The 127,755-nt window shown below is 41.1% G+C and overlaps 2 protein-coding genes across 2 annotated transcripts; one reads left to right on the forward strand and one right to left on the reverse strand.

The window, feature by feature from the left end:
• Positions 1 to 14,175: 14,175 nt before the first annotated feature.
• Positions 14,176 to 22,198, forward strand: LOC110525862 (neuropeptide FF receptor 1-like). Its single transcript, XM_021606333.2, has 3 exons — positions 14,176 to 14,606; positions 19,092 to 19,191; positions 19,440 to 22,198. Exons 1-3 carry the CDS (start codon positions 14,225 to 14,227, stop codon positions 20,458 to 20,460), a joined length of 1,503 nt encoding a protein of 500 aa, XP_021462008.1. The 5' UTR covers positions 14,176 to 14,224; the 3' UTR covers positions 20,461 to 22,198.
• Positions 22,199 to 50,924: 28,726 nt separating this feature from the next.
• Positions 50,925 to 112,225, reverse strand: hk2 (hexokinase 2). The gene is made up of 18 exons (XM_021606334.2): positions 111,907 to 112,225; positions 96,549 to 96,711; positions 83,243 to 83,391; positions 80,385 to 80,504; positions 80,154 to 80,249; positions 78,000 to 78,099; positions 74,134 to 74,317; positions 65,617 to 65,778; positions 65,100 to 65,333; positions 62,719 to 63,023; positions 62,000 to 62,148; positions 61,785 to 61,904; positions 60,924 to 61,019; positions 60,607 to 60,706; positions 60,285 to 60,468; positions 55,820 to 55,975; positions 55,272 to 55,508; positions 50,925 to 53,492 (listed from the first exon to the last, which is right to left on the reverse strand). Exons 1-18 carry the CDS (start codon positions 111,967 to 111,969, stop codon positions 53,348 to 53,350), a joined length of 2,763 nt encoding a protein of 920 aa, XP_021462009.1. The 5' UTR covers positions 111,970 to 112,225; the 3' UTR covers positions 50,925 to 53,347.
• Between the last annotated feature and the right edge of the window lie 15,530 nt (positions 112,226 to 127,755).

Genomic DNA, 127,755 nt, shown 5'->3' on the forward strand with positions numbered 1-127,755 from the left:
GTGGGAAGTAGTTAACAAGTGTAGGAGAAATGAGATATTTTTGGGAAGTACCCTAGCTCTGTTGGCTAAGACTTTGTGTTGTGCAGGTTGGATGTTTGCGTTCCGGTGGGGGTAGAACAAAACAGATGAAACAGACCATAAGCTAATAGTGATGTAACAATGTCCAAATTACATTAAATAATGCAGAGGAGTCTCCAACAACTATGGAAGAAAGGTTTGTTCAGTTCAAGCCAATTAAAAGGAACTTGTTGCAGTAGCGGAAGCAAATATTCAAACAAAATCTTAACATGAAAGGGCTGTCAACTTGTCAGGCATTAACATCAACCTTTTCCTTATTAGCCATATTCTTTGCATGACTTTAAAATCTCTGTCCCAAATGTACTGTATATTTATCTCATATGAGTAAGCAGTCTTTATGATCTATCAACCCCTCTAAAACAAGTACGCCATTGAATTATGGATGAGTATGAGTGATCTATCAATCGTGAATTTATCAACCTCTAAACACAAGTCTGATTTTGAGTGATCAATGTGTTTACGTACTGGTCAAGCATGCAGCCTCAGGCTGGAAAATCAAGCATCAAGCAAAATAAAGCAAGAATTATAAGTGAAATAATCTATCTGTAAACAATTGTTGGAAAAATTACTTGTGTCATGCACAAAGTAGATGTCCTAACCGATTTGCCAAAACTATAGTTTGTTAACAAGAAATGTGTGGAGTGGTTGAAAAACAAGTTTTAATGACTCCAACCCAAGTGTATGTAAACATCCGACTTCAACTGTAGCACGCTTCTGTCTATTTGAGCTGGTCAGTATGTTTAGGTAATCTTGTCTAACGCAGCATTTTTGTTAAGTGTATCACATAGTAAAACTGCATAAGTGTTGCTCTCCACTTTCTGGAGGACAAAGTTTTGAAATCATTGGAATTTGAGTATGATAGCTAAGGAGATGGAGAAAGATAGGCATTCAGCGCGTGTTGGGCATGGTCAATTATTTGGGGAAGTTTGTACTAAATCTGTCAGCTAAAACAGTGAACTTAATGGACACTCCTTCAGGACAAGACAGAGTTCTCGTGGAACAGAGAACATGAAAGAGTGTCATAAACCATCACTCAGAACCCCATCAGTACAACCTGCCTTCGGATTACATCTTTAAACTAAGGGCAACCGTGGCATCCGTGACCGGGAGATGCGTCCACCCATGAATAATGTATGGTCTAGCATTACTTGTATGATCTTATTATTCGTATCTCAGAACCATTTCCATTGCTAGTTATAACTTAATGTTAGCTAGGTAACATTGAACCTGGTTGGTTAGCTACCTGCAGATTCATGCAGGGTAGTTACGTCATGAGTTGGGATTATGGTTAATTGTTTAGCTAGCTACATGTCTTACAAAAGACTCCACTATGCAAGTATCTATTTCAATAGAATGTCACTGCAACAACTGTTGATGCACGTAGCTGGTAAATTCACTCTGGCTATCTACTCCGATTTCAGACCACAGGTAAGATAGTCTAGTTAGCTACATTTTCAGATATTACACGTTTGTGTAATTTTGACATCGTCTTTTCATTTCAAGTTAAAGAGTACTGTTAGCTGGCTGGCTCGCAAGCTAAGGTTACGTGTATGAGATAATTATTCGTATCTCAGAGCCATTTGCTTGGCTAGTTATAGCCTAATTTTAGCTAGCTTATATTGAACCTGGTTGGTTAGCTACCTGCAGATTCATGCAGGGTAGTAATGTCATGAGTTGGGATTATGGTTAATTGTTTAGCTAGCTGCATGTCTTAACAAAAGACTCCACTATGCAAGTAACCATTTCGGGTGCGTCCGTACATTCAATACTCCGATTTCAGAATACTCTCATCTGAGTGTGTCAGAGCGCAGATTAATTTACGAACGCTCAACACTTGTTGAATATGGCCGGTGTCAGTAAACGTCAGCAAAAAGGGCGTAATTAAATTGTTGCCAGCAGCATAGTTACTGTCACATGTGCTCCCTCTCCGGCCTCTAGGTCACTAGGCTGCTCGTTATGGCGCACATCTGTCACCATCGTTACGTGCAGCAGCGCATTTTTACACTTACCTGGACTCCATTACCTACTTGATTACCTGTTAGTGTTTCTTGATCTGTATTATGTTCCGTTTTATTTTATTAAAACTTGCTTCCCGACTCTCAGCGCACATCTTTACAGAATGACGCCTCACCAAAGGGAAGCATCAGTGATTCCATTGCCTCAGCGGGTTCAACAGTTTCCCCTGCCTCAGCTGGCTCGACGGATTTCCATACCTCAGCGGGTTCGATAGGCTCCCATGCCTCAGCGGGTTCGATAGGCTCCCATGCCTCAGCGGGTTCGATAGGCTCCCATGCCTCAGCGGGTTCGATAGGCTCCCATGCCTGAGCGGCCTCGATAGGCTCCCATACCTCAGTTTGGTGAACAGGTTCCCGTGCCTCGACCGAGGTAACCAGGGAGGGCTCAGCCGGCTCATCAGGTTTCTGCTCCTCAGCGGAGGTGACCGGTCCGCTCCTGATCCCCGGGATCGTCCCTGTGGTTGGCGTCCTGCGGCTGGAGCAGAACACGCCAGGGAGGGGGTACTGTCATGTATACTCTCTCTCCGGCGCTCTAGGTTGCCATGCTCTCGTGCCTCAGGTTCGACAGGTTTCTGCGCCTTAGAGGTGACTGGTCCGCTCCTGATCCCTGGGATCATCATCTTGGTCGGCGTCCTGTGGCCGGAGACACGCGTCGGGGAGGGGGACTGTCACGTGTGCTCCCTCTCCGGCCTCTAGGTCACCAGGCTGCTCGTTATGGCGCACACCTGTCACCATCGTTCCGCGCATCAGCGCATTATGACACTCATTCACCTGGACTCTATCACCTCCTTGATTACCTGCCCTATATATGTCACTCTTTGGTTCCTTCCCCAGGTTTTATGTTTCTTGTCTGTGTGCTGTCAGTGTTTCTTGTTGTGTGTTATGTTCTGTTTATTTTATTAAAACACTCACTCCCTGAACTTGCTTCCCGACTCTCAGCACACATCATTACAGTTACAGTCACCAACACTCTGGATAACATGAAAACAGCCAAACCAGCTCTGCTAGTGCGAGTAAAATGGTCAGAGTTTGGGTGGGGGCTAAAGCTTAAGAGGGTGTGAACAATGCTGAACGGGTTTTGACAAAGAAGAGCTCTCCGGTAGGTACCAAAACATTAAATGGCAATTTTCTGAAAAAGTGAGGTTACAAGTTTTCAACTTTCAAAGCGGAATTACCTTCCCATTGTTCCTCAAATGCAGTGTATGATATGCCATTTTGCAGCTCTGTGTCTCTGCTTTTATCCAAAGTAAAAAACACAATTTGGCTACATAAGACCGAATCAAGGCGGTCGGTCACATATGTAGAATGAAGCACATTGAATAAAAGCCTTTTCCATCTTTAATTGTTTTGTTTTCTCTCTATCAAGATTTATATTCCTTTTATTTCCCTTTATCTTTTTATTTAAATGTAATAGAATGGAACACTTTTTCTTTGTTCCATTGATAAACTGAATGACATGTGACTTGGATTCATTAAAGATGTTCAGTTGTTCTTGGAGGAAAACTGAAGAAAATACTTCATCCTAAAGGCCATGATAATAAGACTTGACTATTGGGGCGGCAGGGTGGCCTAGTGGTTAGTGCGTGGGCCTATTAACCAAAAGATCGAATCCCCGAGCTGACAAGGTAAACGTCTGTCGTTCTGCCCCCGAACAAGGCAGTTAACCCACTGTTCCTAGGCGGTCAATGAAAATAAGAATTTGTTCTTAATTGACTTGCCTAGTTAAATAAAAGGTAACATTTAAAAAAATGAAAAATTGACTGTGAGCTAGTACCCTAACAGTATACTGTCATTTTTTTTCTCCCTTTTCTGACTATAATTACACAATACTGTCCACCCACACACCAGCAATTAACCATGGCATTTAGAAGTCTACCCATAATAATACATCTGAGAACAGAATAGAAACGTGTCTTCTATATGGCAGAACAGGACTGCTTCCCAAATGGCACCCTTTTTCCTATATAGTGTACTACTTTTGACCAGAGCCCTATGGTATATTGTAGTCCACTAAGGGATAGGGTGCTATTTGTGATGCATACCTGCAAGTGATTGTTGCTAAAGCCTATTAAACAGAACCACAGAAGTGTGTGTGTGTGTGTGTGTGTGTGTGTGTGGTACAAGCTCTTGCAGGACGACGCCAGGTTAGAAAAATCTGCCTATCAATATCTACAATTAACAATAACTGATGTAATAAGGAAATACATTTCTGAAATATACCTCTGATGGTTCAGTTACAGTACATCCACTTTGAAGCATTTTCTTTTACTGTGCTACAGTGCAGATCACATTTTATGGCCAAAACTGACTGTATTTCATATTTGTAAGCTGCACAAATGATACATTATTGATTAGACATTCTAAATGGCAAATAGATAAGGACAGAACCCTAGATCGATAAATGCCATGGAAATATCAACGATGCCTTGACAGCACTGTCCAACTGTCATCATAACATTGTCCATCTCATCTCAAGGGTGTTACGTTAATGAAAAGCCCTTGAAAGCAGCAAACTGTGAATTTATGGATTGAGGATTAATTAGAGGCATTGAAGGGGTGCTTTCTATGCAGATAATTTATTTCAGAACCAGCAATTATGAAGTACAAAGATTGACACAGGCTATGTCCATATTTTGGTGATGACCAAAAATGACAGATAAAGAATGAAACCGTCTCTGTGATGTCTTTGTTGTTCTAAAATATTATAAAGGATATGCAATCTGGAAACAGGTGTGAACAGGTCCGAGATTCAGAGTGGTTAGTACAGTGGTCTGACGGATGAACAGCGTTTCATACTTACTTTACTGTCAAAAAAAAACACACTAGAGGAAATCATGTTCAACTATCCTGAGGCTTTCCATAATGACACCAGAGAAGCACATCGTCTTTAAGTATCTGGGTGTAAACATCAATAGAAAACTATGCTGTGTACAGCGCATTCCAGAGTTCACCAACCTTATTTTTAATGAGACCCAAGAGTTTACAAGCTGGATAGCATATTGCCTAGGAACACGCAATCATATTATTCAGAATTCAACAACTATATATTTTTTATTACACCCACTGTAGGTCTTTGGACTTTACTATATGTTGATCCTTTGGACATTCTCCAAGTAAACAATTTTTTTCTCATGTTTGGTACAAATTTGACAATTTAAAAATGATCCAAAACTGAATTTTTTTTTTTGGTTCCAGTTTCACACAGAATGACCCTTCTGTGTATCACGTGTTGTTGGTTTCTATAAAGCAACGTGTACAGTACCGTTCAAAAGTTTGTGATCACTTAGAAATGTTCTTGTTTTTGAAAGAAAATCACTTTTTTGTCCATTTTTAAAATAACATCAAATTGAACAGAAAACAGTGCAGACATTGTTAATGTTGTAAAGGACTATTGTAGCTGGAAACGGCAGATTTTTTAAATGGAATATCTACATAGGCGTACAGAGGCCCATTATCAGCAACCATCACTCCTGTGTTCCAATGTCGCGTTGTGTTAGCCTTGTAAAATGATAAACTTGGATTAGCTAATTGATCATTAGAAAACCCTTTTGCAATTATGTTAGCACAGCTAAAAACTGTTCTGATTAAAGAAGAAATACAACTGGCCTTTAGACTAGTTGAGTATCGGGAGCATCAGCATTTGTGGGTTTGACTACAGGCTTAAAATGGCCAGAAACAAATAACTTTCTTTTGAAACTTGTAAATTTCTCTGAACAAGAATAGACTAAGGCTATTTCATTAAATTGCCAAGAAACTGAAGATCTCGTACAATGCTGTGTACTACTCGCTTCACGGGACAGCGCAAACTGGCTCTAACCAGAATCGAAAGAGGAGTGGAAGGCCCCGGAGGGCAAGAGGATATTAGAGTGTCTAGTTTGAGAAACAGACGTCTCACAAGTCATCAACTGGCAGCTTCATTAAATAGTACCCGCAAAACACCAGTCTCAACGTCAACAGTGAAGAGGCAACTCCGGGATGCTGGCCTTCCAGGCAGAATACTCACAGAATACTCTAATGTCAAAGTGGACTAAAATATAGTTGTTGTGTAAGTTTTCACCTTCAAATCAAATTTGATTTGTCACATACACATGGTTAGCAGATGTTAATGCGAGTGTAGTGAAATGCTTGTGCTTCTAGTTCCGACCATGCAGTAATATTTAATATTTAAGTAATCTAACAATTCCACAACAACTACCTTATACACACAAGTGTAAAGGAATTAATATGTACATAAAAATATATGGATGAGCGATGGCCGAACAGCATAGGCCAGATGCAGTAGATGGTATAGAGTACAGTATATACATGAGTAATGTAGGGTATGTAAACAAATTGGAGTGGGTCTAGGGTGTCAGGTAGGGTGTAGGTGATATGGTCCTTGACTAGTCTCTCAAGCACTTCATGATGACGGAAGTGAGTGCTACGGGGCGGTAGTCGTTTAGCTCAGTTACAGTGGGGCAAAAAAATATTTAGTCAGCCACCAATTGTGCAAGTTCTCCCACTTAAAGATGAGAGAGGCCTGTAATTTTCATCATAGGTACACTTCAACTATGACAGAAAAACGAGAAAAAAATTCCCGAAAATCACATTGTAGGATTTTTAATGAATTTATTTGCAAATTATGGTGTAAAATAAGTATTTGGTCAATAACAAAAGTTTATCTCAATACTTTGTTATATACCCTTTGTTGGCAATGACAGAGGTCAAATGTTTTCTGTAAGTCTTCACAAGGTTTTCCCGTGTGGTTCTGGGATTTTTGCTCACCGTTCTTGTGATCATTTTGACCCCACGGGGTGAGATCTTGCTTGGAGCCCCAGATCATGGGAGATAGTGGTCTTGTATGTCTTCCATTTCCTAATAATTGCTCCCACAGTTGATTTCTTCAAACAAAGCTGCTTACCTATTGCAGATTCAGTCTTCCCAGCCTGGTGCACGTCTACAATTTTGTTTCTGGTGTCATTTGACAGCTCTTTGGTCTTGGCCATAGTGTAGTTTGGAGTGTGACTGTTTGAGGTTGTGGACAGGTGTCTTTTATACTGATAACAAGTTCAAACAGGTGCCATATAGGTAACGAGTGGAGGACAGAGGAGCCTCTTAAAGAAGAAGTTACAGGTCTGTGAGAGCCAGAAATCTTGCTTGTTTGTAGGTAACCAAATGCTTATTTTCCACCATAATTTGCAAATAAATCCATAAAAAATCCTACAATGTGATTTTCAGGATTTTTTTCCCTCATTTTGTCTGTCATAGTTGAAGTGTACCTATGATGAAAATTACAGGCCTCTCTCATCTTTTTAAGTGGGAGAACTTGCACAATTGGTGGCTGACTAAATACTTTTTGCCCCACTGTACCTTAGCTTTCTTGGGAACTGGGACAATGGTGGCCCTCTTGAAGCATGTGGGAACAGCAGACTGGGATTGCTGGTCCACAGACGACGCAATCACAATCACACTGCACACTGCCCTAACCCATCTTTACAAGAAGAATACCTATGTAAGAATGCTGTTCATCGACTACAGCTCAGCATGGGTGCATTCTGAGCCCTCTCCTGTACTCCCTGTTCACCCACGACTGCGTGGCCATGCACGCCTCCAACTCAATCACACTACAGTGGTAGGCTTGATTACCAACAATGACGAGACGGCCTACAGGGAGGAGGTGAGGGCCCTCGGAGTGTGGTGTCAGGAAAATAACCTCACACTCAACGTCAACGAAACAAAGGAGATGATTGTGGACTTCAGGAAACAGCAGAGGGAGCACCCCCCTATCCACATCGATGGGGCAGTAGTGGCGAGGGTAGTAAGTTTCTCGGCATACACATCACGGACAAACTGAATTGGTCCACCCACACAGACAGTGTCGTGGAGAAGGCGCAGCTGCGCCTCTTCAACCTCAGGAGGTTGAAGAAATTTGGCTTGTCACCAAAAGCACAAACTTCTACAGATGAACAATCGAGAGCATCCTGTCGGGCTGTATCACCGCCTGGTACGGCAACTGCTCCGCCCACAACCGTAAGGCTCTCCAAAGGGTAGTGAGGTCTGCACAACACATCACCGGGGACAAACTATCTGCCCTCCAGGACACCTACACCACCTGATGTCACAGGAAGGCCATAAAGATCATCAAGGACAATAACCACCCGAGCCACTGCCTGTTCACCCCGCTGTCATCCAGAAGGCGAGGTCAGTACAGGTGCATCAAAGCAGGGACCGAGAGACTGAAAAACAGCTTCTATCTCAAGGCCATCAGACTGTTAAACAGCCACCACTAACATTGAGTGGCTGCTGCCAACACACTGACTCAACTCCAGCCACTTTAATAATGGGAATTGATGTAAATTGATGTAAAATATATCACTAGCCACTTTAACAATGCTACTTAATAAAATGTTTACATACCCTACATTACTCTTCTCATATGTATGTGTATACTGTACTCTATATCATCTACTGCATCTTTATGTAATACATGTATCACTAGCCACTTTAAACTATGCCACTTCGTTTACATACCCTACATTACTCCTCTCATATGTATATACTGTACTCGATACCATCTACTGCATCTTGCCTATGCCGTTCTGTACTATCACTCATTCATATACCTTTATGTACATATTATTTATCCCTTTACACTTGTGTGAATAAGGTAGTAGTTTTGGAATTGTTAGGTTAGATTACTCGTTGGTTATTATTACTGCATTGTCGGAACAAGAAGCACAAGCATTTCGCTACATTCGCATTAACATCTGCTAACCATGTGTATGTGAAAAATACATTTGATTTGATTTGATTTATTGGGGCAGTAAGCAAATTTGAGTGGGTTCTAGGGTGTGCGGTAGGGTGGAGGTGATATGGTCCTTGACTAGTCTCTCAAAGCACTTCATGATGACGGAAGTGAGTGCTACGGGGCGGGGCGATAGTCATTTAGCTCAGTTACCTTAGCTTTTTTGGGAACAGGAACAATGATGTCCCTCTTGAAGCATGTGGGAACATCAAATCAAATCAAATTATATAGCCCTTCGTACATCAGCTGATATCTCAAAGTGCTGTACAGAAACCCAGCCTAAAACCCCAAACAGCAAGCAATGCAGGTGTAGAAGCACGGTGGCTAGGAAAAACTCCCTAGAAAGGCCAAAATCTAGGAAGAAACCTAGAGAGGAACCTGGCTATGAGGGGTGGTCAGTCCTCTTCTGGCTGTGCCGGGTGGAGATTATAACAGAACATGGCCAAGATGTTCAAATGTTCATAAATGACCAGCATGGTTGAATAATAATAAGGCAGAACAGTTGAAACTGGAGCAGCAGCACGGTCAAGTGGACTGGGGACAGCAAGGAGTCATCATGTCAGGTAGTCTTGAGGCATGGTCCTAGGGCTCAGGTCCTCCGAGAGAGAGAAAGAGAGAATTAGAGAGAGCACACTTAAATTCCCACAGGACACCGAATAGGACAGGAGAAGTACTCCAGATATAACAAACTGACCCTAGCCCCCCGAACCATAAACTACTGCAGCATAAATACTGGAGGCTGAGACAGGAGGGTGGGATAAGGATTGTTTGATTGATTGAATATGTCCGTAAACACACCAGCCAGCTGATCTGCGCATGCTCTGAGGATGCGACTAGGGATGCCGTCTGGCCCAGCAGCCCTGCGAGGGTTAACACGTTTAAATGTTTTACTCATGTTGGCTGCATTGAAGGAGAGCACGCGGGTTTTGGTAGCGGACCATGTCGGTGGCACTGTATTGTTTTCAAAGCGAGCAAAGAAGTTGTTTAGTTTGTCTGGTAGCAAGACATCGTGGTCTGCGACGGGGCTGATTTTCTTTTTGTAGTCCGTGATTGACTGTAGACCCTGCCACATACCTCTTGTGTCTGAGCCGCTGAATTGCGACTCTACTTTGTCTCTATATTGACACTTACCTTGTTTAATTGTCTTGCGGAGGGAATAGCTGCACTGTTTGTATTCGGCCATGTTTCTGGTACGTGCTTTCAGTTTTGCGCGAATGCTGCCATCAATCCACGGTTTCTGGTTGGGAAAGGTTTTAATAGTCGCTGTGGGTACAATATAACCAATGCACTTGCTAATAAACTCGCTCACTGAATCAGCGTATTCATCAATCTTGTTGTCCGATATTATGCGGAAAATATCCCAGTCCACGTGATCGAAGCAATCTTGAAGCGTGGAATCAGATTGGTCAGACCAGCATTGGGCAGACCTGAGCACGGGTGTTTCTTGTTTTAGTTTCTGTCTATTGGCTGGGAGCAATAAAATGGAGTTGTGGTCAGATTTTCTGAAAGGAGTGCGAGGGAGGGCTTAGTATGCATCGCGGAAGTTAGAGTAACACTGATCAAGGGTTTTGCCAGCCCGGGTCGCGCATTCGATATGCTGATTAAATTTAGGGAGCCTTGTTTTCAGATTAGCCTTGTTAAAATCCCCAGCTACAATAAATGCAGCCTAAGGATATGTGGTTTCCTGGTTTCCAGTTTACATAGAGTCCAATGAAGTTCTTTCACGGGGGGGGGGGGGGGGGGGGGGGGGGGGGGGGGGGGGGGACTACCTTGTTGTCAAGAGACTGGACATTGGCGAGTAGTATACTCGGGAGCGGTGGGCGATGTGCCCGTCTATGGAGCCTGACTAGAAGACCGCTCCGTCTGCCCCTTCTGCGGCGCCGTTGTTTTGGGTCGCCGGCTGGGATCCGATCCATTGTCCTGGGTGGTGGACCAAACAGAGGATCCGCTTCGGGAAAGTTGAATTCCTGGTCGTAATGTTGGTAAGTTGACATTGCTCTTATATCCAATAGTTCCTCCCGGCTGTATGTAATAAAACTTAAGATTTCCTGGGGTAACAATGTACGAAATAATACATAAAAAAACAAAATACTGCATAGTTTCCTAAGAACACGAAGCGAGGCGGCCATCTCTGTCTCATTCCTGAGGTAATACATGTTAGAAACACCTTTGGCATTGATTACAGCTGTGAGTCTTCTTGGGTAAGTCTATAAGAGCTTTGCACACCTGGATTGTGCAATATTTGACCATTTATTATTTTCTAAATTCTTCAAGATGTTGGGGATCATGGTTAGACAGCAATTTTCAAGTCTTTCCATAGATTTTCAAGCAGATTTCAGTCAAGCTGTAACTTGACCATTCCTTAACATTCAGTCCCTTATTGGTAAGCAACTCCAGTGTAGATGTAGGCTTGTGTTGTAGGTTATTGTCCTGCTGAAAGGTGAATTCCTCTCCCAGTCTCCAGTGTAATGCTGACTGGATCAGGTTTTCCTCTAGGATTTTGCCTGTGCTTAGTTACATCCTGTTTCTTTTTATCCTGATAAACTCCCCAGTTTTTGGCCTCATTGCAACATCCCTGAGTAGTTTCATTCCTGTCCTGCAGCTCAATTCAGAAAGAACACTGTCTTTGTGTCTGGGTGGTTTAATACATAATCCACATCATAATTATTAATTTGAAAATACTTTTTTTTCTCACCTTTATTTAACCAGGTAGACAAGTTAAGAACAAGTTCTCATTTACAATTGCAACCTGGCCAAGATAAAGCAAAGCAGTTCGACACATACAACAACACAGTTACACATGGAGTAAAACAAACATACAGTCAATAATACAGTAGACAAATAAGTCTATATACAATGTGAGCAAATGAGGTGAGATAAGGGAGGTAAAGGCAAAAAAAGGCCATGGTGGCGAAGTAAATATAATATAGCAAGTAAAACACTGATATGGTAGATTTGCAGTGGAAGAATGTGCAAAGTAGAGATAGAAATAATGGGGTGCAAAGGAGCAAAATAAATACAGTAGGGGGAGAGATAGTTGTTTGGGCTAAATTATAGATGGGCTATGTACAGGTGCAGTAATCTATGAGCTGCTCTGACAGCTGGTGCTTAAAGCTAGTGAGGGAGATGTGTTTCCAGTTTCAGAGATTTTTGTAGTTCGTTCCAGTCATTGGCAGCAGAGAACTGGAAGGAGAGGCGGCTTCAAGAGAGGCGGCTTAAAGAGATTGTCAATGTCACTGCCATTCGTTATGAGGCTTTCAAAAAGCTCCCTGTAGTTAAATCTGTGTTTTGAAATTCAATACTTGACTGAGGAACCTTAAAGATGTTGTATATATGGGGGACAGAGGAAGGGTTAGTCAGTCAAAAATCATGTCAACCCCTATTAATTCCCTATTAGTCCATGGAACTTATTATGTGATTTGTTAAGACAAATTTGACTCCTGAACTAATTTAGCTGAAGAGGCTGAATAGGCCAACTTATGCAATGACTATATTTTAATTATATATATTTTTTTATTATCTTAAATTAGTTTTATTTTTATTTTGTGTAGCTTGTTGACGAAAAAGTACAATTAAATCAATTTAAATCCCACTTTGTAACACAATAAAATGTGAAGAAATCCAAGGGTCCTGAATATTTTTGCAAGGCAGTGTGTTTTTTTTTCTTGCACACATGATAGTTAAGGCCTGGTTCATTGTTTTATAATATAATTATTATAAAACACATTTCCAGTATGTACTGTATCTGTGAAAGAAAGGCAATTATTAAGAAAAAGGTTCAATATAAGGTTACTTATTGTAAATGTCTCTCTTTGTTCTCAGGCTCTTATTATCGTAGGGCCTTGTTCATAGATTATAATTATAACACACATAATGACTTCCTGGCCTACAGTATGCTGTTTCAAGAAGGCGTCTGTGAAAGAAAGAAATTAACAAGAACAATTTTCAGGTTAAGGCCACTTATTGTAAAGGTCTCTCATTGTACAATTCACTGAGTGCATACAATGATCCTTGTACATGACTCTGTCAAAGATGCAATGTAAGATAAATGATTAGTGACAGTGAGTCTCTAAGGGGAACCCACTGGGCACACACTGGTTGGATCAACGTTATTACGTAAAAACAACGTGGAATAGTGGGAAGTGATTGGTGCCTTGGAAAACATTTAAAAACATTCGAAAATGAGTACCAAGTAAAATAAAAAGGTTTTCAGTAGATGGCATGAAAACATTAACAGGTGTAGGATCTTAATTTGATCACCTTTTTGCAGGACAAGAGATTTAAATCTTTGAGGATTAAAAACGCTATTGAAGTTTAATAGCCACTTTGAGATTTCAGACTTGATTTTCTCTTCAAATAAAGATCCCACATGTCTAAGTGTACCAATATTGTATGAAGAAACAAACATTGACAGACATTACATTTTTGGAATAGAATTATAGATGCAGAATAAATGCCGTATCAGAACATTTTATGTACAGTATATAATTAAATACTTAAAATAATTAGACTGAATAAGATTGAATGTGTCCTTTAATTGGAGAACATCGAGATTTAACCTACAACTAAAGATTAATTTACTTTTCTACTGCCTTCCAAAGGCAAACATGAATTTGTAATTTTACTCAACAAGCTTTTACAAATTCAGCTCACTTCTAGCAGTTTGTTGATCGAACAAACTAACACATTGGCCCAAATTCTTGTTCATTTAAAGTCCACTCAACTCAGAATAAGCAATTGGTTAGCATGGCTTATTTCATATAGTAGACGTTTGTCGAGGATTTGGGTATCATGTGCACATAATTGTATTACAGTAACTGGTTCAAATATAGAACGGTGTAGAACCTGGATTAGTGTTTGATTCAGGAGGTGATCTAAGTTGCTGGAAATTTTTTGAGGTCAACGACAGGGCTAACTGGCATGTAATTTTAGCTCTCATCAATGGGAGCTGCTTGTGAGCTAACTATCTATTACTAAGAATTGTGCTTCATGTCAATGTGATTAATCTCAGTGTGTCTGAGGTAAGCGTAAATTACTACAATGACAAATTGATGATATGAGATCCTTGTTATTTATTCTGAAAGCAATGTCCTCAAGTCAGATCGAAGGTCTATTACAGTGTCTTTGTACCAATATCCAAACTTGTGCGCTACCAAGTATGAAGTGTATTGGCCACAGTAAGTAGGCTATGAAATTCAAATGACTGAATAATTAGAACGTCTGGAGATGCACTGTATGAATCTGCTAGAAATTTATAAGGAAATTATTTGCTTATTTTTGTCTGTGTCCCAAGGTGCAGAGCGGCGTGTGAGTGGCTGCGTTCCCCACCCTGAAGAAGAGAGGAGTGATGGAGCTGTGGAGCAGCGAAGAAGAGAAAGGTCTGACTGAACTGGAGGGCTCGACAGGCACCATGATAGCCTTGAACTCCTCCAGCCACCTCCTCCTCTACTATGATGCTGCTAACCACACCAACTACACCACCACCACCAACAACATCACCTATTTCCCTTACTACCAGCACTCCCTCCCTGTGGCTGCTAGCTTCATCCTGGCCTACCTGTTCATCTTCCTGCTATGCATGGTGGGTAATGTGCTGGTGTGTCTGATCGTGCTGGGGAACCGCCGCATGAGAACCGTCACCAACCTTTTCATCCTCAACCTGGCGGTCAGCGACCTGTTGGTGGGCATTTTCTGCATCCCCACAACGCTGGTGGACAACCTCATCACAGGTAGGCAACGGTTTGACTGACCTGGTGAATGCAACTCTGTCGGAGCTGGCGAAGGCAACTCTGTCTGAGCCGGCGAACCAAAACTGGTCTACTACGTCAAATATGTACAGATACGGTGCATCCGGAAATATTCAGACCCCTTCACTTTTTCCACATCTTGTTACGTTAGTGTTGTTCTAAAATGTATTAAATACAAAATGTTCCTCATCAATCTACACACAATACCCCATAATGGCAACGCAAAAAACGGGTTTAGACATTTTTGCAAATGTATAAAATAAAAAAAGATATCTTATATATATCTAGTATTGAGACCCTTTGCTATGAGACTCGAAATTGAGCTCAGGTGCATCCTGTTTCCATTGATCATCCTTGAGATGTTTCTTCAATTTGATTGGAGTCTACCTGTGGTAAATTCAATTGATTGGAGATTATTTGGAAAGGCACACACTTGCCAATATAAAGTCCAACAGTTGACAGTGCATGTAAAAATAAAAACCAAGACATGAGGTCAAAAGAATTGTCCTTAGAGCTCTGAGACAGGATAGTGTCACAGTACAGATCTGGGGAAGGGCAACAAAAATGTCTGCAGCATTGAAGGGCCCCAAGAATACAGTGGCCTCAATCATTCTTAAATGGAAGAAGTTTGGAACCACCAAGACTCTTCCTAGAGCTGGATGCCCGGCCAAACTGAGCAATCGGGGGGGAAGGACCTTGGTCAGGGAGGTGACCAAGAACCCAATGGTCACTCTGACTAAGCTCCAGAGTTCCTCTGTGGAGATGGGAGAACCTTCCAGAAGGACAACCATCTCTGCTGCACTCCACCAATCAGGCCTTTATCGTAGAGTGGCCAGACTGTAGCCGCTACAGTGAAGCATGGTGGTGGCAGCATCATGTTGTGGGGATGTTTTTCAGCATCAGGGACTGGGAGACTAGTCAGGATTGAGGGAAAGATGAACAGAGCAAAGTACATTGAGATCCTTGATGAAAATCTGCTCCAGAGCACTCAGACTGGGAGAAAGGTTTACCTTCCAACAGGACAATGACCCTAAGCACACAGCCAAGACAACGCAGGAGTGGCGTCTGGACACGTCTCTGAATGTCCTTGAGTGGTCCAGCCAGAGCCCGGACTTGAACCCGATCGAACATCTCTGGAGAGACCTGCAAATAGCTGTGCAGCAACACTCCCCATCCAACCTGACACAGCTTGAGAGGATCTGCAGAGAAGAATGCGTGAAACTCCCCAAATACAGGTGTGCCAAGCTTGTAGCGTCATACCCAAGAAGACTCAAGGCTGTAATTGCTGCCAAAGGTGCTTCAACAAAGTAGTGAGTAACGGGTCTGAATACTTATGTGAATGTGATATCAGTTTTTTATTTGTAATACATTTGCAAACATTTCTAAAAAACAGTTTTTGGTCTACTATTATGAGGTATTGTGTGTAGATTGATGTGGGGGAAAAACTATTTAATCAATTTTAGAATAAGGCTGTAACATATCAAAATGTGGAAAAAGTGAAGGGGTCTAAATACTTTCCGAATGCACTGTATGTGCACCATGTCATTGGTCTCTGTCTCGCTCTGCTGTGTGTGCATCTTGCTAACTGTCATGCAAATGGCAGGGGCTGAAGCTCATTGGCAGGAACTCAAATTGTTAGGGGGCTGGCCAATGTGGGGGGAAATGGTGCAGCACAGCTTCCAAAAAAATGGTTGATTTTAAACTAGGGATTTTGTTGCTAATTGAGGTAAAGCAGTCTGCTCATAGATTATGCATGTATGAACTACACATTGACACATCCAGCCCACAGCGGGAGGTTAAAAAATAGACTTAATAGCAAAGTTCCGGAGCATGTCTTTAGTAATTTGTGAATTGACTGAGTGACTCATCAAAAACAAAGAACAGAAACATTGTTATAATGAATGTAAACAAAGTGTTGCTGCAGGCAACATTAAATGATCAGAGGAGACATAACAGAGTGGGGAATATTGTCAGAGATCCTTCCTGCTGAATACTTTTCATTCGTTTATTTTTACCACTGGCCATTTCTTCTTATCGTCCAAAAGCAGGACAAAAAAAAAATAGGAAACTTGGCTACTTCAGACCTCAATTTACATAAGTATTCATATTTTAGCACTGGGTTGGATATTGGAGGGACCCATGTATGCCCATAAGCATTGAACATTTTAACCTTGGTCCACCCCACTATCTTTTTGTCACCCCCAAGACCCAATGTGAAGGCTAAACCCTGCCAGTGGACATACATTACCAGTCAAAACACACACCTGCTCATTCCAGGGTTTTTCTTTATTTTTACTATTTTCTACATTGTAGAATAATAGGGAACACATCAAAACTATGAAATAACACATATGGAATCATGTAGTAACCAACAAAGTGTTAAACAAATCAAAATATATGTTATATTTGAGATTCTTAAAAAGTAGCCACACTTTGCCTTGATGACAGCTTTGCACATGCTTGGCATTCTCTCAACCAGATTCGATACGCATTTGATATTGCCTATAGGGCACAAGATTGCTGGAACCATGGCTGGCAAGTGAGCTGTGTGACTGACATACGCCTAAAATAACATTGCGGGACTGCAGTTGAGTTTGGGACCAGGGAGTCAGGCAGAAAACCAGCAGGTGCGGGCGGAGTGCGATATGAAAAGCTGTGGATGCGGTGCAGATCTCTTTACCTTGCACCATGACTCTAATGCCTGTAACGCTAGTGCTGTTTATTACTGTCTCAGTGTGAAAAGTAGGGAATTAGCTAGGGAAACTGACAGATCAATAATGTTACATTGACATACAGACTAATAAAAACTGACATTGCACTGAAAAAGAATATGAAATCTTCAATTGTTTGGCTGATGGTTTCATCATTTGATTCAGGTCTAGTGTGATTGAGGCAAAAATAATAGCTAAAGTTAGCCAACTTTTGGCAAGCTCTCTCTTTCTCTAATGGTACATCAACTGGTGAAAGCTAGCCAAGTGAATTTACTTCTGTTGAAATGGGACAAAACAAAGGCTACAAAACATTTCCATACAAACAACTGCTGTTAGATAGTAGTAATAGCCACCTCATATCGCTATCTGACAGATAGCTAGAGGCTAGAGTTGACCTGGCTGTGGTAGCTACTAGCTAGCATAGCTAATTCATCCACCTCAGTCGAGAGGGGATGAAACATTAGCTAACGTTACATGTTAGTTACAATACCAGCTCAGAACTGCGAATAAAAACTAGTTACGTTTTTTTCTGTAAAGTTAAACAGCAGTTACCTGGCCAGCTATATCAGTCAACTAAAGAGTAGCCAGTTTCTGCTCTACTTGCGTTTACAACTCGGTGAAAGAGGTCCACACACACACTGAACTATGCTCAACTCTTGCGTGCTGGTCCAGCCAGCCTTCCAGAAGCTTTGCATGACCCCACGTCCCCAGTGAAAGTTGCACCCCTGTAAAAATATGAAAAATGTATCCAAAGTTAGAAACACAGTGTGACATTTCGGTCAACGGCCTTCATAAGACAGAGTAGTACCACTAATCCAGTTGTTTGAGCACGTAACCCCCTTTTCCTCCGAGACAATGTAGAGTCATAATGAGACTTAATTCATATTAATGATGGGTAAGAGTAGCACCTCGTGGACAAAGATCAGATCCTGATTCTCTACATTCTCTGTCGAGAAACTAGCCCTATAAGAATGGGTGTACATATCCTCTTGTCCTCATTAGTCATCATGTTAATCTTTTGCATGCCCATTCATTTGAGGATATTACATTACTATTGAACTAAAGTGTTTTGTAGAAAGCAATCTAATGGACAGAAAATCATTGCTTTGGGTATCTTGTTAATATACATTTTCTGCTATTTATCTTGGCAAGGGGATATAAATTGTGCCTATACCCTGCTGAGCTTGGTGTGATGAAGAGCTCTGTTCAAACATAACTTAGAAATCTTAGACACTGTTTGAGTTTTATTTAATGCATATTTCATCATGTTCATTTCAGACTGTCATTATGCACTTTCTACTGATGGAAAATGGGGGGATGTAAATTGCTAATTTACAGACTAGTTGTATAACTGTTATACATATAAAGAATGGCTCATCTAGAGTTGTATAACTTCAAGATAGCAAATTACAGCCAAATAGCAAATTATACTGATGATTCCCCATTCTATAGACGCATTCAAATTGGTTTGCATTACCATCTTATGCCTTATTCATAAAGTCCTTCAAAACAAACAGAATAGATGTTTAACCAGTGTTTATATCTCCATCTGTGGGTTGAGTGATTTGTGTCTGTGTAAATGTATATATTTTGCCATCAACTTGTTAGTGCAAATGACAACTGTGTACACGGCCTAGGAAATTGCAGCTGGGAAAGTCTATATATTTTAATGTGTCCTTATTTTACCAAGTAAATTGAACTATATGGCTGCTGTCTCTTTGTAGTTGTTGGTAATTGTCATTGATTTTGTCAACAGGCTGGCCGTTTACCAACACTGTGTGTAAACTGAGTGGTCTGGTGCAGGGGATGTCTGTGGCTGCCTCAGTCTTCACCCTGGTGGCCATCGCAGTGGACAGGTTGGTATGATGGAGGGAATTTGGTTGCAGGCAATGATTCTTGTTTACTGTGTAATTTATCACACCTGTGATTGAGGGTGCCCTACAGTGTAGAAATAGCCATTCAACCAGTTTTGAATGTAAAAAAACAGAACATTGCACTAAGTGCAAGGGGTGCCAATATATTTGACCACATTTGTATAGTGCCTTGGCACAAAAAAAACAGCAAGCATTCTTCCTTTTCCTCTCTCTATTTCCACTCTCCACAGGTTCCGCTGCATTGTGTACCCTTTTCAGCCCAAGCTCACCCTCTTAGTTGCCAAGGCGACCATAGCGATGATCTGGGTTCTGGCCGTGGTAATCATGTGTCCCTCAGCAGCTGCCCTGACCGTGGAGGAGGTGGCTGATCACTACATGGTTTACAGCCAGAACTACAATATGACCTACCCCCTGTACTCCTGCTATGAGAACTTTGCTGACCCGAAGATGAGGAAGGTCTACACCACGGTTCTGTTCGCCCACATCTACTTGGTGCCCCTGACTCTCATCACCGTCATGTACGGGCGCATTGGGGTGAAGCTCTACACCTCTGTGGTGTCAAGCAGAGAACCTCAGGATGCAGCACCTCCTCCCCCCCCAGCAAGGCATGAGGGGGGAAGGCCACAGATCTCCCAGAAGAAGATCAAGGTGATCAAGATGCTGATCGTGGTGGCCCTGCTGTTCATGCTGTCCTGGCTGCCGCTGTGGACTCTGATGCTGCTGACGGACTACGGAGGGCTGGGAGAGGAACAGCTGGAGCTCCTCACTGGATACATCTTTCCCTTCGCCCACTGGCTAGCCTTTTCCAACTCTTCTGTCAACCCCATCATCTACGGATACTTCAACGAGAACTTCAAGAGGGGCTTCCAGGCCGTCTGCCAGACCAACTCTTGCTGCCCCACAGGGAATAGGGGTGAGGTAACGGGAAGGGGAACTAGGGAAGGTAGAGCAAGAGATGGGGGTAATGGTGGATTGGATGGAGGCGGACTGAGAGATCCCACAAGCAACCCCAATCCTCTCTTGTTTGGGGCAAGAAACAAAGTATACACCGACGGTAATGTGGCAGACTCTGTGCTCCTTGAGCTGGAGTTGAAGAAGAATTCTAAGGTGGGAAGCAACACGGTCCATATTGAGGGCAGGGGGACTGGGGCGAGTGGAGGAATGGGGATTGGCTATGTGATGAACAAAAAGGGGATTCATGTTGAGGAGCCCACCAGCCCAATGGGAGTGTGTCAGGCCTGGGATCATTAGTGGGGATTGAAACCATGGAGGTGATTTCAGCATCCCTTATGAATAGAAAAGATAGGCACAGTCTTATTTCATTTTCTTTCAGATGATGTGGTATGTGGACTCAAGTCAACATTGAATTAGACCACATGACAAACTTTGATCTTGGAGTCATTCTAAGATCCCTCCAACCACTAAAAAAAGACCTGGGCCCATATCCACAAAGTGTCTGAATAGAAAATTGGTCATAATAAGTGCTGAGAATAGAGACATCCCACTGGGTGCACACTGGTTGAATCAACGTTGTTTCAACGTAATTTGTCAACGCGTTGTGCCGTGGAATCAACGTAGGAAATGCGCTAGATTTTTTATTTTTTATTTTTTTAAGTCATCAACCAGTGCCGTTTATCATATTTCAACCAGCGTTGTAAACATTGAAATTAGAATAAAACAAACTTAAATACATAGATTAAACAATCTGTTAATCTAATTCCAACATAATAATCATGTCAACTTTTAAACTGGGTTAAATTCTACATAGAAATGTTAATCTTTTTCATCCTATATTCAATATACATTGTTTTGGGTGGTTGGAATTATGTTGAATTTCATATTTGATTAGACATACAGTGCCTTCAGAAAGTACTCATACCCCTAGACTTATTCCACATTTAGTTGTGTTCGAGCCTGGATTAAATATATTTTTCTCACCCATCTACACACATCTACCCCATCATTACAAAAATTTCTTTGCACATTTATTGAAAATGGAATACAGGAATCGTATTTACATAAGTATTCACACCCTTGACTCAATAACTTGTAGAAAAGAGGGAGGCAGCAAAGACAAATTGCCGGAGCTGAAGAAGTCTATATCGATCCGCTAATACAGAACTAGTAAAGGCCCAGTGCACTACTTTTATGAAAAAAAAACTAAACTAAACGTATGAGTGTTTACCAGCATTTGTAACTTGAGTCTGATAATTGTGTACAAAATAGTTAATCTGATAATACTTGTGGAATATAGAAATACTTTCTTGATGTGTTTTCCAGTTTCTTGAAATACTTTGAAATGCAACTTATTTCTATGTAAAACCTGACATGGTCTATTCATTCCTATTCCATTTTAGCATACACTCTTATCCAGGGCTACTTAGTGAGTGCATACATTTTCCTCGTGAGAATTGAACCCACAACCCTAGCATTGCAAGCACCATGCTCTACCAACTGAGCCACATAATTTCTTCACAAACCACTTCATGTCTCAATGTACTCAATTACTGTATTGTGCATAGTTTTTCTTCTTGGCGATGGAAAGTCTACAGGTACAAACCTAGATGAAGAGCCTATGTACAATACCAATGAAATCTCACACTAAATTTATGCAAATATGTACAAAAAGTATTTTAGCAGATTGTGCGTTTTCGTGAGGCTTCATTTGTGTGAAAATAGACATTTTTGTGCAACTTCATTCAGAGGAAAATACATTTTGTCGGGGGCAAACTGAGGAACAATCTTTGAAAGTTATTGGAGCAATGCATTTTGACAAATGCTGTTCTACACTGCCTTTTGTGTCCCACATTTATTCATATAAAAACTGTTGACAACCCAATATTGTTAATCAACCAGGTTGTCACCGAAATACTTTTGGAATCTTTTTGATTAATGCCTATGCTGTCTTCTATGTTTGTTTTTGCTTAATACTTTGGGATACTGGTGCTATGTTTGCAACTATAACGAGTCTGGGCTATGATCAAGCTATAAATGCAGTTAAACAGGTTCATGGAAAATAATGAATTATGTTGGCTGTCACTTATGGCACTTCCAAGGCCGTTTCATTATAATTACGGTCGTGTCAATCATGTTATGTACTTTGGCTATTGTAACAAGATATATGCCAGCATTGTTGGCCTACTGGCATTGTCCAGAGGACCTACTAGGCTTCCATGGCAACGGCCGTTAGAGCAGACTTTTTTTCTTAGGTATGAGCCGTGGTTAGAGTCCCTGTTGCAGCTTTCACTCTTCCACTACATTGGTGGCAGCGTTGGGATCACACAGCTTGCGTCTAATTATGTGATCTAGTGGTGGGAAGCATTCTGTTTTTCAACACTGTGTTGGGTGTAATTACGGTGATATATCTAGTGAACAATGGATAAGCAACAATGTTCTATTCCACAAGCGGACCGTGGTGGATAGAAGTAGCCACTACAGGTGTAATCAAGCATTACATCAAAGTTGCCTGAAGCTGAATGGAGAGTGCTTTGCCCTGACCAGTTATTCAGAAAGAAAATCCTCTGTGACTGTCTAATTTACATAAGTTAACTTACCAGTGTGGACCCAAAACAAAAACACATTCTACACATTTACTAACTACCTGTTTAAAGTGTTATTACAACCATGGTGGTGTTTTGTTAGTGAAGCGTGAATATCTAATAACCTGACAATGATCCACATCACATGGGTAGACAAATAATGGTGTGTTATGCAAGAAAAAACTACTCTTTTTTTTAGGATGCAAACCACTGTTGTTCCATCCTGGTCTGATCTAATGAGATGGAAGTAGGATTTTTTTACGGCCTAGAATCGAGTCCTTTCCCAGTCAGGAAGGACGAAGTAGGCCCCTCTTGGTCCTCATTGTCGAAGACTGAACTCAAGTTAGGGGTTATAGGTCAGGCTCTCCTATACCACTTTGCCCAACATGTTAAATCCCAGAGGTTGTAAATAAACTATTTTTAAGGTGATATACAGTACTAGTCAAAAGTTGACACACCTACCATTCCTACCATTCCAGGGTTTTTCTTTATTTTTTACTATTTTCTATATTGTAGAATAATAGTGAAGACATCAAAACTCTGAAATAACCAACAGTGTTGGAAAAATATTTGGATTTGTTTATTTGAGATTCTTCAAAGTAGCCTTTTGCCTTGACAGGTTTGCACACTCTTGGCATTCTCTCAACGAGCTTCACCTGGAATGCTTTTCCAACAGTCTTGAAGGAGTTCCCACATATGCTGAGCACTTGTTGGTTGCTTTTCCTTCACTCTGTGGACCAACTCATCCCAAACCATCTCAATTGGGTTGTGCTCAACCCAACCAAGCCACACTGCTTCTTAACCCAGGTTGGATGCGCGCTGTGTTAAGAAGCAGTGCGGCCTGGTTGGGGTGTGTTTCGGAGGACCCATGGCTTTCGACCTTCGTCTCTCCCGAGCCCGTACGGGAGTTGTAGCGATGAAACAACATAGTAACTACTAACAATTGGATACCATGAAAATTTGGGAGAAAAAACTTTATTAAGAAGGAACGCAGTTCCACAAATGAACAAGGAACACCTGTTAATTGAAATGCATTCCCGCTGACTACCCCATGAAGCTGGTTGAGAGAATGCCAAGAGTGTGCAAAGCTTTCAAGGCAAAGGGTGGCCATTTGAAGAATCTCAAATATAAAATATATTTTGATTTGTTTAAAAAAATAAAAAATCTAATGGTTACTACATGATTTCATAGTTTGTGTAAAGACAACATAGAAAATAGTCAAAAATAAAGAAAAACCCTTGAATGAGTATGTGTGTCCAAACTTGACTGGTACTGAACATATTTTTTTCCACAAGGGGTGGGTGTTGCAGCACTCTCAGCTTCCCTACTTCCCGCTGCTATGAGCATCCACATTAATATACTAGTGTTTAGAAACATATTCTATTCTTAATTATAACACAAATGACTCCAAAATGGCAATACATTATTTACCATTCATTGCTATTGGGTACAAAATAGTCTGAAACACAAACAAAAGAATTGCAAATGCATCCAAGAAGTTTGTAGTCACAAGCTTGATGTGCTAGAAATAATGGGACCAAATACTAAAGTTTTGACTACTTTATTCATAAGAATCTTTTAGGGTGTCAATTTTTACCCCTACCTTAGAGAAAAAACTATTACTTGTTCAACAAAACCTCTTTCGCTGAGCAATTACTATAAAATAATACAAAAAAAATTCAGCATACAATATAGCTCAGTATTTCAGTTATTTATTTTGTACAGTCATTATTGCGCGTCATCTTTTTTTGCCACTAGGTGCAGTTTTACAGGGTCAGTCATAGTAGTACGGCACCCCTGGAGCAAATTAGGGTTAACTGCCTTGCTCAAGGGCACATCAACATATTTTTCACCTTGTTGGCTCTGGCGTTTGAACCAACAACCTTTCGGTTACTGGCACAACGCTCTAAACGCAACATTTGGTTCGTCTACAAATAAATGCTTGATATGTTAGATTCACGTTTCTATCTCAAACAAAACATCTAAGTTAAAGAATAGCACTAAATCAAATCAAAAACTTTAAATGCACTTCAAATAAAGTTGGATTTAGAACTATTTTTAAATTTTTTGTGAATTTTTGTGAAGATGGAGACGTGAGTTGAACATATCAAGCATTTATTTGTAGACCAACTAGATGTTGCGTTTAGAGCATTGGGCCAGTAACCGAAAGGTTGTTGGAAGAGCTACTCTTCTGTTTAGTGCTTCCACTTGGCTTTAGGTTGTTGAACAGAGCCTTTGCCTTCCCATATTTGAGTTTGCACCACTTTTGTTTTCGCTCCCTATCCTAAATTGGTTTGGGTTTTTTCTTTTGGTTTTTGTCAGATCTCAGGCAAGTCAAGTCCAGTGGGTGTCCATGGTGGGGATCTTTTAGGACTCAACTGGAGTTGCTTGCCCAGCTCTCCCATGGAGGCCATTCGGACCCCTGTTTGGGACCCAATGCGTTTTGTTTTTTGGATTTCCATGGCTCATTTGTTAATTACCTACCTGTTGAGCAACGGTTTTTAGTTTCTTATTGGGGTATGTAACACTTACAAGTCTAAATCTAGCTAATATTTCATAGAATACAAGATAACAAACCGTAAGCTGATAAGATACAATTGAACAAACGATAACTCATTTGCAACTGTTTAAAGATCAAAGTTGCTTGCAATAAGATCTGCTGAATCATGTTCAAGTGTTGCAATGGTTGTATTGACAGTTACAATGGTTGTATTGACAGTTACAATGGTTGTATTGACAGTTACAATGGTTGTATTGACAGTTACAATGGTTGTATTGACAGTTACAATGGTTGTATTGACAGTTGCAATGGCATGATACTGCATTGGTGCACTTAAAGCCTCCATATGTGTTGTGTTAAGTATATACAGTGGGGTACAAAATTATTGACGACCTTGATAAAGATAAGCAATAATGAATATATTCATATTGAGCTATACTGTATTATTTTTTTTAAAATTATACTTAATCTTTCTCTGAGCAATTGTACAACAAGAACATTGGTATTCCTAAGGATTTTTATACATAAAGTAGTAAAAAGTTTAGAACTTGGTCCCATATTCCTAGCACGCTATGACATCAAGCTTGTGACTCTACAAACTTGTTGGATGCATTTAAAGTTTTTGGTTGTTTTTCCAGATTATTTTGTGCCCAGTAGATATTAAGGGTAAATAATGTATTGTCATTTTGGAGTCATCTTCATTGTAAATAAGAATAGAATGTTTCTAAATACTTCTACTTCTAGTTAGTGTCGAAGCTCATACCCCCAATACATGCTAATGAAAAATGAAATTCCTATTTTCCTCAGGAGGCGATGTGTGGGGATTTATTGTATGACGCTCAAACATTCTTATGACTATAAAATGTTCTCATAAAAAGCTTATTTTAACACTGTCTGCTCAGGCAAATTTGCCGAACTGCTAAACCAAATCAGATCTCCCGTACATACCCCTCCTGATGAAGGCAGCCAATGGCCTGCTTCTATCTACGACGTAAACACAGCCTCTTGTGAAAATACGAACTGCATTCAGATATGCAGTGCAGTCGGAAAGTGTTCAGACCCCTTGACTTTTTCCACATTTTGTTACAGCCTTATTCTAACATTGATTAATGTATCCCCCCCCCCCCCCCCCAATCTACACACAATACCTCATAATGACAAATCAAACAGGTTTTTACACTTAATTTTTAAAAACCTAAATATTACATTTACATACATTTTCAGACCCTGTACTTTGTTGAAACACCATTGGAAGTGATTACAGCCTCAAGTCTTCTTGGGTCTGACACTACAAGCTTGGCATACCTGTATTTGGGGAGTTTCTCCCATTCTTCTCTGCAGATTCTCTCAAGCTCTATCAGGTTGGATGGGGAGCATCGCTGCACAGCTATTTTCTCTCCAGAGATGTTCGATCGGGTTCAAGTCCAGGCTCTGGCTAGCCCACTCAAGGAAATTGAGACTTGTCCCGAAGAAACTTCTGCGTTGTCTTGGCTGTGTGTTTAGGGTTGTTGTCCTGTTGGAGGGTGAATCTGTGCCCCAGTTTGAGGTCCTAAGCGCTTTGGAGCAGATTTTCATCAAGAATTTCTCTGTACTTTTCTCCTTTAATCTTTCCCTCGATCCTGACCAGTCTCCCAGTCCCTGCCGCTGAAACACATCTCCACAGCATGACGCTGCCACCACCATGCTTCATGTATTTGTCTTTTACTGAGTGTCTTCCGTCTGGCCACTCTACCATAAAGGCCTGATTGGTGAAGTGCTGCAGAGATGGTTGTCCTTCTGGAAGGTTCTCCCATCTCCACAGAGCAACTCTGGAGCTCTGTCAGAGTGACCATCGGGTTCTTGGTCACCTCCCTGACCAAGGCCCTTCTCCCCCGATCGCAGTTTTCCTGGCCGGCCAATTATAGGAAGGGTTTTGGTGGTTCCAAACTTCTTCCATTTAACCTTTCTGATCTCCCCATCCCGGATCCGGGATCGTGAATACAGACTCAAGCTCATTACCATAACGCAACGTTAACTATTCATGAAAATCGGAAATGAAATGAAATAAATATGCTAGCTCTCAAGCTTAGCCTTTTGTTAACAACACTGTCATCTCAGATTTTCAAAATATGCTTCTCAACCATTGCAAAACAAGCATTTGTGTAACAGTATTGATGGCTAACGTAGCATTTAGCATTAGCATTCAGCTGGCAACATTTACACAAAAAAACAGAAAAGCATTCAAATAAAATCATTTACCTTTGAAGAACTTCAGATGTTTTCAATGAGGAGACTCTCAGATAGCAAATGTTCAGTTTTTCCTGAAAGATTATTTGTTTAGGACAAATCGCTCCGTTTTCTGCGTCACGTTTAGCTATGAAAAAACCCCTGTATCCAGGATTGTGTAAATCTATCAGCAAGCTCATTAGCATAACACAACGTTAACTATTTATGAAAATCGCAAATGAAATGAAATAAATATGCCATCTCTCAAGCTTAGCCTTTTGTAAACAACACTGTCATCTCAGATTTTCAAAATATGCTTCTCAACCATTGCAAAACAAGCATTTGTGTAACAGTATTGATGGCTAACGTAGCATTTAGCATTAGCATTCAGCTGGCAACATTTACACAAAAAAACAGAAAAGCATTCAAATAAAATCATTTACCTTTGAAGAACTTCAGATGTTTTCAATGAGGAGACTCTCAGATAGCAAATGTTCAGTTTTTCCTGAAAGATTATTTGTTTAGGACAAATCGCTCCGTTTTCTGCGTCACGTTTAGCTATGAAAAAACCCCTGTATCCAGGATTGTGTAAATCTATCAGCAAGCTCATTAGCATAACACAACGTTAACTATTTATGAAAATCGCAAATGAAATGAAATAAATATGCCATCTCTCAAGCTTAGCCTTTTGTAAACAACACTGTCATCTCAGATTTTCAAAATATGCTTCTCAACCATAGGAAAACAATCATTTGTGTAAAAGTAGCTAGCTAGCGTTAGCATTTCGCGTTAGCATTTAGCGTTAGCATTAGCATCCAGCACGCAACATTAACAAAAACATAAAAGCCTTCAAATAAAATAATTTACCTTTGAAGAACTTCTGATGTTTTCAATGAGGATACTCTCAGTTAGATAGCAGATGCTCAGTTTTTCCAAAAAGATTCCTTGTGTATTAGAAATAGCTCCGTTTTATACATCACATTTGGCTACCAAAAATCATCTTGGTTTCGCCTGTAGAATGAGTTCTGGGGCACTTACAGACAAAATCTTTGCAGATTCTGAAACTTCAGAGTGTTTTCTTTCCAAAACTGTCAATATGCATAGTCGAGCATCTTTTCGTGACAAAATATCGCGCTTAAAACGGGAACGTTTTTTATCCAAAAATGAAATAGCGCCCCTAGAGCTCTAACAGGTTAAGAATGATGGAGAACACTGTGTTCTTGGGGACTTTCAATGTTGCATAAATTGTTTGGTATCCTTCCCCAGATCTATGCTGCAACACAATCCTGTCTCAGAGCTCTACGGACCACTCAATTAAATTTACCACAGGTGGACTTCAATCAAGTTAGAGAAACATCTCACGGATGATCAATGGAAACAGGATGCAGCTGAGCTCAATTTTGAGTCTCATGGCAGGGTCTGAATACTTATGTAAATAAGGTATGTTTTTCATTTTTAATAGATTTGCAAAAATGTCTAAACCTGTTTTTTGTATTGTCATTATCAGGTATGGTGCATAGATTGAGGGGGGAAAATGTAATCCGTTTTAGAATAAGGCTGTAGCATAACAAAATGTGGAAAAGTCAAGGTCTGAATACTGTAACTTGCTCCCAAAGAATGAATTAAGATAAATATATGTTTGAGTGCATTTGAAATATGCAGCATGCAATACGAATTGTCTCGATCGTATGAAAAGGTAACTCCGTTGACCATTTATTAAGCCCCGTTTTTTTGGCACTTAGAAGTCAACCCAGGTTGGGCTGGCCTTAGTGGGCTTGCTCAATTTGCATTTCCACTGCTTCCAGATATTAGAAATCATGTCATGTTGCTAGGTAGAGGGGCTTTAGTGTTTAGTGTTTCATTAGCTATTGCACTGTCAATGAATTCAATTGCCATAGCCACGGGAGGTAGGGTTGCTGACCTGAGAAATCTGAATTTAAACGTTTTTTTCTACACAAAAGTAGTGCATTGGGCTTTTAGTGTTAGTGGACAGATGTCTGTAGCACAGGTACACATTTTTTCCCCCAGCATCTCCACTTTGGAGAGTTGTTTAATAAAGAATTGTACCTTTCAGGATTCAATAGTTGTAGTTATAAGAGTTGTTGCCCTGTCCCATTCTCTGTGATTTTTATTCCAATGGAATCCAGTAAAGAACAAAACCCTGTCCTCAAAATGCTCAAGGTTAGGGGCAGACAAAATGAAATATTTATCAAATAACATAGAAAACCACATTGTGCAGTAATGATTTACTTAATGTACATTACTATATTTTGCATAGTCTGGTCATCTAGGTTTGTCTCTGTAGACTTTCCATCACCATGAAGAAAAACTATGCACAATACAGTAATTGAGTAAGTTGAGACATCAAGTGATTTGTGATGATGTGGCTCATTTGGTAGAGCATGACGCTTGCAATGCCACGGTTGTGGGTTCAAGTCCCACTGGGAAAAAGTATGCACTCACTACTGAAATTTACACTGGATAAGAGTGTCTACTAAAATGGAATAGGAAATAGACCATTTCAGATTTTTACATAGAAATCAGTTGCATTTGCAAAGTATTTCAAGAAACTGGAACACATTTTATTCCACAAGTATGATCAGATTAACTTTTGTACAGATAATTATCAGACTCAAGTTACAAATGCTAGTCAACACTCATATGTTTAGTTTACTTAAAAAAAATGTAAAAGTAGTGCACTGGGCCTTTACTAGTTCTGTATCAGTGGACCGATATAGACTTCTTCAGCGCTGGCAATTTTTCTTCTTCTGCATTCTGATGTATAAATAGTGACGGCAGGGCTAATTCAAACTGTAGTAGGATAGTTCTCACAGATGAGTGAGTCAACCCATGCTTGGTGAATAGCACTTGGTTGATCTCTGGGAGCAGGACACGGGAGTGATGAATAAATCACATCAAAGGACTGTAGTTTGAGAGCTAGAAAATGAACATCCCGACAGTCTGAGGCAGAGTGCTCTGGAATCATCCTACTCCAAATATAGACAGGGATAATTTGGCATTCTTTATTTGTTAGTATGAATGAAAATAGTGGGTGGTGCCTTGATGACTATTACATTTACACTACTTGTGCTATAGATTTTTGTAGTCTTAAATTATTACTTTGAATAAACTGATAGCTTAAACTCCTTGTCCCAGAATGACATGCTAGCTAGTGATAAAGCTATCTGCTCCTGCTAGCTAGCAACAGATCTACAGTACTTGTGACTAGCTAGCTACATTGCTAGGGTTGCTGTGTTCTGTTGGGAGTCATTTTACAGCTTGCATTGATTGTATCACATTTCTATAACTAAATAGATAGCTTACAAATAAAAAAATAAAAAATGATAGCAGTTTGTCACCAGCTGTCTACTACCTTAGATACAGATAACATGATCAGCAGAGATACAACACAGGTTTTACAGTTTAGTACTGGGCGGCGTTTTGCATGTCCAGCTAGCTAACATATTTTTTTATTTTATTATTATTATTATTATTACATTTGCAAGAATTGACATTGCCAACAAACGGAGATGTGTTCAGAATAAATACATATACACAATATGTTTTAAAAAAACATCTCCTTCGACAGAGATTGATCGTCTCAAACTAAAGCAGACAGGTGGTGGGCCGTAGCAAGCGATCTGCGATATAAACAGAAGGAAACAAAGGCAGGGCTGGAAACGGACGGCACCAGATAAACTCTGGCCAATCCAATGTCAACCTTAAGCCCTCATTCCCTGTGCACGTTGGAGATCATACCGCACTTGTAAACCTTCAGGAAAATTGGATTTTCAGTTTACCTTCAAAATTTAAACGGAAATATATTTGACTCCAATTGTGATAGCAGTGTTTGTGCAGCATGTAATTTGACACAGACAGTACTTGCCTGCAGACACAGGTATGTATTATTCTGACAACTGGAAGCCTCCCCATGTGAGGGAAGCCTACCATGTTGTAATAGGTTTTTACAATAACCAAATGCCATTGTATTTTAGAGCCACTTTGTAAATACTGCAATGCATGATCGAACCACTGCTTCAAATGATTTTCAGACTAGTGATTGTCAAACTACTGTATGTGTTTGTGTATATCTATTTGTAGTGGGAGTGGTATTTGTAAAATCATGTTTCTGTATCCTGATATTGTTGGTGTTGTGTGAGTAATTGTTTTATCATAAATGTTAAACCTGCGTTCATGTTGCAATGAGAGAGAGAGTCAAAATGACTCATTACATGTTTTAATCACATCAAATCAAACTGAAAGTCATCAGTTACATTAATTGAATCTGTATTGGAACATGATAAATGGAAGTAAAGGGGCTTACTGGTTCTTTTGCTACATGTAAATTGATACTCCACCATGAGTTTTAAAATGGTGCCTTGCATTAAATGGTTTAAAGTGGGTGGAGGAATATTGAATTATTTATTGTATTTTTTAAATGATCTGCACTTAAGTTAAACGTTTTCTAATTATACTTATCTTTGGGCAACAGGTAAATTAAACTATTGTGTTCTAATGTTGTTTGATTTATATTGCAGCAGGGTGGCCAATGGTCATAATGCACCACAAGGCATGCTGGGTCAATTAAGTCTAAATCTGTGTAATCTGTACTGCCCTACCAAGCAATCAAGAAGGCAGTAACTGCTCATTTGGTCAAAAATGAGTTAGTCATTTTTTGCTACATTAAATACATGCTTAATCATGTGAACAAGTATCCTGCCTTGTATTGTGTTTTGGAGAAAATAGAGGTCATGTTAGAAGTAACTGCATAAATGTACTGTGAAACCAAGGTAAATAAAGTCATTTTTCTCAGTTCCACACTATGAGCAGTTACTGCATTTTTGCTTGGTAGGGCAGTGTATCTTTCAAGGTCAATTTGCTAAGATGTTTAGTAGTATACTTTGTCAACTTCGTGTGAGTGCCTGCGTATTACAAACTGAGCAATTGCAGTTTGAGACCTAGTTTCTTTGTCTGCTTTTGACTTTTTATGTACAAGTTGCTATGCCAAATAAAAAAATGTAATGTTAGATGTATGTGATCGCTGCGGGAATTGAATCCATGGTGATGCATTGATGTTACCAGTGTTGAACTCGTACATACTGAGCAACACACCTCTGAAGTAATATTCCTTATCTATGGATACAGTTCTCAGTGTTGGGAGGTCTTCAGAAATGTAAAATATATTCAGTGCAGGGAGGACAATATACAGGATATGCTGAAGGCTGCAGAACAAGCTGTTAAATGCACCACAGGCTTACAGTTAGCTACCTGTAGGGACATGCAATCCGCTGAGTGCTGTGTGGCTGAATTCTCTAACCCTTGGTTTTTAAAATGTTTGTAGGAACAGCATGGTATGACGTACCTTAACAGCATGGTATATGTGCAGTTGTTTATGCAGAGCTGGCTTTAATTGTACTTAGTGTATGCCAGCTGTGCTATGAATCATCTAAAACCACATGAACTAGAACCTAGTGGTTCCTCCTGTAAAAGTTGCATCATACTGCAGCACACCTTGCGTGCTGCCCAGAATGCTATGCCACGTTATTTAAATTGTCTGCCGTTGTTGCCATTAATGCTAGTTTGACCACCAGAGGGCATCTTTGAGAAGAATTTGATAGTCTTCAATATTGGCTATATCAGATCATTTTTACTTTTTTTAGAAGAAGAAGAACATAGTACGTGGGATTGATTTAAGAAATGTAGCTGAATTTGATTAATATTATGACGTTTCTATTCCAAGAAAAATAAAAAAATAAACCCTCGGGGTTTCCATTAGGAAAATGTGACGGTCAGGAGTAGGCTACAGTACTAAGAACATAACATTTACACACCCTAATTGCAATCTAACCAATACCCAAAAGGAGATTCAGTGAAAATAAAAACATCATTGATTTATCAAGACCAGTCCCAATGCTTATCTCAGAGCAGCGCGAAACAGTTCTGAAATAGTTGACCACAGCGGTAGGCTATTGTTTCAAATCCTATTGCTTCTAACTTAAATAAGACTTAGACCACTTTTAACAGCACATTACTCAGCACTAGTGACTCATGTCGCCTATGGTAGGCCCACAGTGTACAGTTGAAGTCGGAAGTTTACATACACCTTCGCCAAATACTTAATATAATATAATATTTAAACTCATTTTTTCACAATTCCTGACATTTAATCCTAGTAAAAATTCCCTGTTTTAGGTCAGTTAGGATCACCACTTTATTTTAAGAATGTGAAATGTCAGAATAATAGTAGAGAGAATGATTTAATTCCGCTTTTACTTCTTTCATCACATTCCCAGTGGATCAGAATGTTTACATAAAACTGCCAAATACTAATTGAGTGTGTCTTTAAATTGTTTAACTTGGGTCAAATGTTTCAGGTAGCCTTCCACAAGCTTCCCATAATAAGTTGGGTGAATTTTGGCCCATTCCTCCTGAAGAGCTGGTGTAACAGCCAGGTTTGTAGGCCTCCTTGCTGGCACTCACTTTTTCAGTTCTGCCCACAAATGTTCTATAGGATTGAGGTCAGGGCTTTGATGGCCACTCCAATAACTGGACTTTGTTGTCATTAAGCCCTTTTGCCACAACTTTGGAAGTATGCTTGGGGTCATTGTCCATTTGGAAGACCCATTTGCAATCAAGCTTTAACTTCCTGATGTCTTGAGATGTTGCTTCAATATATCCACAACATTTTTCTTCCTCACAATGCCATCTATTTTGTGAAGTGCACCAGTCCCTTCTGCAGCAAATCACCCCCATAACATGATGCTGCCACTCCCGTGCTTCACAGTTGGGATGGTGTTTCTTCGTCTTGCAAGCCTCACCCTTTGTCCTCCAAACATAACGATGGACATTATGGCCAAACAGTTCTATTTTTGTTTCATCAGACCAGAGGACATTTCTCCAAAGTGTGATCTTTGTCCTCATGTGCAGTTGCAAACTGTAGTCTGGCTTTTTTATGGCGGTTTTGGAGCAGTGGCTTCTTCCATGCTGAGCGGCCTTTCAAGTTATGTCGCTATATGACTCGTTTTACTGTGGATATGGATACTTTGGTACCCGTTTCGTCCTGCATCTTCACAAGGTCCGTTGCTGTTGTTCTGGGATTGATTTGCACTTTTCACACCAAAGTACATTCATCTCTAGACCTGTGGAGGTCTACATTTTTTTTTCTGAGGTCTTGGCAGATTCTTTAAAGATTTTCCCATGATGTCAAGCAAAGAGGCACTGAGTTTGAAGGTAGGCCTTGAAATACATCCACAGGTACACCTCCAATTGACTCAAATGATGTCAATTAGCCAATCAGAAGCTTCTAAAGCCATGACATTTTCTGGAATTTTCCAAGCTGTTTAAATGCATAGTGAATTATAAGTGAAATAATCTGTCTGTAAACAATTGTTGGAAAAATGACTTGTCACGTACAAAGTAGATGTCCTAACCAACTTGCCAAAACTATAATTTGTTAACAAGATATTTGTGGAGCGTATGTAAAAAAAAAAAATTTGTGAATCTGTGAATTTAGAGGATACTAAATTAATATCTAATGGGCATGTAAAGACCAGCTACACTACATGACCAAAAGTATGTGGACACCTGCTGGTTGAACATCATTCCAAAATCATGGGCAAGAATATGGAGTTGGTCTCTTCTGGGAAAGCTTTCCACTAGATGTTGGATCATTGCTGTGGGGACTTGCTTCCATTCAGCCACAAGAGTTTTAGTGAGGTCGGGCACTGATGTTGGGCGATTAGGCATGGCTTGCAGTCGGCGTTCCAATTCATCCCAAAGGTGTTTGATGGGGTTGAGGTCAGGGCTCTGTGCATGCCAGTCAAGTTCTTCCACACCGATCTCAACAAACCCTTTCTGTATGGACTTTGCTTTGTGCATGGGGGCATTGTCATGTTGAAACAGGAAAGGGCCTTCCCCATACTGTTGCCACAAAGTTGGGAGTGCAGAATTGTCTAGAATGTCATTGTATGCTGTAGTGTTAAGATTTCCCGTCACTGGAACTAAAGGGGCCTAGCCCGAACTATGAAAAACCACCCTGGACCATTATTCCTCCTCCGCCAAATGTTACAGTTGGCACTATGTATTCGGGCAGGTAGCATTCTCTTGGCATCTCCCAAACCCAGATTCGTCCGTCAGACTGCCAGATGGTGAAGCGTGATTCATTACTCCAGAGACATTTTCAGCTTCCAGGAATTGTGTACAGATCCTTGCGAAATGAGACCGTGAATTATCATGTTCTAACATGAGGTGATAGCGGCGAATGAATGGCACGACAATGGGCCTCAGGATCTTGTCACAGTATCTCTGGGGATTGAAATTGGCATCGATAAAATGCAATTGTGTTCGTTGTCCACCCACCCACACCACACAGTCTACCATCTGCCCGGTACAGTTGAAGCCAGGATTCATCCGTGAAGAGCACACTTCTCCAGCGTGCAAGTGGCTATCGAAGGTGCGCATTTTCCCACTGAAGTCAGTTGCAACGCTGAAATGCAATCAGGTCAAGATCCTGGTGAGGACGACGAGCACACAGATGCACTTCCCTGACACGGTTTCTGACAGTTCGTGCAGAAATTATTCGGTTGTGCAAACCCACAGTTTCATCAGCTGTCCGGGTGGCTGGTCTCGGATGATTCCACTGGTGAAGAAGCCGGATGTTAAGTGTAATTTGTATAAACGTCAAAAAACATAATTCTGCTTTTACTACATCTCAAGCAGCAGCGTAAAAACAAGCGGGGTGCGGATACCACTTGCCGTGCGGTAGCAGAGAGGACAGTCTGACACCGTCTAGTATATACATTTTCACAAAGTCTGCTACCTCAGTTTGTATGATGGCAATTTGCATATACTCCAGAATGTTATGAAGTGATCAGATTAATTGCAATTAATTGCAAAGTCCCTCTTTGCCATGAAAATGAACTGAATCCCCCAAAAACATTTCCACTGCATTTCAGCCCTGCCACAAAAGGACCAACTGACATGTCAGTGATTCTCTCATTAACACAGGTGTGAGTGTTGACGAGGACAAGGCTGGAGATCACGGTCATGCTGATTGAGTTCGAATAACAGACTGGAAGCTTCAAAAGGAGGGTGGTGCTTTGAATCATTGTCTGAATTGTGCTTTGAATCATTCCTCTGTCAAATATGGTTACCTACAAGGAAACACATGCGGTCATCATTGCTTTGCACAAAAAGGGCTTCACAGGCAAAGATATTGCTGCCAGTAAGACTGCACCTAAATCAACCATTTATCGGATCAAGAACATCAAGGAGAGCGTTTCAATTGTTGTGAAGAAGGCTTCAGGGTGCTCAAGAAAGTCCAGCAAGCGCCAGGACCGTCTCCTAAAGTTGATTCAGCTGTGGGATCGGGGCACCACCAGTACAGAGCTTGCTCAGGATTGGCAGCAGGCAGGTGTGAGTGCATCTGCACGCACAGTGAGGCGAAGACTTTTGGAGGACGGCCTGGTGTCAAGAAGGGCAAAGAAGCCACTTCTCTCCAGGAAAAAACATCAGGGACAGACTGATATTGTGCAAAAGGTACAGGGATTGGACTGCTGAGGACGGGGATAAAGTCATTTTCTCCGATGAATCCCCTTTCCGATTGTTTAGGGCATCCGGAAAAAAGCTTGCCCGGAGAAGACAAGGAGAGCGCTACCATCAGTCCTGTGTCATGCCAACAGTACAGCATCCTGAAACCATTCATGTGTGGGGTTGCTTTTTAGCCAAGGAAGTGGGCTCACTCACAATTTTGCCTAAGAACACAGCCATGAATAAAGAATGGTACCAACACGTCCTCCGAGAGCAACTTCTCCCAACCATCCAGGAACAGTTTGCTGACGAACAACGCCTTTTCCATCATGATGGAGCACCTTGCCATAAGGCAAAAGTGATAAATAGGTGGCTCGGGGAACAAAACATCGATATTTTGGGTCCATGGCCAGGAAACTCTCAATTCTCAAGAGGCGGGTGGACAAACTGTAAACCCACTAATTCTGACAAACTCCAAGCATTGATTTTGCAAGAATGGGCTGCCATCAGCCAGGATGTGGCCCAGAAGTTAATTGACAGCATGCCAGTGTGGATTGCATTAGTCTTGAAAAGAAGGGTCAACACTGCAGATATTGACTCTTTGCATCAACTTCATGTAATTTTGCATTATGAAATGCTTGTAATTATACTTCAGTATTCCATAGTAACATCTGACAAAAATATCTAAAGACACTGAGGCAGCAGACATTGTGAAAATTCATATTTGTGTCATTCTCAAACTTTTGGCCACGACTGTACAGTTGAAGTCAGAAGTGAACATACACTTAGGTTGGAGTCATTAAAACTCGTTTTTAAACCACTCCACAAATTTCTTGTTAATTAACAAACTATAGTTTTGGCAAATCGTTTAGGACATCTACTTTGTGCACGACAAGTCATTTTTCCAACAATTGTTTACAGACAGATTATTCCACTTATAATTCACTGTATACAATTCCAGTGGGTCAGAAGTTTACATACACTAAGTTGACTGTGCCTTTAAACAGCTTGGAAAATTCCAGAAAATTATGCCATGGCTTTAGAAGCTTCTGATAGGCTAATTAACATAATTTGAGTCAATTGGGGGTGTACCTGTGGATGTATTTCAAGGCCTACCTTCAAAGTCAGTGCCTCTTTTTGCTTGACCACATGGAAAAATCAAAAGAAATCAGCCAAGACCTCAGAAAAAAAATTGTAGACCTCCACAAGTCTGATTCATCCTTGGGAGCAATTTCCAAATGCCTGAAGGTACCACGTTCATCTGTGCAAACAATAGTACGCAAGTATCAACACCATGGGACCACGCAGCTGTCATACTGCTTAGGAAGGAGAGGCTTTCTGTCTCCTAGAGAAAAACGTACTTTGGTGCGAAAAGTGCAAATCAATCCCAGAACAACAGCAACGGACCTTGTGAGAAGCACAGCCGCGAGCTGCCCAGTGACACGAGCCTACCAGACGAGCTAAATCACTTCTATGCTCGCTTTGAGGCAAGCAACAAAGAGGCATGCATGAGAGCAACAGCTGTTCCGGATGACTGATCACGCTCTCCGTAGCCAACGTGAGTAAGACCTTTAACCTATTGAGTGTAGGGGGCAGTATTTTGATGTTTGGATGAAAAACGTACCCAAATGAAACTGCCTATTTCTCAGGCCCAGAATCTAGAATATGCATATAATTGTCAGTTTAGGATAGAAAACTCTAAAGTTCAGCGGATGTTGACGAAAATGATCCCGGGTGCATCAAGAAGTTAAACAAGTCAACATACACAAAGCTGCAGGGCCAGACAGATTACCAGAACGTGTGCTCCGGGCATGTGCTGACCAACTGGCAGGTGTCTTCACTGACATTTTCAACATGTCCCTGATGGAGTCTGTAATACCAACATGTTTCAAGCAGACCACTATAGTCCCTGTGCCCAAGAACACAAAGGCAACCTGCCTAAGTGGCTACAGACCCGTAGTACACACGCCCGTAGCCATGAAGTGCTTTGAAAGGTTGGTAATAGCTCACATCAACACCATTATCCCACAAACCCTAGACCCACTCCAATTTGCATACCACCCAAACAGATCCGCAGATGATGCAATCTCTATTGCACTCCACACTGCCCTTTCCCACCTGGACAAAAGGAACACTTATGTAAGAAGTCTATTCATTGACTACTCAAAGCTCATCACTAAACTAAGGATCCTGGGACTAAATACCTCCCTCTGCAACTGGATCCTGGACTTCCTGACGGATACTATTTGGTGGTGAGGTGGTAGCATCACATCTGCCACGCAACACTGGAGTTCCACAGGGGTGCGGGCTCAGTCCCCTTCTGTACTCCCTGTTCACCCACAACTGCACGGCCAGGCACGAATCCAACACCATCAAGTTTGCAGAAGACACAACCGTGGTAGGCCTGATCACTGACAATGACGAGACAGCCTATAGGGGGGAGGTCAGTGACCTGGTCGGGTGGTGCCAGAATAACAACCTATCCCTCAACGTAACCAAGACTAAGGAGATGATTGTGGACTACAGGAAAAGGAGGACCGAGCACGCCCCCCATTCTCATCGACGGAGCAGGTTGAGAGCTTCAAGTTCCTTGGTGTCCACATCAACAACAAACTAGAATGGTCCAAACACACCAAGACAGTCACGAAGAGGGCACGACAAAGCCTATTCCCCCTCAGGAAACTGAGGGGGAAACAGAGGCCGAGCACTTGCTCGGCCTCTGACCGCAAGGCACTAGAGGGTAGTGCGTACGGCCCAGTACATCACTAAAGCCAAGCTGCCTGCCATCCAGGACCTCTACACCAGGCGGTGTCAGAGGAAGGTGCTAAAAATTGTCAAAGACCCCAGCCACCCCAATCATAGAATGTTCTCTCTACTACCGCATGGCAACCGCTACCGGAATGCCAAGTCTAGGACAAAAAGGCTTCTCAGTTTTTACCCCCAAGCCATAAGACTCCTGAACAGGTAATCAAATGGCTACCCAGACTATTTGCATTGTGTGCCTCCCCCAACCCCTCTTTTTACACTGCTGCTACACTGTTTATTATATATGCATAGTCACTTTATCTATACATTCATGTACATACTACCTCAATTGGGCCGACCAACCAGAGCTCCCACACATTGGCTAACCGGGCTATCTGCATTGTGTCCCGCCACCCACCAACCCCTCTTGTACGCTACTCTGTTCATCATATATGCATAGTCACACTTTAACCATATCTACATATACATACCACCTCAATCAGCCTGACTAACCGGTGTCTGTATGTAGCCTTGCTACTTTTATAGCCTCGCTACTGTATATAGCTTGTCTTTTTACTGTCGTTTTATTTCTTTACTTACCCATTGTTCACCTAACACCTTTTTTGCACTATTGGTTAGAGCCTGTAAGTAAGCATTTCACTGTAAGGTCTACACCGGTTGTATTCGGCGCACGTGACAAATAAACTCTGATTTGATTTGTAAAGATGCTGGAGGAAACAGGTATCCACAGTAAAACAAGTCATATATCGACATAACCTGAAAGGCCGCTCAGCAAGGAGGAAGCCACTGCTCCAAAACCGCCATAAAAAAGCCAGACTACGGTTTGCAACTGCACACTGGGACAAAGATCGTACTTTTTCAAAAATAGAACTGTTTGGCCGTAATGACCATCATTATGTTTGAAGGAAAACGGGGAGGCTTGTAAGCCGAAGAACACCATCCCAACTGTGAAGCACGGGGGTGGCAGCATCATGTTGTGGGGGTGATTTATTGCAGGAGGGACTGGTGCACTTCACAAAATAGATGCCATCATGAGGCGGGACAATTATGTGGATATATTGAAGCAACATCTCAAGACATCAGTCAGGAAGTTAAAGCTTGATTGCAAATGGGTCTTCCAAATGGACAATGACCCCAAGCATACTTCCAAAGTTGTGGCAAAGTGTCTTAAGGACAACAAAGTCCAGGTATTAGAGTGGCCATCAAAGCCCTGACCTCAATCCCATAGAACATTTGTGGGCAGAACTGACAGTGTGTGCGAGTAAGGCGGCTTACAAACCTGACTCAGTTACACCAGCTCCATCAGGAAGAATGGACCAAAATTCACCCGACTTATTGTGGGAAGCTTGTGGAGGGCTACCCGAAACAATTGACCCAAGTTAAACAATTATAAGGCAATGCTACCAAATACTAATTGAGTGTATGTCAACCTCTGACCCACTGGGAATGTGATGAAATAAATAAAAGCTGAAATAAATCACTCTACTATTATTCTGACATTTCACATTCTTACAATAAAGTGGTGATCCTAACTGACCTAAAACAGATAATTTTTACTAGGATTAAATGTCAGGAATTGTGAAAAACAGTTCAAATGTATTTGGCTAAGGTGTACAGTGCCTTGCGAAAGTATTTGGCCCCCTTGAACTTTGCGACCTTTTGCCACATTTCAGGCTTCAAACAAAGATATAAAACTGTATTTTTTTGTGAAGAATCAACAACAAGTGGGACACAATCATGAAGTGGAACAACATTTATTGGATATTTCAAACTTTTTTAACAAATCAAAAACTGAAAAATTGGGCGTGCAAAATTATTCAGCCCCCTTAAGTTAATACTTTGTAGCGCCACCTTTTGCTGCGATTACAGCTGTAAGTCGCTTGGGGTATGTCTCTATCAGTTTTGCACATCGAGAGACTGACATTTTTTCCCATTCCTCCTTGCAAAACAGCTCGAGCTCAGTGAGGTTGGATGGAGAGCATTTGTGAACAGCAGTTTTCAGTTCTTTCCACAGATTCTCGATTGGATTCAGGTCTGGACTTTGACTTGGCCATTCTAACACCTGGATATGTTTATTTTTGAACCATTCCATTGTAGATTTTGCTTTATGTTTTGGATCATTGTCTTGTTGGAAGACAAATCTCCGTCCCAGTCTCAGGTCTTTTGCAGACTCCATCAGGTTTTCTTCCAGAATGGTCCTGTATTTGGCTCCATCCATCTTCCCATCAATTTTAACCATCTTCCCTGTCCCTGCTGAAGAAAAGCAAGCCCAAACCATGATGCTGCCACCACCATGTTTGACAGTGGGGATGATGTGTTCAGGGTGATGAGCTGTGTTGCTTTTACGCCAAACATAACATTTTGCATTGTTGCCAAAAAGTTCAATTTTGGTTTCATCTGACCAGAGCACCTTCTTCCACATGTTTGGTGTGTCTCCCAGGTGGCTTGTGGCAAACTTTAAACAACACTTTTTATGGATATCTTTACGAAATGGCTTTCTTCTTGCCACTCTTCCATAAAGATTACACACAGGTGGATTGTATTTATTAGTCATTAGTCATTTAAGTCAACATTGGATCATTCAGAGATCCTCACTGAACTTCTGGAGAGAGTTTGCTGCACTGAAAGTAAAGGGGCTGAATAATTTTGCACGCCCAATTTTTCAGTTTTTGATTTGTTAAAAAAGTTTGAAATATCCAATAAATGTCGTTCCACTTCATGATTGTGTCCCACTTGTTGTTGATTCTTCACAAAAAAATACAGTTTTATATCTTTATGTTTGAAGCCTGAAATGTGGCAAAAGGTCGCAAAGTTCAAGGGGGCCGAATACTTTCGCAAGGCACTGTATATAAAACTTCCGACTTCAACTGTATGTCCTGGATGTCAGGAAGCTTGGCCCCAAGGATATACTGGGCCGTACGCACTACCCTCTGTAGCGCCTTACAGTCAGATGCCGAGCAGTTGCCATACCAGGTGGTGATGCAACCGGTCAGGATGCACTGTAGGTGATAGACTGCAGTTGTTAATTTAATTGGGGTGTAAAAGGTCATGAAAGCCAATAGGGATTCAAATGGATCCAAATTTCAAGACTGACATTAAAGTCAACACAAAAAATCCTCACGGAACCAGTTGATACAGTATCTTTATCCTGTATCCCTTACATCTCATATTTTTAAAGAATATTGTTCAACTCAATTGTTTGTACTTTAATTTACTGTAGATTTGGATAAAAATAGAGTAAAGCAAACACAATTGTAGTACTCTGGTCTCCCTCTGCAGTACACCTACACATGCTGCCAAACAAATAATACAAAAATAAATTGCAGTAGTCATTCCTCACCTTGTCCTCCATTGCAGTACATGGATGATAGCCCGGTTCCCTACAGAATACACTTGACAGAGGATTCACATGGTTTGATAATTTGAGCAAACCAAACTACTGGAAATCAGTCATTTTCAAAGGATAGATTAGAGCAGCAGCAAAGACAATGGACTTGATGGATTAAGTCTCCTGTCAAGAACAAATGCCCCAATTACAATGATTGCACAAATCAAACCTGACTGATTAGATAATGACAGAAGAGCTTCTACTCATTTAATCTATTGTTTTGAGAGCCTCTTGGGGGTAGGGACATCTTCTCCTCAGCTACTTTAATAGGGTACACAGTTGTGGTGATGCATGGAATAACTGAGGCTACAATTGAGTGAATTCATTTATTCTATGCTTTTATAAATTGCTTACTGGAAATCACTTTTGCCTAATTTTATATTTATTTATCCCTCTTAACACCTCTGCCAAAGCCTGTCCCCAGACCCTCCCAGAAAGTCCACAGTCTGTCTGTTTAAAATCCTTTGCATTGGTTAAAATACCCCAGCCACTGAAACATACTGGACACAGTATATTGCACTGTAATTATCCCTAATGGCTCCTAACTTGAACCGTTTACGAGAAAATTCATGTTAAGAGGGTCCTAATGTAGAGGTTGGGGTGTTGGGGACCCTAAATTGTTTAATGGTTTGTACTCTACTATTCCTGTATACAGTAATTACCTGTGAAGTACTTATAGGAGAAGGTGATTTGGCATATAGATGGATCCAGAGGGTTTGACTGGCTTTTGCCCATGTCATGTGTGCCAAATTATTTGTCCAACTCATTTTGAATTTAAGAATAAGAAATAAAAGTAGTAAATGATTAAAGAGCAGCAGTAAAATAACAATAGCGGGGCTATCTATATACAGGGGGTACCGGTAGTCATACCAGGCAGTGATGCAACCAGTCAGGATGCTCGATGGTGGAGCTGAGGAACCTTTTGAGGACCCATGCCAAAGTATAGCTGGTAATCAGTTTGCTTGACAGATTTGGAAGGCTTTCTGCTGTAACAGCTGGAATAAAACAAGACTAATATTTTTCAGATCACTAAAACGTTGAAGTATTCACCTGTATAGTTATTCCTGTGTTTAAGAGACAGATGAGTGGTATACACAGAATTATCCAATAAGATTTATGCGTTTTGCTTTGTTGAATAAATTAAAATAGCTTCTTAGTATTGTTAAATATATATATATATATATATATATTTTTTTTTTTTAAAGAGCTTTATATTGGTGTATGTCTTTAACTACATTACATCTATTCTCTGCTTACAATGATAACTTTATCTACATTATGGAGAGACATCTTCGGTGAAAGAGGAGTTTTTATAAATACTAAAAAAGGTAAATGGTAAGCAGCTTTTCAATAAAGGATTTAATAAGTTGCTACCGCAAACAGAAATATGCAAAAACAGATCTGTACAAATGAACTCGTGTTGCCATAGGGCAGTTCATTAGCTGTACAAGAAATGTTAGGCGTATACAGCAGTAAGCTATAACAGAAAATAATAAATGTAAATATGCAGCAAAATATATTTCGGAATAATCTTCTCTAAAGACCGATGTAAAGGAGTAGGTGTCTTGATGACTCATGCAGATGTTTTAATGACGATACTATACAAAAATATAAATGCAACAATTAACTATTTTACTGAGTTCATAAGGAAATCAGTCAATTGAAAAGAATGAATTAGGCCTTAATCTATTGATTTCACATGACTGGGCACTTGGGAGCCAGACCTAGCCAATAAGAATACATTTTTCCCCACGAAAGGGCTTTATTAGACAGAAATACTCCTCAGTTTCATCAGCTGCCCAGGTGGCTGGACTACGATTCCACAGGTGAAGTTAGACGTGGTCTGCGGTTGTGAGGCCGTTTGGATGTACTACCAAATTCTGTAAAACGACATTGGAAGTTGCTTATGGTAGAGAAATGAACATTCAATTCTCTGGCAACAGCCCTGGTGGACATTCCTGCAGTCAGCGTGCCAATTGCACACTCCCTCAGAAGATGAGACATCTGTGGCTTATGTTGTGTGACAAATCTGCACATTTTAGAGTGGCCTTTTATTTTCCACAGCACAAAGTAACCTGTGCAATAATCATGCTGTTTAATCCGCTTTTTGATATGCCACACATGTTAGGTGACTGTGGATTATCTAGACAAAGGAGAAATGCTCACTAACAGGGATGTGAATACATTCAACCTCCAAGCTCTACCCAACAGTGCAGTAATCAATATCAAAATATTTCCGAGACATAAATGCTATAAACAGGGTCAGTGCAAATGTACAATGGCAGATACTGGAGTGTGAGGTAGATAGGACAGTCGGAAAGCATTCAGACCCCTTAACTCTTTCACATTTTGTTACCTCACAGCCTTATTCTAAAATTTATGAATTACAATTTTTTCCTCAATCTACACACAATACCCCGTAATGATGAAACAAACAGGTTTTTCAAAATGTTGGGAAATGCATTAAAAATAAACATAACTTATGTATTCAATTGATTGGACATTTGGCAAAGCACACGCCTGTCTATATAAGGTCCCACAGTAGACAATGCATGCCAGAGCAAAAACCAACCCATGAAGTCAAAGGAATCTCCCGACGAAGGATTGTGTCGAGGCACAGATCTGGTGAAGGGAACCAAAAAAAAAATCTGCAGCATTGAAGTTCCCCAAGAACACAGTGGCCTTAAATGGAAGAAGTTTGGAACCACTAAGACTCTTCCTAGAGCTGTTCCTAAAGGACAACCATCTCTGCAGCACTCCACCAATCACACCTTTATGGTAGAGTGGCCAGACAGAAGCCCCTCATCAGTAAAAAAAGCACATGACAACCCCTTTGGAGTTTGCCAAAAAGCACCTAAAGGAATCTGATCATGATAAACAAGATGTTCTGGTCTGATGAAACAAATGTTGACTCTTTGGCCTGAATGCCAGGAAAGGAGGAAACCTGGCACCATCCCTACGGTGAAGCACAGTGGTGGCAGCATCATACTGTAGGGATGTTTTTCAGCGGCAGGGACTGCGAGACTAGTCAGGATCGAGGGAAAGATGAACAGAGCAAAGTACAGAGAGATGCTTGATGAAAACCTGCTCCAGAGTGCTCAGACTGGGGCGAAGGTTCACCTTCCAACAGGACAACGACCCTAAACACACAGCCAAGACAACGCAGGAGTTGCTTTGTGACAAGTCTCAATGTCCTTGAGTGGCACAGCCAGAGCCCGCACTTGAACCCGATTAAACATCTCTGTAGAGACCTGAAATATAGCTGTGCATCGACACTCCCCATCCAACTTGACAGCTTGATGGGATGGGAGAAACTTCCCAAATAATGGTGTGCCAAGCTTGTACCGTCATACCCAAGAAGACTCAAGGCTGTAATCGCTGCCAAAGGTGCTTCATCAAAGTACTGAGTAAAGGGTCTGAATACCTACGTAAATGTGATAAGAATAATTTAAAAAAAACAACCTGTTTTGCCTTGTCATTACGGGGTACTGTGTGTAGCTTGAGGGGGAAAAAAAACAATTTAAATCCATTTTATATAAGGCTGTAACGTAATAAAATGTGGAAAAAGTCAAGTGGTCTGAATAATATGTACCTGTAGGCGGGGATTAGGAGAAAGTGACTGTTTCAGGATAAATAATAATAGTAAGCAGTACGGCAGCAACATAAGTGGTGGGTGGGTGGGTGTGTGTGTGGTGGTGAGTGTGCGCGTAAGTGTTCATGTGAGTGCAAGAGTGTCAGTGTAGCCGTGATATGCTGATTCTTTAAACCGGGATGAAAAGTGACTGGTAGCAGGAATATATAAATACGAATGGTAATGTTCTAGTGGTAATGTATACATGTAAACAGGAGTAATATTGACCAGTAGCAGGATATATTGTTAGGTACTAATGGTAACGGCAAACAATGAACAGTAGAGTAGTAGTAGTAATAAATCAAATAAATAATTATTTTAGCAGCAGCGAAGGTGTGACGGGGGGGGGCACAGTAGTTGTAAGACATGCCCAAAGAAAGATGCTTCACATTCTTCGAAGGAGCCAGATGCAGCCAGCAATAGCTGAATATGCTTGGCTGAAAGAAGAGCACAGGTGTGATAGCTTTTTCATCTTAAAAGGTTTTCCTGCCAAAGGTTCAATGGGAATCTTTGTACAATTCATCCTGTAACAACGGTGTTTCAAACTGGGTGCATGTCACAAAAGATTTTGTAGAAACATTTAGACAAGGACATACGTAGTCAAATCGTGAGCAGAAGGGAATTCATTCTCGTCAAGAATTTGATTAAACCATATTGTATAAGAACACAGTTTGTAAGAGATGCACAAAACACAAACCTAGCCAAGGCTAAACAGCTCAAACCTACCAATGTCATATCATTATAAAACATGCTCTCTCTTGCAACTCATAAGCAACACATTTATTACAGTGCGACCCTCATTATATTTGAGTGTGGCCCTGAGCTTCTGTGCATAATGAGTGCGGCCATTGGTCTTCATTGAGTAAGTGACCATTAAAACATTCCCGGACTCCAGGGTAACAATCTACTCCACACACATCTTCTAAAGATGTAACAATTAATGCCAGAGATCACAGTTGATTAGAAAACATATCATTACAACCCCCAAAATGCCTGGTAGGGTAGTTCCTCTTCAATTATGTATAGTGCAAGTAGCTCATTTGTAAGAGGAAAACATGATTAAATCCACCCTCAATATGGCACACAGTATAAAAGGTTGGTCATTTAACAATGTCAGGTTATACCACGATACTGCTTTGTATCGATTCCTTTCGTGGTTATCACTGAGTTTGGGACTCGTACAGCCCTATCCATTGTCTACACTGTTTCCCAACACATCACAGTGAACTTGGGGATTGTATACCCCCCCTTCAGTCCTTTTAGTCCTTTTTCCATTCTGTTGCAGGATGGAATCTATGGTATTGGTATACGGAATGGTAAACCTTTTGTTATGATGGTGTCTCGTTTACCCCGGGCATCATAAAATATTTACTATTCAGGATACCAATACCATAGATTCCCTCCTGCAACAGAATAGAAAGGGTCGACCATTCATTCCGACTGTTGTCTCTTAAAAAGTTTGTTAAAAAGGTGAATTTGTAATGTACTTTTAAGAATGCAATGTCCTAACAGTCAAGTCAAGGACAATGTCAAGAGTATATTACTGCTCCAAATGGCATCTCTCCCACAATAGCATTACATTTGTATGCCCAAATCTTAAAAGATACTCTACATGCCAGACGGTGCAAGCGCTCTTGAAAATGAAGTAGACCTACCACTTTTAGATGATAGCCTACCTACATTATATATACACAAAAGTATGTGGACACTCCTTCAAATGAGTGGATTCAGCCATTTCAGCCACACCAGTTGCTGACAGGTGTATCAAACCGATCACACAGCCACGCAATCTCCATTTACAAACATTGGCAGTAGAATGGCCTTACTGAAGAGCTCAGTGACTTTCAACGTGGCACTGTCATAGGATGCCACCTTTCCAACAAGTCGGTTCTTCAAATTTCTGTCCTGCTAGAGTTGTCCCAGTCAACTGTAAGTGTTGTTATTGTGAAGTGGAAACGTCTAGGAGTAACAACCACAACTGTGAACTGGTAGGCCACACATGCTCAAAGAATGTGACCATCGAGTGCTGAAGCGTGTAAATAGTCTGTCCTCAGTTGCAACATTCACTACAGAGTTCCAACCTGCCTTCATCTTAAAATAAGATGAATCTGGGTTTGGCAGAAGCCAAGAGAACACTACCTGCCCGAATGCATAGTGCCAACTATAATGTTAGGCGGAAGAAAAATAATGGTTCGGGCTAGGCTACTTAGCGCCAAAAGTATGTGTGAATAAGGGCCTAGAGAGCCACAGCTGTGGCAATACAAACAGTGGTAACTGCAGGACATACTGGCCCTGATCCGATCATGTGTAACTAGAGAAAACCATGCACACAAAAAACAATCCTTATACTTATCCTTGTATCTATAAAAATGTCTCGCACAACTAGCTACAATTATTGAGATTCATCCTCTAAACCAGTGGTTCCCAAACTTTTTATAGTCCCGTACCCCTTCAAACATTCAACCTCCAGCTGCATAGCCCCTCCATCACCAGGGTCAGTGCACTCTCAAATGTTTTTTTTTGCCATCATTGTAAGCCTGCCACACACACACTATACAATACATTTATTAAACATAGGAATGAGTGTAAGTTTATCACAACCCGGCTCGTTGGAAGGCAAGATATTCTGAGTGCAGCCCAATCCAGAAATCTGGCAGTGGCTTCTGATTAAATTCAATTTTCACAGAACCGCTTGCTGCAATTTCGATGAGGCTCTCTTGTTCAGATATTGGTAAGTGGACTGGAGGCAGGGCATGAAAGGGATAACGAATCCAGTTGTGTGTGTCGTCTGTTTTGGGAAAGTACATGCGTAATTGCGCACCCAGCTCACTCAGGTACTTCGCTATATCACATTTTACAATGTAAGCTAGAGTTCATTTGCACACAAAAAAATCATACAATGATGGAAAGACCCGTGGGTTGTCCTTGTTAATGCAGACAGAGAAGAGCTCCAACTTCTTAATCATAGCCTCAATTTTGAATATAGTTGAATATAGTTGCTGAGTCCCTGTAATCCTAGACTCAGATCATTCAGGAGAGAATAAACAATCACCCAGACAGGCCAGTCGTGTGAGGAACTCGTCATCAGACGTGAAAATTATGGTCAGTAAAAGAGAACTTTAAGCTCGTCTCGCAATTATTATTTTTTTTTTTTTTATAGAGTCAACACTTTACCCCTTGATAACCAGCACACTTCATTGCATAATGCATAAAATACACGAGAGTTCAGGGGCCTTGCTTTAACAAAGTTAACCATTTTCACTGTAGTATCCAAAACGTCTTTCAAGCTGTCAGGCATTCCCTTGGCAGCAAGAGCCTCTCGGTGGATGCTGCAGTGTACCCAAGTGGCGTCAGGAGCAACTGCTTGCACGCGCGTTACCAATCCCCTATGTCTCCCTGTCATGGCTTTTGCGCCATCAATACAGATACCAACACATCTTGACCACCAAAGCTGTCCAATGCTTGAAAAATATCCCCTCATGTTGTGCTGGTTTTCCCTAATTGACCCCCCATAAACATAAGGGAGCTGTGCCAGGCCTGCCACGTCTGCCGATTCATCCAGCTGTAACACATATAATTCGATGGCTAGTATGCGAAGCCATTGTCACTGATGCATTGTGAAACAGTGCTGTTTGATGAAGTCATTACCTGTATAGTTTTTTGGGGCCTTTTCTCCCAGCATTGTCCCAGCCATATCTGCGGCAGCAGGAAGAACTAAGTCCTCCACAATAGTATGGGGCTTGCCTGTCCTAAGCCACTCGGTAGCTCACCATATAAGACGCTTCTAGCCCCTTCTTATTCATTGTATCTGTTGCTTTTACTACTCGAAAGTCATCTTTATTCTCGCTCAAAACTCTCATGGCTTATTTTTGAAATTGTCATGTTTCGTTTTTAAATGCCTGCACAAGAATGGTTTCCCGCGAGAGAGTAACGGTTCATGTGACTGGATGTTAATTATTTGACTAGATGGTTTCATTTTATTTTTGGCTGAGGCTACTCAGGCGAGAAGAAAAAAAAAAAAACTCACCCAAATGTATAGCCCCGTTGGAAAATAAATGTACTGTTTGAAAATGTGAAAAAAAAAAGTGAATCATTTTTATTTGGCGTACCCCTGACAGAATACCTGCTCTAAACGTTTGACACACTAGCAGAGAGGAGTCAATTCATACAAGCACATTTATTTCAAAGTTACCCTTTCTTACTTACCTTTGTCCTTTTTCAAAAGGAGGTGAGAGGAGGATGCGAGCAGTCGTTAAACCAATTGGAAATCTACCATGTGCACTTTCTCTATTCCCCTTTCCTCCGTTCCTCGCATCCTCTCTCGACTCCTTCTCAAAAAGTCAAAAGGTCCCCTCAGGTCCATCTTCTCCTCCAATACAGTTGATAATATGGCAAGAAGATACTGTATAATGCTAGGAAAAGCAGAAAGAAATTTAGATTAGAGCCATGGACAATCATTATTTACTTTATATTTCACCTGCAGACAAACCAGGACTCTAAAATAAGGTGTATTCCAATCGATATTTGTCAGTGTTTGAATTCACAATTTAGCCTCACTTCTAGACTCACACTTTACATTAGACATTTTATGAAACACAATACATTTCTTAAATAAATTAATGTACCGTTCTAGTTCTAACAGAGTGTTCTAGGCATTAATGGACTTGGTACATATTCTGTTATGTTAATGGTTTGAAGTACTATTGGAAATCTGTTAAAATACTTAAGCTGTGCTTGACTGAGCTTGCCTGTTGCAATGGACCCATAGAAAAGTCCCAACTTAACCCGCCTGGCACTCCAGGTAGAATAGAGCGAATGCTCTAAAGTATTCAATTCAAATATAGTATTCAAATATATCAGATTCTGAACCCAGGTGTGGTTTCATTCCTAGTACAGCAGTCACCCTTCTGAAGACATGAGCTGTGTTCGAATACCCATACGAACATACTATATATTTAATGAGTATATACACACACACACACACACACACACACACAACTAGTTCATTTTAGTATACTGTAAACAAACGGTATCCTTTCAGTTGAGCGTACTAGTGCTTCGCCTGTCTACCTGAAGTTGATGCTGTTGCTATGCAACCTCTTGCTAGCATAACAAATGACTAGCTATACATTTTACGATTTCGGGTGTGTTCGTTAATTCAATTTGTTGTCAGATTGTCCATTGTCTGTTTGTAAATTCTGAGCGTTTCGATCTCGGAGCATTCAAGGAGTAGGGTTGATCCGAGCGTTCGGACCTCACAACGGCAATCAAGCACCCAAGCTAACTGGCTAACTACTTCCCGAACACAAATGAGACCACCTCACTGACCATTTTACTCATCCTAGCCGAGTTGGTTAGGCTGTTTTCATGTTATCCAGAGTGTTGGTGACTCCACCTGTGCTGCTGGCAATAATTTAATGATGCTTTTTTTTGCCGACGTTTACTGACACCAGTCATATTCAACGGGTGTTGAGCGTTCGTAAAATTCATCTGTTATTCTGTGCTCTGGTACCCTCAGAGGAGAGTGCTCTGAAATCAGAGTAGATAGCTAAGAATGATGTGAATAACCAAGTCAATAATGTTGGGTAGATAGATAGCATATAGTTGATATACTGCCTGGCAAGTTCGATGTATTTGTAGACAACTAATGTTAGGTAACTAGCTAACATACCGGTACTGCTATAATGCTATACGGTTTGTAAGGATAGCGTGGCTAACAAATTGTCAGCCAACATATAACTTATTTGAAAAGCCATGACTTTATTACATTGATCAACATCTTAACATTTGTCATCATTAGTTAAAGCAATGAATTTGTATCTGCTCTCGTCCGTCTTCGGCTGCATATTTTCCACCATTCTCTTCAAATCTGAAAACGTTGTGAAGCCTAACATTTTCTGAAGAATTGCATTATGGGGCCCTAAAAGCAAGGAAATAGTGTTCACTGCTTGTATACTTTGTATTTTGGTGAATTTAGTACGACATCTGGGAACTTTTGGCATAATAACTCCATCCATACTATGACCAATAAGCATACTACATACTCAATTTATGTCACAAAAAGTATGGTTAGTGTGGTTAGTATGAGTAATCGAACACAGCTAAGGTCATCAATATCACTGTCGCATTTCACATAAGAAAACAGAATCTCTGCTTCTGTTAGGAAACATATTCATAAACAAAAATATTTAATTCTCTGCATGTCCCTTTTCAATGTGGCCCACCGGCCAAGTACTTTCTATTACAAACACACACCAGAATCAAAAAACTGGAAAAAAAAACAACGCAGGCTGTTGTGAACGTCACTACTTTTGATTAACAGATCCTTTTGATGAACAGATGCGATGAGGCACAGCAAATCTCTAAGTAAGAAGTCCGTTGTGCTCCTTTTCCAGTATCCCTTTGTCATCCTGTGCTGTCCCTGTTGTGACCCCGCCCATGGCTGTTTCCCAAATTCCCCCCACCCCATTCAGTACACTACTTTTGAGCATAGGGCACTGGTCAAAGGTAGTGCACTATTTAGGAAATAGGGTGCCAATTGGGACGTAACCCTTGTTCTCGGTGTCCCCAGAGCCCCTCGCTCAGCGCTGTCCGGCGTCTCGGATGCGACAGGCCACCGCCGTGATGAGAGCCGCCCCCTTTCCACTTCCATCCTCTGATTGGAGGAAAGTGACCTCGCACTGAGGCGCCAGGTCCCTGACCGTCTCATGCATGATGCTGGAGAAGCTGTGAAGAAGAGAGATAAGGAGAGAGATCAGAAGCAGGTTAGAATCTTCTTACTGAGAATAGACAATGGACCAGAATCTGCAGGGAATGAAGGGGAAGTGAGTTCATATGGCAACGGACAAGAGAATGAGGGAAACTCATAGGCAGATGTACATGCAGGCAATGTAAAAAGGTGCTGTTAAAAGGTATGAGGCTAGAATTATATATTTATATCATGTTACATCCTTATTCTTAAATGGATTAAATTGTATCTATCAACATATACACACAATGACAAAGCAAAAACAGGTTATACATTTTAGCAAAATGTTCAACTGAAATATCACATTTACATAAGTATTCAGACCCTTTTACTCAGTACTTTGTTGAATCACCTTTGACAGTGATTACAGCCTTGACTCTTCTTGGGTATGATGCTACAAGCTTGGCACACCTGTATTTGGGAGTTTCTCCCATTCTTCTCTGAAGATCCTCTAAAGCTCTGTCAGGTTGGATGGGGAGCGTCGCTGCACAGCTATTTTCAGGTCTCTACAGAGATGTTTGATCGGGTTCAAGTCCGGGCTCTGGCTGGGCCACTCAAGGACATTGAGACTTGTCCCGAAGCCACTTCTACGTTGTCTTGGCTGTGTGCTCAGGGTCGTCGTCCTGTTGGAAGGTGAACCTTCGCTAAAAAGTTTGCGGTCCTGAGCGCGTTATCAAGGATCTCTGTATTTTGCTCCATTCATCTTTCCCTCGATCCTGACTAGTCTCACAGTCCCTGCCGCTGAAAAACATGCCCACAGCATGATGCTGCCACCCCATGTTTCACCGTAGGGATGGTGCCAGGTTTCCTCCAGACGTGATGCTTGGCATTCAGGCCAAAGTGTTCAATCATGGTTTCATCAGACCATGGTCAGAGTCCTTTAGGTGCCTTTTGGCAAACTCCAAGGGGGCTGTCATGTGCCTTTTTACTGAGGAGTGGCTTCCATCTGGCCACTCTACCATAAAGGCCTGATTGGTGGAGTGCTGCAGAGATGGGAGAACCTTCCAGGACAACCATCTCCACAGAGGAACTACAGAGCTCTGTCAGATTGACCATCGGGTTCTTGGTCAAATACCGGTTTTCGCTTTGTCATTATGGGGTATTGTGTGTAGATTGATGAGGTTATTTTGTATTTAAATCAATTTTAAAATAAGGCTGTAAAGTAACAAAATGTGGAAAAAGTCACAGGGTCCGAATATTTTCCGAATGCAGTGTGTGTGTGTGTGTGTGTGTGTGTATATATATATCTATCTGTATCTCATCACCAATTAAACTCACATTCTTATCATTATTGAAAGGAGATTAGGTTTGTAAATGCATAAAGAAACCATGCGTAACATTTTAATGAACTAGATTGATGTTTGCATTTTACCTACGTAACCACGGAAACAGAGCCTCGAAGAAAAACTTGTTAGAGTTTCTCAATGTTTATCCTTTTTGCACCCACTAATTTTATTCATAGATTCAGTAAGATAATAAAGGGAAAAGTAAGAGCAAAGTAAAGGCTATAAACTGAAACTACCAGCTGCCTACAGTTAAATGTGCAATTAACGTCTGCGCCCGTGTTAAAAAAGTGTACGAAAAACAGTGCTGATCTAGGAGTAGAGTACACTCAGTCGATATGTTTTTCATTGTCATCGAAAAGGCAAAATCCTAAATCAGCACTCGTACTCTGGGACGATTCATGAATACAGCCCCTGGAGTATAGCTTTAACCGGACTCTCTCTTTGTGATAATACTATCTAATAACCACTCACTGTGGATGTAGTTTGTAGAGCGTTCCATCGACACCCACTGTGATTTTGAGTTCGGAGAGGTTGCGGTTCTGCCGGATCTTATCGACCACAGCGGCCAGGCCGGCACCACAGAGTTGGGCAGCGCGACGAGCCACCACGCTGCACACCTCCTTCACCAGGATACTGTCGTCACACGTAGAACTGGTCAGACCCAGGTGCTGCAGGATGGAGCGCACCTGCCTCAGGGCCAGACGGTCACTGACAAGGGGGGTGAGAGACAGGCAGGCACAGATAACAGTCAAATCATTTAGGGTGAACATGAAGTGCACACAACATTGTTCTCCATCATATGCTCGACATTTTGTTGTCTAGGAGGGACATCGTATTGAAATCCATTGGCTTTGATACCCTGAAAAGGGGACGCACACGTTGCTCCCACCATGGCTGTTAACCTTTTTAGTGACACTTTTCCAAATCTTCCTTTGGCTCATCAGACATCCACACTAGATAGTGACTAAAAGCGTAATTGCCACAAACATTCGCAGACAAGCAAAGTGACACCGACTCACCTCTCGATCTGGGAGAGGAACTTGGTTTCAAAGATGCCTCTGGTCTTGAGCCTCTCAGAGAGTTTGCCTCGGAACAGAAGTCCCTTTGCAGTGAACTCCAGCAGTACGTTCCTCACTATCTCCCCAAGGTACATCCCACTGATCATCTTCTCATACCTGACAGAGAGACCGAGAGAGACTTGAATCCTGAGGCTTACTGCTACACAGTTTTGTTGACAGAATCCCACTGTGGAAAAACACACTTCAGGTTTTATGGATGAAAGCGTTATTGCACTGGAGCGTGTAGTTGTCCCAGCTAGGGTCGCAAAGCTACTGGTAAATTACAAAAAAAATGACTGCAATTTTCTGCTATTTCGGGAATTAACATAAAATATATGTTGGTATTTTATACTTTAATAACTATTTTGTTATATATATATATATATATATATATATATATATATATATATATATACATATACACACACACACACACACAAGCAGTCAAAAGTTTGGACACACCTAGCGGTTTTCTTTATTTTTGACTATTTTCTACATTGTGTGAAGACATTAAAACTATGAAATAACATGTGGAATCATGTAGTAACCAGAAAAGTGTGAAATCAAAAGATATACAAAGCTGTCATCAAGGCTACTTTGAAGAATCTAAAATAAACTCGCCCCAAAAAAAGAAACATCCTCACTGTCAACTGCGTTTATTTTCAGCAAACTTAACATGTGTATAAGATTCAACAACTGGGACAAACTGAACAAGTTCCACAGACATTATTCCATTTCTGTTAGTCACATGTGTCAAAATGTGTCAAAATCAAAAGTCAGTATCTGGTGTGGCCACAAGACACATTAAGTACTACAGTGCATCTCCTCCTCATGGACTACACCAGATCTGCCATTTCTTGCTGTGAGTTGTTACCCCACTCTTCCACCAAGGCACCTGCAAGTTTCCGGACATTTCTGGGGGGGAATGGCCCTAGCCCTCACCCTCCGATCCAACAGGTCCCATCCGGGCTCTTCGCTGGCCATGGCAGAACACTGACATTCCTGTCTTGCAGGAAATTACGCACAGAACGAGCAGTATGGCTGGTGGCATTGTCATGCTGGAGAGTCATGTCAGGATGAGCCTGCAGGAAGGGTACCACGAGGGAGGAGGATTTCTTCCCTGTAGCGCACAGTGTTGAGATTGCCTACAATGACAACAAGCTCAATCCGATGATGCTGTGACACACCACCCCAGACCATGACGGACCCTCCACCTACAAATCGATTCCGCTCCAGAGTACAGGCCTCGGTGTAACGCTCATTCCTTTGACGATAAACGCGAATCTGACCATCACCCCTGATGAGACAAAACCGCAACTCCTCAGTGAAGAGCACATTTTGCCAGTCCTGTCTGGTCCAGCGCCGGAGGGTTTGTGCCCATAGGCAACATTGTTGCCGGTGATGTCTGGTGAGGACCTGCCTTACAACAGGCCTACAAGCCCTCAGTCCAGCCTCTCTGTCTATTGCGGATAGTCTGAGCACCGATGGAGGGATTGAACGTTCCTGTTGTATCTCGGGCAGTTGTTGTTGCCATCCTGTACCTGTCCCGCAGGTGTGATGTTTGAATGTACCGATCCTGTGCATGTGTTGTTACACGTGGTCTGCCACTGCAAGGACGATCAGCTGTCCGTCCTGTTACCCCGTAGCGCGGTCTTAGGCGTCTCACAGTACGGACATTGCAATGTATTGCCCTGGCCACATCTGCAGTCCTCATGCCTTCTTGCAGCATGCCTAAGGCACGTTCACACAGATGAGCAGAGACCCTGGGCATGTTTCTTTTGGTGTTTTTCCAGAGTCAGTAGAAAGGCCTCTTCAGTGTCCTAAGTTCTCATAACTGTGACCTTAATTGCCTACCGGCTGTAGCTGTTAGTGTCTTAATGACCATTCCACAGGTGAATGTTCATGAATTGTTTATGGTTCATTGAACAAGCATGGGAAACAATGTTTAAAACTTTACAATGAAGATCTGTGAAGTTAGTTTGTAAAAATCCAACAATCTTTGAAAGATAATCTCCTCTGTGGAGATGGGAGAACCTACCAGAAGGACAACCATCTCTGCAGCACTCCACCAATCAGGCCTTTATGGTAGAGTGGCCAGACGGAAGAAACTCCTCAGTGAAAAGCAAATTACAGACCGCTTGGAGTTTGCCAAAAGGCACCTAAAAGGACTCTGACCATGAGAAACTCTGATCTGATGAAACCAAGATTGAACTCTTTGGCCTGAATGCCAAGCGTTATGTCTGGAAGAAACCTGGCACCATCCCTACGATGAAGCATGGTGGTAGCAGCACCATGCTGTGGGGATGTATTCCCATGGCAAGGACTGGGAGACTAGTCAGGATCGGGGGAAAGATGAACAGAGTAAAGTACAGAGAGATCCTTGATGAAAACCTACTCCAGAGCGCTCAGACTGGGGTGAAGGTTCACCTTCCAACAGGACCACGACTGTAAGCAAACAGCCAAGACAATTCAGGAGTGGCTTCGGGATAAGTCTCGGAATGTCCTTGAGTGGCCCAGCCAGAGCCCAGACTTGAACCCGATCTAACATCTCTGGAGAGACCTGAAAATAGCTGTGCAGTGCCCCATCCAACCTGACAGAGTTTGAGAGGATCTGCAGAGAATGGGAGAAACTCCACAAATACAGATGTGCCAAGCTTATAGCTTCATACCCAAGAAGATTTAAGGCTGTAATCACTGCAGAAGGTGCTTCAACAAAGTAGAGTAAAGGGTCTGAATACTTATGTAAATGTGATAGTTCCGTTTTTTATTTTTAATAGATTTGCAAAAAATCTGAATACTTTCCGAACGCACTGTACAAAAATGTATAACGCAACAATTTCAAAGATTTTACTGAGTTACAGTTCATATAAGGAAATCAGTCAAATGAAATCAATTCAGTAGGCCCTAATCTATGGATTTCACAAGACTGGGAATACAGATACCTTTAAAAAAGGTAGTGCTGTGGATCAGAAAACCAGTCTGTATCTGGTGTGATCACCATTGCCTCATGCAGAGCGACACATAACCTTTGCATAGTTCATCAGGCTGTTGATTGTGGTCTGTGGAATGTTGTCTCACTCTTCAATAGCTGTGTGAAGTTGCTGGATATTGGCAGGAACTCGAACACGCTGTACTACACTTCGATCCAGAGCATCCCAAACAAGCTCAATGGAGATGGGTAACATGTTTGGTGAGTATGCAGGCCATCGAAACAGACATTTTCAGCTTCCTAGAATTGTGTACAGATCCATGCGACACGGGGCCATGAATTATCATGCTGAAACATGAGGTGATGGCGACGGATGAATGGCACGACAATGGGCCTCAGGTTCTTGTCACAGTCGCTGTGCATTCAAATTGTCAAAGACAAAATGCCCGCAAGATGCAATACAAGTGGTCTGCGGTTCTGAGGCCAGTACTGCCAAATTCACTAAAACAACTTTGAAGTCTGCTTATGGTAGAGAAATTAACATTACATTCTCTGGCAAGAGCTCTGGTGGACATTTCTGCAGTCAGCATGCCAATTGCACGCTCCTTCAAGACTGTTGTGTTGTGAAAAAAACTGCACATTTTAGAGAGTCCTTGTACTGGTCCCGGTGCACCTTGTACTGGTCCCGGTGCACCTTGTACTGGTCCCGGTGCAAGGTACACCTGAGTAATGATCATGCCGTTTAATCAGCTTCTTGATATGACACCTGGTCATGTGGATGGATTATCTTGGCAAAGGAGAAATGCTCACTAACAGGGATGAAAATTTGAGAGAAATAAGCTTTTTGTGTGTATGGAATATTTCTGGGATCTTTAATTTCAACTCATGAAACATGGGACCAACACTTTACATGTTGCATTAATATTTTTTCAGTGTATTATTCATTTATTATCTCCGTCTAGTCAATAGCCTATATGTTCGAGAAAATAGCATAATAAATGAAAATTAAAAAAATCTAAAAACAATGTCTTTATTTTCTATTAACACCGCAACTCTTCCAAATATTTACTTTTTTCACAACTGCCACCAGTTTAACTCCAAAACATTAACAAATACATTGACCTAGCAAAGTAAATTTAAAAAAAAATATAATCTAATTTAATATATTTCACATTGATAAAGCCACACAGAGGGCCAGAGATAATTCCAGACACCTGTGATAATCTGAAGTACCCAAAATGGTCACTAGATGTTCTGTGTTAGATTACACAAATTCTGGTAGTTTACTGGTAAAATTAGAAAGTTTCCTTTAATATACCCTCCCTTTGCAAACCTAATCCCAGCCTCCAAAGACGCATAAATCAACTTTAACAAACAGTCCAATAAATCCACAGAAAGGAGATTTAATTTGTTTAATTGAGCCTCCGTAAATCAGCACCCCAACTAAAGGTGTACTCTTTCTTTCAACACTGTTGTAAACAAACAGTAATAGGCTACCTCTGTTTGCCAGGGTTGGTGGCACAGTCGTCCACGGCTCTGTCGAATTCTGTGCTGAAGTCGTCCAGCTCCCCGTGGTCCCCAAAGGCCCCCCACTCCATGTTAACACACATCCTCCCCTCATCCCCCTCCACCAGCTCCACATTCTGCATTTCCTCCATGTAGCAGGCATTGGTGCCAGTACCTGGAGAGAGGGGAAATGTGTGTGTGTGAGAGAAAAAGAGAGCAACAGACACTCAAAGAAAAATAAAGGCAGTTATCGATTTCTTACAGACTGTGCTTTGATCCAGAAGGAACATACAGTAGGCTATTGGAGACTCACCTACGATGAGGCCCACCTCACACAGTGGGTCTTCGTAGCCACAGGTCATCATGGTGCCCACAGTGTCATTCACCACGGCAACCACGTCCAGGTCAAACTCCTACAAAAACAAAAATAAAATGGAACCCTTTTTCATAACCAAAGGATTTCAGATTGATATTATAGTATACCAAAGTTACGGTTGGTGTACTTTCATGGTATCACATTCAATTTTAAATGGATTTGAGATCCTACAGGTACTGTAAAGTGTAACAGTGTTTTGATTCTGGGCAGTGAAGGATTCTGACTAAGCCCAGTGGGTGGGTGTGACCTCTAACCTCTCTGCGGTGGATAGCATCCTTCAGTAGAGACACAACATCCTCTCCCTCGCAGCCGGTAGCTTTGAAACCCTTGGTCCACTTTAGCAAGATACCCTGAGGAGGAGGAGGAATGGACATCACATTAGGAGGGTGGGGATGGGCATCTTTACCTGGCCCTGAGCAGAGTGTTGGTTAGCCTATACTATGTCAGGACGCATCATAATTCCTATATTAACTACAACCTAAAACTTCTTAACTGGGAATATTGAAGAACTGGGAATATTGAACCATCAGCTTTCATGTGTTCTGGGCAAGGAACTTAAACTAGTTTTTTTTTACATGGCACATATTTCACTTTTACTTCCTTCTGTGTTTTTGCATTATTTAAACCAAATTGAGCATGTTTCATTATTTATTTGAGACTAAATAGATTTTATTAATGTATTATATTAAGTTAGAATAAAGTGGTCATTGTTCATTCAGTATTGTTGTAATTGTCATTATTACACACACACACACATACATACATACATACATACATACATATATATATATATATATTTTTTTAAAGGCCGATTAAATCAGCATCATTTTTTTTTGGTCCTCCAATAAATCGGTATCAGAGTTGAAAAATCATAACTGGTCGACCTCTCCTACAGACGCCTATACAATGTGGGAATAGACCATGTGATGCACTTTGTCCACTCCTGTCAGCACTTGTCCTTCCAAGCCTTGCCATTTGAATGAACAGGTGCAGACAGAGCACCGACTGTTCTCAAGTGTTTTCAACGTTCTGTCTGTGAGAGGTTCAGCAGTGGTTCAAGCCATCCAAAAACAATGTTTAAAACGAGTTTTGCGTGTGCATGTTTGCTTTGTTACCTGGTCCAGTTTATTCTGATGGCAGGGGAAGGAGAAGGTGAAGCCGAGGGGCAAGGAAGCTCCTTTCATACCCATGTACTCCAGGAAGTCAGCGATGCAGTGCACTATGTGGTCAAACAGCTGACAGAGAACAGACCGAGAGAGGTGTCAAATGACCAATGCAGTGGACTGGGACTGTGACATAACAGACATTGAGACGGACATTTCCGGTTTACCTCCTCTCCAGTGCCCTGCATAGCCTCCTGGGGGATGGCGTAGATCTTGTTGTGCATCTCCACGCTGCGTCTCTTCCCGCCCCGCACGCGAACCAGCAGAACTCGGAAGTTGGTCCCACCCAGGTCAAGGGCCAAGAAGTCACCGTGCTCTGATAAGTTCAATGAGTCAGACAATAGGGAAGGTAGCTAAGCAAGAGCGATAACTTGACACTTACATTTTTATTTATTTTTTACATTTAGCAGCTAGAGGGTTATGTGCCTTGTTTAATAACGGAAGTAGGTGTTCACATCCTGGCAGACTTTTTTGTCATCCCTGAATTTCCAACCGGTAACCCTCTGATTGCTGGCTGACCACCCACCCAAACATCCTAGGCACAGGTGGACTGTTCCTAAGTGAATTTGGTGTATTGATTTGGTAAATTCTTAACTACATGTAACAGCTTAAGGTTTCCTACTCCTCATTCTCCTGCTAGTCCTTCCAAGGACATCTGTCTATTTTCCAGGATGTTCAATCAAGGGCTTTCTGAAATTAAGTATTTTCAAGATCCATGGTGGGTACCCTTCAATTAACATCTTATGGCTCCATCTCCTCCCAGTCACACACATTCCTCCCATCTCCCTCCCTCTGACCTTCTAATCCAATGTTTTTTGAGAATGAGCCGAGAGGACACGAGGAACTGCAATTGAGATTCTTCCGCAGATACCACCCCTTCTTATACCTGTTCCGTCGGGGGTGGAGCGGACGTAGGTGGGCAGCATCTTGACGGTGGCCTGGTCATGACTCTCCTTGGCCAGGCCCCTATTAATCTCATCTCCCATCCTCCTCTTCACCTCCAGAAGCTGCTCCCGGCTCAGACGCAGGGCGTCCAGAACACGCTGCCGCTCAGCGTGTTGGGTAGCCAGCCGGTAGGCCACCGCCGTCACCATGGCCGCCCCCTTCCCGCTGCCGTCCTCTGAGCGCAGGAAACGCACGTCGCAGTCCGGCACCAGACGCCGTACCATCTTGTGGAGCCGCCGCGCAAACCTGGGCGAGGAGAGGCACAACTTTACTTTTAAGCTTATTAAAATGTTAAAAAGGTTTAATTAGCTATTAGTAAACAGTTGGCACATTAATTACAATTTGTTCATGTTTCTTATTAGTGAATACATGTGTATAAACCATTCCTTACTTGGTCTTGTAAATTTAATTGGCACTTGAGATTTAAGGTTAATTTCCATTGTAATTCCCCTCATCCGGTGTAATTTATACAGAACAAAAATATAAAAACACAACATGCAACAATTTCAAAGACTTTACTGGAGTTACAGTTCATATTAGGAAATCAGTCAGTCAATTGAAATCAATTCATTAGGTCCTAATATATGGATTTCACATGACTGGTAATACAGATATGCAGCTGTTGGCCACAGATAACTTTATCAAAAAAGAAAAAAAGAAGGGCCACACAATAGGCCTCAGGATTTCATCACTGTATTTCTGAGCATTCAAATTGCCAACGATAAAATGCAATTGTGTTTGCTGTCTGTATCTTATGCCTGCACATACCATAACCCCTCACCACCATGGGGCACTCTGTTCACAACATTGACATCAGCAAACTTCTCGCCCACACGACGCCATACACATGGTCTGTGATTGTGTCGCCGGTTGGACATAGTGCCACATTTTCCTAAAATTATGTTGGAGGTGGCTTATGGTAGAGAAATACATTCATGGGGTCTTCAAACGGGCGGCGGTTCGTGTGCAAAGTATATGATTACTGTGAGAGTAGTTTCTAAATGTACCAAAGTATTCTCTCGTTCTCTCTCGTAACAAGCCGCAATATTGTGTCAGTCTGCTAGGGACCTGTTTCTAATGTATTAAGTGTGTATATTTATCCTGTGTTATCATTTAGTTAGCTAGTAAACAAATAATTAAACCAATTTGTGTAGTACTGAATCATAAGGATGGGGTTTTGCAGATGCAGGAGGTTACGAGTGTTCAGAATGATGATATTATGATTAATGAGTTCAATGATTATGGATATAATATATATATAACCTTTAGAGTTTAATTCGGGAGATGGTTAAAGTTAAATAAACAAATAAAAATATACCGCTCATGATGCCCCAATTCCTAATGAGTGAATTGTTGCATGATTCATTTAAAAATCGGTAACAAGTAAACATCTTTAGTGGATTAGATAAATAACAGTCAGATTAATGAAAGTAAAGTCACAACAATAGTTTATTATAGGATTCCTATACTTCACAGCGAGTCATGGCTCTGGTGTGAAACTCAGAGTTGTGGGTTGAGTGTCAAATTGAGCTTGAATACATTTGAATGAAATGGGATATTGTGCAATTGCATTACATTTTTGATGTGGTGAAAGGACTGGAGTAGTAGTGTATTTGAGCCTTGCACTGCTTGATATCTACAGTGTCCACAAGGGATAGAGGATATGAGGGAAATGGTAGCACTTGATTTGAAGGTCTTATTTTACATGGCGTAGAATCTTAAATTTGACTAGTTTCTCACAGCAGGAAAATAACCCTGCAGAAACAGGAAATCTGAATTAGTGTGTGAATTATAATTAATACAATTTTTTGGGGGGGATGGATACATTTTTGTAAGGACAAATCAAGTCAAGTGGAAATTACAAAGCCTTTTTAAACGAATACACTAAAAGTATGCTGCAGGAAATTTCCTGAAACAACAGGGTGATCAAATTCAAATCCAACATCTGTAGAGCAGGATGAACTGTAAGCCAACCAAATTCATGACTGGCATTTGAGATGAGGGTCAGTTCCACTGTAATTACACTGTGCAGTCTAGTTTAGTTCATTCTAATGCCTTAGAAGTAAGAGCACTTCTTCTATACTTCAGTGAGTAGTAACCCCGAGTGGTGTGTCACAGAGAAGATGTAGATTACCTGAGTATCTAGTAAAATACGTTAAGTGCCATTTTAAGTACAACACTTCATCTGTTCTATCCTGAATTGGCGGGAGCCACAATGACAATGTCATTGATCCCCACTCTGTTAGAGATAACCCCAGAGTACAGCATCTCAAAGCTCACACACACACTTGGGCTAAAACACACAAAAACTGCTCCACTCACTGTGGGTGGTTCTTGTAGACAGAGCCGTCCACTCCTATGGTTGTCCTCAGCCTCTCCGCAGCCTTGTTGTCTCTGATCTGTCTCAAAACAGAGACTAGCGTGGCAGCACACAGGTGGGCGGCCCGTGTCGACACCACCTGACACACCCTCTGAGTGGCTACGCAGTCCTCCCCAGAGGGGTCCAGGCCCAGCCCCCTCAGCACCTTCTCCGCACTCACCAGACCCTCCTGGTCTCTGTCAGAAAGAGAGCACCACCTCAGTTACATACTGGCTTAAAAAGTATAACATTAGGTTTGGTACTTGCTCATCATTATCATCACACTCATTATCATCATATTCATCATCAGCAGCATCATATTCATGATCATCATTAGCAGCAGCATCATATTCATGATCATCAACCAAGTTATATCAAGATACAAGACAGAGTCAATGAAAGAGCCATGCCATCTATTATTTTATACCTTGATTAAATAGGCCCACAGTCTCACACATATTGTACACTCATACTACTGACTTGTCGTTTTCGATGGCGGAGACGAAGCTGGTCTGGAAGTGTCCTGTGGTGAGGAGGTCAGGAGTGGTGTGACCCTTGAACACCAGGTCCTCCTTGGCCATCTTTACCAGGATCAGACGCACCAGCTCCCCCATGTACATCCCACTGATCATCTTCTCAAACCTACACACGCACATACAGGCACGCAAATCCTGTCATGACTACATGGTTGGTACAGGCAAGCACATCAGAGGTGGATTTCGAATGATTGCTCTCTGTCTCAATAGCTGACTATATACAGCTAAACACAAACCAACTAGTTGGTTGTTCAATCTGGTTTCTACCGATGTAATTTAATTTGGTAGTAAATTTGGCCTGACTTGGTGTGTCAACTTCAGCTGTCACTTTCACTAGCTAGCCATGCAGACAACCAGCTAACTAGCTGCCAAAATGGAGATCAGAGTAATGTTGTTTATCTGTTAGGCGGAGGTTATGGTTTGTCATGTTTGCTAGGTACAGATATTCACTGTTATCCTAAAATTTGACAACTTAGCTGTCGTGTTAGGGTAGACGCCCGCACAGTGGAGCTCATATGATATAGATTTGCAGTGATATTTGTTTGCAGAGCCAGCTAACAAGTTGCTTGTTTTGTACCGTTTCTACAGATGCTATTCATTTGGAAAGTGTCCCAGCTTTGTAACTAATTTAATCTGTAAACAGTTCTACCACACTTTGATTTCTTACCATCTATGAAAAGTAATCTGACCATGGGTCTTGACGTGCGAGTACCCTATATAGCCTTTATGGTTGTAATCTAACCCCGCTGATCATCCATGACCATACTAAGTGTGTATGCTTAGTGGGACCATCATTTGTTTTTCAACAGGACAATGACCCAACACAACGCCAGGCTGTGTAAGGGCTATTTGACCAAGAAGGAGAGTGATGGAGTGCTGCATCAGATGACCTGGCCTCCACAATCACCCGATCTCAACCCAATTGAGAGGGTTTGGGATGAGTTGGACCACAGAGTGAAGGAAAAGCAGCCAACAAGTGCTCAGCATATATGGGAACTCCTTCAAGACGGCTGGAAAAGCATTCCAGTTGAAGCTGGTTGAGAGAATTGCAAAGCTGTCATCAAGGCAAAGGATGGTTACTTTGAAGAATCTCAAATATATTTAGATTTGTTTAACACTTTTTTTAGTTACTACATGATTCCATAATGTGTTATTTCATATTGTTGATGTCTTCACTATTATTCTACAATGTATAAAATAGTCAAAATAAAGACAAACCCTTGAATGAGTAGGTGTCCAAACTTTTGACTGGTACTGTATGCACACCATGAACTGGGAAAATCTGGACACTAAGGTCTTCATGAAATCATTTTGATTGACTGAAAGCGCTGTATGACATCATGATGATACTGTTTACTGTGAGATGGGAATGGGAGGCGTGTAACTGGACCACATAAAATATTATGGAAACCCCTAACAGTTGATTATCAGGAAGAAAGTATGTGTATAGTTGAGGAAAAAAAAGAGAGGAAGGGAGAGCAAGACAAGTGTGAGAGGGACAGAAAAATATATTCCTGACCACAATAGTATCCTATTTGTTGCTGCCCCTCTCCTTCCTCCCTCCCCCCGTTACTCTAGGTTCATGACAGGAGTGAGGGAAGTGATTGGGAGAGACATGGCTCAGCACCAAGCAGGGAGGAGGAGTTGGTGATGATTGGAGGGATAGAGCGAGGTTAAAGAGGGGAAGAGGAGTGTGAAGAGGGGAAGAGGAGTGTGAAGCAGGGAAGAGGAGTGTGAAGAGGGGAATGGATGGAGAGGGGAAGAGGAGTGCGAAGGGGGAATGGATGGAGAGGGGAAGAGGAGTGTGAAGAGGGGAATGGAGGGAAAGGGGAAGAGGAGAATGGAGGGCGAGGGGAAGAGGAGTGTGAAGATGGATAGGGAGTCAAAGTCAGGACTATTATCAAAATACTGCAAGAGAATTTCCCCAAACTACTTCACCCAGGGCAAGCCCTCTCAGTGGATGAAGCTATGATACAACTTGACAGTAGACTACTGTGGAAGCAGCATAGGCCCCCCAAAAAACAGTAAGTGGGGGGTAAAATATTGTGCCGCTGACTCCTTGACTGGCTACTGCCTAGCTTTCAGTGTGTACATAGGTTGGGGGGGATCAAGCAATTAAACTTGGCTTAGCCTGCAGAGTTGTCATGGAGCGCATGAGGAGCTCTCTCGTCACAACACTATGTCTATGCTGATGACAACTTTTCAGCCATACCTCTGGTGAGATATCTTTTTGATGTCGACATACTTTTGTGACACAGCAAGGCCCAATATAAAAAATTGACCCAAGGCCATAATGAAGGCAAGCTCCATACAGGTCAGAGTCTAAAATGGTCTGCAGATAATCATAAAGCGTGCTACTGTAGGGACAAACGAGATGTGTACTTTCTATGTCCTAACAGCTCAGGGAATGACACCCTAAAACCAGTATCAAAACACAGGCAGAATGTACTCATGCGATCCAGAGCTGGTCCTGGATTACAATAAAAAAATGGGCCGGGTTGATAAGGAATTCCATGTAGTATAAGAACACCACCTCCCAGCTGCCCACTGCACTGAGGCTAGGAAACACTGATCATCATCACTGATAAATCTACGATAATCGAGAATTTCAATAAGCATTTTTCTACAGCTGGCTATCCCTACCCTGGTCAACAGCCCTGCGCCCCCCACAGCAACTTGCCCAAGCCTCCTCCATTTCTCCAACACCCAAATCCAGATAGCGGACGTTCTAAAAGAGCTGCAAAATCTGTACGCCTTCAAATCAGCTGGGCTAGACAATATGGACCCTCTCTTTCTAAAATTAGCTGCCACAATTATTGCAACCCCTACTAGCCTGTTCAACCTCTTTTGTATCGTCTGAGGTCCCTAAAGATTGGAAAGCTGCCGCGGTCATCCCCTTCTTCAAAGGGGGACACACTCTAGACCCAAACTGCTACAGACCTATATCTATCCTACCTTTCTAAAGTCTTCGAAAGCCAAGTTAACAAACAGAACACTGGCCATTTCAAATCCCACCGTACCTTCTCTGCTATGCAATCTGGTTTCCGAGCTGGTCAAGGGTGCACCTCAGCCACGCACAAGGTCCTAAACGATATAACCGCCATCGATAAAAGACAATACTGTGCAGCCGTCTTTATCGATCCGGCCAAGGCTTTCGACTGTCAATCACCGCATTCTTATTGGCAGACTCAACAGCCTTGGTTTCTTAAACGACTGCCTCGCCTGGTTCACCAACTACTTCTCAGATAGAGTGCAGTGTGTCAAATCGGCCTGTTGACCGGACCTCTGGCAGTCTATGGGTTCAATTCTTGGGCTGACTATTTTCTCTGTATACATCAATGACGTCGCTCTTGCTGCTGGTGATTCTCTGATCCACCTCTACGCAGATGACACCATTCTGTATACTTCTGGCTAGAGGGAGACCAATTATGATTTTTCAACGCCAATACCGATTATTTGAGGACCAAAAAAAGCCGATACCGATTAAAACGTATTTGTAATAATGACAATTACAACAATACTGAATGAACAATAAACCCTTTTACTTTAACTTAACTTCTTCGATATAGGGGGCGCGCTTTTAATTTTTGGATGAAAAACATTCATTGGCATGAAGCGCTTTCAAAAAATGCGGCACTTCCTGATTGGATTTTTATCTGGGTTTCGCCTGTAACATCAGTTCTGTTGCACTCAAAGACAATATCTTTGCAGTTGGAAATGTCAGAGTGTTTTCTATCCAAAGCTGGCAATTATATGCATAGTCGAGCATCTTGTCGTGACAAAATATCCCGGGAACGTTTTTATCCAAAAATGAAAATACTGCCCCCTAGTCACGAAGGGTTAAGAAGTTTTAGGTTGTAGTTATTATAGGAATTATGACACGTCGACTATGTAGCTCTAAACCATTTGTATTTCATATACCTTTGACTATTGGATATTCTAATAGGCACTATAGCCAGCCTAATCTCAGGAGTTGATAGCCGTGAACAACAAATCAAGCATTGCTAAGAGCTAGCCCAAACAACTACCTCTTTCCCTACTGTATTTATTTTATTTTATTTATTTAGCTCCTTTGCACCCCATTATTTTTATTTCTACTTTGCTCATTCTTCCACTGCAAATCTACCATTCCAGTGTTTTACTTGCTCAATTGTATTTACTTTGCCACCATGGCCTTTTTTTTGCCTTTACCTCCCTTATCTCACCTCATTTGCTCACATCGTATATAGACTTGTTTCTACTGTATTATTGACTGTATGTTTGTTTTACTCCATGTGTAACTCTGTCGTTGTATGTGTCGAACGGCTTTGCTTTATCTTGGCCAGGTCGCAATTGTAAATGAGAACTTGTTCTCAACTTGCCTACCTGGTTAAAGGGTGAAAAGGTGAAATTAATAAATAAAATAAAAGCTGCTGGCAAACGCAGTAAAGTTTGAATGCTTACGAGCCTGCTGCTGCCTACCACCGCTCAGTCAGACTGCTCTATGAAATATCAAATCATAGACTTAATTTATAATATAATAAACAAAGAAATACGAACCTTAGATCATTAATGTGGTCGAATCCAGAAACTATCATCTCGAAAACAAAACGTTTATTCTTTCAGTGAAATACGGAACCGTTACGTATTTTATCAAATGGGTGGCAACCAAGTCTAAATATTGCTGTTACATTGCACAACCTTCAATGTTATGTCATAATTATGTAAAATTCTGGCAAATTAGTTCGCAAAGAGCCAGGCGCCCAAACTGTTGCACATACTCTGACTCTGCGTGCAATGAATGCAAGAGAAGTGGCAATTTCCCTAGTTAATATTGACTGCTAACATGAATTTCTTTTAACTAAATATGCAGGTTAAAAAATATACTTCTGTGTATTGATTTTAAGAACGGCATTGATGTTGATGGTTGGGTACATTCGTGCAACGATTGCGCTTTTGTTAAATCATCCCCCGTTTGGCGAAGTAGGTTGTGATTCGATGATATATTAACCGGCACAGCACTGATTATATGCAATGCAGGACAAGCTAATTAAACAGGTAATATCATCAACCATGTGTAGTTAACTAATGATTACGTTATGATAGATTTTTTTCCCTATACGTTTAATGCTAGCTAGCAACTTACCGTGGCTCCTTGCTGCAGGTGGTCAGCCTGCCACGCAGTTTCCTCGTGGAATGCAATGTAATCTACCATAATCGGTGTCCAAAAATGCCGATTGGTGTGAAAACTTGAAATCGGCCCCAATTAAAATTGGCCATGCCGATTAATTGGTCGACCTCCACAGGTTTGTGTTAACAAACCTCCAGACGAGCTTCAATGCCATACAACACTCCTTCTGTGGCCTCCAACTGCTCTTCAATGCATGCAAAGCTAAATGCATGCTCTTCAACTGATCGCTGCCCGCACCTGCCCGCCCATCTAGCATCACTACTCTGGACGGTTCTGACTTAAAATATGTGGACAACTACCTAGGTGTCTGGTTAGACTGTAAACTCTCCTTCCAGACTCACATTAAACATCTCCAAAATAAAATCTAGAATCGGCTTCTTATTTCGCAACAAAGCCTCCTTCACTCATACTGCCAAACATAACCTCGTAAAACTGACTATCCTACCGATCTTGGACTTCGGCGATGTCATTTACAAAATAGCCTCCAACACTCTACTCAGCAAATTGCATGTAGTCTATCACAGTGCCATCCGTTTTGTCACCAAAGCCCCATATACTACCCACCACTGCGACCTGTATGCTCTTGTTGGCTGGCCCTTGCTTCATATTAATTACCAAACCCACTGGCTCCAGGTCATCTATAAGTCTTTGCTAGGTAAAGCACCACCTTAGCTCACTGGTCACCATAGCAGCACCCACCCGTAGCACACACTACAGCAAATATATTTCCCTTGTCATTCCCAAAGCCAACTCCTCCATTGGCCACCTTCCCTTCCAGTTTTCTGCTGCCAATTATTTTTGTTATTTTAATCACTGAAGCTGGAGTCATATCTTCCTCTCTAACTTTAAGCATCAGCTGTCAGAGCAGCTTACCGATCATTGCGCCTGTAAACAGCCCATCCAAATACCTCATCACCATATTGTTATTTTTTTTGTTGCTCCTTTGCACCCCAGTATCTCTACTTGCACATTCATCTTCTGCACATCTATCACTCCAGTGTGTAATTCCTAGATTGTAATTGTTTCACCACTATGGCCTATTTATTGCCTTTACCTCCCTAATCTTACTACATTTGCACACACTGTATATATATTTTTCTATTGTGTTATTGACTGTACATTTGTTTATCCCATGTGTAACTGATGTTTGTGTCGCACTGCTTTCCTTCATCTTGGCCAGGTCGTAGTTGTAAATAAGAACTTGTTCTCCAATGGCCTACCTGGTTAAATAAAAGGGTGAAATAAAAAAATAAAACATCAACCAGCTCAGGAGCTACTAGAATGTTGGATGGACAGGCAGGAAAATTGTGGAAGTATGTGTTGATGGATGCTCAAAATTGCTATTATTAATGCTTACATTGTGTGGGGACCCTGCAAAGACCCCTTCCCAGAAACCGCAGGCACCTGTCCCTGAAGGCATTCAAAATGCAAATTGCACATTGGCTTTGTGATGGATACAGTGGCAGGAAGCGAAGAGCCAAGAGTGTGGCACCAGGGGGTGTGGACCGATTTGTAACTCATAATTTGAAAGCAGGACAAAATTATGAGAGGGCACAGGAAAGGGTGTGTGGTGTGCATCCGGAGTGGATGCAGGGCAAAGAGTGGGAGAGTGGGTTTTGAAATAATTTCTGAACAGTGTCCTCCGGTCAACTTTTTTATACCAGGGTCCAAAGAGTTAACCTGTTTGGGCTAGGGGGCAGCGTTTTCACGTTTGGATGAAAAGCGTTTCCAGAGTAAACTGCCTGCTACTCAGTCCCAGTTGCTAATATATGCATATTATTAGTAGATTTTGATAGAAAACACTCTGAAGTTTCTAAAACTGTTTGAATGATGTCTGAGTAAAACAGAACTCATATGGCAGGCGAAAACCATGAGAGAAAAATCCAACCAGGAAGTGGGCAATCTGAGGTTGGTCGTTTTTCCAGCTCATTCCCTATTGAAGATACAGTGGGATATTGGTCATGTTGCACTTCCTAAGGCTTCCACTAGATGTCAACAGTCTTTAGAACCTTGTTTGATGCTTCTACTGTAAAGGAGGGGGGAATGAGTCAGAGGTCTGGCAGAGAGCCACGAGCGCGTGATGCGCGTTCATGTGAAAGTTACCACGTGTTCATGTGAATGTTTCCTCGGTGTCCATTGCTTTTCTACAGACAAAGGAATTGCCCGGTTGGAACATTATTGAAGATTTATGATAAAAACATCCTAAAGATTGATTCTATACATCGTTTGACATGTTTCTACGAACTGTAATATTACTTTTTGTCTGAACTTTTGCCTGGACCTGCCCGCGCGTCGTGAGTTTAGCTTGTGTACTGAACGCGCAAATTAAAAGGAGTTATTTGGACATAAATGGACTTTATGGAACAAATCAAACATTTATTGTGGAACTGGGTTTCCTGAGAGTGCATTCTGATGAAGATCAAAAGTATGTGAATATTTATAACGCTATTTCTGACTTCTGTTGACTCCAACATGGAGGATATCTTTTTGGGTTGTGTTGGTCTCTGAGTGCTGTACTCAGATTATTGCATGGTTTGCTTTTTCCGTAAAGTTTTTTTGAAATCTGACACAGCGGTTGCATGAAGGAGAAGTATATCTTTAATTCTGTGAATAACACTTGTATCGTTTATCAATGTTTATTATGAGTATTTTTGTAAATTGATGTGGCTCTGTGCAAATTCATGGGATGTTTTGGAGGCAAAGCCAAATGTAAACAGAGGTTTTTGGATATAAATATGAACTTGAGCGAACACAACATACATGTATTGCGTAACATGTTGTCCCAGGAGTGTCATCTGATGAAGAATATCAAAAGGTTAGTGATTAATTTTATCTCTATTTCTGCTTTTTGTGACTCTTCTCTTTGGTTGGAAAATCGCTGTATGCTTTCTGTGACTAGTTGCTGACCTAACATGATATGTTCTGCTTTTGCCGAAAAGCTTTTTTGAAATCAGACACTGTGGTTGGATTAACGAGAATGGTATATTTAAAATGGTGTCTAATACTTGTATGTTTGAGAAAATTGAATTATGAGATTTCTGATGATTGAATTTGGCGCCCTGCAATTTCATTGGCTGTTGGCGAGGGGTTCCACTAGCGGAACGGGCGGAACACAGTTCCTAGACAGGTTAACAAGGTTAAAATGACAGTTTCCACAACAAGCCAGATCTACATGGCAGCTGGAGGTTGATATCTTTTCCAGGTGGCCTTGGGCAATAGACAAAGAAGACTAGCGTAATATACAGTATAGTAGAAGTAGAGAGCGGGCCATGCGTCTGCCCTCTCACTCACAGCTGTTTCCCGGGGTTGAGGGAGCCGGCGTCGATCTCCCGGTCGAAGTCTGTACGGAGGTCATCCAGAGCGCCGTCGTCACCGAATGCCCCCCACTCCATGTTGACACACATCCTCCCCTCGTCCCCCTCCACCAGCTCCAGGTGACGCATCTCCTCCATGTAGCAGGCGTTAGTGCCGGTACCTAGGGGGGCAGCGACAGACAAAAAGGACATACTGTTGGCAACAGGGACATAAGGACTGACTAATCTGATGACAAAGAAAATCAACCTCTGGAGCAGATATGTGGATATTGACTCATCAACAATGACGCTTCAAAATCTAATTCAGGTTTAGGCTTGTACAGGGGTTTCAATGCTAAGCCTTTCTTACACCAAAAGCACAATTGAATATGTCGCAATAAACCCACAGTAGGTGTATTATTTACATACTGATTTGCCTCCCCTCCATATGTATTTGAACAGTAGACATTTTGTTTCATATGAGGCGAAAGTACAGAATGTCAGCTTTTATGTGAGGGTATTTTCATACACCTGACCATCCACCTGACAGGTGAGGCATATCAAGAAGCTGATTAAACAGCATAATCATTAAAGCCGCACCTTGTGCTTGGGACAATGAAAGGTCACTCTAAAATGTGTATTTTTGCCACGCAACACAATGCCACAGATGTTTTGAGGGCGCGTGCAATTGGCATGCTGACTGCAGGAATTTCCATCAGAGCGGTTACCAGAGATAATGTTAATTTCTCTACCAGAAGCTGTGTAAAACATTTTAGAGAATTTGGCGGTATATACAACCGGCCTCAACCACAGACCACGTGTATGTGGTGGGCGAGCGGTTTGCGGATGTCATCGTTGTGTTGGTGGTGGGGTCATGGTATGGGCAGGGTTAAGCTATGGACAATTAACAAAATTGCATTTATCGATGACACTTATAATGCACAGCGATACAGTGACAAGTTTATGGTTTACTGCTTTACTGTTTAGACATGATAGCACTTTATCTAATCCCCCATGTGAAGAAGTCACTTTAGTGTATTAATGTAGTCAAAAGTTTAATATTTGGTCCCATATTCCTAGCATGCAATGACAACATCAAGCTTATGAGACTACAAACTCATTGCTTTTGCTGTTTGTTTTGGTTGTGTTTCAGATGTTTTGTCCAATAGGAAAGTCAATAATGAATTGTGTCATTTTGGAGTCACTTTTATTGTAAGAATAGAAGATGTTTCTGAACACTTCTACATTCATATGGATGCTATCATGATCATACCCCCCCAAAATGCTAACCTCCCCTGTTATGTGTAATGGTAAGAGTTTAGCATGTTTTATTGTAGCCTCTCACCCTCCTTACTCATCATTATTCATGATTTTCCTAATCCTGGCATTATCAGGATTAATTTAGACGTGTTCAGAAACATCGTATCTACTCATTTAGAAAGTCAGACAATTACTCCAGTCGCCATTCAGTTACTATTGGGAAAAACACAAAACACAACAAAATCAAACTGCAAATGCTTCCAACGAGTTTGAAGAGTCACAAGCTTTATGTAGTAGAGGTCGACCAATTAATTAGGGCTGATTTCAGGATTTCATAACAATCGGAAATCAGTATTTTTGGACGTCGATTTTGTATTTATTTATTTTTAAACACCTTTATTTAACTAGGCAAGTTAGTTAACTTCTTAAGGTATAGGGGGCAGCATTTTCACTTTTGGATAAATAGCATGCCCAATTTCAACTTCCTGCTACTCATGCCAAGAATATAAGATATGCATATTATTAGTAGATTTGGATAGAAAACACTCTGTAGTTTCTAAAACTGTTTGAATCATGTCTGTGAGTATAACAGAACATATGTAGCAGGCAAAACCCCGAGGACTGACCGTTCTTTTTGTTTTAGGTTTCTGTCTGTTCAGTGAGTTCTCATTGGCAAATTATATTTCTTAGGAACTTGTTTTCAGTTCCTACCGCTTCCACTGGATGTCACCAGTCTTTGGAATTTGGTTGAGGTTATTCCTTTGTGCAATGAAGAAGTAGGGCCAACTAGGTACTAAAAAAAAGGACCAATTGTGATGTTTATGGGACATATTGGAGTGCCAACAAAAGAAGCTCGTCAAAGGTAATGCATGTTTTATATTTTATTTCAGCGTTTTGTGTAGCGCCTGCAGGTTTGAAATATGCTACCCTGTTTATTGACATTGTGCTATCAACAGATAATAGCTTCTTAATGCTTTCGCCGAAAACCTTTTTAAAATCTGACATGTTGGCTGGATTCACAACGAGTGTAGCTTTAATTGAGTATCTTACATGTGTGATTTAATGAATGTTTGATTTTAAATCATTATTTGAATTTGCCGCGCTGCATTTTCCCTGGGTTTTTTTCCAAGTGGGACGCAAGCGTCCCCTATACCATAAGAAGTTAAGAACACATTCTTATTTTCAATGACGGCCTAGGAACGATGGGTTAACTGCCTTGTTCAGGGGCAGAACGACAGATTTTCACCTTGTCAGCTGAGGGATTCAATCTTGCAACCTTACGGTTAACTAGTCCAACGCTCTAACCACCAGCCTCACAAGGAGCCTGCCTGCCTGTTACACGAATGCAGTAAGAAGCCAAGGTAAGTTGCTAGCTAGCATTAAACTTATCTTATAAAAAACAATCAATCATAATCACTAGTTTTAACTACACATGGTTGATGATATTACTAGTTTATCTAGCGTGTCCTGCGTTGCATATAATCGATGTGGTGCGCATTCGCGAAAAAGGACTGTCGTTGCGCCAACGTGTACCTAACCATAAACATCAACGCCTTTCTTAAAATCAATACACAGAAGTATATATTTTTAAACCTGCATATTTAGCTAAAAGAAATCCAGGTTAGCAGGCAATATTAACCAGGTGAAATTGTGTCACTTCTCTTGCGTTCATTGCACGCACAGTCAGGGTATATGCAACAGTTTGGGCCGGCTGGCTCATTGCGAACTAATTTGCCAACATTAAGTAATTATGACAAAACATTGAAGGTTGTGCAATGTAACAGGAATATTTAGACTTATGGATGCCACCCGTTAGATAAAATACAGAACGGTTCCGTATTTCACTGAAAGAATAAAGTTTTGTTTTTGAGATGATAGTTTCCGGATTCGACCATATTAATGACCAAAGGCTGACTGATATAAATAATATAATAGCCTTTTCGCAGAAGCGACTTACAGTCATGCGTGCATACATTCTTTACGTATTTGGGGGGAGGGGGGGGGGGGGGGGTCCCAGGAATCAAAACCACTATCCTGACATTGCAAGAGTCATGTGCTACAAACAGCTACAGAGGAATTTCATTTCTAAACAGTAAAACATATGTATGAAAATACCCTCAAATAAAAGGGTTTACATCCCTGTTAGTGAGCATTTCTCCTTTGCCAAGATAATTCATCCCACATTATTTTATGTACTGTTGCCTCATATGAAATATTTGATCTGAAATACAAAATTCTGAAATAGAGCCTCCCCCCTCCAAAGTGCTTCACTATCCAAATACATATGGAGGAGAGTGCATGTATGGACTGTATTCACACAATGGAGGCCTCTCAGCAAATACATTTTCATAAACATCAAAACATTGTGAAAGTGAGCACCAAGAGATCCTATAATAATTATGTGTTCTGTATGTAATTCTATGGTGAGGAAATAGGGAGCCAGAACATTGGAAGTCAGTCCTATTGATTGTGTATGGATTGCATTCATGATGGAGTGCTCAGTACCTCGCTCAAAACACTTAGATCGAGAGCATTGTGTTGGATTACACAAATCACAGAAAATCCAACTAATCCCCATATAGGTTAGGATGGAGAGGGACTCACCGACAATGAGGCCTATTTCACAGTGATGGTCGTCGTATCCACAAGTCATCATTGTGCCCACAGTGTCGTTGATTACAGCCACAATGTCAATGTCAAAGTCCTTAGGAAAGATAGAAACATGGCGTAATTAACAAGTGACTCCCTTGGCCAGCATGCCGTGACTGAAACCATTACACATGATGCAACTCCTATGAGAAACAAGTCAAGATGCAGGGTGTGATCAGGGCCCGTATTCAGAAAGCGTCTCAAAGTAGTAGTGCTGCTCTAGGGTCAGGTCCCTTCTGTCCATGTAATCTTATTCATTATGACCTAAAAGGCTAAACTGATCCTAAAAAAAAAATCAGCAGTCCTACTCCGATGTTATAAGCAGCCAATATAATCTGTTTTATATTTTGGGGGGGCTTCCTAGTCTCCTTTTCACCTCATTTAACACTTGATTTAGTTAACAAAAAGGCATCTCTCAAGAGTTTCACTTCATACATTAATGAAGAAAAGTTACAAGTGCAACAGAATAGGTCCGGACCCTGTCCAGCAACTCTCTAATCCCAACAACATCGTCACAAAGCAGCATTAATGTTCCATAGCCCTTGCAGAGCAGGGGAAACTAGCCTCTGCCCTGAATTGACACTGAAATCTAAATGAAAACGGTGACACAACATGTTGTCAAAACAACACAATGTGAACCTCTGGGTTGCATTTGAGAGTGAGCAGCTAGCTAGTTCAACCCAGAGGTCTCTGACAGAGCTGGTCCTTCTGCTACATGCTGGGAAAGCAGCTGTGTTTCAGCAAATATTGCTTAAGAAATCAACTTGTGTTAGTTTCGAAATCCATGACTGACAGTACACAATATAATGATGACCTATTCAAATATAATTTGGTGCTTTCCTTGGAAGGACGAAAACACAGTAATTCCATTATAGATCAGGGCAGCGGTCAGGACAAGAGCAAAGCACAAGAACACTCCAACCCTATTTTCCCCGCCAAGCATAGTGTAGACTAAGTAACCGGAAGGTTGCAAGTTCAAACCCCCGAGCTGACAAGGTACAAATCTGTCGTTCTGCCCCTGAACAGGAAGTTAACCCACTGTTCCTAGGCCGTCATTGAAAATAAGAATTTGTTCTTAACTTACTTGCCTAGTTAAATAAAGGTAAAATAAGCAAGTGACTGGTTCATCATCAGACAAACAACAAATAAACAGAAATGTATACTGAATAGCTTGGCTGACAAATAGCACACTCTGCATCTCTAGGGCCTCAAACAGCTCTCTATACACTCCAGGTGCATTCCCATAATTTTTCATGAAAATGTACATTTCCAAAATGTTACTGTAAATGTACACCCCCCCCCCCGCCGCCCCATAATTCCCCAGCCCATTTATGCCCCTTCATGTATGACTAAGCAGACTGGCTCTGAACAACAGCTTTTGTCACAAATTCAGACTTTTGTACACAAGGAAAAAAAGAAAAGATATGCACATCCAAAGAAAACATTCTAAAGGAATGAGTGTTGTGTAACTCTTGTATTGTATGCTCCCACTGTGGTTTATTGTGAGGCACACAAAACAGATGACATCAATAAAGCAAAAAAGTGGGCTACAACTACTTGTTTTGAATACACCCTCAGGAGAACTACTGTAAAGTTCAATATGAAGAGTTAAGTTTAATGGTCGCATACAAAAATGGGTAAAAACATTTATGGATTTTCTTTGTGAAAACAGCAAGCATGGGAACAGACAAACTCACATTCTGTGTGTAATGTGGTTCCCCTGCCTGTTGTTATTAAATATAAATATAGAATTGTTTTTAAAATCACACAGAAGAAACTTGGGTTATTTGCCTATTGTGTTATAAAAATAATTTGTGTGGGTGCATCTCTTATTGGGACCGGTTTTAGGCACCAATGAATAACTTCTAAACCCCCAAGTGGGTTGAGTACGATGGCATCTTTCTAAACTTGAACAAACACTGTTTAAGTTAGCCATAATAGTGCTGGTCTGACGACTTCATGCTACACTTTCCGCTTAACCTTAGTGGGTCAAATGATGTGTAGCACACAATATCTAGAAAGCTCCTAGAAGTCCAGAAATGATTTGATCTGCTACTGCAATGGCTACTCAGTGCATAACCTTGGCCTATGAACTTTCTACTGACTCACCCCTCTCTTTTTGATGGCTTTCCTCAGAAGGCTGACCACGTCTCTCCCTTCCACCCCGTGTGACTTGAAGCCCTTGGTCCAGGACACCAGAATACTCTGCATGTAGACGCACACAAACGGCCACACACACAGGTAATGAAAACTTCTGGAGCATTCTGAAAATCAGTGACTTTTTTCCCTTTAACTTTCCAATGCGGTCTTCAAAAAATGGTCACCCTTCTTATTCCTCACCTCATCCAGTTTGGTTTGCTGGCAGGGGAAGGAGAAGGTAAAGCCCAGAGGAAGCTTCTGATTCTTTATTCCCAGCTTCTCCAGGAAGTTAGCTAGACACTCAGCAATGTGGTCGAAGAGCTTAGGGAGAAACAGAGGGGTGTTCTGTTTTAACATAAAGCAGCAAACTGGTCAATGTGCTAGAAAACCCTTCAGCTCATTGGATTAGTTATTTTTCCAACCCCATTTATTTTGTATAATAGCAAAATGATAATGTTACGGTAAAATATTACAAATATTACTTTATAGCCCTTACCAACCACAACCCTTATTGAACACCCCTGAGATAAATCTGACAACCTTAAGAACATCAAAACAGGCACGAAACAGGAGAAAACGGTTTGAAACGGAGGAGGTCGTGCTTGTCGAATATCAAAACATTTGTTTTATTTTCAGTTCTCAATTCTGTGCCTACTGAACACAACCCTGCATGCATACATCCCTAGTAGTGGTGAGCGATTAGTGCTTTTTGAGGTCGGTTCAGTTTTGGTTCGATTATTTAAAAATGATCACGATATTGATGCTTTTTTTTGTGTGTAAAACATGAAATGCACTATGCATTATGTGGGTAACACAGAATTAAACAAGTATTAAAAAGTCCCATGATGGTAGTGACTGCCCATTACTGCTTATCACAACTATTATTCACATTATTTGAATAACATATTCCATTGTGTTTATTACATTTGTTTTATTTGATGACATTTCATTCCAAGTCAACTCATCTCTATAGAGCTGCTGTCTATGCTCTGACAAAAATCACTATTTTAGTAGTTCTTCAAAAGTAAATTAAGGCCTACTTTAATGAATGTTGAATACCAACTATCAATTGTCTTAGATCATGTATTTTCTGGTAGAGAAGATGTCTGGTAAACAAGTTTATCAGTTTTGTCAATGTATTGTCTTTTATTTGAAACACTCCAGTCAATGTTGAATGAGGACGCTTGCATTCTCAACCAGCTTCACCTGGAATTATTTTCCAACAGTCTTGAAGGAGTTTGCACATATACTGAGCGCTTATTGCTGCTTTTCCTTCACTCTGCAGTCCAACTCATCCCAAACCATCTCAATTGGGTCATGTCTTAAAGTAATGATAGACTTGCATTTCTTTTCGCTTCTTTGAACTGTTCTTGCCATAATATAGACTTAGGTCTTTTACCAAATAGGGCTATCTTTTGTATAAAAATGAATGAGGAGAGGTGTCCAAGCTTTTGACTGGTACTGTAGTTGATTTTATTTAAAACATGGAATGGAAAAAAATTCATTAACCAGTTGCATCTCTAGGGGCGCTATTTCATTTTTGGATAAAAAACGTTCCCGTTTTAAGCGCGGTATTTTGTCACGAAAAGATGCTCGACTATGCATATTCTTGACAGTTTTGGAAAGAAAGCACTCTGAAGTTTCAGTATCTGCAAAGATTTTGTCTGTAAGTGCCCCAGAACTCATTCTACAGGCGAAACCAAGATGATACATCAAACAGGAAATGAGCAGAATTTCTTAAGCTCTGTTTTCTGATGTCTCCTTATATGGCTGTGAATGCGACAGGAATAAGCTTAGACCTTCTGCCGTTTCCCCAAGATTTTGGCAGCATTGTGACGTATTTGTAGGCATATCATTGGAAGATTGGCCATAAGAGACTACATTTTCCAGGGGTCCGCCCGGTGTCCTTTGTCTAAATTTGTGCGTAATCTTCAGGTGCGGGCATTTTCTCCTGGGATTCAGGAGAGAAAGCACACTTCCACGAACGATATATCATCGAAGAGATATGTGAAAAACACCTTGAGGATTGATTCTAAACAACGTTTGCCATGTTTTCAGTCGATATTATGGAGTTAATTTGGAAAAAAGTTAGCGTTTTGAGGACTGAATTTTCGTTTTTTTTTGGTAGCCAAATGTGATGTACAAAACGGAGCTATTTCTAATACACAAAGAATCTTTTTGGAAAAACTGAGCATCTGCTATCTAACTGAGAGTCTCCTCATTGAAAACATCTGAAGTTCTTCAAAGGTAAATGATTTTATTTGAAGGCTTTTATGTTTGTGTTGAAATGTTGCGTGCTGGATGCTAACGCTAATGCTAACGCTAAATGCTAACGCTAAATGCTACGCTAGCTAGCTACTTTTACACAAATGATTGTTTTCCTATGGTTGAGAAGCATATTTTGAAAATCTGAGATGACAGTGTTGTTTACAAAAGGCTAAGCTTGAGAGATGGCATATTTATTTCATTTCATTTGCGATTTTCATGAATAGTTAACGTTGTGTTATGCTAATGAGCTTGCTGATAGATTTACACAATCCTGGATACAGGGGTTTTTTCATAGCTAAACGTGACACAGAAAACGGAGCGATTTGTCCTAAACAAATAATCTTTCAGGGAAAACTGAACATTTGCTATCTGAGAGTCTCCTCATTGAAAACATCTGAAGTTCTTCAAAGGTAAATTATTTTATTTGAATGCTTTTCTGTTTTTTTGTGTAAATGTTGCCAGCTGAATGCTAATGCTAAATGCTACGCTAAATGCTACGTTAGCCATCAATACTGTTACACAAATGCTTGTTTTGCAATGGTTGAGAAGCATATTTTGAAAATCTGAGATGACAGTGTTGTTAACAAAAGGCTAAGCTTGAGAGCTAGCATATTAATTTCATTTCATTTGCGATTTTCATGAATAGTTAACGTTGCGTTATGGTAATGAGCTTGAGTCTGTATTCACGATCCCGGATCCGGGATGGGGAGATCAGAAAGGTTAACAATGTTGGCCAATCTATAATTTTTTGGGGGCCAGGGACATGGTCCACTCCACTCCCCCCCACTCACCTCTGAGCCGCTGCCCCTCATCAGCTCCTCAGGAATAGCATAGATCTGGTTCTCCATCTCCACCTTCTGCTTCCCATTGTCAGACACTTTCACCAGCAGGACCCGAAAGTTGGTCCCACCCAGATCTAGAGCCAGGAAGTCTCCCTTTTCTGGTGGATAAAAAAAAAAAAACACTGAAGGTTGGCCCCTAAAACATGTCTTTTTCACAACTTGCTGTAAAAGCAATACAAAAAAAATGCAAACTCACACCACACACACACTACAGTGTTAATTGCAATAGAGATGGTAAAGAATACAAATATATGCTATCAAAGATTTAAGTGGGAATGTGGTGTTTGTCTAGTTAAATATACTACAAGTTCTCCAAATAGCCTGTAGCACAACTAGCCCTAATGGTATTTTTAATTAAATAGGGCTCTTTTATAAAAAGCGTGTGTGTTTCTAACACAGCCTATCAAAGCTACATAGCTGCAATCAGATATGACCGCAAACAGCAAGAATGTGATTGAAGCCAAGTCTCTCGAGCCAGACTTACACAATTTTAGAAATACCGGCTTTCTGACATCGCTGCTTTTTCTGCTTATTGCCCTACCATAAACATCCCCTTAGCAACAACAGAGGAACTAGTAGCTAGCAAGATGGATATAAGAGGTTGTTCTTAAATGACTGCATTTAATGACTATTTTGTGAAGAGTAGTTTTAACACTAGTAGTATTTGAAACCAACCAGTGCCAAGGTTATCTAGCATTTACAGTTTTGTTTAATTTTCAATACTTAGAACAAAGTAGGTGGGGTGAAGATGAGGCTAACCCTGCTCTCTTGCCTCCGCTCCAGCCCCTGGTTGCCCACCAGCCTGACAAGCCAGAGAGGCAGGCTGCTTGAGATGACACTGTCTGGAGCCCGATCAAAGTTCCCCTGCATGTCCCCTGTCTAAAAGCATGCCATCCTCAGATAGGTTTACAAACAGCAGGGAAGGGAATACAGTGAAATGATAAGGAATGTCTACAGAAAGGTTTATGAAAACAATTGTGTTCAACAAGTAGTTGCACAGGTGGTTTAGCAAAACACACTTAACACCTATATAAAAAAAAGTGACCCCCTCAGTTCTAGGTACAGTAGGTGTTATAACAGTACCCGACTCAGAGACTCCTGCAGTGGTACAAACAAACGAGGCTGCAATGGCTGCTGGCATTTCTCTCTCAACAATAATAGCAAAATACGAGTCCCAAGAGCCCTCACCAGACATCGGCTTTGAAATGTAATGTCTGTTCTATTCATTCTAATTCTATGGTACCAAAATAGCCAAATATCTTTGAATGCCCCATTGAAGGTTTAAGTAACCCTAGTCTCTGGCTCTTCCCTCTCCCCCAAGGTAGCAAGCATGTGTTTGGGGCACAGTTGGATGTGTCTGGCACTATGGCTCCGTGTCTGGTGGAGCTGAAGCCTAAGCTGGCCTCTCATCTGGGACCAGCTGCATCACAACACAGTCAGGTAAACTAATCTCTCTCTCCAGGGGTGAAAGTAAAGCGGGCCGGTACGGCAAAATAAATAGTGGAGTACACCGTACCAGTAAAACATGAGCCCGTCACAATAATTAAAACAAAATGTCAAGAAAACTGTAGGCTACTACACCATTGTGTATCATTATCGCATGTCAGAGGCATTAGCAACCTCTTGAAGCTAGGGGGCACTATTTTTATGTTTGGAAAAATAACGTTCCCAAAGTAAACGGCCTATTTCTCAGGACCAGATGCTAGAATATGCATATAATTGACAGTTTAGGATTGAAAACTCTAAAGTTTCCAAAACTGTAAAAATATTGTCTGTGGGTATAACAGAACTGATATTTTGAAACCCCTGTGTTCCTATGCATCCCTATTGCCCATTGAAAGGGATATCAATCAGAGTCCTTTTTCTATGGCTTCCCTAAGGTGTCATCAGCCTTTAGACATAGTTTCAGGATTTTATTTTGAAGAATGAGCGTGAATGACCACATTGCGTAAGTAGACAGGTGGGGGCTCTCAGTGATTTGTGTGCAAAAGAGAGGCCATTGTTACTCCTGGTCCTAGTGAAAAGCCAACTGTCCCGGTTGATGTATTATCGAATAGATATTTGGGAAAAAAACCTTGAGGATCGATTATAAAAAACGTTTCACATGTTTCTGTGTACATTATGGATATAATTTTGAATTTTTGTCTGCTTTGTCGTGACCGCTCTTTCCGGTGGATTTCTGGGCATAACGCACCAAACTAACGGAAGGTATTTGGATATAAGAAATATATCTTTATGGCACAAAAGGAACATTTGTTGTCTAACTGGGAGTCTCGTGAGTGAAAACATCCGAAGATCAAAAGGTAAATTATTAATTTGATTGCTTTTCTGATTTTTGTGACCAAGTTACCCGATGCTAGGTGTACTTATTGTTTTGCTTACTATCAATAAACTTAGAAACGCTTGTATTGCTTTCGCTGTAAAGCATAATTTCAAAATCTGAGACGACAGGGTGATTAACAAAAGGCTAAGCTGTGTTTCGCTATATTTCACTTGTGATTTCATGAATATTAATATTTTCTAGTAATATTATTTGACTGTTGCGCTATGTTATTCAGCGTTGCTGATGACAAATATACCGGATCCGGGATGGGTGGTTCTAAGTTAAAAATTGAAATGACAAATCTTTACGACTAGGCCCAGAGAGATCCTATTCAATTAACAGGAATTCTATATGTAACTATATGATTTAGGCAGATAAAATGTTGAGGCACGGATATAAGAGGTCCCAGAATAAATTAATTCTACTTATGTTAGTCAAGTGTTTCAAAGAAGAAAATTACAGACAGGGTGACAGTTACTTCATGTTTCACAGAAGGGGATCCTTTTTTTGCCTTTATTTAAAATGGATAAGTCATTGAGATCACTTTCTTTTCTACAACAATCTGACCAAAAAGGACCAATGAATCAAATGGCAAAGCAGACCAGTGATGTTGCAAACAGAATACACCATTAGCTACTCCTTAGGTTCAATATGTACATACTACTACACCCATTTGGTGTGGTCATATCTAACCCCAGACCCCCTCCCTGACTGTCTCCCAGGTTCGCTCTGCTGCCGTTTTCTAGGGGGTGAAGGCATAATGCCCAACACTGCAGGAACCCACAGAGGGGACGTCTCATGATGCGGTGCAGTAAGCGTGTCAGCTCGACACCAACACCCTGGAGGTGAGGGTTTCAGTAATAACTGGCTGTGTCATGTAATAACCTCTGGGTAATAACTGGCTGTTGTAAGTGGTGTATGCTCCTCAGACTGGATGAGAGTTTAGGAACAGTATGGGCCTGTACATGCTGTTATAGTAACCTGGTTATGTAATGCTTTAACCTCTGCTCCCCAGACTGGCTGTGGACCAGAGTGTTATGCTAAATATCAGTGTTTTCCACAATTGCATAGAGTAGCCGGCCTCTGGTACATTAGAATGCCTTGATTACATCTAAATTCACAGTGAAAATATTGAATAATGAAGTAAGATGGCACAGACAGAAATGGCAGCTCTGCTTCTAGCTCCTAAGCAGCTATACAGTATTTTGCTTTTGTGTGTCATTTCTTACATTATTAGCACAGAACGTTTGTGTTATTACATACAGCCAGAAATAAGTTGTGGATATCAGGGCAGCAGTAACTCGCCAGCATTAAGAATCTCAAATATATTTTGATTTGTTTAACACTTTGGTAACTACATGATTCCATGTGCTATTTCATTGTTTTGATGTCTTCACTATTATTCTACAATGTAGAAAATAGTAAAAAAATAAATAAAAAAAATAAACACCTTTGAATGAGTATGTGTTCTAAAAATCTTGACCAGTAGTGAGTGAGATAGATAAACTCAGCAAAAAAAAAAAAAAACGTCCCTTTTCAGGACCCTGTCTTTCAAAGATCATTTGTAAAAATCCAAATAGCTTCACAGACCTTCATTGTAAAGGGTTTAAACACTGTTTCCATTGCTTGTTCAATGAACCATTCATGGACATGCACCTGTGTAACGGTCATTAAGACACTAACACCTTACAGACTAGAGGTTGACGGATTATGATTTTTCAACGCCGATACCAATTATTGGAGGACCAAAAAAAGCCGGTGCTGATTAATCGGCCGATTTAGATAGATCTAGACATCTAATGACAATTACAATAATACTGAATGAACACTGATTTTAACACAGTTCGCAACGAGTCAGTCGACCCAAACTGCTGCATGTACCCTGACTCTGCATACACTGAACGCAAGAAAAGTGACAATTTCAGGCACCGCATTGATTATATGCAACGCAGGACAAGCTAGTTAAACTGGTAATATCGTCAACCATGTATAGATAACATAATCACTAGTTAAGATTGATTGTTTTTTATAAGATACGTTTAATGCTACCTAGCAACTTACCATGGCTCCTTGCTGTCTGCACTCGCGTAACAGGTGGTCAGCCTGCCACGCAGTCTCCTCATGGATTGCAATATAAATTGGCCATTCCGATTAAATCGGTCGACCTCTACTACTTACGGTAGGCAATTAAGGTCACAGTTATGAAAATTTTGGACACTAAAGAGGCCTTTCTACGGACTCTGAAAAACACCAAAAGAAAGATGCCCAGGGTCCCTGCTCATCTGCGTGAACGTGCTTAGGCATGCTGCAAGGAGGCATGAATGAGGACTGCAGATGTGGCCAGGGCAATAAATTGCAATGTCCGTACTGTGAGACGCCTAAGACAGCGCTACAGGGAGACAGGACGGACAGCCGATTGTTCTCGCAGTGGCAGACCACATGTAACAACACCTGTACAGGATCGGTACAGCCGAACATCACACCTGCGGGACAGGTACAGGATGGCAACAACAACTGCCCGAGTTACACCAGGAACGCACGATCCCTTCATCAGTGCTCAGACTGTCCGCAACAGGCTGAGAGGCTGGACTGAGGGCTTGTAGGCCTGTTGTAAGACAGGTCCTCACCAGACATCACCGGCAACAATGTTGCCTATGGGCACAAACCCTCCGTCGCTGGACCAGACAGGACTGGCAAAAAGTGCTCTTCATTGAGGAGTCGCGGTTTTGTCTCACCAGGGGTGATGGTCGGATTCGCATTTATCGTCGAAGGAATGAGCGTTACACCGAGGCCTTTACTCTGGAGCGGGATCGATTTGGAGGTGGAGGGTCCGTCATGGTCTGGGGCAGCGTTTCACAGCATCATTGGACTGAGCTTGTTGTCATTGCAGATAATCTCAACGCTGTGCATTACAGGGAAGACATCCATCCTCCTCCCTCATGGGTGAGGGCTAGGGCCATTCCCCCCAGAAATGTCCGGGAACTTGCAGGTGCCTTGGTGGAAGAGTGGGGTAACATCTCACAACAAGAACTGGCAAATCTGGTGCAGTCCATGAGGAGAAGATGCACTGCAGTACTTAATGCAGCTGGTGACCACACCAGATACTGACTGTTACTTTTGATATTTTTGATCTTTTTTTGTTGTTGTCTCCAAATCTGTTTTTGTTTGTCATTATGGCGTAGTGTGTCGATTGATAAATAGTTGTTTTTTTCTCATCAATTTGAAAATAAAGCTGTAACAAAATGTGGAAAAACTCAAGAGTTCTGAATACTTTCCGAATGCAATGTAGCCTAGTTAATATGAAGTGGAAAAGGTAACCTGCTGATTAGCCAGCAGTCAGCGCTAATGGAAGACACTGGAGTATGAGGAAAACACTGGAGTATGAGGATGGAGGTTGTGGGGGTGTTATAGTATGCAAATGCAGTGTTTAATCAGAACGATTTATTTCAAAATGACAGATCCAGTCTGAAAACTGTCCCATCTACATGTCCTTTTATGTTTTACAGAACAACCAGTTATCCAGAATCATGCTACTGAGGCTGAACAATAATTCTTCCACTGCACCAGGGGACAGATTGAGAATGAAAACAGACCACTACAGTGGCAGCAGAAGCCCCTGGAGGAGCAATGGCGATGCCTACCATCACCATGGCACCCAGCACAGCATGCAAATTGTAATCTCTTCCCTCTCCATCTCTACTGCTGTAGGATGCAGAGAAGATGAAGGCAGCTTTCAAGAAGTTATTGTCACGTGCACAAGTACAGTGAAATGCCTTTCTTGCCAACTCTTTCCCAACAACGCAGTAATCAATAACAGTAGTACTACACCGCTGTGACAACTCATCTACATCCATGGTAATGTGGATGACAACAGACCCAAGTCAGCCGGCCCCCACTCACACCCAAGTTGTGCCACAAATGCACTCAACTGAATTGTTCTACAAAGTCAACAAGGGTGAGATGCTACAGATCTCCAATGGCATACATTGACTAGGGATCAAAATGTTATTCTTACATCCAGGTAACATCTTGCCAATGTGCAAACAATCTCTACAATACATACTCCTAACTCAATTTCATAAGTCAGAAAATGTGCACGCTTGCTGGGTTGAGGCTGCACTACTTTCCGGCCTGGTTTGTGAAGATTAGGCACCAAACCAGAGTGTGATGCTGACTATGAAGATGGCGGTTGTGGGGGTGTTATATTGTGCAAAGGAAGTTTTTAACCTCTAGGGTAGGGGGCAGTATTTTCACCTCCGGATGAAAAGCGTGCCCAAAGTAAACTGCCTGTTACTCAGGCCCAGAAGCTAGGATATGCATATAATTGGTAGATTTGGATAGAAAACATTCTAAAGATTCCAAAACTGTTCAAATAAAAGAGTATAACATAACTGATATGGCAGGCGAAAACCTGAGAAAAATCCATCCAAGAAGTGGAATTATTTTCATGTGGCTGTTTTTCAACTCAATGAATACAGAGAATCCAATGGGTTATAAAATCAGATTGCAGTTTCTATGGCTTCCACTAGATGTCAGACTTTAGACATGGTTTCAGGGTTTTATTTTTAAAAACTAAGAGTAAACAGCCATCAGAGGAACTTTGCAGACCTGATTTGGCGTGCTCCGTTATTATTTTTCCATTCTATTGAAAACTGCATTGCCTGGTTGAAATATTGATTATAAAAAGACAAACAACCTGAGGATTAATTAGAAACATCGTTTGACATGTTTCGATAAACTTTAATCGGTACTTTTAGTATGTATTCTTCTGCCTGTTGTGACAGCCTTGGAGCCATTGGATTAGAGGGACTTCATCAAACAAAACAAATATTTACTGTGTAACTGGGAGTCTTGTGAGTGCAACCATATGAAGATCATCAAAGGTAAGTGATTTATTTTTTTCAATATTTTTGACGTTAGTGACTCCTCTACTTTGCTGGTAAATGTTTGTATGCTTTTGTACACGGGCCGCTGTCCTCAGATAATTGCATGGTATGCTTCACCGTAAAGCCTTTTTGAAATCTGACACAGCAGCTGGATTAACAAGTTAACCTTTAAGCCGATGTATAACACTTGCATATTTTATGAATGCTTATTATGTGTATTCCTGTATTTTGATTTTGACGCTCTGCAATTTTACCGGATGTTGGCCAGGTGGGACGCTAGCATCCCACATACCCTAGAGGTTTTAACAAGATATGTTTCAAAATGTCAGATCCAGCCTGAAAATGTCCTTTCACTGTTTACAGAACGCCAGCTATCCAGAGTTATGCTACTGAGGTTGAATAAATAGTTTGACTGCACCAGGCGACAAAGGATGAAAACAGAAACACCTTCACTCAATTTCACCCAAAAATGTATGGATTTTTGTACATGCGCTCGGTTCTCGTTACATTACTAAATGTTGAATTTGATCAGGGGTGTCACTCATCTCATGGAGTCATGCGTATGCTGGTTTTGGTAAGTTCCTTTCAATTTGTGTCCAATTAAAGGCATACTTTGGGATTTTGGATACAATTTTTGTGTCTGGGAAGATGGAAGTTAGAAGTATTTTCTTGAGCCAATGCTAACTGGAAGTCTATGCTAACTGGGTATTTGAGCCAATGCTAACTGGGTATCTGCTAGCATGCTACAGTAGAATGCATGGGTGATTGGTTTATGCAAACAGGGCATTCAAGCAGAAACATGAATAACTACAATGACGGGAAATGTTTAGCCTGTAGTAGAGATAGCTAACTGGCTAATTTATAACAAAAACATACATTACCAAGGGCTAGTAAGCAAGATAAAGCTATTATTAGCTTGCTAGCTTGCTGGAGGAATATGGGCTTAACAATGCTAGGTAGCTAGCTAGCATAAGTTGCTAGCTACCAGAATGCAACCTGTAAAACATTGCAGTCATCTAATATGACCCTTTTAGTATAGGTTAGTTAACATTTGGAAATGGTATGATGATTTATGTGCTATAATTATAACAAGGAGATGTTCCTCACCTCATCCAGAGCAGACTGACAGTCTTTCTTCCCTGACAAGCCTAGCTAGCCATCTGCGTCCGCATTTGGTCCACCTGTTTACGAGGGGAATCTTTTCCATGAGCACAATTCCAGCCCGCATTTTAAGCCCCACCTACCCAAACTTGATTTGTTGGGAGAATTGTCTGAGATCCCTCTCCCCCCATTTCTAAAAGTCCGGGAGGAGTTAACATCCTACCCAAATCTTGTGACATTACCTAAGGTCTGGCTCCTCTAGACTAATTGGGACGGGGGCAGAATCACGGGTGAGACTAAAATGTATATCATTACAGCCACTGAGAGGACTGACCATGACGCAGTAGACCCCTTGCCACCACGTTCCTCTTTGAAAAGTGTTTGGTCTTTTCACCTATTGCCAATAACATACCCATGGCCTTTAAATGTGCTACAGATTTCTCAGAATTTCTCCCCTGTGGGAGCTAGTTGAATTGCAACAGCACAAGGCTGCAATCATAACAAAATCTCCTCCTCATCCCACTTCCCCATAACATAGTGGAGACTTGCATTTTGAGCCTTTTACTTTCGGTTTTGGTCCACCAGCTTTAAAAACAGTTTAGATGGTACAATGACTCCCTACACTAATCAGTGCTTGTATTTTTCATTGTAGAGTTTTAGCAACCAGGAAGTGACAAAGCGATTTCTACATTGACCGCTTACCCCAGGTTTCCACTAGACAACACAGTCAAAGTCAAAACAGAACAGCTTTCCCATTTTGACAACAGAAGCCGGCGGGATAAATCAATAGGCAAATATCGTAGCCAATCACAACACTGGCGGTTAAGTATTACTGTGAAACACTCATTCCACCATCATTCCCCTTGCAACTCCAAAACATTTCTAGAAAATAAATAAAATGCCTTTCGTGAACCAACACTCGCACTTGATGTTTCCCCCCCCCTTACTAATAGCTCTGACTTTGCTGATAACTACTTTGAGGGAAAATGTACTTACGATGACGCGTAGCTATCTTAAGATGAATGCACAAACTGTACGTCGCTTAGGATAAGAGCGTCTGCTAAATTACTGAAATGTACTGCAGCTATATTATACATACTGAAATTACAATGCAAAAAAAAAATGTATGTTTAATCCTGTGTGTCATCTTTAACATTTTCATGAGATAGTGGTGAATCTTTCAATGGACTGACATTCCTCTTTAATGCGTAACAACCAGACAAACTAAATGTTAATTATCACACGCAGAGGTTTTATTCAACTCAATAAACAAGTATAAAATCTATATGTTTTGAATCCTGTCACATTCATTAAGTGACCAGCCTAACATTTCAATGCCCTTTTAATTTGAATGTCATTTTCAAACTGCGGAATACTTGATCAAAAGGTCAGTCTCAACTTAAGGAACATTTCTTTAGATAGAAAATAAAACCATGACTTGAGAACAAAGACAGTGGGGCAGAGAGAGAGAGTTGAGCGCAAGAGAGAGAGAGATAAGTGGTTCAGTTGGATAGACACTTATCTGCTAGGTTGGGGTTTAACGTGCCAATAATGACCCGAGTCAACAGGCTAGGCAAATAGGTTTGGCCTGGTCACCTCTTCAGTCACGAATGATAAATCACCTTCCCCAGTCTCAGAGTGTTTTTATACCACCTGCCCCGGTCACAAATCACTAACACCGGTGTAACTCTGGGAAAACACAGCTGGGACTACTCAAGGATTCACATTACAATGTTCATGCAGCATAGCTCTACTGGTAGAGTGCATGCCCAATTCACAGTTTCCTTCTTAGTGGTACACTAGTGTGGATGGATATTGTAACAGAGCTCAGATGTTTTATGTGCCATTCTTCACCAGAATACTCTCATTAGCTAAAATTGGTAATTGAATGTAAATTATATTTTTGTAAAGTATTTTTGTCTGTAATGTCTTTTTAGTTATGAGTCGGACTCCAAGAAGACTAGATGCCATGATGGCGTCAGCTAATCGGCATCCTAATAAAACATCTAAAAGGGGTTAATCAATCAGAAAACTCCGACATCCTATTCATCTCAGCAAATTACAGAACTGTCCCTAGTTGAAATATTTAAGCACACTTCAAGCCACTAATTGTGTCCTAAACAAGTACAACGGCCACTGTGAAAAGAAAAAAATATGTTCACAATCCGCACCCATTCAACCTATCCTAGATTTACAAAAGAAACCAAGACTGAACGCTTGGGCCTAAATGGCAAGCATCACATCTGGAGGAAACATGGCATCATCCCTACGGTGAAGCATGGTGGTGTCGGCATGATGCCGTGGGGATGTTTTTCAGAGGCAGGGACTGTCAGGGACTGGGAGAATAGTCAGGAGATGGAAAGATGAACAGAGAGATCCTTGATGAAACCCTGCTCCAGAGCACTCAGGACGTCAGACTGGGGAGAAAGTTCACCTTCTAACAGGACACCGACCCTAAGCACACAGCCAAGACAACGTCTGAGCCCGGACTTGAACCCGATCGGACATCTCTGGAGAGACTTGAAAACAACTGTGCAGCAACACTCCCCATCCAACCTGAGAGCTTGAGAGGACAATACTATACTTGTTGTGGCAATACTATACTTTTGGAGAATCTCCCCAAAACGCAGGTGTGCCAAGCTTGTAGCATCATACCCAAGAAGACACGATGCTGTAATTGCTGCCAAAGGTGCTTCAACAAAGTACTGAGTTAAGGATCTGAAAATTATGTGGATATATTGAAGCAACATCTCAAGACATCAGTCAGGATGTTAAAGCTTGGGTCGCAAATGGGTCTTCCAAATGAACAATGACCAAGCATACTTCCAAAGTTGTGGCAAAATGGCTTAAGTACAACAAAGTCCAGGTATTGGAATGGCCTCAATCCTATAGAATATTTGTGGGCAGAACTGAAAAAGCATGTGCGAGCAAGGAGGCCTACAAACCGAACTTCGTTACACCAGCTCTTCAGGAGGAATGGGCCAAAATTCACCCAATTTATTGTGGGAAGCTTGTGGAAGGCTGGCTACCTGAAACGTTTGACCCATGTTAAACAATTTAAAGGCAATGCTACAAAATACTAATTGAGGGTATGTAAACTTCTGACCCACTGGGATTTAAATGAAAGAAATAAAAGCGGAAATAAATCACTATTATTAAAATAAAGTGGTGATACTGACCTAAAATAGGGAATTTTTACTAGGCTTAAATGTCAGGAATTGTGAGAAACTGAGTTTAAAAGTATTTGGCTAAGGTGTATGTACAGTTGAAGTCGGAAGTTTACATACACCTTAATCCTAGTAAAAATTCCCTGTCTTAGGACAGTTAGGATCACTTTATTTAAAGAATGTGAAATGTCAGAATAATAGGAGAGAGAATGATTTATTTCAGCTTTTATTTCTTTCATCACGTTCCCAGTGGGTCAGAAGTTCAAATACACTCAATACCAATTGAGTGGGGTCCATAATTATTGGCACCCTTGATAAATATGAGCAAAAAAAGAAAATAAGACCAAAATAAATTATACTAATACTGAGCTACATTGTACGTGCCAAAAAATTATATTATACTAATGCAATTGCTCAGAGAAAGAGATTGTTTAATTAACAAGTAATATAACACATCTCAGAGGGGTCAAAATGAATGTTAAGCCCGTTTTCAAAACTCTAGCACCTTCCCTTGCGAGGATAACGACAGAGCCCTTTTCACAAATATTTTATGAGATTGGAGAACACGTTGGGAGGTATCGCCATACAGAATCTTTCCAGATCCTTGATATCCTTGATCTGCACTTATGGACTCCACTCTTGTAGTGGAAATTTCCTGTATTTACCAAATCATGAGAGCAAACCACCACACAAGTCAGAGTTATCATAAAGTCCATCTTTAATTATTATGAGCTCCATCACAACCCTGTGACTCTCAGATCAATTCAGTGTCTATAAATGAATTCTCTGAGAGTGCTTATACATTGCAACTGAGATCCTTTATAGCAAAGACACACATAGCCAGACAGCATTGGCTATAAATTATCGTTCAGCTTTGTCTCCTAAACTATGTTCTTATCTCGCTCTTGGTACCACTCAGGACCAAAAACAAAACCTCATCCACTAGCATATATCAAATACACCCCTCCTGGACAAGATCACAGAGACACAGTGACTGGCACACAGACATTGTGGAGCCAAGAGATAATTGGTTCCCCCTCAATCATCCCTTCACATGGTTTAATAAAAGATATGTTTACATATGAAGACAAGCTTGACCTCTCCCCAAGTAACTGAACCCAGGACAGAGAAAGGATAACTGCAAATGGCCACCACTATAGTACAACAAGATACATTCTAAATGAGAAGTAACTCACAAGCATATAATGAAAATAAAACATCTATGTTACCCAACTATTCTGATTCATCCCCAACACTCTTCAATTCAAACCACAGGTTTTCAAATCTGAATACTGAGAAGCCCATTGCAAAAGGTTGATTTTGTGGTCAATTAACCATTTCTTTGTGCTTGGGGTTGTCTTGCTGGAAGATCAACTTGCGGCCATGTGTCAGCCTCCTGGCAGAGGCAAACAGGTTCCGGTTATTTAGCAAAGTTCACGATGCCCTTGACCCATAACATCAAAGATCCACCACCATATTTTACCGTAGGTACAAGGTACTTTTTTGCATATGCTTCTATTTTTCAACACCAAACCCACCATTGGTGTGCGTGACCGAAGAGCTCTATTTCACATCATCTGACCATAGTGTCAGTTCCAATCCAAGTCCCAATGCAGTTTTTCAAACTCCAGCCAGTGCTTTGGTCAGATGACATGAAAATAGAGCTCTTAGGCAACGCACACCAGTGGTGGGTTTGGCATCTTTATTTACAACTCAATCTAAATAAATAAAAATCACTCAACAGCTGTCAGTCAAGCCCCCTCCCCCGATGCTCTCACCTGTCCCATCAGGGGTGGAACGCACAAACGTGGGCAGCATCTTGACAGCGGCCGTGGGGCTGGAGTCACGGCCCAGACCCTTGTCCATCTCCCGTCGGAATCTCACCGACACGTCCATCAGGTTCTCGTCTGATAACCGCAGGTGGTACAGGTATTTATCCACCTTGAGAAAAAGAGAGTAAGCTAGAGTAAGCTAGCAACTGGAGGTGCTACAAGTATTTATCCAACTGACCTTAGGAAAGGGAGCGAGCGAGAGAGGAAGATGGATGAGTAAGCCTTGTTTGATGCAGAAAGGGTCATAGGGTAGGAGCAGATCTCCTGATTCTGTAGCATGATGCAGCTTGATGTACCAGTGCACTCCCTGGACAGCAAGCTAGGTTAAATATGAACCAATATTCCCTATTGATTACGATTTACGTCTGACTTCTATTCTGGCATGAGTATCCAATGCTCATGAGGGTTGCCATGAAGCGACATCAGTAGCTTTGCAAAGGAACCATCATCTGTTTGCTTAGGCCTAGATATTTTCTTACGTGGTTATAAGCTTGTGTCTCCATTTTGTCGCTTTACCACTGAAGTTGGCCTAATGTTAATGTTGTGTACAATTACTGTGAGTGTGTGTCAGGATTTCCGTTAGCTGATTAAACTATTTCTGGACAAAATAACCAGGACAAAAAAAAGTCCCATTGCAAAATAATGCTTTTCATTCATTGCAGGAAATACATTTGACCGTCATGCTTTTATTTCACAAGGTAGGCCATCCATTGTTAAATATCCTACCTGGTTAAATAAAGGTGAAATAAAATAATAAAAGCATGATGGTCAAATGCATTTCCTGCAATGAATGAAAAGCATTATTTTGCAATGTTTTTTTCCCCTCCTGGTTATTTTGTCCAGAAACAGTTCTCAAGTTCTCATAAGTCCAGAAATAGTTCTCAAGTTCTCATTTACAACTGTGACCTGGCCAAGATAAAGCAAAGCAGTGCGACAAACACAACACCAGAGTTACACATGGAATAAACAAACGTACAGTCAATAAACACAATAGAAAACCTGTATACAGTGTTTGCAAATGAAGTAAGGAGGTGAGGCAATAAATAGGTCATAGTTGGGAAATAATTAAAACTTAGCAATTAACACTGGAGTGATAGATGTGCAGATGAGGATGTGCAAGTAGAAATACTACTGTGCAAAACAGCAGAAAAAAAAATATATATATGGGAATGAGATTTGGTAGTTTGTTGGATGGGCTATTTACAGATGGGTTGTGTGCAGCTGCAGTGATCGTTAAGCTGCTCTGACAGCCGTGCTTGAAGTTAGTGAGAGGGATACAAGTCTCCAACTTCAGTGATTTTTGCAATTTGTTCCAGTCAATGGCAGCAGAGAATGGTTGGTTGCTAAGCCCATTCACTGCCCAACAATTCTAAATGCAATTTCATGTTTAAATATCTTAGTGCATGATTAAAAATATATAATTTTATTTCTCAACTGGAAATTGAAGCGTGGAACAGTTTAATTTCAATAATACAATTGTAGTTTCTCAAAATCATTGTTACACGGTTAAACAAAAATCTGAATTAAAATTATAACATTCTAAAAAGTTAAATTCAACTGTTGCGAGCACCAGCTTCTGCCATATGGACACATTGATACACTGATTTATTGGTGGCTTAAGAAATGAGCGCATGGAACTCATAGCCTATAGACAAATGAAGCAGGCCTATCACCTCTATTGTCAACGAAGTAAAAATACATCAAGCTGACAAACAAAAATCGCAGTCATCACTACTGAGCCAGCCAATAGCGTCGCCACACACCTCTCCCCTTCATGTCAACATTTTCAAATTATACCCAAGACACATTATGTTTTTCACTGACAGCTGCAGCTCAAAACCGCTAGGCCCATTGCCACTCCAGCTGCCCGAATAGACATAGGTCTTCGAGCTTGTGATTTGAAACAATCCACAATCCTTTTTTTAAAGAAGATAATGATCCTCAATTCTTCTTTGACTAAGTCATGCTTTCTGGTGAATTATCTTGAATGATTTCATTCTGTATTAACAGGAGTAATTATATAATTTTGGCTAATGTATTTCAAATGTACTTCCCTAGCCTATTGAACCTGCTGCTATGCCATTTCTCTCCTGTTCTATTGGTTTTCATATCAACTTTCTTTCCTTGACCAGAAGCCAAAAGCACAATCCTAGTCATATTAGCGACCCATCCTAGTGGTTGCATCTTTAGATTCACCCTTTAAGTTCCTAACAGAGAATTGAATCTGTCACATATATTTCCCGCAAATTACATTTTGGCAAATGTTTCGAAAATGATTTATTTTTGGCTGCTTCATTACAGGAGTTGCATGCTCTGTTCAGATGAATTACCATAATCTAAAATGTGATTCCTGTCATTCTGAGCACAGTGGGTGGATGCCCTAATGGGTTACACACCCAATGCATATGGGTCTGGTAAATTTATCAAATGGCCGGTAAATTAAAATCTTCCCGGTCACGTTGTTCGGCGCCACATTTTCTTAACGGAAACCCTGGTGTGTGTGTGTGTGTAGCTATGGTCCAGAGCCAGTAGGGACAGTGGCATTACATCTTATCATACTACAATCTCCCCTGGCTGAAATGCCAACAGTCATGTGGTAATGCCCGCTTTGTCATGATAATAGTAATGGTTCCAAATCTGAACAGAGTGATTGTTTCCACAGTCTGGGTGACATTAGACAAGCAGTCAACAGAGAGACAACACAATGGAAAATCATTATTATCTATCTTATTTGTTAGGCATGTCGTCTACAATAGTCCTTGACCCATTTCACTGTCAAAGCCAAATCTGACTACCTCTGTAGGCCTCAACTCAAACCTCGGATAAAATGTTATTGTACTGGAAGTCACATTTCCCCAGGGCTAACTAACCCCACCCCCTGCATTACTGGTTGGCTCCAACTCCAGGAACTGAATGGCTCTGCTAGGCAGCAGCCATAAGTACTGTACAAGCAGCTGATTTCACACATGGCCCAACCACACTACTCTAAATACCAGGAACCTCACTGACTTGCAAAACGTGTCCGGCAGCAAGGAGCACGTGACTGGAGGAAGGGGGAACATGAGACGAGTGAAAAGGTCTAGCAAACCACAAACCAAACATTATGGCTTTATTGTATTTGTCTCAATGGCTAGACCTAGGAGATCTACAGTAAAAGCCTCCAAACTGCAACATAGCCTATACATGCTGATATCATTGATAAAAGTGGTAGACTGCTGTCTTGCACAATCATGTGGCCCCGGCACCACTAAGTAAGGTAAGACCCTGGTACAGTGGCCGAGTTCCGAATGGCACTGTATGTATGTATGTATGTATACATATGTATGTATGTATACATATGTATGTATGTATGTATGTATGTATGTATGTATGTATGTATGCATGTATGTAACACACACAACGTTTGACCAGAAGGCTCTAGTCAAAAGTAGTGCACGACATAGGGAATAGGGTGGCATTTGGGACACATCCCCTTAAGTCACCTTGGCCTGAAGGTCCTGGCTAGCAAAAAGACTGATTAATAAATATCTGATACAGACAGGACACAACGTTCCAGCAGCAACCTGGAACAGACTGACCGTACAACATTCAATCTGAAACTGGAGATGGACTTAGAAAGCAGAACCTCACCGGAAAGGGAGGGGTAGAGGAAGAAGGGGGAGAGTAGCGAGGGAAGAATGGTCGAGACATTATGACACTCCCATAGCCACGAGAAGATGCTGAGTTAATGGAAGGTCTTACATTTTACATTATTAAGGCCTACATGACACATTCTCAGTATATTTTTTAATACTACACAAATTACAGAAACTACTCTGACACTGTCAAACATAATAAAAACGGCAATAAAATACCACTTATTGAATATTAGGAGTAGAGATAACACATACAAGACCAAAAGTACGTGGACACCTGCTCGTCAAACATCTCATTCCAAAATCATGGGCATTAATAGAGTTCTCTCCCCCCCCTCTCCCCCTTCTGCTATAACAGCCTCCACTCTGCTGGGAAGGCTTTCCACTAGATGTTGGAACATTACTGCGGGGACTTACTTCCATTCAAATACAAGCGCATTAGTGAGGTTGGGCACTGATGTTAGGCATGGTGTTCGGCATTCCAATTCATCCCAAAGGTGTTTGATGGTGTTGAGGTCAGGGCTCTGTGCAGGCCAGTCAAGTTCTTCTACATCAATCTCGACAAGCCATTTGTGTTTGGACGTCGCTTTGTGCACAGGGGGACATTGTCATGCTGAAACAGGAAAGCACATTATTGTCGAGAATGTTATTGTATATTGTAGCGTTAAGATTTCCCTTCACTGGGACTAAGGGGCCTAGCCAGAACCATGAAAAACAGCCCCAGACCATTATTCCTCCTACACCAAACTTTACAGTTGACACTACGCATTCGGGCAGGTTGCGTTCTCCTGGCATCCACCAAACTGAGATTCGTCCGTTCAACTGAAGAGTGATTCATCACGGCAAAGAACACGTTTCCACTGCTCCAGAGGCCAAGGGCGGCGAGCTTTACGCCACTCGAGCCGATGCTTGGCATTGCGCATGGTGATCTTAGGCTTGTGTGCGACTGCTCGGCCATAAAAATCAATTTCATGATGCTCCCAACAAACAGTTATTGTGCTGACATTGCTTCCAGAGGCAGTTTGGAACTCAGTAATGAGTGTTGCAAATGAGGAGACAAATTTTCAAAGCTACAGCACTCTTTGGTCCCGTTCTGTGCGCTTCTGTGGCCTACCCCTTTGCGGCTGAGCCGTTGTTGCTCGTAGACATTTAGTTTTCACAATAACAGCACTTACCATTAATAACCTCTTGGGGCTAGGGGGCAGAATTTTCACTTTTGGATAAATAGCGTGCCCAATTTCAACTTCCTGCTACTCATGCCAAGAATATAAGATATGCATATTATTCATATATTTGGATAGAAAACACTCTGAAGTTTCTAAAACTGTTTGAATCATGTCTGTGAGTATAACGTAACTTAGGTAGCAGGCAAAACCCCGAGGACTAACTGTTCAGAATTTTTTTATTTTTTGGGGGGGAACCTGTTTTCAGTTCCTACCGCTTCCACTGGATGTCACCAGTCTTTGGAATTTGGTTGAGGTTATTCCTTTGTGCAATGAAGTAGTAGGCCAACTCGGAACTGGGTACACTTTTGTGAGTTGCGCAAGACGTGAAAAGTGGCGCTGGTTTGTTTTCTTTCCTGTATTGAACACAGATTGCCCCGTCTACAATTTGATCAATTATTAACGTTTAAAAATACCTAAAGTTGTATTACAAAAGTAGTTTGAAATATTTTGGCAAAGTTTATAGGCAACTTTTGAAATATTTTGTAGTTTTTTGTAAGCTGCTTTTTTCTGGATCAAACGCGCTTTATAAATGGACATTTTGGATATGTATGGACGGAATTAATCTAAAAAAAGGACCAATTGTGATGTTTATGGGACATATTGGATCAACAAAAGAAGCTTGTCAAAGGTAATGCATGTTTTATATATTATTTCAGCGTTTTGTGTAGCGCCTGCAGGGTTGAAATATGCTAACTCCTTTGTTTACTGATGGTGCAGATGGTGCAGGCTATCAGATAATAGCTTCTTATGCTTTCGCCGAAAAGCATTTTTAAAATCTGACATGTTGGCTGGATTCACAACAAGTGTACCTTTAATTGAGTATCTTACATGTGTGATTTAACCGGGGCAGCTCTAGCAGGGTATAAATTTGACTCAAATTTGACTTGACTCACTCACTTGATTGAAATGTGGCATCCTATGACGGTGCCACGTTGAAAGTCACTGAGCTCTTCAGTAAGGCCATTCTACTGTCGATTTTATACACGATTTCTACTGTCGATTTTATACACCTGTCAGCAACAGGTATGGCTGAAATAGCTGAAACCACTCATTTCAAATGGTGTCCACATTAATATACACTACTGTTCAAAAGATTAGGGTGACTTAGAAATGTTCTTGTTGTTGAAAGAAAAGCAAGTTTTGTGTCCATTAAAATATCAAATTGATCAGAAATGCAGTGTAGACATTATTAATGTTGTAAATGACTATTGTAGCTGGAAATGGCAGATTGTTTATGGAATATCTACATAGGCGTACAGAGGCCCATTATCAGCAACCATCACTCCTGTGTTCCAAAGGCATGTTGTACTAGTTAATCCAAGTTATTATTTTAAAAAGGCTAATTGATCAACAGAAAACCCTTTTGCAATTATGTTAGCACAGCTGAAAACGGTTGTACTGATTAAAGAAGCAATAAAACTGGCCTTCTATAGACTTCTATAGACACTTAACCAGCATGGCTACCACAGCATTTTGCAGCAATACGCCATCCCATCTGGTTTGCGCTTAGTGGGACTATCGTTTGTGAATCAACAGGACAATGACCCAAAATACATCCAGGCTATGTAAGGGCTATTTGACCAAGAAGAGTGATGGAGTGCTGCATCAGATGACCTGGCCTCCACAATCACCCGACCGCAACCCAATTGAGATGGTTTGGGATGAGTTGGTCCACAGAGTGAAGGAAAAGCAGCCAATAAGCGCTCAGCATATGTGGGAACTCCTTCAAGACTGTTGGAGAAGCATTCCAGGTGAAGCTGGTTGAGAGAATGCAAAGGTGTGCAAAGCTTAAGGCTACTTTGAAGAATCTAAAATATATTTTGATTTGTTTAACACTTTTTTGGTTACTACATGATTCCGTGTGCTATTTCATAGTTCTAATGTCTTTACTATTATTCTACAATGTAAAAAATCGTGAAACCCTTGAATGAGTAGGTGTCCAAACTTTTGACTGGTACTGTGTGTGTGTGTGTGTGTGTGTGTGTGTGTGTGTGTGTGTGTGTGTGTGTGTGTGTATATAAATAATAAGCTACTAAATCAACTTTCCAGCGGCACTGACTAAACCGATGAAGATAGATAGGCTACGCATATTCATGCTAAGCTTCTCACCATACCTGGTGATCGTCTCCAAGACAGGCCTGAGCTACTAAAACAGTGCTGTTCATCAGTTGCGAGAAGAAAAAAATTGTTGTTTTGTTTCTATTGACTGAGATTAGATTTCTCTTTTCAGCAGTAGGCATTTGCTTTGCAAACACATTTCCCAAGATAGTATTTTTAAATTTGTGAAAGGCACTTTAGTCCCTCCATGATTTTTGTGATATTGGTGGGCAAAATTTTTGATTTTGCTGCGCAAATCCTCACATTTTGCATGGCAATATGCAATAATTTTGTGCAATTTGTAGCGGAAATGCTTTGCATGGCAATATGCAAGAATTTTGTGCAATTTGTAGCGGAAATGCGCTGACGAGGGAAACATTTTGTAGACGTGTGGCTTATTTGAACCATATAATGTGGAAAATGTGCACTGATTAGTTGAAATTGCGAGTCCTCTTTTTGTACTGGGGTGATGGGTCAGTATCATGAGATATTGTGAAATTATTTTACTGTTTTATGCAGAAATAATGCAGTGATTGTCAAATTTGCAAGCACTCGCATAATATGCAGGGAATTGTTGATTTTGCAAAAACAAAATGTGATCAGCAAATCCTGTAGGGGCTAAAATGTTGCTATTCACTGACACCGCAAAGAGAAATTAAATTCAGGACTGGCAGCCATTTTGAGCAAACCCATGAGTTTACCAGTCAAATTTCCAAGGTGAGAGGTTCCAAAATCCTTCTATGGATTATATTCTTATGACCGCAACACAAGTTGTTTGCTATTTGGTTTGAGTGCTGCCCAAATTCAGTCAGAGTTCAGACAGAAGTAATTGTATAATTTGGGCAAAATTATTTCAATATATCAGTGAGCGCTGCAGCACCTTCAGAACCCCAACTTCCCGCTGCTATGGAAAGGAATCAATTTTGTCAGGGCATAAGAAGGTTAAAGCAGACTAGCCTAGAGAGAAAGGATCAGAAGGGTGAAAAACCCAAATGTAGCAGCCATTGACAGAGCAGGCAGATCAAAAAGGATAAATATGTGACATTTATTGACCTAATGTAAAATGTTTTAAGTCTGATGCTAGTAGTATAGTCTGTGGCCACACATTACAGACTTTACAAGTCAAACTCACAGCTGGTGAGTTTGTCTGGACTGGTGCAATACAAACAACGAGAGAGCCAACAGGGAGGAGACGAGAGCCCTGGCAGAGTGGTGGCAGGGAAATAACCTCTCCCTCAACGTTAACAAAACAAAGGAGCTGACCGTGGACTTCAGGGGACAGCAGAGAGAGCACACCCCATCCACATCGATGGGCCCACGGTGGAGAAGGTGAAAAGCTTCAAGTTCTTCTGCGTACACATCACTGACAATCTGAAATGGTCCACCCACACAGACAGTGTGGTGAAGAAGACTCAACAGTGAGGTCAGTACAGGTGCATTAATGCTGGGATCTCAAGGCCATCAGACTAAAATAACCATCACTAGCCGGCCTCCACCTTGTACCCAGCCCTGAACTTAGTCACTGTCACTAGCTAGCTATTGTACATTGTAGAGGTCGACCGATTATGATTTTTCAACGCCGATACCGATTATTGGGGGACCAAAAAAAGCCAAAACCGATTAATCGGCCGATTAAAAAAAAAATATTGTAATAATGACAATTACAACAATACTGAATGAACACTTATTTTAACTTAATATAATACATCAATTTAGCCTCAAGTAAATAATGAAACATGTTCAATTTGGTTTAAATAATGCAAAAACAAAGTGTTGGAGAAGAAAGTAAAAGTGCAATATGTGCTATGTAAGAAAGCTAACGTTTCAGTTCCTTGCTCAGAACATGAGAACATATGAAAGCTGGTGGTTCCTTTTAACATGAGTCTTCAATATTCCCAGGTAAGAAGTTTTAGGTTGTAGTTATTATAGGAATCATTGGACTATTCCTCTCTATACCATTTGTATTTCATATACCTTTGACTATTGGATGTTCTTAAAGGCACTTTAGTATTGCCAGTGTAACAGTATAGCTTCCGTCCCTCTCCTCGCTCCTCCCTGGGCTCGAACCAGCAACACAACGACAACAGCCATCATCGAAGCAGCTTTACCCATGCAGAGCAAGGGGAACAACTACTAGAAGCCTCAGAGCGAGTGACGTTTGAAACGCTATTAGCGCGCGCTAACTAGCTAGCCATTTCACTTCGGTTACACCAGCCTCATCTCGGGAGTTGATAAGCTTGAAGTCATAAACAGCGCAATGCTTGACGCACAACGAAGAGCTGCTGGCAAAACGCACAAAAGTGCTGTTTGAATTCATGTTTACGCACCTGCTTCTGCCTACCACCGCTCAGTCAGATACTTGTATGCTCTGTCAGATTATATGCAACACAGGACACGCTAGATAATATCTAGTAATATCATCAACCATGTGTAGTTACCTAGTGATTATGATTCATTGTTTTTTATAAAGATACGTTTAATGCTAGCTAGCAACTTTCCTTGGCTTACTGCATTCGCGTAACAGGTCATCTCTGTTCAATCTAACCCTGTAATGTAATGAAATTCCAAAGATCTGGAAATCAGCATTTGTCCTACCACTTTTAAAAGGGGGAGATCCAACTCATTTAAATAATTATAGGCCAATCTCAAAGCTGTCACCCCTGGTGTAAATACTTGAAACCCTTGTAAGTGAACAACTAAAAGAGTTTTTATTTACTAACTATTTTATCAATGTACCAATCGGGCTTCAGGAAGAAGCATAGCACAATTACTGCAGCAGCCATGAAGGTTTTAAATGATATCACTGAAGCCATTGACAAAAAAACAGCACTGTCTCACTTTTTATTGATCTCTTTAAGGCTTTTGATACAGTTGATCATGCTATGCTAAGGCAGAGATTGTCAAGTGTAGGTCTTTCGGAGCATGCAGTTGCATGGTTTGCTAACTATCTGTCTGGTAGACCTCAGTGCACTCAATTTGATGGGCTTATGTCTGTTAAATTGTCTGTCTTGAATGGTGTGCCCCAAGGCGCTGTACTTGGTCCTCTCATTCACTATTTATATAAATGCACAACTTCATTTTTATGCTGATGATACTGTTATTTACTGTTGTGCCTCGTCTCTTACAAAAGCTTTCCAGAACATGCAAACTGCTTTTTATACTGTTCAACGTGCCTTGTGTCAATTAAGGCTTATCCTCAATACTGACAAAACTAAACTAATGGTGTTTTCTAATGCAAGAAATAGACCTCTGAACCGTTCACCTATTACTACCTGTCAGGGCAAGGAGATTGAGGTTGTAACCTCAAATATCTTGGAATTTGAATTGATGACGACCTCTTTTAAATTGCATATTCAACAACTTACCATTTTTTTTTATATATGAATGCTTCCGCTCAGTGTTTGAGATCAAATGACACTACCATGCCACTTTGATAATTATTTTAAACTGCAAAACCCTTTGTATACCAGGGTTGGCTGGCCTTCTCTAGTCACTCGTAGGCTCAGTCACTGGTATACTTTTATTTACAAAACCACTTTGGGTTTACTACCTTTATATTTGTGCATTTTTATTGTTCAGAAATGTGGTGGGTACTCTCTTCATTCCAAATGTCCGAACTGAATTTGGTAAAAGGGCTTTTATGCACTATGCGCCATCGTCTTGGACCACCTTACAAAATACTTTTAAACTGGAAGAACTTGTCCCGATTGGTGTTTTTAAGTCACTGATGAAGGATTTTGAGGCGGATTCCCAGACCTGTCAATGTTTTTAATTTGCTGTTTTATACTCTTGTGAATTCAATGGTTTTTACTAGATTACTTGTAGTTTTTCATGTTGTCTGTAATTTTTTTTGTAATGACTTGGTGCTGCCTATCTTGGCCAGGGCACTCTTGAAAAAGAGATTTTAATCTCAATGAGCCCTTCCTGGTTTAAAAAAAAAGTCTCCTTGTGGAGTGCAACGAGAGAGAGGCAGGTCGTTATTGCGTTGGACTAGTTCACTGTAAGGTTGCAAGATTGGATCCCCCGAGCTGACAAGGTGAAAATCTGTCATTCTGCCCCTGAACAAGGCAGTTAACCCACCATTCCTAGGCCGTCATTGAAAATAAGAATGTGTTCTTAACTGACTTGCCTAGTTAAATAAAGGTATAAAAAAATATATTAATAATAATTTTAAACGGCAAATCGGTGGCCAATAATAGCGATTTCCGATTGTTATGAAAACTTGAAATCGGCCCTAATTAAATCGGCCATTCCGATTAATCGGTCGAACTCTACTCTAGTACATTGACATGGAACACTGGTCACTAATAACGTTTACATACTGTTTTACACATTTCTTCTTAACCTTTATTTAACCAGGAAGGGCTAATTGAGATTTGAAATCTCTTTTTCAAGAGCATTCCAGCCAAGTCAATACTCAATTACAGACAGACATGAAAATCTACAGGCAATCTAATAGTATACTGTATTCTAGTCAAGGCCATCTATTAATCTATTGCTGTACATATACGATTCTATCCACTTATTCTTCAGCTATACTATATATTCTATCCACATTCGGTGCATGTCTATAAATCACATACATACACATAGTTGAAGACAAAAGTTCACATACACTTAGGTTGGAGTCATTAAAAATAGTTTTTCAACCAGTCCACAAATTTCTTGTTAATTAACAAACTATAGTTTTGGCAAGTCGGTTAGGACATCTACTTTGTGCATGACACAAGTCATTTTTCCAACAATTGTTTACAGACATATTATTTCACTGTTTCACAATTCCAGTGGGTCAGAAGTTTACATACACTAAGTTGACAGTAGAGGTCGGCCGATTAATCGGAATGGCCGATTAATTAGGGCCGATTTCAAGTTTTCATAACAATCGGAAATCGGTATTATTGGATGCCGATTTATTTATTTACAACTTTCTTAAACGAGGCAAGTCAGTTAAGAACACATTCTTATTATCAATGACGGCCTAGGAACGGTGGGTTAACTGCCTTGTTCAGGGGCAGAACGACAGATTTCTATCTTGTCAGCTCAGGGATTCAATCTTGCAACCTTACGGTTAACTAGTCCAATGCTCTAACCACCAGCCTGACGAGGAGCCTGCCTGTTACGCGAATGCAGTAAGAAGCCAAGGTATGTTGCTAGCTAGCATTAAACTTATCTTATAAAAAACAATCACTAGTTTTAACTACACATGGTTGATGATATTACTAGTTTATCTAGCGTGTCCTGCGTTGCATTTAATCGATGCGGTGCGCATTCGCGAAAAAGGACTGTCGTTGCTCCAACGTGTACCTAACCATAAACATCCATGCCTTTCTTAAAATCAATACACAGAAGTATATATTTTTAAACCTGCATATTTAGCTAAAAGAAATCCAGGTTAGCAGGCAATATTAACCAGGTGAAATTGTGTCACTTCTCTTGCGTTCATTGCACGCACAGTCAGGGTATATGCAACAGTTTGGGCCGGCTGGCTCATTGCGAACTAATTTGCCAAAATTTTACGTAATTATGACACAACATTGAAGGTTGTGCAATGTAACAGCAATATTTAGACTTTGGGATGCCACCCGTTAGATAAAATACGTAACGGTTCCGTATTTCACTGAAAGAATAAACGTTTTGTTTTCGAGGTGATAGTTTCCGGATTCGACCATATTAATGACCTAAGGCTCGTATTTCTGTGTGTTATTATGTTATAATTAAGTAAATGATTTGATAGAGCAGTCTGACAGAGATGGTAGGCACCAGCAGGCTCGTAAGCATTCATTCAAACAGCACTTTCTTGTGTTTTGCCAGCAGCTCTTAGCAATGCTTCAAGCATTGAGCTGTTTATGACTTGAAGCCTATCAACTCCCGAGATTAGGCTGGTGTAACCGATTTTAAATGGCTCGCTAGTTAGCGGGGTGCGCGCTAATACCGTTTCAAACGTCACTCCCTCTGAGACTTGGAGTGGTTGTTTCCCTTGCTCTGCATGGGTAACGCTGCTTCAAGGGTGGCTGTTGTAGATGTGTTCCTGGTTCGAGCCCAGGTAGCGGCGAGGAGAGGGATGGAAGCTATACTGTTACACTGGCAATACTAAAGTGCCTATAAGAACATACAATAGTCAAAGGTATATGGAATACAAATCGTATAGAGAAATTGTCCTATAATAACTACAACCTAAAATGTCTTACCTGGGAATATTGAAGACTCCTGTTAAAAGGAACCACCAGCTTTCATTTGTTCTCATGTTCTGAGCAAGGAACTTAAACGTTAGTTTTTTACATGGCACATATTGCACTTTTACTTTCTTCTCCAACACTTTGTTTTTGCATTATTTAAACCAAATTGAACAGGTTTCATTTTATTTGAGGCTAAACTGATTTTATTGATGTACTAAATTAAAATAAGGGTTCATTCAGTATTGTTGTAAATGTCATTACAAATCAAATAAAAATTTTAAAAAAATAAACATTTTAAAAAATTGCCCGATTGATCGGTATCTGCGTTTTTTTGGTCCGCCGATATTCGGAATCGGCGTTGAAAAAAACATAATTGGTCGACCTCAAGTTTAAATGTATTTGGCTAAGGTGTATGTAAACTTCCAACTTCAACTCTATTTATACTCCAGACTACAACATTGCTCATCCTAATATTCCTATATTTTTTAATTCCATTCTTTAAATGTATTGTTAGATATTACTGCACTGTTGGAGCTAGGAACATAAGCATTTTGCTACACCCGCAAAAACATCTGCTAAACACGTGTATGCGACCCATAATATTAGATTTCACACAAAATGGCCCTGTCCTGCTACAAGCAACACAAAGCTCTCATAGATGCTGCCCTTGCCACATATGCAGCACAGCTAAGAGGGTGTGTGTGTGTGGGGTAGTGAACCTAAACCTAAGGTGAGTGAGATGGAGAAGGGTGAACAAAAGATAAGTTACCAACCTGGTCTCAAAGCATTTTGTAATATTCTGTACGTAAACCCAAGACATTACTTTTAGGCAAAGGAGGATACCTAGTCAGTTGTACAACTGAATACCTTCATCTGAAATGAGTCTCCCGCATTTAACCCAACGTCGTTGGCGCACAGTGGGTTAGCTGCCTTGCTCAGGGACAAAACGACACATTTTTACCTTGTCAGTTCGAAGATTCGATCCAGCAATTAGTATATGTTACGTTTCATATGGTATGTATTAATTTGTGGATGTCCATCACACATTTTGTATGATATGTTATTAATTACAATTTGCGTGTGTATATGTATAATAAACAAAACGTACAATATGTTATGAATTTGGAAACCATAAATGTTTGGAATACTAGCTAACTGACTAACGTTAACCAAGCTAGGGGTTAGGGTTAAGTTTAGGAGTTAGGTTAAAGGGTTAGGACTAGCTAAAAGGATTAAGGTTAGGGCTAGGAGAAGGGTTCACTAAAAAGGTTATGGTTAGCTAACATGCTAAGTAGTTGCAAAGGATCTAAAAAGTAGTAAGTAGTTGAAAAGTTGTTAATTAGCTCAAATGCAAATGTTGTCCGTGATGAGTTTCTTACTCACACTCCGACCGACCAACCAACCTACTTAATAAGTAACAATCTGTCTTATTTAACCATACCAAATGTAACATATACTAATCTTTTCTGGATTTACGTTTACCATGTTACGTCTAGTCTATGAGACCAGGCTGGACCTACGTAGAAGCACTTCATGATAGGCTCATTTTCACAACCATTTATCCTACTACTGATGTAAAGATAAGTGTGCATGCATCCTGTCTAATTATGTTGATAGTCCTGTTTAGGTCAGTGATGTAGAGAGTCTTACGTTTCAGGTTCAGCCAAGCTAAACCGATATGCCAACCGTCTATTTCTCAAAACATTGCTAGGTCAGTGCTGTTATTTCTTGGAATCCCTGCCCATCCATGGACAGGGCCGATGGCTCTCGCTCTGGCATTGCATTGAAATGCGGAAACAAGAAGATGCGCAATTATTGCATTTTAAACAAGTCAGTAAAAGTGAATAATACTTGGGCATATCTTGTCAGTGTCTTCAACTTTAATTTAGTTCGTTTGGATAGACATTGTGGGGCATTTGACGGAAAAGAAAACTAATTAACTACCACTCCTTAGAGGAAATTCGACACAATGGAAACTAGCTAGACGCTCCACTGACGCAATGCCAATATGATCCGAGTCATCACACGACACGTGTGGCGTACTTCAAGTAACCTAGCCTCTTCTTTCGAGTGCTAGCTAACCGGTCAACGGCCAATATCACTTGGAAAATATGTCACTTTATAACATAAAAAGAGCAAAGACATGTAGATATGTTTTCTATGCACTTACTTGTTGAACTTTGTCATGGTGGAGCTCCGTGAAGTAGTAAGCCAGAAGATGAGAGGCTATCATCGTCGTTGTAAATGTCCTTCTCTACCTCTTAGTTAGTTAGTTAGCTAGCTATGTCAATGTAATTATTTCCTATATGGCTTGTTCGTTAAAGTTGTCGGCAACTAATCATAACGTCGAACAAAATCTTATCTGGCCTTCGTAATGACAACTTTATAGAGATGAAGGCTGCAGAAGTCACATCGATAACTTCCACCTACTTCGAACAAGTAATTCTTAATATTCTTCGCGTCATTGCTGGCGATTGGCCACGAGGAAGGTGGGGCTTCTCTTCTTGTCTAACGATAAGCAAATTATCATAATGATGAATACTATAATTAAACACAAGATGTCCTTACATATTTGATCTCTCAGATCAACTTTAACTTTTTATATATATATATATATATATATATATATATATATATATATAAAATTAGAATATCTTATTCATAGAGATACATCTATAATCGTATTTATATAAAACAGGAGTGAGTTTGGTTTGTAATACAGATTAAACTGATTTCAGGGAGCAGTTCCATCTATTGACATGATGTTCCTGTAATGACTGACAATTCACAATTCTTACATTCATGAACTGACAGAAGAAGGAAAAAAATCTGATCATAGGAAGAAAAACTGTATGGGGGGAAGAATACAATTTAAGGCAGGAAATTGACAGGGAGGAGAGAATTATTTCAACAACAATGTAGCAATATATCCAATTTAGCACATGCTGTAGCCCATTCAGGTGCCACATTCAATTATGTAGCCCATTCAGGTGTGTGTGTTTGATGTATTATATGCACCAAGTCAAGGTCAGTCATTTTCTGCAACAAGTAACAACTGAACTCATACTGACAAGATCTCAGGACCCTGGTTCACATCTGCACGTTCCATGATGCTGAATGACTAGGCATTACAGTGATCTGAGGATTCTTCTCTATTAGAACAATAGTAGGCTACTGTCTCAGAGGATGAGGGTTGGAGTCAGTTATATTTCAATTCAGAAAGTTTTTTGTGATCTTGATATTTCAGCATGGACTACAGATATAACCTTCCGATAATGGTGTGACTCAGACAGTGCTGCTCATAGTATCTCTGAGTTGGATACAATAAAACAGATCACAAGGTCAGAACATTGGGATCTAACTCCAAACTGCTGCTGCATAGCAGCTATTGTCCAGAAGAAATGCCACACCAACAGCCACTATTGTCACACCAGAGCAACTCAAACCTACTGGCTGAAGTATGCCTATCTCTTTGTCAGTACCTACGCAGTGGTCAGGCCGTGTACTGGTCATTCTGCCAATTCTCATCCTCATTGTATCTCTCCATCCATCCATTGTATTCCTCTCCATCCATCTGAAACTTTCCCTCCTATGACTCCTTGTCGAAACCCTATGGGAGTGCACTAGGGAATAGAGTGCCATGTCAAAAGCAGCCCTTGTCAATACTGTGTTCCTTCCAAACACACACAGTGCCACATTATATCACGATTAAATTAACATAAACAAAGCCATTGCAAAAGGCCGTTGGTACTGATTACAGCCCTCACACTTTTCATATTGGACACAATTCAAACAAACACTTTCAATCAAATGTGCCTTTTATATGAGTGTAGAAAAGGTCAGTAAATATTATGATGTTTCTAAATATTTAAAAGTTTGTATATCAATTGACTCTATTGCTCTTTTCCTTCTACTAATAAAGCATTGCTCATGCAACTCAGAAATACCAGCAACCGGTTTGGCATGTTTTGAGCACACAGATGTACATGTAAACATGAATGCAAATAGACATTGTCATGATGCCTTAGGTCATGCATTCGACTAATGCTATACGATATGATCATATTCCAAACGCATGTTCATGTGGCAGAGGGAAATATCTGATCTAGCTCTGATCAGACTAAGGGGTGACTGGGAGTTTTATAGTGCCCGTATTTAGGGTCTCAGAGTAGGAGTACTGATCTAGGATGAGGTCCCCTCTGTCAAAGCAATTTTATTCATTATGATCTAAAAGGCAAAACTGATTTAAGATCAGCACTCTTACTCTGAGAAGCTATATTAATACCGGCCCAGGTTCAGCTTTTGGATATAGCCTAACCCTCTCCTCGGTATTCTGGTTGTGTTCCCTGTCTTCTGCTTGGACAGGACAGAGTAAAAGGAGCGGCAACATAAACTAGGTAATCCATGATGCAGGTATTAAAGGATTAGCTATTTATAACTCAAAGTTTAAAGCCAAGTGTAGTTGTCCAGAGTGTGAAATGTTTAGGACACTAAGCTATCATGTAGAGATAATGTTGAATAACATTTTTATACCATATATTTATAGTGTTATACATAAACGGTCTCCTATTCCTCAGTCATAATGTGACTTTTACGGTGATAAACTCATATCAGGTTCAGACCGGCTCTTCCTGGCAAAGCCCCCCAAAAATGGGTTATGTCATTAATTTAACGTTCAGCGATCCACTCACTTATCTCCCATTTGTATTTTAGTCTACGAGAGAGACTACGATTGATGATAGAGCCTAAATGTCCAAGAAACAAATTAAATGTAATGTATGTGCTTCATTGCAAACACACATATTTCATGCTGTTTTAACACAAACATGATTTTTTTTGTGGACCTGAGGTAAGATGTAGATAAAGGATATATAAATGCAGCCAGAGAAAAAACATGACATACTCTAGTCCAGGACATATTTTAAGTATGCACTCTTTTTCTGATGTGATAACTGTAGCTTCTATTATTTCCCCCAAAATATATTACAGCACTCATGACCTCTAGTGGCTAACATTATTAGTACAGTTTTCAGCCAAGCTCAATTGCTCTTGCTCAGTGGTTCCCGAACTGTTTATAGTCCCGTACCCCTTCAAACATTCAACCTCCAGCTGCGTACCCCCTCTAGCATCTACGATACATTTATTAAACATAAGAATGAGTGTGAGTTTTTGCCACAACCCGACTCGTGGGAAGTGACAAAGAGCTCTTATAGGTCCAGGGCACAAACAATAATATAATAATAATAAATAATTCTGCTCTTTATTTCACCATCTTACATATAAAACCTTATTTGTTCATTGACAATTGTGAATATCTCACCACAAGTTAATGAGAATGGTGTGCTTTGAAAGGATGCACATAACTCTGCAATGTTGGGTTGTATTGGAGAGAGTCTCAGTCTTAAATCATTTCCCACACAGTCTGTGCCTGTATTTAGTTTTCATTCTAGTGAGGGCTGAGAATCCACTCTCACATAGGTACGTGGTTGCAAAGGGTATCAGTGTCTTAACAGCACGATTTCGCAAGGCAGGATACGCTGAGCGCAGCCCAATCCAAAAATCTGGCAGTGGCTTCTGATTAAATTCAATTTTCACAGAACCACTTGTTGCAATTTCAATGAGGCTGTCTTGTTCAGATATCAGTAAGTGGACTGGAGGCAGGGCATGAAAGGGATAACAAATCCAGTTGTTTGTGTCATCTGTTTGGGAAAGTACCTGCATAATTGTGCACCCAACTCACTCAGGTGCTTCACTATATCACATTTGACATTGTCCGTAAGCTTGAGTTCATTTGCGCACACAAAAAAATCATAAAATTATGGAAAGACCTGTGTGTTGTCCTTGATAATGCAGACAGAGAAGAGCTTCAACTTCTTAATCATAGCCTCAATTTTGTCCCGCACATTGAATATAGTTGTGGAGAGTCCCTGGAATCCTAGATTCAGATCATTCAGGCGAGAAAAAACATCACCCAGATAGGCCAGTCGTGTGAGAAACTCTTCATCATGTGAGTGGTCAGACAAGTGAAAATTAGGGTCAGTAAAGAAAACTTTAAGCTCGTCTCTCAATTAACAAAAAAGTGTCAATACTTTGCCCCTTGATAAACTGCGCACTGTGTGTTGTAAAAGCGTTACATGGTCGCTGCCCAAATCTTTGCATAGTGCAGAAAATACAGGAGAGTTCAGAGGCCTTGCTTTAACAAAGTTAACCATTTTCACTGTAGTACCCAAAACGTCTTTCAAGCTGTCAGGCATTCCCTTGGCAGCAAGAGCCTCTCGGTGGATGCTGCAGTGTACCCAAGTGGCGTCAGGAGCAACTGCTTACAGCACGTTACCAATCCACTATGTCTCCCTGTCATGGCTTTTGCACCAGATACCAACACATCTTGACCACCAAAGTCCATTTGGTATCACAAAGCTGTCCAGTACGTTAAAAATATCCTCTCATGTTGTCCTGGTGTCCAGTGGTTTGCAGAAGAGGATGTCTTCCTTAATTCACCCCCATAAACGTAATGGACATATACCTGGAGCTGTGCCAGGTATGACTCATCCAGCTGTAACGCCTAAAATTCACTGGCTTGTAAGGAAGCAGTAATTGCGGCAGCAGGAAGAATTAAGTCCTCCATAATAGTATGGGGCTTGCCTGTTCTAGCCACTTGGTAGCTCACCATATAAGACGCTTCTAGCCCCTTCTTATTCATTGTATCTGTTGCTTTTACAAGTCTTACTACACAAAAGTCTTAATTTTTTATTCTTAATTCCCTTATTTTTCAAATTGTCATGTTTTGTTTCTAAATGTCTCCGCAAGAGTGAAGGTTTCATCGAGTTGTGAGATAGTACTTTTTCACATATAACACACTTTGGCTGAGGAAAGGCACTCTCCCAATATAAGCAAACACCAAATCAATGTAGTTCTCATCATATTTGCACCTCTTCGATGGACCAACATCCCTGTCTGTTGTTCGGTGCTTTCCCGGGTAAGGGGGCAGTAGCTCTTCGGCTGCATCAGATTCACAACTGTCAGTGTCCATGCTAGCTGGGCTAACAACAAATGTAGAATTACTGATGCTAGCATTGGATGTACTCGTGGAAGCAGAACAACTTGTTTCGTTGACAGGTGCAGGTGTAGTACTGCTGGTAGTGGCAGTTCTACCAGTAGAGCTGGTATGTGTCTCTATGGATGCGGGCCTTACATTTTTTAAACCATTTATCAATTTCCGAGCAAACGGAATGAGCAGCAGCTACATTTGGCTACATAGTGACAGTTAGTGGAATTCCCGCGAGAGAGTAATGGTTAATGTGATTGGATGTAAATTATTTGATTAGGCTATCTCTATTTGACATTGTGTTGTTATTTCGCTGACCACTAGATGGTTTAATTTGATTTTTGGCAGTGAAACGAGGCTACTCTGGCAAGAAAAAAACCTCATCCAAATGTATAGCCCCGTTGGAAAATATAATTGGGACTTTTTTTATTTTTATGTGAATCACATTTTTATTTGGCGTACCCCCAACGGCATTTTGCAACCATTACCTGAGACCATAAACCTCAAGTTTATCTATCTAGCGCCGATTTGGTTAGGTACATACATAGGTGAACTTTCTTTAAGATGAATGCACTAAATCGCTCTGGATAAGTGTGTCTGCTAAATAAAAACATGTGAATGTGGGATTCAATTAATTAACGATACACATTGTCATTTATTTTCAGTAATGGAAAAGGTACCCAATTATCATACTTGAGTAAAAGTAAAGATACCTTAATATAATATGACTCAAGTAAAAGTGTCACCCAGAAAAATACTACTTGAGTAAAAGTCCAAAAGTATTTGGTTTTAAATATACTTAAATATCAAAAGTAAAAGTAGAAATAATTTCAAATTGCTTATAATTAGCACATCAGACAGATATTTTACGGATAGCCAGGGGCACACTACAACACACAGACATCATTTACAAACAAAGCATTTGTGTTTAGTCAGTCTCCCAGATAAGAGGTAGTAGAGATGACCAGGGATGTTCTCTTGATAAGTGAGTCAATTAAACCATTTTCCTGTCCTGCTAAGCATTGAAAATGTACTTTTGGATGTCAGGGAAAATGTATGGAGTAAAAAGTACAATTGTTTTCTTTAGGAATGAAGTGGAGTAAAATTAAAAGTGTTTATTTTAAGTGCCTCATTCTATTGTAAATCGGATGTGTTATCTACTGTAACATTGTAACATATCAGATATGACCACACGTAAAATACATCACTATGAAAAGCTTGGAAGAGAGTGCTGGAGTAATAAGGGTCCCCGAACGTGAGTTGATGGGTGACATGAAAAAGGTGGGTCCTTGCTCCCAATTCTCTCTAACGTAAGTAAATTCAGACGAGGAAACAAAGGACTTTATATTCACACAGAAAACTGGAAGGTTATTGTGAAGAAAGGTTATTGTGAAGACGAATAGTAAACACCAAGGAACAAATGAGAGTGAGTGTAGCTGCAGGCGCAATATCAACACACAAACTCTACCTGTGGGCTAGCGGACTAAACTCCACTCCAAGGTGATGGAACTTAACCAACGGTGTAGAGCCGAGACCAGGCTTTGTGGAATCTAGCTCCGACTATATCGATTCGCCCTACATCAAATCAAATCAAATGTATTTATATAGCCCTTCGTACATCAGCTGATATCTCAAAGTGCTGTACAGAAACCCAGCTTAAAACCCCAAACAGCAAGCAATGCAGCTGTAGAAGCACGGTGGCTAGGAAAAACTCCCTAGAAAGGCCAAAACCTAGGAAGAAACCTAGAGAGGAACCAGGCTATGAGGGGTGGCCAGTCCTCTTCTGGCTGTGCCGGGTAGAGATTATAACAGAACATGGCCAAGATGTTCAAATGTTCATAACTGACCAGTATGGTCAAATAATAATAATCACAGTAGTTGTCGAGGGTGCAGCAAGTCAGCACCTCAGGAGTAAATGTCAGTTGGCTTTTCATAGCCAATCATTAAGAGTATCTCTACCACTCCTGCTGCCTCTAGAGAGCAAAAAAACAGCAGGTCTGGGACAGGTAGCACGTCCGGTGAACAGGTCAGGATTCCATAGCCGCAGGCAGAACATTTGAAACTGGAGCAGCAGCACGGCCAGGTGGACTGGGGACAGCAAGGAGTCCTCATGCCAGGTAGTCCTGAGGCATGGTCCTAGGGCTCAGGTCCTCCGAGAGAGAGAAAGAAAGAGAGAATTAGAGAGAGCATACTTAAGTTCCCACAGGACACCGCATAAGACAGGAGAAGTACTCCAGATATAACAAACTGACCCTAGCCCCCTGACACATGAACTACTGCAGCATAAATACTGGGGGCTGAGACAGGAGGGGTCACTAGACACTGTGGCCCCATCCGATGATACCCCCAGACAGGACCAAACAGGAAGGATATAACCCAACCCACTTTGCCAAAGCACAGCCCCCACACCACTAGAGAGATATTTTCAACCACCAACTTACCATCCTGAGACAAGGCCGAGTATAGCCCACAAAGATCTCCGCCACGGCACAGCCCAAGGCCAACCCAGACAGGAAGATCACATCAGTGACTCAACCGACTCAAGTGACGCACCCCTCCTAGGGACGGCATGAAAGAGCACCAGTAAGCCAGTGACTCAGCCTCTGCAATAGGGTTTGAGGCAGAGAATCCCAGTGGAAAGAGGGGAACCGGCCAGGCAGAGACAGCAAGGGCGGTTCGTTGCTCCAGAGCCTTTCCGTTCACCTTCACACTCCTGGGCCAGACTACACTCAGTCATATGACCCACTGAAGAGATGAGTCTTCAGTAAAGACTTAAAGGTTGAGACCGAGTCTGCGTCTCTCACATGGGTAGGCAGACCATTCCATAAAAATGGAGCTCTATAGGACAAAGCCCTGCCTCCAGCTGTTTGCTTAGAAATGAAATTCTAGGGACAATTAGGAGGCCTGCATCTTGTGACCGTAGCGTACGTGTAGGCAGGACCAAATCAAAGAGATAGGTAGAAGCAAGCCCATGTAATGCTTTGTAGGTTAGCAGTAAAACCTTGAAATCAATTTAAAGAGGAGTCCGTAATTTGCTTTCTAATAATCATGATATTTTCCTCAAAGAAGTTCATGAATTTATTACTGCTGAAGTGAAAGCCATCCTCACTTGGGGAATGCTGCTTTTTAGTTAGCTTTGAGACAGTATCAAAAATACATTTCGGATTGCTCTTATTTTCCTCAATTAAGTTGGAAAAATAGGATGATCGAGCAGCAGTGAGGGCTCTTCGATACTGCACAGTACTGTTTTTCCAAGCTAGACTTCCAGTTTGGTGTGGCGCCATTTCCGTTCCAATTTTCTGGAAGCTTGCTTCAGAGCTCGGGTATTTTATGTATACCAGGGAGCTAGTTTCTTATTTTAGTTTTTAGGGGTGCAACTGCATCTAGGGTATTGCGCAAGGTTAAATTGAGTTCCTCAGTTAGGTGGTTAACTGATTTTTGTCATCTGACGTCCTTGGGTAGGCAGAGGGAGTCTGGAAGGGCATCAAGGATCTTTGTGTTGTCTGTGAATTTATAGCATGACTTTTGATGCTCCTTGGTTGGGGTCTGAGCAGATTATTTGTTGCAAACGTAATAAAATGGTGGTCCAATAGTCCTGGATTTTGAGGAAAAACATTAAGATCCACAACATTTATTCCATGGGACAAAACTAGGTCCAGAGTATGACTGTGACAGTGAGTAGGTCCAGAGACATGTTGGACAAAACCCACTAGGTCTGTGGACTTTTTCATGTGAATATTAAAGTCACCAAAAATTAGAATATTATCTGCTATGACTACAAGGTCCGATAGGAATTCAGGGAACTCAATGAGGAACGCTATATGGCCCAGGAAGCCTGTAAACAGGAGCTATAAAAAGTGATTGAGTAGGCTGCATAGATTTCATGACTAGAAGCTCAAAAGACGAAAATGTAATTTATTTTTTGTAAATTGAAATTTGCTATTGTAAATGTTAGCAACACCTCTGCCTTTGCGGGATGCACGGGGGATATGGTCACTAGTGTAACCAGGAGGTGAGGCCTCATTTAACACAGTAAATTCATCAGGCTTAAGCCATGTTTCAGTCAGGTCAATCACATCAATACTATGATCAGTGATTAGTTAATTGACTATAACTGCCTTTGAAGTAAGGGATCTAACATTAAGTAGCCCTATTTTGAGATGTGAGGTATCACGATCTCTTTTAATAATGGCAGGAATGGAGGAGGTCTTTATCCTAGTGAGATTGCTAAAGCGAACACTGCATGTTTAGTTTTGCCCAACCTAGGTCGAGGCACAGACACGGTCTCAATGGGGATAGCTGAGCTGACTACACTGACTGTGCTAGTGGCAGACTCCACTAAGCTGGCAGGCTGGCTAACAGCCTGCTGCCTGGCCTGCACCCTATTTCTTTGTGGAGCTAGAGGAGTTAGAGCCCTGTCTATGTTGGTAGATAAGATGAGAGCACACCTCCAGCTAGGATGGAGTCCGTCACTCCTCAGCAGGCCAGGCTTGGTCCTGTTTGTGGGTGAGTCCCAAAAAGAGGGCCAATTATCTTCAAATTCTATCTTTTGGGAGGGGCAGAAAACAGTTTTCAACCAGTGATTGAGTTGTGAGACTGCTGTAGAGCTCATCACTCCCCCTAACTGGGAGGGGGACAGAGACTAATACTCGATGCCAACACATCTTTCTAGCTGATTTACACGCTGAAGCTATGTTGCGCTTGGTGACCTCTGACTGTTTCATCCTAACATCGTTGGTGCCGACGTGGATAACAATATCTCTATACTCTACACTCGCCAGTTTTAGCTTTAGCCAGCACCATCTTCAGATTAGCCTTAACGTTGGTAGCCCTGCCCCTGGTAAACAGTGTATGATCGCTGGATGATTAGTTTTAAGTCTAATACTACGGGGTATTGAAGTCGCCAATGACTAGGGTTTTCAATTTGTCAGAGCTAATGGTGGGAAGCTTCGGCGTCTCAAACCCCGTAACGGGAGGAGTAGAGACAAGAGAAGGCTCAGCCTCAGACTCCGACTCGCTGCTTAATGGGGAAAACCGGTTGAAAGTTTCTGTCGGCTGAATGAGCGACACCGATCAATACTTAAAAGTACAATTATTAAACGCCCACCTTGTCCTCTGTAGTTGTATGCCTTTCTATGTTTGTGGAATTCCAGACTTTTTAAATAAATTAAATACCACCACTGACTGTTTCCTTTAGATTTAATGGGCATTTGCGCTGAGTTGCCATCTTTGAGGAACAGCAATAAGCAACCAGTTGGAGGGTGTATTTAAATGAAATAAGTGGTTACTATTTTCTAACTTGCCACTACAAACTTAATGGATGGAAGTAGAAATGGCAGAGATAGCTGTTCCGCTAATTCCGTCCTTCACAGAAAGTTATGTTATGCCTACTAATTTTTAACAGTCTTAATCAGTCCTTCATCTGTCCTCTTGACATACCTGTATGTCAACAGTAGGCTGCTAATTATGTGATAATAGTCAATTCACCAATGACAACAAAGCATGTTCAATGAATAGTAGCCTAGTAGTCAGACCTAACTTGATGAATTAGGTCAGGGATGGAGATCTGAAACAAGCTCATATACAATGCATTTAGAAAGTATTCAGACCCCTTGACTTTTTCCAAATGTTGTTATGTTACAGCCTTATTTTAAAATTGATTCAAATGTTTTCCCTCATCAATCTAAACACAATGCCCCATAATGACAAAGCAAAAACAGGTTTTTAGACATTTTTGCTAATTTATATATATATATTTTTTTAAATATCACATTCACATAAGTATTCAGAACCTTTACTCAGTAGTTTTTTGAAGCACCTTTGGCATCAATTACAGCCTCGACTCTACTTGGGAATGACGCTACAAGCTTGGCACACCTGTATTTGCGGAGTTTCTCCCATTCTTCTCTGCAGATCCTCTTAAGCTCTGTCAGGTCGAATGGGGAGCGTCGCTGCACAACTATTTTCAGGCCTCTCCAGAGTTGTTTGATTGGGTTCAAGTCCGGGCTCTGGCTGGGCCACTCAAGGACATTCAGAGACTTGTCCCGAAGCCACTCCTGCATTGTCTTGGCTGTATGCTTAGGGTCGTTGTCCTTCTGGAAGGTTCTCCCATCTCCACAACTCCACAGAGGAGCTCTGGAGCTCTGTCAGAATAACCATTGAGTTCGACTAAAGCCCTTCTCCCTCGATTCCTCATTTTGGCCGGGTGGCCAGCTCTAGGAAGAGTCTTGGTTGTTCCAAACTTCTTCCATTTGAGAATGATGGAAGAATGGGCTGAATACTTCAAGTTTATTAGACCTTACAGTGAAATGGTTACTTACAAGCCCTTAACCAACAATGCTTAAAGATGTTTTAAGAAAAAAAAGTATTAAGTAAAAAATAGATAAAAATTGAAAATATAAGTAACAAATAATTAAACAGCAGCAGTAAAATAACAATAGCAGGCTATATACAGGGGGTATCAATACAGATAAATGTGCGGTTAGTTGAAGTAATTGAGGTAATATGTACATGTAGGTAAAGTTAAAGTGTCTATGCATAGATAATTAACAGAGTGTAGCAGCAGCGTAAAATAGGGGTCTGGGTAGCCCTTTGATTAGCTGTTCAGGAGCTTGGCAGTAGAAGCTGTTTAGAAGCCATGATAGTTTTTGGTGATGTTTTTTGACACCAAGAAACTTGAAGCTCTCAACCTGCTCCACTACAGCCCCTTCTATGAGAGTGGGGCTGTTCTCGGTCCTCTATTATCCTGTAGTCCACAATCATCTTCTTTGTCTTGTTCACGTTGAGGGAAAGGTTGTTGTCCTGGCACCACACGGCCAGGTCTCTGACCTCCTCCCTGTAGGCTGTCTTACCGTTGTCGGTGATCAGGCCTACCACTGTTGTGTCATCGGCTAACTTGATGATGGTGTTGGAGTCGTGCCTGGCCATGCAGCCATGAGTGAACAGGGAGCACAGGAGGGAACTGAGCATGCACCCCTGAGGGGCCTCTGTGTTGAGGATCACCATGGTGGATGTGTTGTTACCACCTGGAGGCGGCCCGTCAGAAAGTCCAGGATCCAGTTGCAGAGGCAGGTGTTTAGTCCCAGGGTCCTTACCTTAGTGATGAGCTTTGAGGGCACTATGGTGTTGAACGCTGAGCTGTAGTCAATGAATAGCATTCTCACATTGGTGTTCCTTTTGTCCAGGTGGGAAAGGGCAGTGTTGAGTGTCATATAGATTGCATCATCTGTGGATCTGTTGGGGCGGTATGCAAATTGGAGTGGGTCTTGGGTTTCCGGGATAATGGTGTTGATGTGAGCCATGATCAGCCTTTCAAAGCACTTCACGACTACCGACGTGAGTGCTACGGGCCGGTGGTCATTCAGGCAGGTTACCTTAAGGTTCTTGGGCACAGGGACTATGGTGGTCTGCTTGAAACATGCTGATATTACAAAATCAGTCAGGGAGAGGTTGAAAATGTCAGTGAAGACACTTGCAAGTTGGTCAGCGCATGCTCGGAGTACGCGTCCTGGTAATCCGTCTGGCCCAGCGGCATTGTGAATGTTGACCTGTTTAAAGGTCTTACTCACATCGGCTATGGAGAGTGTGATCACACAGTCATCCGGAACATCTGATGCTCTCATGCATGTTTCAGTGTTACTTGCCTCGAAGTGAGCATAGAAGTAATTTAGCTCATCTGGTAGGCTCGTGTCACTGGGCAGCTCGTGCTTCCCTTTGTGGTCTGTAATAGTATGCAAGCCCTGCCAAATCTGACGAGCTTCAGAGCCGGTGTAGTATGATTCAATTTTAGTCCTGTATTGACGCTTTGCCTGTTTCATGGTTTGTCGGAGGGCAGGTGGGATTTCTTATAAGTTCCTTGAAAACGACAGCTCTACCCTTTAGCTCAGTGTGGATGTAGCCTGTAATCCATGGCTTCTGGTTGGGGTATGTACGTATGGTATACTGTGGGGACGATGTCATCGATGCAATTATTGATGAAGCCAGTGACTGATGTGGTGTACTCCTCAGGAAGAATCCTGGAACATATTCCGGTCTGTGCAAGCAAAACAGTCCTGTAGCTTAGCATCTGCTTCATCTGACCACTTTCTTAGGAAAAGGGGGATACCTAGTCAGTTGTACAACTGAATGCCTTCAACTGAAATGTGTCTTGCGCATTTAACCCAACCCCTCTGAAACAGAGAGATAGGTTCTTATTGACCGAGTCACTGGTGCTTCCTGCTTTAGTTTTTGCTTATAAGCAGGAATCAGGAGGATAGAATTATAGTCAGATTTGCCAAATGGGGGGTGAGGAAGAGCTTTGTACGCCTCTCTGTGTGTGTAGTAAAGGTAGTCTAGAGTTATTTTTCCTCCTCTGGTTGCACATGTAACATGCTGATAGAAATGAGGTAAAACCGATTTAAGTTTCCCTGCATTAAAGTCCTCGGCCACTAGGAGCGCCTCCTCTGGATGAGCGTTTTCCTGTTTGCTAAAGGCCGCATACAGTTCATTGAGTGCGGTCTCAGTGTCAGCATCGGTTTGTGGTGGTAAATAGATAGCTACGAAGAATATAGATGAAAACTCTCTTGGTAAATAGTGTGGTCCCGATATCTCCGTCTCTTTCTCCTGCGAATGACGGCTCGTCTTTTTTATTTATTTTTTACATTTTTATTTCACCTTTATTTAACCAGGTAGGCTAGTTGAGAACAAGTTCTCATTTACACCTGCGACCTGGCCAAGATAAAGCATAGCAGTATGAACAGACAACAACACAGAGTTACACATGGAGTAAACAATAAACAAGTCAATTATACCGTAGAAAAAAAGAAAAAAATGAGTTTATATACATTGTGTGCAAAAGGCATGAGGAGGTAGGCGAATAATTAAAATGTAGCAGATTAACACTGGAGTGATAAATGATCAGATGGTCATGTGCAGGTAGAGATACTGGTGTGCAAAAGAGCAGAAAAGTAAATAAATAAAAACAGTATGGGGATGAGGTAGGTAAATTGGGTGGGCTATTTACCGATGGACTATGTACAGCTGCAGCAATCGGTTAGCTGCTCAGATAGCAGATGTTTAAAGTTGAAAAAGTCTCCAACTTCAACGATTCGCAATTCGTTCCAGTCACAGGCAGCAGAGAACTGGAAGGAAAGGCAGCCAAATGAGGTGTTGGCTTTAGGGATGGTCAGTGAGATACACCTGCTGGAGCGCGTGCTACGGGTGGGTGTTGCCATTGTGACCAGTGAACTGAGATAAGGCGGAGCTTTACCTAGCATGGACTTGTAGATGACCTGGAGCCAGTGGGTCTGGCGACGAATATGTAGCGAGGGTCGACTAGAGCATACAGGTCGCAGTGGTGGGTGGTATAAGGTGCTTTAGTAACAAAGCGGATGGCACTGTGATAAACTGCATCCAGTTTGCTGAGTAGAGTATTGGAAGCTATTTTGTAGATGACATCGCCAAAGTCAAGGATCGGTAGGATAGTCAGTTTTACTAGGGTAAGTTTGGTGGCGTGAGTGAAGGAGGCTTTGTTGCGAAATAGAAAGCCGATTCTAGATTTGATTTTGGATTGGAGATGTTTGATATGAGTCTGGAAGGAGAGTTTACAGTCTAGCCAGACACCTAGGTACTTTTAGATGTCCACATATTCTAGGTCGGAACCATCCAGGGTGGTGATGCGTCTGAAGTAAAACCTTCCTGTCCGACTCTTTAAAGAAAAAGTATTCCTCCACTACAGGGTGAGTAAATGCTGTCCTGATATTTAGAAGCTCTTTTCAGTCATAAGGCATAGTGATAGAAACATTATGTACAAAATAAGTTACAAATAACTGCAGGAATCAATTGTGGGACCTTATATTAGACAGGTGTGTGCCTTTCCAAATCATGTCCAGTCAATTGGATTTAGCACAGGTGGACTCCAATCAAGTTGTAGAAACATCTCAAGGATGATCATTGGAAACAGGATGCACCTGAGCTCAATTTCGAGATTCATAGCAAATGGTCTGAATACTTATGTAAAATAGGGACTTCTGTATTTTATTTGTAATACATTTGGGAAAAATGTCTAAAAACCTGTTTTCGCTTTGTCATTATGGGGTATTGTGTGTAGATTGATGAGGGGAAAAAATAATTTCATTCATTTTAGAAAAAGGCTGTAATGTAACAGAATGTGGAAATGGTCAAATGGTCTGAATACTTTCCGAATGCATGTGAACAACATGTTTTTCTCAAAATTTCCGGAATGTCACGTGCATCCACTTATATCGGTACATTTGTAACAGCCTAAACATTACCAAAATTCTATTCGATCAAAAAAGCCTCATGTTATTTGATACTCACTCATAGACCTCCATACACAAAAGTGCTTATCTCACGGCAGACAGATTTTGGGTGGAGTAAATACTCTCGCTTCACCTCTTCTGCTCTGCCCCTACCCAACCTTAGGCCTACATCAGCACCACCTTGTCAGAAAATCCTAGGGAGAGCCCTGATTGTGCATTTAAACATATTTATTGTTAGCTACTGAAGAGCAGTCAATTAACAAGTACCCATAACTCTATAGCCTACCATTCTTACTGAGGCAGTCTTCTGACATCATTATTAGGTTTCAAAAAGTGCATTTGCCTGTGATATGACTAGTATGGTTTTCACACTTTCTGTTGTGGGTGCCACCTCGCTGAATTGGTACTCATACAAATTCTTCAATGTTGGCAGGTCTGAATGTTCTAGTAGACAGTCCTATATATACCCTGTGATCAGTGGTGTAAAGTACTTAAGTAAAAATACTTTAAAGTACTACTTAAGTAGTTTTTTAGGGTATCTGTACTTTACTTTACTAATTATATTTTTGACAACTTTTACTTCAATACATTCCTTAAGAAAATATTCTACTTTTTACTCCATACATTTTCCTTGACACACAAAAGTACTCGTTACATTTTGAATGCTTAGCAGGACAGGACAATAATCAAATTCACGCACCCATCAACCGAACAT

The sequence above is a fragment of the Oncorhynchus mykiss genome, chromosome 6, assembly GCF_013265735.2.
Source record: "Oncorhynchus mykiss isolate Arlee chromosome 6, USDA_OmykA_1.1, whole genome shotgun sequence".
NCBI lineage: Eukaryota > Metazoa > Chordata > Actinopteri > Salmoniformes > Salmonidae > Oncorhynchus > Oncorhynchus mykiss.

Bases quoted from the DNA above. Each gene is read 5' to 3' on its own strand.
- LOC110525862 (XM_021606333.2), top strand. From the start codon at position 14,225: ATGGAGCTGTGGAGCAGCGAAGAAGAGAAAGGTCTGACTGAACTGGAG. The intron at 14,607-19,091 runs GTAGGCAACGGT...TTTTGTCAACAG, and splicing joins GGTGGACAACCTCATCACAG to GCTGGCCGTTTACCAACACT. The intron at 19,192-19,439 runs GTTGGTATGATG...CACTCTCCACAG, and splicing joins GTGGCCATCGCAGTGGACAG to GTTCCGCTGCATTGTGTACC.
- hk2 (XM_021606334.2), bottom strand. From the start codon at position 111,969: ATGATAGCCTCTCATCTTCTGGCTTACTACTTCACGGAGCTCCACCAT. The intron at 61,020-61,784 runs GTAACAAAGCAA...CCTCCTCCTCAG, and splicing joins ATCAGAATAAACTGGACCAG to GGTATCTTGCTAAAGTGGAC. The intron at 60,707-60,923 runs GTTAGAGGTCAC...TTGTTTTTGTAG, and splicing joins ATGCTATCCACCGCAGAGAG to GAGTTTGACCTGGACGTGGT.